The 142,547-nt window shown below is 41.7% G+C and overlaps 5 protein-coding genes and 2 pseudogenes across 12 annotated transcripts in view; 4 read left to right on the forward strand and 3 right to left on the reverse strand.

Moving 5' to 3' along the window:
• Positions 1-204: 204 nt before the first annotated feature.
• GFRA3 (GDNF family receptor alpha 3) lies at positions 205-15,805 on the reverse strand. Of its 4 annotated transcripts, none has more exons than XM_077768942.1 (8): positions 15,670-15,805; positions 8,989-9,273; positions 5,499-5,591; positions 3,975-4,287; positions 1,827-1,930; positions 1,464-1,661; positions 1,039-1,127; positions 205-846 (listed from the first exon to the last, which is right to left on the reverse strand). In XM_077768942.1, exons 1-8 carry the CDS (start codon positions 15,794-15,796, stop codon positions 757-759), a joined length of 1,299 nt encoding a protein of 432 aa, XP_077625068.1. In that variant the 5' UTR covers positions 15,797-15,805; the 3' UTR covers positions 205-756. The 4 variants fall into 4 exon arrangements, with proteins under 4 accessions (XP_077625068.1, XP_077625069.1, XP_077625067.1 ...); XM_077768943.1 differs by having other exon boundaries at positions 1,527-1,661; positions 8,989-9,276; XM_077768941.1 differs by having other exon boundaries at positions 8,989-9,276.
• LOC144235410 (copper transport protein ATOX1 pseudogene) lies at positions 13,015-13,222 on the reverse strand (annotated as a pseudogene).
• A 5,178-nt stretch (positions 15,806-20,983) lies between the features above and the next one.
• Positions 20,984-55,773, reverse strand: CDC25C (cell division cycle 25C). 3 transcript variants are annotated; one of them, XM_077768718.1, is made up of 14 exons: positions 55,617-55,773; positions 54,618-54,817; positions 53,132-53,229; positions 50,991-51,036; positions 49,333-49,366; positions 49,128-49,217; positions 43,842-43,997; positions 28,505-28,657; positions 27,316-27,417; positions 26,049-26,111; positions 24,655-24,753; positions 23,969-24,102; positions 23,259-23,370; positions 20,984-23,064 (listed from the first exon to the last, which is right to left on the reverse strand). In XM_077768718.1, the coding sequence occupies exons 2-14, from the start codon at positions 54,809-54,811 to the stop codon at positions 22,915-22,917; spliced, it is 1,431 nt and encodes a 476-aa protein (XP_077624844.1). In that variant the 5' UTR covers positions 54,812-54,817; positions 55,617-55,773; the 3' UTR covers positions 20,984-22,914. The 3 variants fall into 3 exon arrangements, with proteins under 3 accessions (XP_077624844.1, XP_077624843.1, XP_077624845.1); XM_077768717.1 differs by having other exon boundaries at positions 26,028-26,111; XM_077768719.1 differs by lacking the exon at positions 54,618-54,817 and having other exon boundaries at positions 26,028-26,111.
• LOC144235329 (uncharacterized) lies at positions 55,092-59,394 on the forward strand (annotated as a pseudogene).
• A 539-nt stretch (positions 59,395-59,933) lies between these two features.
• Positions 59,934-70,792, forward strand: FAM53C (family with sequence similarity 53 member C). Of its 2 annotated transcripts, none has more exons than XM_077768721.1 (5): positions 59,934-60,234; positions 63,598-63,827; positions 64,220-64,277; positions 65,795-66,579; positions 67,730-70,792. In XM_077768721.1, the coding sequence occupies exons 2-5, from the start codon at positions 63,750-63,752 to the stop codon at positions 67,985-67,987; spliced, it is 1,179 nt and encodes a 392-aa protein (XP_077624847.1). In that variant the 5' UTR covers positions 59,934-60,234; positions 63,598-63,749; the 3' UTR covers positions 67,988-70,792. The 2 variants fall into 2 exon arrangements, with proteins under 2 accessions (XP_077624847.1, XP_077624846.1); XM_077768720.1 differs by lacking the exon at positions 59,934-60,234 and adding an exon at positions 60,518-60,689.
• Positions 70,793-81,406: 10,614 nt separating this feature from the next.
• Positions 81,407-140,038, forward strand: KDM3B (lysine demethylase 3B). Its single transcript, XM_077768886.1, has 24 exons — positions 81,407-81,487; positions 87,989-88,156; positions 93,151-93,264; positions 94,760-94,865; positions 97,092-97,216; positions 99,153-99,227; positions 101,591-102,190; positions 105,953-107,189; positions 108,075-108,276; positions 111,778-111,992; positions 112,688-112,840; positions 122,436-122,543; positions 124,238-124,365; positions 125,747-126,023; positions 126,855-127,111; positions 130,229-130,495; positions 131,265-131,436; positions 131,822-131,912; positions 132,051-132,181; positions 133,454-133,573; positions 134,820-134,959; positions 135,234-135,410; positions 135,868-136,002; positions 138,611-140,038. Exons 1-24 carry the CDS (start codon positions 81,407-81,409, stop codon positions 138,689-138,691), a joined length of 5,160 nt encoding a protein of 1,719 aa, XP_077625012.1. The 3' UTR covers positions 138,692-140,038.
• A 1,852-nt stretch (positions 140,039-141,890) lies between these two features.
• Positions 141,891-142,547, forward strand: part of REEP2 (receptor accessory protein 2) — a 6,604-nt gene continuing 5,947 nt past the window's right edge. The window contains exon 1 of one of the 2 annotated variants that reach the window (XM_077768946.1): positions 141,891-142,035. In XM_077768946.1, the coding sequence (XP_077625072.1) occupies positions 142,004-142,035 (32 nt within the window). In that variant the 5' untranslated portion in view covers positions 141,891-142,003. The remainder of the gene's footprint in view (positions 142,036-142,547) is intronic. The other variant, XM_077768945.1, reaches the window with a different exon arrangement.

Below are 142,547 nucleotides of genomic sequence, written 5' to 3' on the forward strand. Positions count from 1 at the left end.
CCAACTCCATGTTAAGTACACAGAGAGGTTGAAAGAATTGCCCGAAGTCACCCAGGAATTGGTGGCAGGGTAAATGTGTCCTGATCCTGGCCTCTACTCTTGTGTCTGTAACACTCCTCATTCTATATAAATTCACAATGAGAGAAAATAGGAAAAGAGCCAAGTTTTAAGTCAAATATTTAATCATGATCCAAGGGGCTGGGGTACTTCAGGACAGTAGCAGGAAGAAAACAAAGCCCAAATGCTCCAGCTCTTGATGCTCAAATGCTTTGAAGGATCCCCAGGTAGGGTAGGCACCAGATTCCTATCCCCTGTTCAGAGGAGGAGGCAAGGGGGTAGGAGTCTTGCACCAGCCTTCCTCACAATGGGGAATGTCATTCTATGCTGCCTCAGAACATCCAGCCCTGCCTACCTGGAGAATGCAATAGAGAATGACTGATTTGTTAGAGTCTGGGTGATTCTGGTGGGCAAGAGGAAGGGATTAGGAGACAGCTTGGTAGAAATGGTCTCCACCAGAAGATATGGCTGAATCATGGTCACCAAATCCTAAGGAAGGACTGTGGAGGGAATGAGAACTCAGCTAGTCAGTTTCTACTATGGTCCCATCTGGAGTCAGCTGGGTATGCAGTATGGATCGAGTGAGGGTTGCCATGTTGTTTATTGCACCTCTTTCCTGATGCTGCTCTTTCCTTACCCCTTGCAGGCTGAAGGTCAGGCTGGTGTGGTAGAGGGGAGAGGGGCCCAGAGGAAGTCCAGCTACCAGAGGCTCAGGAGAAGAATCAAGGTAAGTGTACACAAGAAAAGAGAGGGCACCCAGGGCTGTGGCGTCAGAGCAGGATTTTTGTTCTGTAGAAGAAATGGAATGGAGTCAGCTCCACCCCCTTGGCATCAGTCAAAGCCTGTCCCCCACCCCTGACATGTCCATTAGAGGTGTGTACTGTTCATGACCACAATGAGGTCACCCCCTCTGTCCCCTTGTATGGGTTTCCCCCAGGTAGACCAGTAAAGGTAAGAGGTGCATAATAAAGGAGACCCTACCTTGCGTTCCGTCACGGAAAAGGTAGAGTCTTCCCAGTCCTGGGAGAAGAGTTGGCTATGAAAACGCATCTTAGCTGCAATGGCCTCCACTGAGGAGAGGAGAGAAGGTAAATGGAAGTGGGCATATGCTGGAGATCTCCCAGGCTCCCATGAAAGAAAAGGGAATGTCTCAGGGACCCTGGCATATGGCCAGGATGGATAAAAATGGGATATTTGGGATACTGTCTCATTCCATTTCCTTATTCCTTAAGCTAAAGAGTGTCCCTCGGGGCCAAGACAGGTTGAACAGAAAGCTTGGGGGGTCACCTGGGGGAGTAGGAGAAGGGAGAAAGGCCCAGATTCAAGGGGGAAGTAAACCAATGCTAAGGAGGGGGCTACTCTGTCTGCAGGAGATTGATGGAACCAGTGTGGACCACAGAGCTGACCCTTTTCCTCTCCTTGGGTCCAGCTGATCCAACCAGGGCTGGCAGCAGGTGCAACACACTCACTGAGGCAGGAGTTGTGGGAAAAGGACTCTTCCAGCTGCTCACACTCCTCCTGCAGGTTGCCACTGCCTCGGCAGGTACAGCTTAAGGCAACACTGATGTTGACATTGCTGACAAAGTTGGGAGTCATGGCAGTCCCTGTGGGGTGAAGAAAGGATTGTCAGAACCTAGGCCACCCAAATTTCAACCCCCACTCTCTGCCGCCTGTCTCAGGACCATTTCATTTGGGTTCAGTCTCCAGAGCATTCTCACCTCCAAGACTAGCCACCCTGTGGACTCCCTTCAGATGGCCCCCAGCCTCACCAATCAGCCCCATGTATGCTCGCAGACATCTGGACTGCTCTGTTGCACAGGTCCCTAGGATGTCCAGAGGATGGCAGTGGGTCTGAAAATCCACCAGGCGAGATCTGGAAGAAGGGAAATTTCAAGAGTCCCCATTGAGGGTCTGACCTGCAGCCTTCACCCTTGCTCCCCTTTAGTTGACAGACTCATCTTCATGCCAAATCCTCCTCTGCTTTCAGGGCCTGGTCCAGGGCTTCCCCCTCAGCGAAGCCTGTTCCTGTCACAATTAAGGGCATGATCACCCCAGCCCCAAAGCATGCCGCTCTGAATTTGGACTCCACAATCCCTAGGTATGAGATTTCAGGCAGCTTTTTAAACCTCGGTTTTCTCAACTAAGAATAGAAATGAAGACAGTGCTTCTTCATGGGTTCTTGTGAGAGTTAGATGAGAGACTGCATGTACAGCATTTAGCATAGTGGTTGGTACATATGAAATGTTCATTAAATGTGAGATGATATTATTCACACTGATCCTACAATAGGTAAGGCTGGTTATCTTCAGGTGATGCAATTACAAGTATGTTTTTCTGTATGCATTTCTGCAATTTTCCTTACGGTTTGCCTTTTGTTGAATAGGTGGTTCATTTCTCTGTCTCCCCCAGCCAAATGCAAATTCCACCTAAGTAACTTAGTCATCTAGCCCAGCACTTGTTACAAAATGGTAATAGCTATCAGCACCACAATAGGCAGTCTAGCAGAGCAGTTAGGCCAGATTCCAGGCCAGACTTCCTCACTCCAGACCTTATTCAGTAACCTGACTTATTACCTGGATGAGCCTCAACAAGCTGTTTAAACATTCTCTGCTGTGGTTTCTTCTCTGTAAAGTGCAGATGATTAAAAAATAAATAAATAAATAAGAAAAACAAAAAACCCCAGCACCATCTATCTCACATGGTTCTCATAAGGTTTACATGAGTTAATATATGCTAAGTACCTAAAACAGTACCTAGCCCATAGTAAGTACTCAGTAAGTGTTGGTATTATGGTGATTGAGAGCTTTTAAGTAGTATTTTACAGAAGAAGGAAGTAGAGCATAGAGAGGTTAAACAACCTTGCCCAAGGTTACAGAGAAACAAGGGTTAGAACCAGGCTGCAAAACAAGGTTGGTGTGACTCTCACTGTCAACGAATTCTACTTGAGTGGATGATAACTTCAATTTGGTGAATGTTTTGTCCTGAGAAGGCAAAGGAAAGTCAGGTCAGAATTTCAAATTTTCTGGACAATACCCATCAAATACCTTACCAAAGGTCATATACTTTGATTTGGTAATGGCAGTTGTGGCCACACGTCCTAAGTAATAATTAGATTTGTGCACAAAGATTAAAGAGTTAGAGTGATACTTACTGCATTATTTATAGCAATAAGAAAAGCAACCTAAACATCCAACAATAGAGGAAGGATTAAATAAAGTATGGGGCATCCATAAAATGGAATGCAACATAGGCATTTAAAAATCAAGCTGTCAAAGGATAGTATAAAAGACAAAATAAGCACCACCATTTATTGAACACTTACTCTGCACCAGTAAGCTAAGCACTCTGCATAAATTATGTAATTTAACGCTCACCAGAATCCCATGAGGTCTGTATTTTTATCCCACTTTTTACAGAGGACTAAGAGGAATGTTAGGTTAAATGATGGAATTTTAGGTTAAAGTGACAGGCTCAAAATCACACAGTCCTAGGATTTAAATTCACATCTGTCTGACTTCAGAGCCTGTCTTCACCACTGTTGCATACTGCCTCCACGGAAAAATGCTCAGGAGATATGCACATAAGTGAAAAAAAGCAAGACTATTTCTAGAATATATTTCTAGAATATCCAGTTTTGTTTATGTGTATACAAAAAAGACTGGAAGGAAATACTCCTCAAAGTATGTAGATTATCTTCAGGTGATGAATTCGGAGTACTATTTTATACATTTTTATACTTTCTGAAGTTTTTACACAAAAAAATTTATTTTGATCACAGGGTTTTCAGAAAATACTCTGGGGTTAAGTCAGTCCATGGCTCCTGGGGGGGCAAGCCCAGCCCCACACAGGAAGGCGCCCTGAAGGTGTGGTGTGCACTGCGCCCTCGCCCACACCCAGCCCTCCCGCAACGCCAGCACCTGCACAACGGGTCAGCAACACAGAGGCTCTGCAGCTCCAGGCAGTTGGGGGCCCCAGACGGCAGCGCGCAGCTGGGAGCAATGGTGTTGCGCCGGCGTTGCCCGCAGCCCTGGTCGGTCGGCGCGCAGGGGCACAGCAGCAGGCCCTGAGCGTGGGCCTCCGACGCCTTCTCGAAGAAGGCGCGGAGCTGACGGAGGCAGGTGTCGCGCTGGCAGCGGGACCCCGAGCACGCTTCCCCATAGGCCTTGCGCAGCCGGTCACACTTATCGTTAAGAGTGCACAGCATGGCGAACTTGAGGCACAGGTCTGAGTCTGCGGGGAGAAGGACACCAAGTCACCACTCCTCTCTGCAAACGTGCCGCCCAGTTTTGCTAGGAACCCCTGCAACCCTCCGATTTAACAAGGATGGTGGTGGTGGTAGGAGGAAAGGGAGGACTCCCCAGAATAAGGCCACTGCTAATCCTAGGTGTTTCCTCTACCCCTAAAATATATCTGGTATCTGTGAACTCCCCCATCCTACTCCTCATCTTTCCTAGGTGTTAAAAAAAAAAAAAGAAAAAGGCCACATACATATTTTATACTCATTTATCTAGACTTGAAGCCAGAAACCTCAAAGAACCAAAACCCTTTCCTCACAACTATGCAGTGAGTGAAGTCCAAAACAGATGGAATCAAATTCTATTGAGGATTTTTGTTCGGTTTTGCATCTGTTTGGCCCAGTTTTAATATTACCTGTCTGTCTTTAATGATTGATCTGTGCATAAAAGTTCCCTGTCTCTGAGTTTTGGGAAATTACGGTGATATTTCTATTAACAATATTCTAGCAGTCAGAACAATGGAGTAAATGGAGCAGGTTATTCCCAGATTCCTTATAACTAACAGTTTATGTATAAATCTCTATGCTCTTCTCTCAAAATACTAATTCCAACAGATAGTACTAACTGTACAACAAAGCTCCTATCTTACTCAAAAAGTGAATGTATGTGTGTGTATTCCTTTCCAATTAATACAACAGCCTCGCTTTCCTAAAAAACATGCATTTTAGTCCTTGCCAGACAGATGGCTCCCCACCCTGAGTCCCACGAGGAGTCACATTCTCTCTCACCATTTCCCCGGCCCAACACCTCGCCCATCCCATTAAAATGGTTTGAAAACAAGCAATTTCCTAGTCTTCAGGGACAAAAAGCTACTTTCCTGGCTGCCTCAAATGAGGGTAAATACTTCATTTCAGCATTTTTTTTTTTCTGGGACTGCTGCCACTCCATCAAACACTTTGTAGAGAACCACCTTTTGGAACCAGGAAGCCTTAAAGGCGTCCCTACTAACTATTGCTCTTTGTTGACACATAAGACCACACCACTCCCACAGCTCAGACTCCCACCCCAACACAATGCTTCAGTTAGTTACCTGGCAGGCTAGAACTCTCCCCCTATACAGCCTCTGGCTTGTGTTCCCCAGCAGCCACCCTTCCTTCATGGTCCATGCCCACCCCTCACACCCCAGCCTCAGACTGCCTTCCACACCTGGTTTGAGCATGTTCAGTTTGCTGAGATTCATTTTCCAAGGTTTTCTGGTCACTGTGTCTTCATAGGGAGAGACATCCATTTCATAGTCACCTAGAGACAAGGTGATAAGAATCCTGAGGACCAGACTAGGGGGTGGGGGCAGGAGGGGCTGTGAGCTCCTTAAGGGGATATAACAGGTCTTATAAAGTCATTGCATAGCTCATAGACACGGTAGGTACTCAATCAATGCTGGCTAATAAATCTTATTGGAAGAGAAGGATGAAAGAGTACAAAGTGTCACTCAATATGCCTTTGAGAATGCATCTCTAGGAAGGAAGAAATATGGATGAGGTCAAGCAAATAGGAAAGGATGATCTGGATATTTGGGAAGCCCTGAAAGTTCCCAAGGGAAAAGGTGGGAAGACAAAAGGATCTAGGGAGAAGTCTCTGGGGAAATTCTGAAAGAGAACTGATTAGGATAAGGAGTAGAAAACAGGGGGGAAAAGTGTGGTAAATCGAGTTACTGTTTCCAGTTATTTGATAGCTACCCACCCTGTGAGAGGATTACACACACACACACACACACACACACACCCGACTAAGTTGCCACGTGACTTTCAGGGCCCCTATGAGAGGAGTATACTTCCACACCCTACTGTAAGGATTGCCCATGTGATTTACTTTGTCCTGTGGATTGTGAGCAGAAGTGACATAAATCACATCTGAGCAGAAGCTTTAAGAGCCATCACATGGTGTTCTGCTACTCTTTTCCCTCTGCCAGCCTGGATCATCAAATGAAGAAGACAGGTAGAGCAAAGACAAAACCAGCTCAAGGAAGCCCACAGCAGATGTGTAACATGAACAAAAATTTAATTTTTGTTGTGGGAGGCCAGATATGTGGGGGTTGGTTGGTTATTACTGCAGCATAGCCTGGCAAATTCTTATTAAAAATGTAATCGGTGGGGTGCCTGGGTGGCTCAGTCGGTTAAGCATCCGACTCTTGATCTCAGCTCAGGTCTGGAACTCAGGGTCATGTTGGGGTCCACACTGGGCGTGGAGCCTACTTAAAAAAATAAATCAAGTAAAAATTAAAATTAAAAAATTGTAATTGGTATCTAGAAATGGAATGCTGTAGTAACAAAAAAAAATCTAACATGTACAGTATTGGCTTTGGGACTGGGCAGTGAGGGGATGGTGTATAAGATGTTCTGAGGTATGAAAAATGGCAGTCCTCAATATGCAGTGGGAAAGCATTTGGGAAAATTGTTGCCTGCAATAACTTGGAAGGAAGATGTTATACTGAATGAGCTTGTGCTTTAAGGGAAAGAAGCTGAGAAGCAGAAGATTACTAGTATGACTGAAACAAATTTTTTTTCTTGAATGTTTATTTTTGAGAGAGAGAGAGTATGTGAGTAGAGGAGGGGCAGAGAGAGAGGGAGACACAGAATCTGAAGCAGGCTCGAAGCTCTCAGCTGTTCTGAGCTGTCAGCACAGAGCCTGACATGGGGCCTTAACTCACGGACCTTGAGATCATGATCTGAGCCCAAGACAGACACTTACCCGACTGAGCCACCCAGGTGCCCCTTTACTAGTATGTCTTGATTGCTATTGGCTGCATTTTGGAAGGTACTAAAAGAAAGATAAAAGCTCAGAGAATTGATCGGTTTGCAAGTAGAAAGGAAAAAGAAAAGAAAGAACCCAGAAATTCCAGGATTTGCAGAATTAAGAGATGGAACTGCTTTTCATATTCAAACGTTAAAAGATAAAATTGAAAAAATGCTTTGAGTAATAAGGTCCATTAAGACTCAGCCTTGGGGCAAAGACCAATTCAAGTACATGGCTATCATACCCATATGGAGATCTCTCAATGATTAAGATGGTATAAATTTTGCCAGTTAGACAAATACACTCAGGGGGAAAAAAAAAAAAAACTAGGGTAGTGGCTCTCCCTCTGATAAGAGCAAGATATTTCTAATTAGGTCTAGAAAGAGATATGTCTTGAAAAGAATTATAGGGAAGGCTACTGGCACCAGAGGTGACAGAAATCAAAGATTAAAAAAAAAAAAAGCAATTATGTTTTGGGAGAGTTGTACTGCTAACAGCCACCACCAGCCAGGATTCAAATAGACACTATTGGAGACTTAAAATGCCCAAACATTTCTCAGGTAGGAAGCAAGCTAAGAATGTTGTTCACTCCTCAAAGAGGAGAGAGTCTCCAATATCCTTCTCAGATGTGCCCAAAGAAACCTGCCAGAGGTAGAAGGCTGGGCCAAGAGCCCTGGCCTGTTATCTTTTTAACAGTAGATAAATCAGCTCTCCCAGGGAGCAAAACAAAGCCTTATAAAAGAGCAATTCCTACTCCCAGGGAAGAAGGCCCTTAAACAACAATGTGTACAGAGAACTTCAGAACAGCTGTGAAGCCATGTCTGCTGTGTGCTTCCCATTTCTCCCCTTTGTGAGAGTGTTTGTTGTGGCTCTCCAGTTCCTGTTCCATTGATGTATACTGAGAATATGTTGGAGGCAGGCAGATGGCTTGTCCTTTTTGTCCACAGGTATCTAGATCAAGAGGAGTTCTATCCACACCTGACAAGAAATTATCACAAGATCCTAGACTGGGAGGCTGAAGTACTACCTGGATAGAACTCTTACGTTTCCACATTTGTTGCCATGTGATTTTCAGAGTCTCCTGTGGGAACAGTATACTTCCCCCCAACAGGGATTCAGGCTTGGCCATGTGATCTGCTTTGTTCGTGGAACATAAGCGTAAGTATTTTATGTAACATCTGAGTAGCTTTTAAAGGCAGCATCTGCTTCTGCCATTACTCATTCCCTCTGCCATGAGAAAAGAACATCCCAGGGGGAGGCTGTACCTTCAGCAGGGATCCCAGAATGAAGAAGATACATGAAACAGTTAACACAGAACATAACACAAAACAAAAAACCTGTTTTACAAATCACTGTTTTGTTACAGCAGCACAGTCCAGTAAAAGCTGATAATACAGAGAGGGGTCTCTGGAAAGAGTCAGGGGAAGCTCCTCTCTTTGGCTCTTCCAGTCCCTTCTCTCTTACTGTCTTCTGTCTGGTTAACGAGTATCCTTTCTGTTAAAGGCAGGACCAGGATGCTCCTTCCTACTCTCTCTGAATTTATGGATTACGTTGAATTTGGAATCTGTGTACAGGTTAAGACCATTTTCCTCCACCTTTTCTCCATATACTTCTGTCCCAGGAGCTCCCCAGGATGGGCCTCAGTCTGGTTCAAAGCTCTGCCAAGAGGCAGCTACATGTTGCCAAGTAGGAAAGGGGGAAGTAGGGAGACGAGAGGGTAGCATTGTAGGGGCCCAAAAGAATACTGCCAATTCCTCCCTCTACTTCTTATTTATGTCAAGGGCAAAACTTCATTACCATCTCAGCCAGAATCTACCATGCAGCCTATATCCTGCAGAATTAAACAATCACCCCACAAGAGTCATCTTCCTTAGTTTAGTCCACTCTTTGAGGGGGGCCTCACCAAGGCTGCGGGCAAGGTGAACGGTCCAGTAAATGTCCAGGCAGGCAACTTGGTTCTTCATGCGCCGATGGCATGTGCAGTTCATCAGAGAGCTATTCCTGAGGTGCTGTGCTGCCTCCCTGCAGTCCTCAGGGACCAAAAGCTCCTGTGTGGGTGACGGGGTGCTTATACTAGAGGTGCAGGAATTCAGGTGGTGGAAGGCAGCACTGCAAACAGGATCAACCTGACACTTCCTCTTGGCCTGAATACAGCTGTTCACGAGCCGGCCCTCTGTGGGGAGAGGGTCTGCTGTGGAGGAAGAGAGACCAGGTGAGGCTCACATAAAGTCAAAGTAGATGCATGGGAGTAACAAGCTGTGAGGTAGAGTAGAGGAGAATTCAAGATCAAAGTCTTTGGGTGGCAGAGGCCTTTAGGAGAAAAGCCCAGCAGGAGTAAAGAATCTGCAGCTGTCACAATCTGGACAGAATAGATGAGGCCCAAGGAGAGGTGGATTTGAAGAGAGGCTGCTCAGCCTCCTGAGAAAAGGAGGGGGAACTGTTGCCTGAAGCTGAGCCTGATGACCCTGCCAGGCACAGGGAAGAGCCCCCTTGGCACAGCAATGCACGTGCAGGGCCAGTATAATAACCAGAGAGTTGACAATGTGCATGGGAGTGCTAAATGAGAGTCAGCGACAACTCTGAGGCTTCCATTAAAAGTCACTTTACAATACCTTTACGGGAGAACTGTTTGGTGTTGGTGTTGGGGAACTTTTGCTGATTCCATCACCAAGAATACTGATGTTCATTGTAGGTTGGCCTAGAGGATCTTCCCTACATCCTAGGACTTAGCATCCCTGTCAAAGGGTAACAAAACACCGTCATGATGCCAGTTTTGCAAGGCAAAACATCTAGGAGTCATTTTTAATTCTCCTCTTTCCTCATATCCTAGGTTCAATCCAACAAGTCCTGCCAATATCAGGAAGCTGTCCACCTCTCTCCACACCTATCACCACTTCTTAGCTCAAACCACCATCAGCTCTTGTCTGAACCACTTATTGGTAGACTCCTTATTGGTCTCCCTGATTCCATCCTCTAAATTCATTCTCCCTTACCATTCAGCCATATTTTTTGTTTGTTTTCTAGCTTTAGTGAGCTTTAATGGACATACAACATCGTGTAAGTTTTAGGTGGGCAACGTGATGATATGATTTACATATATAGTGAAGTGATCAACACAATAAGATTAGTTAATACATCTTTTACCTCACATAACTACCATTTTGTTGATGCAGCCATCTTTTTATTTAATGTTTATTTTTGAGTGAGAGAGAGCAAGCAAGCACACAAGCAGGGGAGGGGTAGAGAGAGAGTGAGACACAGAATACAAAGCAGGCTCCAGGCTCAAAACTGTCAGCATAGAGCCCGACCTGGGGCTCGAAATTACGAACTGCGAGATCATGACCTGAGCTGAAGTTGGCCCTTAACTGAGCCACCTATGGGCCCCGCATCCATCTTTTTTAATGATTTTTTTTTTTTTAATGTTGGAAAGCATTTTCATTGAGGTAAAATTCATGCAACATACAGTTAACCACCTTAAAGGGCATAATTAAGTGGCATTCAGTGCATTCATAGTGTTGTACAACCATTACTTCTAATTCCAATATATTTTCATTACCCCAAAAGGAAACCTGTACTCACTAAATAGTCACTCTCCCTATTCTCACCCCTCTAGTCTCCGGCAACCAGTAATCTATTTTGTCTCTACAGATTTACCTATTCTAGATATTTCATGTAAATGGAATCATAAAATATGTAATCTTTTGTATCTGGTTTCTTTCACCTAACATATTGCTTTTTTAAAAAGTTTTATTTATTTTGAGAGAGCACACACATGCACAAGCAGGAGAGGGGCAGAGAGAGAGGAAGAGAGAGAATCTCAAGCAAGTTTAACCACAATGAAGACCCTGATCCGTTGCTTGAACCCATAAACTATGAAACCATGAGCTGAGCCAAAATCAAAAGTCGGATGCTTAACCGACTGAGCCACCAAAGTGCCCCTAACATACTACTTTTGGAGGCTCATCCACATTACAGCAGGTATCAGTACTTCATTCTTTTATGGATAATATTTCATTGTATGGATATTCCATATTTCATTTACCAATACATCAGTTGATGGACATTTGGGCTGTTTCCGTGCTTTGGTTATTGTGAATAATGCTTGTGTGAACATTCATGTACGAGTATTTGCAACAATCTAGTTTAGGAGTGCCAGGGTGACTCAGTTGGTTAAGCATCTGACTTCGGCTCAGGTCATGATCTCACAGCTCTTGAGTTGGAGCCTTGCATCAGGCTTTGTGTTGTCAGCTCAGAGCCTGGAACCTGCTTCAGATTCTGTCTCTCTCTCTGCTCTCCCCCAACCCCCACCTCCACCCCAACCCTGTCACTCTCTATCCTTCAAAAATAAACATTAAAAATTAGATTAGGATCTAGTTTATATGCTCTGGTTTACAAACTCTTGTAAAAGCTGGTCCCTGCTTGCTCACTTACCTAACCTTACCTCCCAGCCCTCTCCTCCTCTCCCACTTTCTTTTACCCACACTTGCCTTCCTTCTGTTGCTACTGAACAAAACAAGTCTGTGTCAACCTTAGCATTTTTGCCCTAACCTTTCTTTTTGCTTGGAATGTTCTTCCCCCTGATCTTCACATGGCTGGCCCCTTCTGGTAATTCAGTTCTTGGCCTAAATGTCATCGCAGAAAGGCCATCCTCAACCAACCAATGTAAAATAACTCCCTAGCTACTCTACCACATCGTTACACCAATTCTCTGCATAGCACTTATCATCACTTAATTTTTTTAACTTGACTTTTCATTATCTCCCCCTCTGGACTTCCACATCTATCTTATCACTGCTCTGTTGCCAGTGCCTTGAACAGTGCTGGTTCTTTATGAGCTCCTACTATTTAAAAAATAACCAGGTTCGCCTGCGTGGTTCAGTTGGTTAAGTGTCCAACTCTTGGTTTCGGCTCAGGTAATGATCTCAACAGTTTCGTCTGTTCTGGCTGTGTTGGGCTTTGCACTTGCAGCATAGAACCTGCTAGGGATTCAGTCTCTCTCCCTCATTCTCTGCTCCTCCCCCACTAGTGCTGTCTGTTTCTCTTAAAATAATGAATAAACTTAACCAAATAATAGAGAAGTCCTATGAGCCACCTCTCTAACTTCTCTGAGCCCCTTCCCTCTGTTTAAAATCAGAGTGCCAAAATTAGGAAAGGCTTAAAGTTTAGTTAGTCCAAACTTCTCTTTCAAACAATAATTAAATAGATTACTTATTAAAATGAAGATTTCTGACCCTATCCCAGAAATACTGAATCAGAATCTGTGGTGATAATGCCTGGGAATCTGAATTTTAGCAAGTTCACCGGAAAATATGATGCATCCCAAAGTTTGAGAAAAGCATAGACAAAAGCAGGACCAGTAGTATAGATTTCACCTTTTGCTTCAGGACCCAATATGCTTCACCATGGCATTGTTACTCTTTTTATTGACATTTTTGATATTTTGCTCCTCATGGATTTTAGTGGGTAACATTGACTTTGATTTTTAGTATATGTGCTGCCGAAGCAAGCACTGATTTTAATTTTTTTTCTTGACAGACAGAGAGGACACAAGTGAGCAAGAGATGTTGGGGAGGAGAGGGGATCCTACAGGGGCAGAGAGAGAGAAGTGGGGCTCAACCGAATGGGGCTCCTGTTTACCCAGAGTGGAACTTGAACTCACAAACCGTGAGATCATCACAAGAGCCAAAGTCAGATGCCTAAATGACTAAGCCACCCAGGTGCCTATGTCAGCACTGATCCCCCCCACCTCCCAATAAAGGGGCTCATTTTTATTGCAGGGAAGCTAGGGAGAGGCCGGGCAAGTGAGGGTCTCTGTAGGAACTCCCATTGCTGAGTAGGACTGCCAGGCCCCAGGCCTGTCTGAAAGGCAGGAGATGATCAGCGGCCAGTCCCCTTTGGTCCATCTTGGGCCCAAGGATCCAGGCCCTCGCTACTTAGGGCGGAGGTAGGAAACAGCTTTTCCTGCTTTTCCCACAGTCTCCAGCAGAAGGTCCATGCTGTGCTCGAGATGATGCAAATCTTCTTCTTGGGCAGGTCAATGTCGAACTCAACTCTTCCCAGCTTGCTGAGCACCCGACTGACTGCATTAGAGCAGCCTTCACAGGTCTCATGTCTACAGAGAACTCGTGCTTTGGCATGACTGTGGATGTGGTGGTGGCTGCAGTGGTGATGCCTCTGATTTTGATTTTTTTTTAATTTTTAATACTTATGGTTTGATAAATAAATCAAAAGAGAGAGATAGATAACAAGCAGGTGAGGGGCAGAGAGAGAGGGACAGGATTTGAAGCAGGCTCTGTGCTGAGAGCAGAGAGTCCGATATGGGGCTTGAACTTCGAACTCATGAACAGTTGAGATCATGGCCTGAGCCAAAGTCGGACCCTTAAACAACTGGACCACTCAGGTGCCCCCCTGATTTTTATTTTTTAAAAATACTGCATTAAGGAACATCTGGCTGGCTCAGTTGGTGGAAAATGTGACTCTTTTGTTCTCGGGATTTGAGTTTGAGACCCACATTTGGTGTAAAGATTACCTAAAATAATTTTTAAAATCTTAAATAATATATTGCATTAAAATAGTCTTTATCTTGAATACTGTTTGAATGGCACTCCCTACACTCACTCACCTTAGTCCCAGTTTTGCCTAGGACAATTTACTTCACTTTCTAGATCTTATTTTCCCAAATGCCAGGTGTGGAATTTGGATTAAACCAATGTTTCTCAATGGAGGGCTAGGAAAGATGAAGGTCAGGCCCCTTCCAGGGGTTTATCAGAATTCCCAAAGGTAATGGGGTGGTTCAAAAAAGCATATTTGATCATCATATACGTGGAAGATTAAAAAACACTTTGAAAACTTCAAAAACATATTTAGGGAAGGCATGAGAGATTTATCTTTACCAGAAGAGAAACACCGATTTAAACAGTTTAAGAAGGGGAAGGGAAGGAAAAACAAGATAACAGAGAGGGAGGCAAAACATAAGAGATTCTTAAAGATAGAGAACAAACTAAGGGTTGGGGGTGGGGATGGGCCAAATGGGTGATGGGCATGAAGGAGGCATTTGTTGAAATGAGCACTGGGTGTTGTATGTTAAGTGATGAATCATTAAATTCTACTCCTAAAACCATTATTACACTACATGTTAACTAACTTGGATTTAAATAAAATTAAAACAATAAATAAATAAATAAATAATATTCACCAATTTTAAATAAAACAGATTGAAAAACATTAAGTGTTTAAGATGTTACTGCTGGCCTGTACCCAAAAGTGCTTGCTGAAAGAAATGTAGCAAGTCCAAGCGTCACTGCTTAAATTGGACTAAATATTGAGTCAGGGGAATTTTCAAAAGTAAAACTCTCTAATTTCTTAGCTGACAGTTCACAGAGTCTGAACAATGGTGGATTTAGGGGCAACTGCAGCTCAACAAAAGAAGGTAGGGGCAATGTTAAAGTTCATCATAACAGGGTGGGACTTGTTCCACTTTAATTGGTTGTGAAGGTGTTTAAGGTTTCTGCCTAATCTTGACATGCAGCCATACTGTCAGGGTTACTGAAATTTTCTGGGCAGTCAAATCAGATTGGTAATAACTTGCTGCCCTGATTTACTGATGGAGTCAGTCTGGACAGACCAGTCCTTTCCCTCCTTCCTTCCACATCTGTTTTGAAGCCAAGACTTCACATATACAGTATTTCATTCCTTCAGTGACTACTTTGTGGACTGAGGTGACTGGTCCATGTGTGGTCTCTGCCTCAGGATTTCCTCCACTCAGGCTCTGGGCAGGAGTCCCACAATGAGATTTCCATGCACCCATCCCACTCCAAAGGTCATGGACATGTTCCCTGGGATCTTGGATCCAAGGCGACCCTTCTCTCTGGGGCAATAGCATTGTTCACAAACCAGGCCTTGAACTATAGATTCTACAAAATATTTATTGTGTATCTATAATAGAACAAGGCATGTGCTGAGCCATCTTCCCCAATAGGGAGTTTTTGACCATGATTAAAATGAAAAAGTATGTTCTGAAGGGGATTGGGGTGTAAGTTGGCGGTGAGAAATATTCTCAAATAATGTTAAGTTCTGGCAGCAGTTTACAACCCTACTCTGTGACAAGTCAGTTTTAACAAAAACTTCTTTCTTCATCCTACCTACTGTTCACTTCCCCAGACCTTACAGAGAGTGAAGAGTTGAAGCCCATGTGGAGCAAATGGCACTCCAGCCTCTGATTCTCCCCGCCTCCTCGAGATGCTGTCGTGGAAGTGGCCTGGCTGCGATAGTTCTGTGTCTGTGTAGGCGCATCTCAAAAGAGGAAAGTGGGGGAATGGGGAGGAAGGGGATGAGGAGATGCTTGGGAGTCCTGGCCATCACTGGCATTCAATATACAACAGTTCAAAGACTGTATTAGGAATGGAAGGTAGCCCCTTCCTGGCACCCAGGGCTTCCTTCCTCGAATGGACGCTTGGGACGGCGGCGATGCGGTGTCTGAGCTCCCTGTGGACAACTGTGACCACAGCACCCCACCCGTACGCTCCTCTCCTTTCCCCCTAATGCCCCGGTGTAGCAGCCTCGCGTACGCACAGACGACACTCACCGGCTCCCAGCGGAAGCGGTGCCAGCAGCAACAGCAGTAGCAGGAGTAAAGGCAGCAGTGGTCCCGGGTTAGGAGGGCGCGCCATGGCTCTGTCCGCACGCCGGCCGTCGGCTCCTGGAGGCTGCATGCCCGCAAGAGCGCCGCGCTCCCCTAGCTCCGNACCGCCGACCGCCGCCGCCTCCAGCCCTTCCGCGCGGCTCCGATACTCTCCCACCAGGGTCCTGGGCGCCGCCCTCAACTCCGAAGCGCGCGGACGCACCACGCCGCTTCTACTCTATCGGGAAGACGGCGAGCGTGGGGGTGAGCAAGGGCATGCGCCCGGCTTCCGCCTGCCAGAGGGTGCGCTAACCGAACCGGCCCACCACGTGTCCCCCCACTGTCCTCTTCGCTTTGAGGAGCACTTCTGCCCAATACAATCGTGGTAGCTGCAGCTGGAGACTCGCCCTATCAGGGGTTCAAGTATTAAAAAAAAAAAAAAAAAAGCGCACCATTTCTGTTTCTGGACCCCGCAACCCCACCCCTTCCAGGAAACACAAGTGAAATCTTGCAGCAAAACCTGAACAGCACCAGAACACTCAATAGTATTTTTTCTCCCTCACTTAGAATTTGCACAACTTTGCCTCCATTTCCCCTTGTAAGTATCTTCAAGAGTAAAGGTTGGGCTGTTATCATTAACCCCGTGACTCTGCAAAGATGGGTCCCAGACAGGTGAAATGGCTGTGCCGAGGACAGTCTTGAGGCCAGATGCCAGGACTTCTGCCAGACTAGCCTCCTCCAAAATTCAACCCCTTCACTGTCATGAGGGAGGGTGGAAGGATTAGCCCTCCTCAGATTAGAGATTTCCCTGGAGATAAGATAGGATCCCTAAGGAAGGTGCTAGAGAGATCATTTAGCAGCCTCCTCATTTTCAGGTGATGTTTCTGAAAGCAACCTACTCTATCAAGAGTAAACAGCGAGGTAGAAACACAGCTGTGCCCAGAGCCCAGGATTTCTACCCACAAGGCTAAGGGTATTTGTTGAACCTAGGGTTGATTCCCACCTGCTCCCAGGGTAAATAGAGGCACAATGACTTGGAAGAATAACCAAGCAATGCTTAGAAAGAGAAAGAACGGGATAATGAAAGGAAGTGGCGGGTTTTGTCCCCTAACCCTGCAGCCCAAGCCCTCTCCTCACTCCACAGAGGCCTGGCAGAGGGCCAGAAGAAGGGGATCAAGAAATGCAATATAAACCTCTGAGATTTATTGGCTGCTGCTTCTGAATATGGCCATCCTGCTGTGGCCTCTGGGGGGCATTTGCAGATGTAATCAGCCGAGAAAGAGAGTCATTCCAGCCAGGGGTGTAAATCACCCTTCACAAAGCTAGGAGAGAGACATGTGGCCCCAGATAAGGATGAAGAGATGTGGCCTCTCGTGCCCTTTCCTCCCTTCGCCTGCCCAAGGGGAGCTGGTTCCTGAGCTATAATGCACTTTAAATGGAGTTTGTGCTCCATTTTAATCTCTATCTGCCCTGTCAGTCTTCCAGGAGAGCTGTGAAAATGAACATCTGGCTACTCAGCTTTTGTAAAGGGCCTGTTTTCCCCCATTGCCATACTACCTCCCTGTACCTTCTCCTCCAGTGAGGTTAGAAAGCTGTAGTTGGGGACTGATATCCCCTGTCCACTCCACTCTGGCAATAGTTTCAAAATGGGATCTACAAAAAGTAACAATTTCAGATGGTTAGGATGCTAGAAAAGGGCTGAGACTGATGAATCAACAGAGTTGGGGGGGGTGTTGTGTGTCAAGGGGTGTCCCCTCTGCTCTCCCCCCTCCTTCAGCAACCAAGCCCGATCAAGTTTGGGTAGGAGGACAAGCTGGGGAAAGGCATTTCCTCAGGAGGCCTACTCTTAAGCGTCTACTCAGTGCCATCCCCATGGAATGGACCAGGAAGGCAGGAACAAGGTCAGACTGCTAGGTTGAGAGCAATCCCAACTCCATCTGTAACAGGCTGGCTTTTAGTGAGAATAAATGAGATGCCTGGAGCATCTTTCTGCCTGAGCAGTGGAGTAGAGAGCCTGACATCATTGGACCTTTAATGACGATGGGTAACCAAAGCTAGGGGAGAGATGATGAAACCTCTGCAAATAAATATGACTCCAACACTTATTTTGACAGCTTTTCCAACACATTCTCTCCCCACCAACCATGTCCTCTGTGACTGCCAACACCTGCTAGATAAGCAGCATTGCCTTTGGGAACCTTGTGGATAATGACAAATGAGCCAGTCCTTTCTAGAAAGGTGATGTTACTTGACTATCATTCAATTCAATAATGTCTTTTGTGACTGATTATGGGTTCAATTTTGTACCAGGTGCAAAAATGATTAAGAGACAAAACCTGGGGCGCCTGGGTGGCTTATTCGGTTAAGTGTCCGACTTTCGCTTAGGTCATGGTCTCGCAGTTCACCGGTTCGAGCCCTGCGTCGGGCTCTGTGCTGACTGCCAGCTCAGAGCCTGGAACCTATTTTGGATTCTGTGACTCCCTCTCTCTCTGACCCTCCTCTGTTCACGCTGTCGCTGTCTCTCTCTCTCTCTCTCCTAGAAATAAATAAAAAAAGATTAAAAAAAAAAAAGAGAGAGACAAAACCTGCCCTAGGAAGGGAAGCTTTGCAATCCACTGATTGGGCTCAAAGTTCTAAAAATCTTGCATCTTATTCCACTTCATTTTTAATCTTGGTTTTATGCCTTCTATCAAGCCCTCTCTCACTGGTAAGCTTTAATTCCTGCTGCTACCCTCACCTGAGATGTTAACAGTATGGTGAATAGAACACAAGCTTTATAGACCTTCTGGGTTCAACACATTCTGGATGACCATGGGCACAGCACTTAATTTTTCTGGGCTTCAGTTTCTTCATCTGTAAAATTAATAATAGTACCTACTTCATGTAACAGTTGTGAGGATTATACAAGTAAATATTGAGTAAAGACTTTAGCATAGTACCTGGCACAGAGCAAGCACTGAATAAATGGTATCATTCCAGGTGGCATGCAGAAGTTGGCCAACCCCCCACCACCAGACTTGCTGCTTTGGAGCTGGAGTCTATAGTACTTCTTCTCTTTGCCAGAGTGCTTATAGGGATGGGAAAAAAGGAAATTGTTTTCTATATTGTCAGTCTTTGTTTTTTTAAATGTTTTATTTATTTAGAGAGAGAGCACATTCCCATAAGCAGGGGTGATAGAGGGAAAGAGAGAGAGAGAGAGAGAGAGAGAGAGAGAGAGAGAGAGAATCCCAAGCAGGATCCATGCTCAGTGCAAAACCCAATATGGGGCTCAAACCCATGAGCCTTAAGATCATGACCTGAGCCAAATCAAGAGGTAGATGCTTAACCAACTGAGTCGCCCAGACGCCTCTACCTTGTCAGTCTCTTGAGGGCAAGGACAGTTTGTGAGATGAAGCCCTGTGGTTGGATTCTGTACTGACAGCACAGAGCCTGCTTGGGATTATCTCTCTTTGCCTCTCCGTGGCTTGCATGTGCACACACACACACACACACACACACTCCCTCTCAAGATAAATAAACTTCAAAAAAATAAAATGTTTACAAAAAATAATAGGGGTGCCTGGGTGGCTCAGTCGGTTAAGTGTTAGAATTTGGCACAGGTCATGATCTTGAAGTTTCTGAGTTTGAGCCCCACATTGGGCTCTCTACTGTCGGCATGGAGCCCACTTTGGATCCTCTGTCTCCCTCTCCCTCTGCCCCTCCCCTGCTCTTTCTCTAAAATAAATAAAATAAAAAGAAAAGGAATTAGTGTTTCTTTAACATTTGCATGAATTAAATGGGGAAAGAGAATCTTCCCTATCTCCTCCCATGTTATATTTATGATGAGGAAAGGAAAATGTTCCTGTCCTCTCTATGGCAAAGGTCAGAAAGATCCTGGGCTGAGACTGAAAACCATGTTTTTAGACTGAAAGATTTCCAATCTTCATTTCTTGACATTTTGATGAACAAATACCAACCAGTTAGTGTTAGTATAGAGGTGACCCACTATATACCTCATGCCAAGGTTTCTGGGCTGGAGTCTTAGTCCTTAACCTCATCTCCCAAGCCCAAGCAATCCTTATGGCCCTGACTTCTTAAGAAACTATAACTGAGGCACTCAATCACATATTTAACATGTAATACAGTGCCAACTCTAGAGAGGCACATTATTCTTTGTTGAGGATTTGGTAACAGCAAATCCATTCAGCATATGGTCTCTGGAGCCATACAGCCTGGGTTTAAATCCAAACGCCACCATTCATTACCTATGTGACCATTTTTTTTTTCCTAATTAAAAAAAAATTTTTTTTTATTTTGGAGAGAATGAGAGAGAGAGAGAGAGAGAGAGAATCTTAAGCAGGTTCCATGCTCAGAACAGAGGCCAACAGGGGATCATGACCTGAGCCAAAATCAAGAGTCATATGCTCAACCAAGTGAACCACCCAGGCGCCCCCATTAGCTGTGTGATCTTAAATATGTTACTGAATCCTTCTGTTTCTTTCTTTATCTGTAAAATATGCCTAATAATAAGACCTGCCTCACAGACTATTGTGAAAATTAAACTAGTTTATACATGAGTTCATAAAAAGTCGTGCATATAATAAGCACCTGAAAAATGTTAACTACTGTTATTATTCCTGAAAATAACATAAATCATATCGCATGGTACCTATGTGGTGGGAGGATATTACAAGAAATTATATAGGAAAATGGTGCCCTTTAGGCAAATGTAATTTTTCAAAAAGTAGATAACTACTTAAGCCCTAGTTTTTGTTTTGCAACTCAGAACTTCCACTTAATGAAGATTACTGTAAGCCCTGCTATAAATGTTCATAGCGCACTTTCAACAATAGCCAAATTACAGAAAGAGCCTAAAAGTCCATCAACTGATGAATGGATAAAGAAGATGTGGTTTATATATACAATGGAATACTACTTGGCAATGAGAAAGAATAAAATCCTGCCATTTGCAGCAAGGTGGATGAAACTGGAGAGTATTATGCTAAGTGAATTAAGTCAGTCAGAGAAAGATACACATTTTCACTCATATGTGGAACTTGAGAAACATAACAGAAGACCATGGGGGGAGGGGGAAAAATAGTTATATACAGAGAGGAAGGGAGGCAAAACATGAGACTGTTAAATACAGAGAACAAACTAAAGGTTGATGGGGGTGCAGGGGAGAGGGGAAAATGGGTGATGGGCATTGAGGAGGGCACTTGTTGGGATGAGCACTGGGTGTTGTATGTAAGCAATGAATTATGGGAATCTACCCCCAAAACCAAGAGTACACTGTATGTTAGCCAACTTGACAATAAATTGTATTTAAAAATAACAAAATAAAATGGGACTGAAAAAAAAAGATTACTGAAATGTGAACATGAGCACTAGTCTCTTCCCAGGTGGGGGTTTGGTTCTACTTTTCTGGGGAAAATGATCAGGAAATGACCCACTAGGTTAGGCAACAAGTAAGGGGCCTCCCTCCTCATACTTGGAAGTGGAGGTGCTTCAAACATTTTCTTCCTCAGGCTACTAGGAGTACCTATTTGCACGGGTAAGGATGTGGGGCTAGATAGAGGAGCAGTGTTGTCTCCTCACCCATCTGCACCTAATATGGCTGAAGCTTTTCTCTCCTTTCCTCTCAGCCCTTCTGAGCTCTGAGCTCAAGGGCTCAAGGAGAGGGCCAGAAAGATAGCTTTCTTAGGCAAAGAGAGGCAAGTGCAAGCAGTGGAGGCTGCAGGCTCCAGGAGCTGCCTTAGAGAATACAGCAGCGCCCTCTGCTGGAAGAGGAGGAGAAGCGCACTAGCAAACTTTGCAAACATCAGTCCAGCTCCTGCCCTTCTTCCCTTCCATTCACTTAAAAATTAAGTCTCTAGGCCCCAGAACCTGGGAAGATGTCACTTTTGTCTCTATTCTATCTCAGCCAGGCTTCAGAACCCTTTGTCCTTTTCCAGTCCTGGGCTAGCACTCCTATCATGTTAATGCAGGAGAATGACAATGTTCAGTGGCAATTCCACGGCCACCCCTGGCCATCATGCTGTATCTCACTATGAAGATAAAAGGCTGCTTGCCTTAAAGAGCTCTAAGAACGGAAAGCCTGGGATAATGCTGAAAAATACAGTTTAAAAGGTCTTCCTTAAGTCTAACTGCTCTTGGTTGCTACTTTTGTATCCTTTTATTCCTATATTCCGATAGCACAGATCTCTACTTCCAACTATCCCAAGTCCTAAACTTATCTCTGTGAAATGTGAAATCAAGTGGAGAAAAGAGTGTGGGAAATGAGAAAAGTCAAAACTCCATTTAGATTAGAGACAAGGAATCTTTTTGAGCCCAACTCAGAGCTATAACTTGCCTTAGAGATGCCAATCATCTTAGTTTTCTGAGCCTACTTATCACAGCGTACTGAATATGGGGGACACTTTAGGTAACTCATACCTTGGAATGGTCTAAGAAAGGATAGCCAGGATATTGCTGGACAATGCAGTTTAAAAGGTTTCCTTAATTCTAGAGCAGTGGTTCTCAAATCTTGGTGTGCATCAGAATCACATGAAAGGGAAATTTTAAAACCCCGAATTCTGAGCCCCAACTCAGAGGTTTTGTTTTAGTGTGTGATGAGGCCTGAAAATTTACATTTCAAAGAAGTTCAGAGGATGCCTATGGTCCAGGGCTCAAACTTTGAGAACCACTGGTCTAGAGAAAAGCACCTTGCCCTCAGCTATAAATCAAGATGGTTACACCTTTGTCTAAAGGGGTCTAATTTGGTGATCTCTTCCTTATAAAGATCTAGGAGGAGACTAGCCTCACAATCAAATCTCTCATTCTATAGTGTTTATTTTCCCATTTAAGAGAAAGAGAGAGAGGGAAACAAAGAAGAAAGTACAGAGAAAGAAGATGTGCAACTATCTTGCATGGGCAGAAGCTCAGGGAGAGAAAGAGCTGGCTGGCTTGTGAGAATAAACTAACTGGGAAGAAAATGTAACTACTTGCTGAAGCAACACAAATCTCTTCTGAACCCAAAGCCTTCTAAAGCCAGCTTGGAGACTTAATCACCAGTCAGCAGCTCTGCTAAAACCAACCCCAGGCCTGGAATTTCATTAGCTTGGCAGCCTGTTGGTTCACAGACATCTTTTAACAATCTTGGGTTTTGTCACATATAACACAGCCTCTTTCTGTTCAGGGTTTCTACAGTGTCTTTGGGTGACTTCTAAGCAGGAAACCACTGATCGAATGTCATGGGCTCACATCCTTCGCCAGTAAGGCAATCTGCTCGTGCAGCTGCCGCTCCCCTTCCCATGCTTTGCTCTGGCTTCGACATCTCAGCAGCTCAGCCTTATGGTCTTGGTGATGCATAGGGCAGTAGCTCTGTGGTTCACACAGTTCCTGAAAGGCAGGGGACAAAGTAAGGGACACTCCAGTCTCCACAACTCTGCCTACTAACGGAGACACTGCTAGTAGTAGCTAAGAAAAAGCAGCAGTTTCTTCTCAAAGGGCTTTGCAGGTCCTGGAAATTGCATGCTAAAGTTGGCTCCCCCAAGTCCTAGCTCTCCTGTTTCCCCACATGCCCCATTCTTTACCATATATTCTGGAAAGAAGTCTCTGTAGCCCCCTTTGAGGATATATAGCTCTGGGTAGTACAGTGCAGGATACGGGTTCAGAGCTCTGTCCTCTTCTCTCAGAGAGCGACACCTTTAGAGAAAACCCAGAGGTGGGTGGGGTGGAAAGAAACAAGGTCAGGATTCCATGGAATATTCACTGGGGAAGGGAACAAAGAATAGACTATGGGTAACCCAAAAGGACCTCCAAATCTCACTGTTTGCAAAATAAGATTCAAGTAGTCACTCTTTCTCTTCTCCTTTGCTATCTCATTCCCAATCTTTTTTCCTTCACTGCTCCCAACTTTAAAAAAAAAAAAAAATTTTTTTTAAAGTTTATTTTGATGGTGGGAGGAGAGACAGAGAGAGAGGGAGAGAGAATCCCAAGCAGGCCCCATGCTGTCAGTGGGGGAGCCTGATGCGGGGCTCCAGCCCACAAACCATGAGATCATGACCTGAGTGAAAACCAAGAGTCAGCCACTCAGGCACCCCCCTGCTCCAAACTTTTAAATTGTAGAAACCTTTTCTTCCACTTCCCTAACCTTTAAACTGCAATGGAAATTATGCATGCATGCATGCATGCATTTATTCATTCCAGTCTCAGTCTGAACTAGTCTGGGAAGGTTCCCTGGTTTTAACTCCCAATTCAAGGTCCATTTCCAACACCCGCCCTACCCCACGTAGACACTCACATTCGAGGACCCCTTTCTGAGGAGAATTCACAGTGGAACACGATGATTATTCTTTTCTGGGAGTCCAGAGGGATAGTAGGCTTCTTCAGAAAGAAGTTATATAGTTCTTCCTGACTGTACAAATTTAAGGCTCCCTGTAGAAGAATTTTAGTAAGTACTGTATTTCCTTAAGTGCCTATGGACAGTTCCAACACTTAGAAATAACTGGGATACCATATTCGGATATTTGGGCCAGAAAGTCTAGACCAGAAGCACTTTTGGGGCATAGATCTAATTATATCTCTGGGTCTATCTCCAAGGTCTGGCAGAGAGCTTGGTATGTAGTAGGTATTCAATAAATGTCTGTAGAACTGACTACCCCCCACCCCTAACATGTAGGAATCATTGTGAGGAATGTCTATGAGTATCTGCAAAGTACTTCTGAATCCTTGCATTAATATTTTAATTCCAAGTAGGAGCCCTTGGCTCCAACAAAATAGAGGGAGATTGGTCTAGGAGAAAAAGGGAAAGTAAATTGCTCAACGTACACAGAATTAGAATAGGAATGAGGACTTGCAGCCTTGATGTGTTCCAAATGTATAACCTCTGCCCTGGTTCTGGAGTTCATAGGGCTTTTGTCCATAGACTCTGCTTACTAAAAAGCTACCTCCAGCCCCACCCAACTAATGTCCCCTATGTAACCTCACCTGGATGTGTCCTCCCAAGTACTCATATGGATAACGGCAATCAATGATATAAAACTTCTCAATCAGACTCTGGAACTTCCCTGACAGTAAGGCAGCCACCTGCACAGAAACAATGACTGAACATTCTGTTCCCAGTTACTCCAAGGAAGAGAAGAGCCATTCACACAGTTCATGATCTGTACTCCCTTTAGTCACCCAGCATTCCACTGTATCCTCGCCCTCCAAAGGCCCCTTATATTTGAAATGGAGCAATGGTTGCAACTCTACCCCTCATTCAAGAGGATAAAATAGGAAATGGTCTTTTTGGAACACCAAAATAGCTAGTAGTGCCAAGACACCAGAGAAAACTGTATTCAAGTCACTCATCTGGACACAGGCATGGCTGCATTGAGCCTCTCAGAAGACACCTAAGGACTTCTGCAGTGGTATAGGGAGCAGTTAATGATTCCGACTTTGCAAGAAGAAATGGGAAATGCTTCCCCATGCTCCATTGTAAAGGAAGAAAGTAAATCTTTCAGGAAAAGATATGCAAGGAAAGGGTTGATATCCTTAAGCTACTTGTAGCAGTGTAAATTGGTTCAACCTTTCTGGAACAAAGTTTGTAAATGTAAGTGTAGTTACACTTGACTCAATAATTTCTATCCCAACATCTTTAGTGAACAGAAAAGTATGCAAAGATGTGGCACAACAATATCCATCTCTGCGTTCATTATTTTAGGTGATCAAAATGTTACAAATAACTTAAGTATTCATAATAGCGGTTTGGTTAAATTATACATGCCAATATAATAGAATACTATATAGTACATTGAAAGGATAATAGAGACTTTTTTATTGAAGTAGAAACATGTTGACAATGTCTTGCTAAGCTACCTTCAAAACGTATCAAAGCCAACATGTTCATTATGATCCCATTTTTATCAAAGATATTCCAGAATAAAATCTGGAAGGCCATAAGGAAAATATTACTAGTGGTTATCTCCAGTGACAAGACTATGGGTAGAGTTACCAAATGATTATTGTACAAACTAGGACACCTTTGAGAGTGAAAGAAAGTACTATAAATAATCACCCCACACTGCAAGGTGTCAATGGGATTGTAACATCTCAACCAAGATGTAAGTTTGCCCAAACTGAGTGATTTTGACTTGTTTCCTGCCCTCCCTTCCTTCATTGTTTTCTTTGTTTCATAACAATTTTATATCATTTGTTTAATTAAAAATAAAGGCAAAAGAATGAAATAAATGGGAATCCTTTAACACAGCTTCATTTGAATGAGGAGCCTGTGTGAGTGAACATAATGAAAGAAATATAATAGAAGTGGAGATTTTAGGGACAGAACAGACCAGATGGTAGCTTATGTAACCAGTTACCATCTCCAGAAGTCTGCTTACTGTCTCTGGGTTGATATACTTCAGATCTTGGTGTCTCCCTGACACGGTTGGCAGCACACACACCTAGAAATACCCAAGAGGTGAAATAACAGTAAGTTTTCTATACCCCAATTTGAGATCAAAGACCCCAAACTGTCCTTTTTTCCAACTCACCTTTAAAACCCCAGATGCCTTCAAAACAATCAAGAGTCTCTATACCTTGCATATGTAACAATCCATTTCTAAGAAGTGATTCTAAGGAACTAATTAAGGATGTGTACAAAGTTTTAGATTTAGCTACAAATATGTCCACCTTGGTATAGTTCAAAAGGAAAAATTGTAAAAGTAAGTATCTTACAAGAACAGCTTTATCAAGAAATTATGGGCAGGGCCACCTGGCTGGCTTAATTGGTAGAGCATATGACTCTTGACCTCAGAATTGTGAGTTCAAGTCGACAGTGGGTGTGGAGATTACTTAAAAATACAAAAATAAAAATATTTTTAAAAAATTATGGGAAGCCAAATTAAAAAAAAAAATACTATACTATTAAAAATTATGAAATGCTGTTGGGGTGCCTGAGTGGCTCAGTTGGTTAAGAATCTGACTCTTGATTTCAGCTCAGGTAATGATCTCATGGTTCATGGGTTCGAGTCCCATGTCGGGCTTTGTGCTGACAGCATGGAGCCTGCTTGGGATTCTCTCTCTTCCTCTCTCTCTGCCCCTTCCCTACTCTCACCCAATCTCTAAGTAAACATTTAAAAATTTTTTGAAATGATTAAACAGAACTGTTTATTGACATGAAAAGATATATTTGATATATTAAATGAGGAAGAAAAAACCCAGTACATCATAAAACAGCATAAATTATTTTTTGTGAAAAAATAAAAATATGTATTTGTGTATGTGCATGTGTGTTTATGAAAACACAGAGAAAAAAGTCTAGAGGAATAGATTCCAAGATGTTGATAAAATTTGAGGTATATTGCATTTTCTACTTTTTCTGTAATGACCAAGTATTATTTACATAATTTTAAAAGATATTTTAAAAAGAAAAAAGTAAAAAGCCTCACATTTCCCCACTGTTTTGGATTTTCCCAGAATTAATAAAAAATACTTTTTCACTGGAAAGACTTAGGGTCTAGATTTATCACAATAGCACCTTCCGGTTATCAAATAGTAGTTGGTAAGGATGCATGATTAAACCTAGTGTCCTCTGTAAGCAAAGAAAAAAAGAAGATTCAAGTCCAAAATGATTCAATGAAATATAGGATGAGGATAACCACTCACCTTGGAGAAATCACCAGTCAGAGACCCCTGGTTAGATTCTTCCTCCAGCATCTGAGTAATATTAACATCACAGAGAGAGACTGTCTTCTTTAGACCTAAGCCCTGAAGATGACAAGATTCCCCCCACACCGATTCCTCATGTTCAGTTTTAAAACCAGGGGAGGGAAAGAGTGGAGACTTATTACTATTGTGCAATAAAAAGTATGTTTTGGGACACCTGGGTGGCTTAGGCAGTTAAATGTCTGACTTTGGCTAGGGCCATGATCTCACTGTTTGTGGGTTCAAATCCCACATTAGGCTCTGTGCTAATGGCTGGAGTCTGGAACATGCTTCAGATTCTGTTTTATGTTAGAAAACATGTACTTTTGTAATACCACTTTAATAAAAGAAAAAAAAACTGCATCAGGAAAAGGGTCTGGAAGAACATACACCAGCTAACAACAATTATCTCTGGCCTATGAGATTATGGGCATTTCACAACAGCTTCTGTTTTCATTTTTTTTTTTAAATGTTGATTCATTTTTGAGAGACAGAGAAAGACACAGCATGAGTCGAGGAGGGACAGAGACACAGAGAGGGAGATAGATAATCTGAAACAGTCTCCAGGCTCTGAGTTGTCAGAGCCCTGATGCGGGGCTTGAAATCACAAACTGCGAGATAGTAACCTGACATGAAGTTGGACGTTCAACTGACTGAGCCACACAGGCACCCCTCACAACAGCTTCTTTTGTTTACATGAAATTTATGTACTATCATACAGTTATTTTATAAAATAGCCAAATGTATTTAGATTTTTTTTTTAAAGGAGAAGCAGGGAATAGGGGCTAAGTTTTTCAAAAGTTGCTTGCCACTAAACCAATGTGTTCCATGATGCTATTTCTGTCAGCATGCAGTTAAAACAGCAGTAAATATCCTTACCATTCAAGATTCCCTATATCCTCTCAGATCTTAATAAAGAAAGTTGGGAAGACAGTAGGCCAACGTCATTTCAAAAAGTATAATATAAAAGATATTTACTGTTAAATAGTTTATACATGGATGCAGATGTAAAAAGATAAGACAAAAGAGATAAAAAGCAAAAGAATGAGAGAAAGAAGACACAGAAGATATACTAAAGCAATCCTCATACCAAAACAGCAGAAAAGACAACAAGAGGATTAAACAGATTCTCATCTTAAAAAGTTCTTACCTTCCTGAATTCTTTGTGGCGAGAACAATACTCCCGTTTTACTTTATCCTGTACGGGATTGTTCTTGAATTTTACCACCTGCTTCAGTCTTGGCCTGTTCAGAGTCTCTGGCAATGAAGGGGAGCGATATAAGGAGCTTCTATTCAGAGATGCCTGTATGGGAATATCAACCCCACATGTTCTTACTCCTCTAAGTGTGTCTGTAGGCCAGCAGTGTGAATATCTACAGGGAGCTTGTTAGAAATGAAGAATCCTAGATATTGAGCCTGACCCCAGACTGAATTAAAATCTGCACTTTAGCAAGCTGCCCAAGTGATTTCTAGCAACCCTCAAGTTTGATAGGCAAAACCTTAGGTCAGCAACCACTCTTCCCCTCATTAACATCTTTCTCCTCAGACTGCATGATGTTTCATCTCCCCCAGATATATTAACTCAAAGCCAAACCAAATTCACCATGTGACTATCTTATATTCACCAATTCTTGTAAGAGGAAGCAAAAGCAAACTCAGTTCCTTTAGACAAGGGAAAAAACAAATGAACCTAATCCCACAATTTCTCTATAGGATCCTAAGACTCTGACAATCAAGATTTAAGGACCCTAATAAAACTGAGGATGACAAACCAGAAAGGTCAGCCTGGGTGAAAAAATACTAAGCAGCAAGAGTATGTGTCATTGTTTTTGGTAGTAGTTTCTTAGAGGGACAGAGAAAAAAATATCACTCAGCCTTCTTACAAAGGGAGTTGTTAGTGGGAAAGAAAAATAGCAAAATAAGCATCCTGCAAGGGAAAAGGGAACACTAGAATCTAATACCAGGATGACCATTATAGGATTGATATTATGAAGCCCATCAGGAAAAAAAAGGGACTAAACACCATGAAGAACTAACCTTGGAGTTACTGGCCCAGACTAAAGTGCTACAGGATGAACTACTGTCTCCTTGAAAGCCATGATGTGGGTGTTATAACCCCAGGCAGAGGGATATATTAAATGACCTCTGATAACAACTTTCAACTAATCTAAGACTCTCTAAAAAAAAATTTTTTTTTAAGTAAACTCTGTGCCCAACATGGGGGTCCAAATCACAACCTAGAGATCAAGAAAGAGTCCCATGTTTTACTTACTGAGCCAGCCAGGTACCCCTCAGCTAATCCAAGATTCTTATCCTCTGTTCCCAGATACCTTCTATCTCTGGCCTAGATAAAAGCCAAAAGTTCCTACTTTATACACTCACCTCACTAACTGCTATGGGTTGATTTAGAGCTATAACGAGAGCTGTAACTAGAAGACAAGTTGATAGTCAATGGTTTCTGGGAGAATAAAATAAGAACATCAAAATTTTATTTTATAACTATATCTATTACAGTGTTTGTCACATCCATGGTCCCATCTAAGGAAAATTCCATTGTTCATGGTACCTGCTGATGATGTAGTTCACATTTTACATACCAATATTTTACAGTCTTTTTCCCTTGGTTTCCTGTCAGTCAACTCCCTACGTCCCTATAACCTTGCCCAGACCACTGACGGGCCCATATTGCTGGTTCAACACACCAATTTAGTGCCTAGAATATGTAAAAATAATCTGGGCCAATTAGGTTCTCTCTCCTGGGAGTCTAACTTAGAAAATGGCAAAATAATTGGGCGGCAATAGAAGCCAAAGCTTAAAAGGAAGAAGCCAAGAGATAACAGTCAAGGCCATGAGGCCAATGATGAATGCATGGATGAACCCAAGTTATAGTGGCAGAAGGTATGTGGTAAAGGAATGAGGAAAAGGCTACCCAGACTTCTTGACCCAAATAACTTCAATTTTGCCCTCAGAAAAAGCCAGGAGAAAGCCAGATCAGAATTTTAAATGGGATGGCCTTAGTGCAATCTGTTTCTTTTAACAATAAGAACCTCCCTAGAATACACCAAATTATTAAGCTAGGGCTCATTTTTAAGTTTGGAATGGGGGTGCCTGGGTGGCTCAGTCGGTTGAATGTCTGGCTTCAACTCAGGTCATGACCTTGCGGTCTGTGGGTTCGAGCCCCACGTCGGGCTCTGTGCTGACAGCTCAGAGCCTGGAGCCTGCTTCGGATTCTGTGTCTCCCTCTCCATCTTCCCCTCCCTTTCTTGTGCTCTGTCTCTCACTGCTTCTCAAAAGTAAATAAACATTGGGGTGCCTGGGTGGCTCAGTCGGTTGAGCATCTGATTTCAGCTCAGGTCATGATCTCATCGTTCATGGGTTGGGTTCGAGCCCCGCGACAGGCTCTGTGCTGACAGCTAGCTCAGAGCCTGGAGGCTGTTTTGGATTCTGTGTCTCCCTCTCTCTCTGACCCTCCCATGCTCATGCAGTCTCTCTCTCAGAAATAAATTTTTTTTAAATTTTAAAAATAAACATTAAAAAAATAAATAAAAGTTTGGAATGAATGAGCTACTAAGGGAAATGTATCCATTTTTTAATAGTATATCTAAGAAATCTTTACCTAATCTAAGGTCACAGAAATTTTCTGTTTTTTTCTTCAGATTTTTAAAAAAATGTTTATTTATTTCTGAGAGAGAGAGAGAGCGCAGGGGAGAGGCAGAGAGAGAGGGAGACACAGAATCCGAAGCAGGCTCCAGGCTGTCAACACAAAGCCCGACATGGGGCTCGAACCCACAAACTGTGAGATCATGATCTGAGCTGAAGTTGGACGCTTAACTGACTGAGCTACCCAGGTGCCCCTCTTCAGATGTTTTATAGTTTGAGATTTTACGTTTAGGTCTATTATCTGTTTTATGCTAATCTCTATATATGGCATGAGGTATGGATTAAGGTTTTTGTTTTTCATATAGATTTTCAATTGCTCCAGCACAATTTATTGAAAAGACAGTGTTTTCTCCATTTAATTGCTTTTGTATCTTGGTCTAATTATCAACTGGCCATATATGCATGGGTTTATTTCTTGAATCTCTATTCTCTTGCATTGATGCTTTAGGTTTCTGGTAGGTATTATGGTGATAACGAAGGTGATAAACATCTATTTGGGTTTCATATAATCAAAAGCAAGAATCCAGAAAAAAATGACAGCAGAAAACTAACAAACAGAAATAGTCACTACTTTTCTGACAGTCTTTCCAACACATTTATATTAAAACAAATGGCAATTTACTGCAAAGAGCATACATGCTTGGTCACAAAAACATGATGATACTTTAGTTTTGTCACACTAGTCAAAATTTCCCAGTTCTCAGAAGCAGTGTGGGGAGAACCAAGGACCAGGTAGCCTTGATGGCACTCAATATCTACCTATTAGTGATTTTCCTTCTTTAAGGAATCAGTAAACACTTTCACTATCGGGGAGTTTTAAGCATGGAAAAGGCCAAGAAGAAGAAAAGGAAACTTGCTAAGCTTGATTTTACCTGCAGATTTTATAAAAAGGTCTAACTGAATAATTATTGTTTTGTAAACTGAGAAGGCATCACCATTTCTTCATGGCCTACACATTCTTCTATATGAATAGACTTGGCTTCTGGTCTTGTCAAAGTTATCAGCAATCTTCATGTCACTGTATCTTTTAGACATACATCTTTCTGAACTTCACAGTAGCTTCCATGGAGTTGGCTACTGCCTTCTTCCTTGGCTTCAAGGTACCTTCTAGTTTAGTTTAGGGCCAGTACAGGGAGCCCCTGAACTAAAAGAACCGTGATGCTTCTGCCTCTCTGTTGCTCCTTCTCAGTCTTCTTTGTTGGGCCTCTTCACTGCCAAACCTCTAATAGATGTTGGATGAGGGTTAGGTCCTGGCCCTTTTATATCCCCTCACTTTTGCCTTAGATGATTTTTTTTTCTACCTGTGAATTCAAATTTTTGCTCTATAGTGATGACTCCCAAATGTCTATTTCCAATCAAGACTTCTCTTACTTCCAGATTTCTATATCCACATACTTCCTTGGCAATTCTGAGTACCTACGAGGGGACATAGCAGTGAATAAGGGAGCTGAAGAAACAAAGAAATATATTATGTGCTCTTATGTAGTGGTAAATTCTGTAAGTAAAAAATAAAGAAGGATGCAAAGATAGTTAATTTATTTGGGTTGGAAAGCTTGTCAGGAAAGGCCTTTCTGATAGGTAACATATGTGGGAAAATGAGACTGAATTGATGGAAAAAATCCTGTGTTAACTACAGGAAGAATGTTCCAGGCAGAAACAACAACAAATGCAAAGGCCCTGGTAAGAATAGCAAGGCCAGTAACGGCCACATTTATTATGGCACCATCTTTAGAAAGCTCACAAACTAGCTGAAGCAGTATTATGAACCAACTAAACTGAACAGACATTACAGAACACTGTACCAAACAACTGAACATACATTCTTCTCAAATACACATGAAATATTCGCCAGGACAGACAATGTCCTAGGTCATAAGACAAGCGTCAATAAATACTAAGGGACTGAAATCATACAAAGTATGTTCTCTGACCACAATGGATTAATCAGAAATGAGAAACAGAAAAAAAAAAAACCAAAACAAAACCCTGGGAAATTCACAAATTAGGTGGAAATTAAACAACATACTCCTAAATAACCATTGGGTCAATGAAGATCTCAAGGGAAATTAGAAAATACTTTTGGATGAATAAAAATCAAGGCATAATATACCAAAATTTAGTTAAGGACACAGCGAAAGTAGTGCTTAGGTGAAAATTTATAGTTGTAAAGACCTATAACAGAAAAAAAGGAATAACCTCAAGACAAGGACCTAACCTTCCATCAAAAAGGAAACTAAATCCAAACAAGAAGAAGCAAGGAAATAAAGATTAGAGCAAAAACTTAGTGAAGTAAAGAACAGAAAAGAGAAAACAACAGAACCAAAAGTTGATTTTTTGAAAAGATCAACAAAATTGATAAACTTTTACGTAGACTGACCAAGAAAAAAAAGACAGAAGACTCAAATTACTAAAATTAGGAATGAAAGAATGGACATTACTAGCAATTTTTTCAGAAATAAAAAAAAGATTATAGGGGGATATTATGAACAACTACATACCAATGAATGAGAAAACTTAGATTAAATGGGCAAATTCCTAAAAAGACAAAAACTACTGAAACCAACTCAAGAAGGAATAGAAAATACGACTAGACCTACAAAAAATAAAGATTGAATTAGTAATTTTATAACTTCCCACAAAAAAAAGCCCAGGTCCTGATGGCTTCACTGGTGAATTTGGCCTAACATTAAAAAAGCAAAAAACAAACAAACAAAAAACCCAATTCTACCCAAACTCTTCCAGAAAACTGAAAAAGAGAAAATTCTTTCCAAATGATGACAGCATTACACTGATATCAATATTTCAGACATTACAGGGAAAACAAAACAATAAATATCAGAATCTGTCATGAGCATGGATGCAAAAATTCTCAGTAAAATTTCAGTAAATCAAATCCGACAGTATGTAGAAAGGATAATACATGATGACCAAGTAAGGATATCACCTGCATGCAAGGTTGTTTAACATTCTAAGATCAATGTAATTAACCACATTAATAAGTTAAAAAAAAGAAAACTCCTAAGATCATCTCAATAGATGCAGAAAAAGCATGTGACAAAATCTTTTCTGTTCCTGCTAAAATTTCTCAGCAAATTCAGAATAAAAAGGAACATCCTCAGCCTAATAAAGGGCATCTCAAGAAACCCATATACTCAACAGAGAAAAAACTGGATGCCCTTCCCATAAGATCAGGTACAAGGCAAAGTGTTCTAAATAATTTCTAAGATTGCAAAGGAATCCTAATACCAAAAAATTTGTCAAGTATTAATCTAGGAGAAAGGGAGAAGCTGGCAATTCAGGAAGGAAAAAGAGAGGGCAGATTACTGCAGGAGCAGACAAGAGGAGATGCTTCCAAGTGAGTCAGGATTTTTGCAAAATCTTTACAATGGCCTACAAGGCCCTCCATGACCTGTCCTTCTTACTACCTACACTCTGCCCCACTCTGTACTTCCTAAATTTTCTCCAGCCATAGTAGCTTCTTGCTGGTCCATGGACATGCCAAGCACATTCCCACTTCAAAAGCATTGCATTTGCTTTTCCTTCTGCCTAGAAAAATTCATCCCTCCTGATATGTTTGTTTGGCACCTTCAACTGCTTCAGATGTCTGCTAAAACATCACTCTCAGAGACGTCTTCTCTAATCTTCGCAACCTATCAAAAATATCAACTCCCACTCTGCTCTAGCCCAATCCAAGTACTCCCTATTTTCTTTACTCTGCATTTTTACCATAGTCTTTTATCATCTGTCATATTATAAATGTATTTGTTTATAGATCTGCTTCCTCCTGACTAGAATGTAAGCTCTATGAGAGCACAGACTTTGTTGAGTTGTTGTGTTCACTATAGTATCCCCAGTTTTACCAAATTAATGAATCAAGTGTGGAGGGAGAGGGGCTACAGATGGGGGAGTGACACTTCATGCAGTATGATAAGAGGGATGGCACATTATATGGATAGGATAGCAGAAAGAATATTGTATTCGGTGAGAGAAAAAGGTAGTTTTCTTCTATTGCTTCTGTTTTTCTGAACAAAAACACTTTAATGGTTTTTTTTCAACATTTATTTATTTTTGAGAGAGAGAGCATGTGCTAGAGCACACACATGCATGTAGGGGGGGATGCGGGGTGGGGGGAAAGATCTGAAGTGGGCTCTGGGCTGACAGCAAAGAACCCAATGCAGGGTTCGAAATCACCAACTGTGAGATCATGACCTGAGCTGAAGTTGGACACTTAACTGACTGGGCCACCCAGCGCCACCCAGGTGCCCCCAAAACACTTCAAACTTACTTGTCTAAGTCATTCTTGATCCTATTCTTCCTTCACAGCCTATACACAACACATCAAGTCCTGTCTATTATGTATCCAAAACAATTTTTTAATTTATCCATTTCTGTCCCTAGCCACCACTTTAGTCCAGGCTACCACCAACTTTCGTTGAGACTACTACAATAGCTTCTTATCCTACTCTTACCTGCTTCCAATTCCTTTCTCACCCCCTTCCCACTTTTTTTTTTTTTTTAACGTTTATTTATTTTTGAGAGAGAACACAAGCAGGAGAGGAGAAGAGAAAGAGGGAGACACAGAATCCGAATCAGGCTCCAGGCTCTGAGCTGTCAGCACAGAGCTCGATGCAGGGTTCGAGCCCACAAACCGCAAGATCATGACCTGAGCCAAAGTCAGACACTAAACCCCACCCAGGCGCCCTTCCTTCCAACTCCTAATCCTCTCTAATCCAATCTTCATTGAGCAATAAAGGGAGTGTTCATAAAATAAATTACATCATATTATTCCTCTGCTTAATATGCCCTAATAGCTTGCCAATGCACTGAGAATAAAATCCACACTTACCATAACCCTAAGGCCCTGTATGGTCTGTCTCCTGCTTGCCTTCCATCTCACTTCAGGCAACTCTCACTCTCATTCACACTGGCTTCTCAGTTCCTTGCACACACCAAGATCTACTCAACCTTGGGACCTTTGCACCTACAATATTCCCACCTCATGGAATACTCTTGTCTCTAGTCATGTCATGTATGGTTCCTGCACAACCAGAGTGACCAACTCATTCAAATCTGTCTGCGACTTTTCCACTTTTAGCAGTGAAAAGCTCAGGTCATAGGAGCTTCCTCAGTGCCAGGCAAACTGGGACAGTTAATCAATATGTTCTGGCTAAATATCTCCTTCTCAAGGAGGACTTTCCTATTTATTCCTGTTAAAAGGTCCCCTTCAATTAGTATTTATCTCAGTCCCCATTTTGTTTCCTTCATTACAATTGGACAACTGCAATAATTGAATTATTTTGTCTCTTATGGGAGTCATTTGCAATTTGGCTAAAATTGGAGATTTGGTAAAATATCAAATTAGATGGGAGGCAGTCCTGCAACCTGATAAGAAGGCCAAAGGGTAACAGGTATTCTCTCTTCCACTCTTTGATAGTCAACCAGTTATTCATGACTGGATTTTGAAACTCGAGGAATAACACAAAAAGCACAGGGCTGGTTGAGACATTTTTATGGTTACAGCATCACAGTGGAGAATAGAGTGGGTGGCAGTAAATGTCCCTGAGCAACAGAGTCCAGATCACATTGTGGGGCCAGGGGTTCAGTAATGGTGCCGCTAAGTGTCCAGGCAGCTGGTGGTGACATTCCAAAAACAATGACCTCATCACAGCACTTTGGCCAGGCCTTACCTTGTTTTCCAGCCTTCTTAGTAATTCTGAACTCCTCAATATCCTCCAGAAAATCCTTTTCTGCCTAAGGTAACTAGAAATCAGTTTCTTTTAATTGCAACCAAGAGTTCTCACTTGAAAATCTATTAATTTGACAAACGTGGGTTTGTTGTTGTTGATGTCCGCTTGACAAGAATATGAACTCCAAGAGAGCATAAACCTAGTCTGTATTGTTCATTATTGTATCACCAGTGCCTAACATGGTGACTGACACTTAACAGGTACTCAATAAATATTTTTTAAATGAATGAATCAAAAATCACTAAGGTTACACTAATCTCCTTAATTTATCAGGTATCTATTTCCATTTAGCATCAAAGAGGTAAACCCAAAACAAAAATCCCTACGCCATTTCTCTTCTAAAACCCACTGCTACGCATATTCTTATACAGTGTGCCCTCAACTGAAAATGAGGTTATAAGAGTCACAATACATTAAAATGAGCACATAAAGGGAACTAATATTTTTTGAAGACCAACAAAATAAATACCTCAAAGCCATATGCTATTCTTCCATGTAAATAAACACAATTTCCAGAGTGTTTTGTAGGGTCAGTCTATTTTAAATCACTTCTTCCATACTATCTATACTATACAATTCAGAATGATGTTTCAAAGGCAAGGAAAATTTCATTTATGTTCACCGTACCATACTTATCATTCCTAAAAGCAGATTAAACACATTAGATAAATTTTCAACAATAAAACTGAAAACAAAAAATTTTCTTTTTAATCAACATTAAATTTAATTACCTAAGTTAATACTAGTTGAGATTTGACTATTTCAGCTACATTTTGCAAACATGAAGACTAAAAGAGCACCACTAAATGTTCACTCTATATTACTCTTTGTTTTTCTCCAGAAGGTCTAGGAACCTTTTCTCATGCTAACTATCCCTAAACTTGCTGTTTTTCTCCTGTTCTACCCTCCATTACCAGTAAGCACTCAATAATGTTTGTTTTGGGAAGGTCAGCGTCAATTCTCTCAATATCCCTCCTGTCTCTTTCAGATTTTATCTTGGTTCTGCTGTTTTCCTACAAACCAAAGACATTAAAACAAAACAGGATTTAATACTGTATTATACAGCAGGAGCTCTCAAATTTCGGTGTGCATCACAATCACTTGGAAGGGTTGTTAAAACAGACTGCTGAGCCCTACCTTCACAGTTTTTGAGTCATAAGTTCTGGGATGGGGCCCAAAAAATTTGCACTGCTAAGAAACTCCTACCTGACACTGATGCTACTGCTCCAGGGACCATACGTTTAGAGGATTCTAGATCTGTATTACCCATTATAGTAACACTAGCCACACATGGCTGTCTGCATTAATTAAAACTTAACAAAATTAAAAATTCAGTGTCTCAGTTGCACTAGCCACATTTTAAGTGCTCAAAACCTACATAGTGGCTACTGTATTGGACAGACATAAAGCATTTCCATCATCTCAGAAAGTTTTACAGAAGAGCAGTATTCTAGATAGTTGATTCACCATCCTCCTGAACACTTCAGTCCATTCAAATTCTGTCTATTCAACCTTACCAATCCTACTCAAAAACCAAATGTCATTACTACATGTTCCTGGGACAACTTTCACCTCCCAGGTATCTTCATAAAAGACACCAAAATACTGCTAAAAACACCAGCTCAGGGGTCAGGCATATCTCAGCTTAAATCCTGGCAGTGCCAATGGCTATCTTTGTGACCTTGGGTAAGAGCCTTTATCCCATGGTCAGATGTTCTCCTCCTAAAGGGTATAACACTAAAGAAAAAACAAAAGGAAGAGAAGAAAGAAGATAAAGGGGTATCATACTCATATTTCAGGACTGACATGAAAATTAAATGCAATGACGGATATAAACTGCTCAGCACACAGTGCCCAGTATACTCTAGTCAATAAATGGGACCTATTATTATTACCTGGCTCTCATTTTTCTTTTCCATTCTGGTCTCTGTTACACCAAAAACACTAAAATCCATATTTCTTCTTTCCTCACACTCAAACAGTGTTCTGAAAACTGAAAACCCCTCAGACAGTGACTTCACAACTCTTCAAATACTTGCACCAACTTTTCTCCTGCACTCCACACTAGCCTCTTAACAACAGGGACCAAAAGAAAAAAGAAAACATAGACAAAGCAAAAAAAAAAAAAAAAAAGATCTGCAACTATCCTATTACTCTACCACCAAGAATTTAAACTTGGCATGCTCTCAATCTGACTAAAATTTCCCCTAGTTCTCAAAGCTTTATAAACCAGGCGCTTCTTCCTCCTCAGCAACTTTCAACCACATTACTGTTCTTACTTTTCTGAGTCTACCCAGTGAAACATCTGACTCCTTATCCAGGTTTTGATTCATCATCCTCTACTTCTCCGCTACCTGCACCATCACCTAGACTAACTCAACCCCTTTTGCATCAGCCATTAGCAACCTGCAACCCTCTCTGAATCAACCCTGGAGTTTCAAAGTCCCCAGTCTTGCTTCTAGACGATAGCATACTATGCCATGTAAGTCTATCATATTAAACAGTACAAATACCATTTTTTATTAGCCTTTTAATAATTTCCTTCTGTGGTTTCCAAAAGTTGATTATGAACTTCTCTAAACTCTTCAAAACTGTCACCTAATACTCTCTGCTGAGTCATGAGATTACTGCAACTTTCAATTTGCTAAGGACATCAAGGCCACTGAGCATCCCTTCCCTATCAGTCTATATTAATTCCACACATTTTGGCCCTAACACTATAGTAATTAAGCACTCATACTACACTACAATAATTAAGCATTAGTAATTGAGCAAATATTGTTCTAAATGCTTTATGTACAATTAACTCATTTAATCATCACAACAACCCAATGAAATAGTTCTCCAAACCTTTTCTCTTTTGTAGATTAAGAAACTGAAGCATAGAGAAGTTCTATAACTATACCCGTATTGTTAAAGAGGCAAGCTACAGAACCCAGAAAGTCTGGATCCAGAGTCTGTTACTTTCTAGACCAATATGCTCTGCTAACTCCCACACTCTTGACTTTTCCCTGTAATTCCAGATAATCACTAAGTTGCTCTTCAATAGGGGCTGGGAATAGTGATCAGATAGGGTTAGCCTTAGCTATTATGTTTTTGTTTTTTTTTTCAAAAAGAATATATTCAGGTATAATTTGTAAAATAAAAAAAGGTTTAAAATAACTTACTACAGTTCATAGCAGCACTCTCAACAATAGCTAAAACATGGAAAGAGCCTAAGTGTCCATCAACGGACGANTAAAATAACTTACTACAAAGCTATAGTAATCAAAACTATGGTACTGCTATAAAGATACACATAGAGACCAATGAAATAGAGTCCAGAAATAAATTGTCATGTGGATGGTCGAATGATTTTTGACAAGAGATCCAAGACCATTCAACAAGGAAAAGACAACTGTTTCAACAAATGGTGCTGGGATAACTGATTATTCACATGCAAAAGAATGAAATTGGATCTGTACCTACCACTATACATAATTAAATCAAAATGGACCAAGACTCAAATTTAAGAGCTATGGGGCACCTGGGTGTCTTAATTGGTTAAGCTTCCAACTCTTGATTTCAGCTCAGATCATGATCACATGGTTCATGGGTTTGAGCCCTATATCAGGCTCTGTACTGACAGCATGGAACCTGCTTGGGATTCTCTCTCTCTCCCTCTCTCTTTGCCCCTTCCCCACTTACTGTGTCCCTCAAAACAACTTACTAAACTTAAAAAAAAAAATTAAGAGCTAAAACTATAAAACCTTCAGAGTTTATTTGGGGTGATAAAAAAGTTCTAGGGATGGATAAGCATAATCATAACAACATGAAGGTACTCGATGCCACTGAACTATACACTTTAAAAAATAATTAAAATGGTAAATTCTGGGGCGCCTGGGTGGCTCAGTCGATTAAGCATCTGACTTCGGCTCAGGTCATGATCTCACAATTCGTGGGTTCGAGCCCCATGTCCAGTTCTGTGCTGATAGCTAGCTCAGAGCCTGGAGCCTGTTTCAGATTCTGTATCTCCCTCTCTCTCTGACCCTCCCCTGTTCATGCTGCTTTTCTCTCTCTCTCTCTCAGAAATAAATAAAACATAAAAATTTTTTTTTAAATAAATAAAATGGTAATTTTTATGTTTATCATATTTTACTACAATAAAGAAATGTATAAAATGAATAAATATAGGGGCGCTTGGGTGGCTCAGTCAGTTGAGCGTCCAACTTTTGATTTCGGCTCAAGTCACCATCCCAGAATTCATGGGATCGAGCCCTGTGTTGGGCCCCTCACTAAGGATGGAGCCTGCTTAAGATTCACTCTCCCGTGAGCGCATTAGGTCATTACCTCAAGGTTTGTGAGTTCAAGCCTTGCCTTGGGCTCTACACTGACAGCTCAGAGCCTGGATTCAGATTCTGTGTGTCTCTCTGTCAGAAGTAAATGAATAAACATGTCCCTCCCCTGCTTATGCTCTATCTCTCAAAAGTAAATGGATAAACATTTTAAAAAATTCTTTAAAAAAAAGATTCTCTCTCTCTGTGCGCCTCTCCCTCCTCAACCTCTCTCCCTAAAATTTAAAAAAAAAAAAATTGTGGGGCACCTGGGTGTCTCAGTCGGCTAAGCAGCTGACTTTGGCTCAGGTCTCAATCTCGCAGTTCATGAGTTCAAGCCCCACATCAGGCTCTGGGCTGATAGCTCAGAGCGTGGAGCCTACTTCAGATTCTATGCCTTCCTCTCTCTCTGCCCTCCCCTGCTCACACTGTCCCTCAAAAATAAATAAATATTAAGAAAAATTTTTTTAATTGAATAAATACATAAAATTGACCCCTCTGTTCGTGTCTTAGAGGTCTCCTTTCTAATTCCTGAATGTTATTCCTGTCTGTATCTGTTTAATTATCAGTCTCCTCAGTGGCTATGGTCCCTTTTTTATAAGCTCCTACTCTCTATTTTAAACTTAGAGTCATTAGCTTTCATTTTTCATTCTATGCAGATTGTCCTGAAAAGTACCTTTCCAGTCCTGATGGCTCCACTTCTCATTCAGGATTTCCATTTAAATTTCCTGTTAACATCTCTAACTCAAATGTCCAAAACAGAACACACCTTATTCCCTTTGAATTCATCCTTCTTTTTAAATTCATTACAATATCAGCACTACTCCAGTTACTCAAGTTAAAGTAAAAGCAGAACTCTACTAAACTTCTAGGTCCTTTTTTTCCTTTTTTAAGTTGGCTCCATGCTGGGCATGGAGCCCAACATTGGGCTTAAACTCATGACTCTGAAATCAAAGCCTGAGCTGATATCAAAAGTTAAATGCTTAAAGGACTGAGCCACCCAAGCACTCCTTTTTTTTTTTTTTTTTTTAAGTAATCTCTGTACCCAACATAGAGAGCTGGAACTCACAAGCCCTAGATCAAGATTTGTATGCTCTAGGGGTGCCTGGTTGGCTCAGTCAGTTCGGTGTACAACTTCAGCTCAGGCCATGATCTTGCAGTTTGTGGGTTCGAGCCTCATACTGGGCTCTGTGCTAACAGCTCAGAGCCAGTGTCTCCCTCTCTCTCTGCCCCTCCCCTGCTTGCACTCTGTCTGTCTGTCTCTCTCAAAAATAAATAAACATTAAAATTGAAAAAGAAAGAAAGAAAGAAAGAGTTATATGCTCTACTGACTGAGCCAGCCAGATGCCCCTTTAGGCCTTTTTCATACAACTCTGTCCTTCATAGTGCTGTTAACAATCTGTCATTTTCTTGGGTATTTGTTTGCTTACTTACATTGTCTACCTTCTCAACTAGAAAAAATATAAATAGGAGCTCCATGAAAGTTAGGAATCTTGACCAACTTAATCATGACTCTGTCCTCAGTTCTAGTAGAGCACCTGGTCCATATCAATCTCATAATAAATACTTACTGAATGCTGTTATACCTTACATTTGCTTTTATTAACAATAAAAACATATGTGGGCTATTATAAACTGCTTTTCTTTCTTTTTTTTTAATGTTTTATTCTTGAGAGAGGGAGAGAGAGCACAAGTGGGAAAGGGACAGAGAGAGCAGGACAGAGGATCTGAAGTAGGCTCCATGCTATCAGCACAGGGCCTGATGTGGGGCTCGAACCCACAAACCATGAGATCATGACCTGAAGTCAGACACTCAACTGACTGAGCTACGCAGGTGCCCCTATAAACAGCTTTTAATATTTAATCCTATTCACAGCAGTCCTACTGAGGAAGTATTTCTTTTTATTATGCTTTCTCTTTTATAAATAAGAAACTGAGCTTTAGATTGGTTAAGTGTTTTGCTCATGATTATCACACTAAATAAGAGAATGAGGACTAGATGGGGCGCCTGGGTGGCTTAGTCGGTTAAGCGTCCGACTTTCGCTTAGGTCACGATCTTGCGGTACGTGGGTTCAAGCCCTGCATCGGGCTCTGTGCTGACTGCCAGCTCAGAGCCTGGAGCCTATTTCAGAGTCTGTATCTCCCTCTCTTTCTGACCCTCCCCTGCTCACGCTGTCTCTCTCTCTCTCCTAGAAATAAAAATATTAAAAAAAAAAAAAAAAAGAGAATGAGGACTAGAATGCAAGTACTCGACTATATCCTAGTTGTCTTGTATAACCAATAAGTTTAAAAAGTACACTCCTACACATACTGCTTCAAAACAATGAAGTTGATTTGGAAATGCTAAGTACCTCAGAAACTATCTTTGATATATCAGTACATGGCCAGTAAGCCACAGGCTTCAGGTATGCCTCCCATTGACATGGGAAGGATAAAAGACAAAAGGATCTGTTGTAAAATACCTGAAAAATGATGCTAGGTATGTTCCATCCATTACTATTATTCTGGAGCCATCATTTACACCAGATTACATTGATGGTGACATACTCAAACTACTAACTGGAAACTTCTCACCCAGCAGTAATAAGAAGCCCATAGTTACCTAATACCCTATCAGTCAGGTAGCCCTTAGAATTTAGAGATCATGTCTTCTTGATCTCTGCAGACCTACCACTTAGTAAGTGGCTGAAACCCAGTATAGACAAAACATTGTTAATTCAAGAATGAAGGAATATGGAAAATGCAAAGATATCAGGGAGCACTTTACCTTGGTCTCTTCTTTATCTTCCAGAGAAAACTCAATCAATTCATGTGAAATCTCTGTCTGGTGTTCTCCTAGTTCTGAATTTTTATCCAATTTTGGAAGTGTAGTAATGGGACTTCCCAGATATTTCATTTCTCTTTCCACCAAGTTTCCATTGTCCTATCAATTATGTTGACAATATTAAAAACTATTCAGAACCCTTATGTGATATTATATATATGTTATATTATATACAAAAATTAACTCAAAATAAAGCAAAGACTTAAACATAAAAGCTAAAATTATAAAATTCTTACAGGAAAATAGTGGGAAATGTTCATGACATTGGATTTGGCAATAATTTTGTGAATATGACAGAAGCACAGGCAACAAAAGAAAAACTGGATAAACTGGACTTAAAAAATTAAAAAAAAATTTTAAATGTTTTTCATTTATTTCTCAGAGAGAGAGGGAGAATGAGCAGGGGAGGGTCAGAGAGAGAGGGAGACATAGAATCTGAAACAGGCTCCAGGCTCTGAGCTAGCCGTGAGCACAGAGCCCAACGCAGGGCTTGAACCCATGAACTGTGAGATTATGACCTGAGCTGAAGTCGGATGCATAACAGACTGAGCCACCCAGGTACCCCTGGACTTAACAAAATTAAAAACTTTTGTGCATCAAAAAACACCACCAAGAAAGCAAAAAGGCAACCCACCAAATTGGAGAAGATATTGACAAATCATATATCTGATAAGGTTTTAATATCCAGAATATATTAAAAAAAAAACTCATATAGCTGAACACCAAAAAACCACACAGAATGAAAAATGGTGCAGCTGCCATGGATAACAGTATGGCAGCTCCCTCCAAATTGAATACAGAATTATCATATAATCCAACAATTCCATTTCTGGGTATATAACCCAAAAAATGAAAGCAAGGATTTGAACAAGGATTTATTTATTTATTTATTTAATTTTTTTTTTTTAATGTTTTTTAATATTTCTAGGAGAGAGAGAGACAGCGTGAGCAGGGGAGGGTCAGAGAGAGGGAGTCACAGACTGAAACAGGCTCCAGGCTCTGAGCTGGCAGTCAGCACAGAGCCCGACGCGGGGCTCGAACCCACGAACCGCGAGATCATGACCTAAGCGAAAGTCGGACGCTTAACCGACTAAGCCACCCAGGCGCCCCATCAAGGATTTATTTCTATACCAGTGTTCATAGCAGCATTATTCACAGTAGTCAAAGGTGGAAACAACCTGGGCACCTGGGTGGCTCAGTTGGTTAAGCGTCCGACTCTTGATTTTGGCTCAGATCATGATCTCATAGTTTGTGAGTTTGAGCCCAACATCAGGCTCAGCATTAGCAGCGCTAGCCTGCTTGGGATTCTCTGTCTCCCTATTTCTCTGCCCTTCCCCTGTTGTCTCTCTCTCTCTCTCTCTCTGAAAATAAACAAAGAAACATTAAAAAATAAATAAAGCTTAAAAAAAGAAGAAGAAGAAGACTACCTAGTAATTTACCAGACTCCAAGTCTTCCTTTACTACAAGAAATCAAAAATCCGAAACATGGTCAACTTAATCTATTTAGGATGGGCTATGTTAAAATGATTTTTCCCTAGGACTGATTAGACCCCAAATCCCTGGTATATCTTGAACCACTGTCTATTAAAGGAAGTGAGTATCTAGATAACTTAAGATACCAGTATCTAGGGGCCCCTGGGTGGCTCAATCAGTTATGCATCTGACTTTGGCTCTGGTCATGATCTCACAGTTTGTGGATTCGAGCCCCATGTCAGGCTCTGTGCTGACAGCTCAGAGCCTAGAGCCTGCCTTTCTCTGCTCCTTCTCCATTCTCCTCTCTTTGTCTCTCAAAAATAAATAAAAGTTTAAAACAAATAAATTTTTAAAATAATTAAAAAAAATAAAGACTCCAGGATCTAAATGGACAGAAGCACAATCATTTAGTAGCAAACTGTGCATAGCTAATATTCACATGAAATCACTACTAAGAGTTTTTAACATAAAACATTTTATTTGGGGGCCTGAGTGGCTCAATCAGCTGAGCGTTGACTACTTCAGCTCAGGTCATGATCTCATGGTTTGTGGGTTCAAGCCCCACGTCGGGCTCTGTGCTGACAGCTACCTCAGAGCCTGGAGGCTGTTTCGGATTCTGTGTCTCCTTCTCTCTCTGCCCCTCCCCAGTTCACACTCTGTCTCTCAAAAATAAATTAAAAAATGTAAAAAAAAACAAAAAACATTTTATCAATCTAATTGGCAGTTAAAAAAATCATTTATCAAAAGAGCTATTGATTACTCATGAATATGTAAATTCTTATAATTTTTTTGGAAAAGAATCTGGAAATATGTATCACAAATCTTAAAAATATATCCTTTAATCTAGTAGTTATAATTCTTGGTACTAATCCTAAAGAAAAATTTTTGAAATGTAGGCAAATTAGTGTAAAAGCAGCCAATAAAAAATGTTTTGAAACTGGAGGATATAAAGTTATGTATATGGGGCACCTGTGTGGTTCAGTTAAGTATCTGACTCTTAATTTCAGCTCAGGTAATAATCTCACAGTTCGTGAGATAGAGCTCCACATCAGGTTCTGCACTGTCAGAGAATCTTGGGGTTCTCTCTCTTACACTTTCTCAGCCTCTCCCCCACCTCTATCAAAAATAAACTTATTAAAAAAGAAAGCTCTTGGGGCTCCTGGGTGGCTCAGTCGGTTAACCATCCGACTTCAGCTCAGGTCATGATCTCACAGTTCGTGGGTTCGAGCCCTGCGTCGGGTTCTGTGCTAGCAGCTCAGAGCCTGTAGCCTATTTGGCATTCTGTGTCTCCCTCTCTCTCTGACCCTCCCCTGCTCATGCTCTGTATCTCTCTGTCTCAAAAACAAAAAAACAATAAAAAAAAAAGGCTCTTTAAAAAAAGCTTATATATATGTAATTAATGACTTCAACTCTGTAAAGCTATACACATAGTTAGAAGAATTTAAAAAAAATATGAGGTAAAATGTTAATAGCAGTTTTTCTCTATGAGGTAGCTATTTTCTTTTTTATATTTCCTATATATATTTTTTATAGTTTATTTTGAGAGAGAGAGAGAATGCAAGCCAGAGAGGAACAGAGAGAGGGGGACAGAGGATCCCAAGCAGCTTTGTATTTTCAGCACAGAGCCCAGTGCAGAGCTTGAACTCACAAACTGTGAGATCATGACCTGAGCTAAAATCAAGAGTTGGACACTGAAATGACTGAGACACCCAGGCACCCCTATATTTCCTATGTTTTTAAAACATTTTCACAATGGGTACTTTTAAAATTAGGGTGGGAAGGAGACAGGTAAATAATAAAATAGAAAAAAATTTTTTTAAAATTTAATGTTTATTTATTTTTGAGAGAGAGAGCAGGGGAAGGACAGAGAGAGAGGGAGACATAGGATCTAAAGCAGCCTCTGCTCTGACAGCAGAGAGCCTGATAAGGGGTTCAAACTTACCAACCACAACGTGAACTGAAGTTGGATGCTTAACTGACTGAGCCACGCAGGGACCCCAAAATAGAAAAATTTTAAAGGCCTAAGAATTTTTTAACAAATAAAAAGATCAGAGGAAATGTCTCTTCCTTTTCCCAGAGTTACTTCTCCAACCACTTTTCTCATCTAAGCCAGCTTAGAACAACTGAAAGGGTTATAATGGAGATCTACCACACTATAATCCACAACAACTCAGAAGATCCTTGATGAGGATGTTCAGTGACTCACCAGTAGAGAAAGGGGAGAAATGTAAGGCTCCCCTGTCTCTTTTTAAACTTCAGGCTCCTGGGCACCCACCACTTGGACGACTTCAAAGTGTTGTTCTCTTACATAAGAAAAACTACATTGGCTGGAGGAAGACAAGTGTCAGCAAGCCCTGCCAAAAACGTTTCATCAGGTGAAGCCATGAATAACCCTAACAAAACATATTAAGTGTAATCAAGGTTGATCCTGTACCCTGATGATACAAAGTATGGTTTGGATTTGATGTACTATATGTAGATTTGCTTTGGAGGATACCGATTTTATTATCACAAGTCAAAGGAAGGGAAAAAAAGGGGAGCCTGAGTAAGGAGGTAATGGTGAGATTTCCAAAAAGTGATTATGAGCACAGTATCAAATCAAGAACAAGCTGATTAGAACAGTCAAAAGCATGAGTATAAGTTAGTCAATGTGAGAAAAGAAGAAGAGGAGCTATCTTTTATATATACTGACCTGGGGAAAGGATGAGTGACAGCAAAAAGAAAAAGATGGCTAGAAAAGAGAATTCAGGGCACCTGGGTGGCTCATTCAGTTAAGTGTCCAACTCTTGATTTTAGCTGGGGTCATAATCTCCTGGTCATGGGATGGAGCCCTGTATCGGGCTTGGTGCAGTGCCTGGAGCCTGCTTGGGATTCTCTCTCTCTCCCTTTCTCTTTGCTCCTCCCCCGCTTATGCTCTCTCTCTCTTTCAAACAAATAAACACACACACACACAAATAAAACAAAACAAAACAAAACAAGAAAAGAGAATTCGTTGAAGGGACTAGTTAGAGAACGATCTTAGTGATTAGGTGGCTCTGTGGAGCCCAGTTTCACCTTAGAACTGAATGAAGGCCAGAGGCCCAGACTACAAAGCCCATGGCTTTCTCAGAACATGGGCTAAGAAGCTTGACTAAAGGAGAAATAAGAAGAAATTAAGAAAACCCGTACATGAAGTCATGCACAGAGTATGTGAACAACTTCTGTACATTATCTGTATCTGTTTTAAAAAATAGTCCTAAATTCCCAAACTACAGTAACAGATTTTTGTCCTTAAAACAATCAACTGAACATGAGGAATAATGGTGATCTGCTGTGGAAGACACGGAGCTAGGTTTCTGTTCTAGGGTCAAATCTTAAAGAGGAAAAAACAAACCATAAAGAATTTTTTGCCGGGGCGCCTGGGTGGCTTAGTCGGTTAAGCGTCCGACTTTCGCTTGGGTCATGATCTCACGGTTCGTGTGTTCGAGCCCCGCGTCGGGCTCTGTGCTGACTGCCAGCTCAGAGCCTGGAGCCTGTTTCAGAGTCTGTGACTCCCTCTCTCTCTGACCCTCCCCTGCTCACGCTCTCTCTCTCTCCTAGAAATAAATTAAAAAATATTTAAAAAAAAAAAAAAAAGAATTTTTTGCCTTATGGTGATGCAGTTTGCTTGTCTGCATACTGAGGGATAATAGTTCTGGGTCTCATAATGATACTGATGAGTTGCTCCCTTCACAGGAGAAAAGTACTAATGTATCTAGGTTTCCATTTAACACTCACATTTTCTTTATTTGTGGACAAGCTACAAACTGCATCTTTCTTCCTGTTGCCACGGTCCAAAACATTTGGAGTGCTACAAAGCAGCTGCGCCTACAAGAGAACATTTTCTAAGAACATCCAGCATCCTTGAGCTACAGGTGAACTGGAAACCCTCTGCTTCCCACCTGAGAAACAAACCCAAACCAAAGAAAGAGATGCTACTCACTGGGCTGCATTTTGTAAGGTGCTGGTGATGACTCCTGAAGGTCAAAAAACAAACAAACAAACAAACAAAAAAAACAAAAAAACCTGCCAGTCAGTAAACCCCAAATACTGGTTGGTTATTCATCAATGGCTTGTGGCATTCCAACTTTTCCTTATTTCCACTCTAGGAGCCTTACATCTAGTTGATACGTCTCTATACAACATGTAAAGTGCTCTCTGTGGCAGATATGAAGATGTTAAGTGACATCCTAGGGATAAGGCCCTAATAACCATATATACAGATATGCATTAAAGATGATGAGTTTGTCCTACATCTTATGTAGACCAAATTTACTAATTTTCCAGCATTGACTATTGGGAGCTAATATTTATTTTTTATGAATTACTATCCTTCCTGCCAAAATTTTATTCAGTCTGCATGAGTGAGGATTTTTAAAGCAAGTTAAAGAAACTACAAGCAATCTAAAGTGAAATTTTCACATGTATTATTAAAAACAGTGGAAGGGCAGTTGGCTGGCTCAGTCAGTTAAACAACTGATTCTTGATTTTAGCTCAGGTTATGATCCCTTGGTCGGTGGGATAGAGCCCTGTGTCAGGCTCTGCCCTGGCAGTGTGGAGTCTGCTTGTGATTCTCTCTCTCGCTCTGTCTCTGCTCTTCCCCTACTCTCGCTCTCCCTCAAAAATAAACATTAAAAAAACTGTTAAAAAAATAAAGTCTTAATAAATAAGCTAACTAATTAAAAAAAAAAAAAACAAAAGCAGTCATGGAAGCCTCTCACTAGTGCCCTAAAGTGGCACCTAATTCACCTAAACACATAAGGATAAAGTTCTAAAAAGATTAAAAGAGTCAAATGGAAACCTTACAATAAGTTTAAGAAGTTAAGAATTTGAATTAAAATTATTTCATTCCTGGAGCATTCCCTGATTGAATATTTTAAGATCTCCAACCGAGAGTCTCCACGAATAACAATAACAAACATTATAAAATGGTTCATATGTGCTGAATTCCATCCTCACAAGAGCAGTTATAAAAAGTACTAGTATTATGTCCTTTGTTATTTATTACAAATGAAGAAACTGCGGTCCAGTAAAGAAACTCTTCAGAGTCACAGTTGGTGAAATAGTAGGCCCCTGGAACTCATGCTCTCACACAGCACTACTCACACGCAGGAAACAGCCTATGCCTAAGCGCAACATACCATTTCCTTCATTTTTAGAGATAATACGGGTTATATGTAATGATTAAAATGAACTATTTAGGGGCACCTGGGTGGCTCAGTCGGTTGAGCATCTGACTTCGGCTCAGGGCATGATCTCGTGGTTCATGGGTTCGAGCCCCGCGTCGGGCTCTGTGCTCACAGCTAGCTCAGAGGCTGGAGCCTGTCTCAGATTCTGTGTCTCCCTCTCTCTCTGGCCCTTTTCTGATCATGCTGTCTCTCCCTCAGAAATAAAAACATTAAAAATAATTTTTTTTAAATGAACTATTTAGATCTGGGCAACTTAAGAAAACTTTCCACTGAAGGACTGAGGCCTTCAAGCCCACTTACACCCAAAGTGAAAGGTTCCATATACTGCAGAGACTGCACAGGCACAGGATAAAATTCCTGTGCCAGAGCTGAAAAGGCTTCAGCATGGGGTTCATTTAGCAAAAGAACTTACATCCCAGCTAAATGTATGTCCTGAGGTCCCTCAGATTCCAAGTGACCTGCAATCAAATGTGAAGTGTTAATCTTGTCCACACATCCTGTTTTTCCTTCTCATTTTGTTCATTGTCAGTAAGCCATATTAATTTCAAAAGCTGATGTTTTGAACACATGGGCTCTTGATAGATAACCAATTTTATGGTACAAGGTACATGTTCATGAAAACTAGGGGCGCCTTACTGGCTCAGTCAGTTAAGCATCTGGCTTCGGCTGAGGTCATGATCTCATGGTTCATGAGTTCAAGCCCCACATTGGGCTCTGTGCTGACAGCTCAGAGCCTGGAGCCTGCTTCAGATTCTGTGTCTCCCTCTCTTTCTGTTCCTCCCCCTCTCGCGCTCTGTCACTCTCTCTCTCTCTCGAAAATAAGTAAAAGCATTTTAAAAATTAAAAAAAAAAGTTCATGAAAACTTAAGAATTTATGTATGTTACTTAAGAATTTATGCCAGGGGCGCGTGGGTGGCTTAGTCGGTTAAGCGTCCGACTTTCGCTTAGGTCATGATCTCGCGGTTCGTGGGTTTGAGCCCCGCGTCGGGCTCTGTGCTGACTACCAGCTCAGAGCCTGGAGCCAATTTCAGAGTCTGTATCTCCCCCTCTCTCTCTGACCCTCCCCTGCTCACGCTGTCTCTCTCTCTCTCCTAGAAATAAATAAAAAAATTTAAAAAAAAATAGTATTTATGCGGGAAACAGTGCACAACACTAACCAACAGATTTTTTTTCATGAGTAGAAAATAATGCTGATCACTCAGGAAATAGAACATCTACTCTGAAAATAGAACAAACACTAAAATGGTTGACTAGTGGGGCGCCTGGGTGGCTCAGTCAGTTAAGCATCCAACTCTTGACTTGGGCTCAGGTCAAGATCTCATGGTTTTGGAGTTTGAACCCTGAGTCAGGCTCTGTGCTGACAGCGTGGCCTGCTTGGGATTCTGTTTCCCTGTCTCTCTGCCTTTCTCCTGCTTGCTCTCTATCTCTCTCAAAATAAATAAAAATAAACTTTAAAAAATGATCAACTAGTGGGGCGCCTGTGTGGCTCAGTCAGTTAACTTTTGGACTTTGGCTCAAGTCATGATCTCACAGTTGTGGGCTTGAGACCCAAATCAGCTCTCTGCTGTCAGCACAGAGCCTGCTGTGGATCCTCTGTCTTGCTCTCTCTCTCTCTGCCTCTCTGCAGCTCATGAGTGCTCATTCTCTCTCTCTCAAAAATAACATTTAAAAAAAATTGTTGACTAGTAAAACGCACTCCTTTTGGGCTCAGGCCCTTCAAAAACACAAGAATTAGTTTAAAAAGTATTTCATTAAGTCTCTTTGCCTTTGCTGAGATTAGGCTAGAGCAGAAAATGTCTCATTTTAACTACTACTTTCATTCCAATCATCAATCAGTTAACAAAATATTCCTTCTTGTCTAAATTTTTCTTTTTTTTTTAATTTTTTTAAATGTTTTATTTATTTCTAGGAGAGAGAGAGCCAGCGTGAGCAGGGGAGGGTCAGAGAGAGAGGCAGTCACAGACTGAAAACAGGCTCCAGGCTCTGAGCTGGCAGTCAGCACAGAGCCTGACGCGGGGCTCAAACCCACGAACCACGAGATCATGACCTAAGCGAAAGTCAGACGCTTAACCGACTAAGCCACCCAGGCGCCCCTCTTCTTGTCTAAATTTTTCAAAGGCAAAATGACTCCTATTAATGTTATTACATTTCTCTTTTTGGCTTATCATACTCAAAAATCCCCTAGGTATCCAGACAATTTCAACTTCAAGACTCTCTACCTACTTTAAAAAAAAAAAAATTTTTTTTTTAATGTTTACTTATTTTTGAGAAAGAGAGAAAGTCAGAGTGTAAGCGTGGGAGGGGCAGACAGAGAAGGAGACAGAATCTGAAGCAGGCTCCAAGTTCTGAGCTGTCAGCACAGGACCTGATGTGGGTCTCAAATTTAAGAACCATGAGATCATGACCCAAGCCAAAGTTGGATGGGCTTAACTGACTGAGTCACCCAGGTACCCCTCTACTTACTTTTACCACCTTCCATCTCTATCTGACTACTCTGTTCTCTCCCTTAGAAGTTGTTCTTTCCTTTGAGGTCTTTACTTCCCTTCACCTTACCAGTTTCATCAAGGTCTGCAGAAGTGGTAAGCTGATTGGCAGACATCTCCCCACCACTACTAAGATTTGAAAGATCAAGGCAACATTTTGGGGTTCCTCTGTTGAGACATAATAGTACATCAAGATTCCCATTAGGTTGTAATATCCTTGAAAGGCAAAGATCACAGTATCCTCTTCATTTCAAACACCCCTCAGGAACCTTTTCTCTACTCCAATAATTTGCATCTCTTTTCCTCCTCACCAACATATCGAGATAAGTAATTTTTTTTCAAATTTTTTTTCAAATTGGGGACCAAAGATTTTTGGCTGAAGTGGGTCTTGACCCCACATCTTTTGCCCTACACACTGTGAGTACACAGATTTGATTTCTCTCTGGAGTTTCTAGTACTTCTCAGGTCTATAACTCTCCAACTTCATTTGCTAGCTAAGACATCAGACCATGGCATGACCAGAATTTAAAGTACAGTAATAATACCACTAATATTAAAACAAATAAAATGACCAACTCCTATAATGCAATAGAGTTTTCAAAGACTTTGCCCAGACATCATATCATTTAATTCTCACAAGATCCTAGTAAGATCGGAAGAGATTATTATTTCTATGTCACAAAAAAGAAGCCTGAGTTTCAAAAGTCACAATGTTACGGAAGGGTAGGGTTTAAAAGTTAAACCCTGATCTTTGAGCCATGATAATTAAAACAACAGTTTTTTAACGTTATTTATTTTTGAGAGAGAGAGAGGAGGAAGGGCAGGGAGAGAGGGAGACACAGAATGTGAAGCAGGCTCCAGGCTCGGAGCTGTCAGCACTCACAAACCTTGAGATAGTGACCTGACCTGAAGTCAGAAGAGCAACTGACTAAGCCACCCAAGCGCCTAACCACCCCCCTCCTTTTTTTTAATGTTAATTTATTTTTGAGAGAAAAAGAGACAGAGTGTGAGTGGGGCAGGGACAGGGAGAGAGGGAGACCAGAATCTGAAGCAGGAGCCACAAGAATTTTTTAAAAACCCAAGGCTGCACCTGGGTGGCTCAACTGGTTAAACTCCCAACTCTCGCTCACATCATGATATCACAGTTTGTGAGTTCCAGCCCTGCACTGGGCTCTGCACTGACATCACAGAGCCTGCTTGGGATTCTCTCTCTCTCTCTGCCCCTCTCCTGCTCATGCTCTATCGAAATAAGTAAACAAAATTTTTACAATAAATAAATAAACAAATAAATAAATAGGGGCACCTTGGTGGGTCAGTTGGTTGAGCAACATGCTTCACCTCAGGTCATAGTCTCAAAGTTGGTGAGTTCGGCCCTTCAATGGGCTTGCTGCTGTCAGCTCAGAGCTGGCTTCAGATCTTCTGTCCCCCCGTCTCTCTCTGCCTTTCTCCCACTCTCACTCTCTCTCAAAAATAAATACATATTAAAAAGTAAACAAATAAAAAACCCAAGGCTATTTAGAAAAGCAAAGGAGATAAGGTGTGAAAGGTGGATTTACCCAGACAAAACACTTAGGTTTGCAGAATCGCCAAAGAGTTTGTTCACTGGAGTCCTAGGGAGATCTGGACAGGTGGTAAAGGAAGTGTCTCTCTCCAGGAGCAGGTTTAATATCTTCCTCTGACTGGATCTAAAACTGGGTCCTGAGCCAGTGTGTCCCTCCTCTCCTGCGGATGAAATCAATTCTGCCGACATGGCTTCCTAAGAAAAAAAAAATAAAACCTACCTAAGAGGTGAACATCATCTACATAGGTACCTCACAGACTGTCCAGTTTTCACAACTTCCTCCACCTTTCCCAGCAGCAGCCCAGTGGCTCACTACTGGAAGAAAGGCATCCCCAGGATCACAACTTGGCATGCAAGTTGAATGTCACTTGCCCCAAGCAGCTTGACCTTTTCCTTGGAGCCGAACTTAGCCAGAGGCAAACGTGGGACTTTTTTTTTTTTTTAAGTAAGCTGTACACTCAAAGGGGGCATGAACTCCCGAACCCAGGAACAGTCCCACATTCCACTGACTAAGCCAGTCAGGCAACCCAAAACCGGGACTTTAAAGAAAGAATGAGGGGCGCCTGCATGGCTCAGTCTGTTAAGCACAGGGCTCTTGATTTCAGCTCAAGCCATGATATCTCATTATCTCATGATCTCACTGGGGTGGGATCAAGCCCCTCCAGGGCTCTGCCTTAGACCTGGATCCTGCTTAAGATTCTCCAACTCCCTCTGCCCTTCCCCCATCTCCCCCTCACTCGCCAGCTCTCGAAGGAAAAAAGAGAGGAAGGGAGGAGAGAGAGAAAAAAGAAAGAGAAAGAAAAGAGAAAAAAAAAAAAGGCTTTCACTTATTCAAGAGCTACACAGCTAGTGACTACTGACATGAAGAAATTGCGGTCTCCTAACTCGCGATAATGCCTATTAAGTCCACTGAAGTTCTGTTCGTGGGGCCCCCAATGGACCCTGGGGGACGCTGAGGTTTCCGTGATTCCGGTGGAGAGAGTCCCCGGATTACCTCAAGTTGGAGCCAGAGATTCACCTTCAGGAGAAACAAAGGTGAGGAGTAAGTCACAAGCGAAGACTTGAGCAGGATTAAAGGAAATCTAAGAAAGAAGTCAATTAACCAGACTACGGTTCCTCTTCTAGACTGGACAGACCGAGAGGACCGAATTAGCCACTGTGAGTCACAGAATATCAACAGTCACAGATCCTGGCTTTTCAAACCTTCCGCTTCGCCAATAAACCTATCCCGTTCACCTCAAGGTTGCGTCAGCCAATCTGCGCGCGCCCGCCCAGATCCCTTTGGCCAATCGTTTGGCTCTACATCTGCAGGCGTGAGCTTGCTTTGGAAGGAACACAATTTTCCCGGCCCCCCAGCCAGAGCAGGGTGCCGATTGGCCGGCCAGGATTCGGTAAGCCTTGGGTAAGCCCCGCCCCCCCGGTGCCTGGCACACCATTGGCTCTTCCTCTGGCCAATCGCCACACCCTTCCTGAGCGCTCCATTCCCTTAGCCTCTCCAACCCCGGGAGATTTAAACTGTACCTCGTTAGCGATTACCTCTCTTTAAGATAATACCTGGAGAGAGTTGTTTGGGTGACAGGGTGTTTTAAACTTTTTCTCTTCTTTTGCTTCTTTCTTGTGTCGTTACTTGGGCTTTTTCATCTTCGTTTTGCTTGCCTTCCGTTGGAGATGAAGCATTTGCCGCTGGTATGGCAGATGTTGAGAGACAGGTGTGTATATTTATGCTGAGCAGCATTGGCCCCTTCCAAAAGCTTTCACTGTTTAGTGTTCCTTTTGGAGCTCAGTGTCTGTGAGACTCTAAGTTATGTAGGTTAAAGGAAATTCCTTTTCAGGGAAAGCAGGGGAATTGAATCATCTCTTGGTATAATCCTTATCACAGTCCAAAGGATCCCAAGCTTTGGTCGTTTATGGAAATTTGAACACTGATGAGGTGATATTAAGAATTTATTCCTACTGTTGGGGATTTGAATAATTCTGTGGGAGTGGTGGGTATAGATGGTGGGTGGTGGGTTTAGATGAAATAAGATGTGCTATGAATATTAGGTAATGAGTAACTGGGGGTGCGTTATATCAGTACTGTCACAATTTAATCATCTGAGGATCTTGTTAAAATGCAAGTTCTGATTCAGTAGTTCTGGGTTGCGGCCCAAGATTCTGCATTTCTAACAAGCCCCCAGCTGATGCTGATGCAGCTGGTCCTAGGACCATACTTTGAGTAGCAAAACATTATGGTATGCTTTTCTATGTATTTTTGAAATTTTCCACAATAAAAAATGTTCAAAATAACTTGGAAGCTCTTTAAATGCAGGTTTTAATGTTGATTCAGTAAGTAGAGAGTGGGCCCAGGAATTATCAAGGGGCTACTCATGCTGATGGTTTGCAAATCACAGTCTGAGAAACAAATCAGCAATCCAACTGTTTGAGAAACAGTTCACCCAGAATACAACCTATTCTGGTGTCCACATCTTGGTGGTGGTAATTGCTAAGAAGTACAGCATAGTCCGCTCAGTTTTATCCTATCTGCTTCCCCAGAAAGGAGGTATGTGAAGAGTCTTTGTTCTCTGGGATTGAGATGGTGAGTGTGGGAGTCAGCACAGAGCCCTGCCATGCTAGGTGAGTTTGAAAACCAGACTAGGGGTTAAGGGAGCGTGTGTGGGAGGAGTTGTTTTCTACTTTGATAACCATAATCACACTTCATGGGGCCACTGTATACTTCCCCCGCAGGTGGGAAGTAGAGACAGATGAAATTGTTCTACAGCGGCGTCAAAAACAGATAGATTATGGCAAGTGCACACCTGGTTACCAGCGTTTCCTGCAGCAGGTCCCCAAGTGAGTGCGGTTGTGGGGGGATGCGTCACAACAAGAGGGTCAGCTAAGTGGGTTTGGTTCAATGTAGGGTGATGGAAAGATATTAGGATCTGAGTATTCTCACAAAGTTGCATCATTACTAAAACTAAGTCTCCTGCAGTGTTGACCCCTAAGTAAATTTTTTTTTCAAATGGAACAAATCCTACTTGGCCCATGAGACTTTCAAAAGCTCTGTCCATGTTTGCTAATGAAGTTTTTTCTCTGTAACCATTTTTACCTCATACCTCCAGCTGACTTCACTAATTACAACACACTTGCCTAATTACATGGAAGTTTCCATCCATAAATGCAAAGTAAATGTATAAAGAGGCAGTATGTATTTTAAAAGGATGTCAGATACTGTCTTTTATATCTATCTTGACGCCTGAATTGGAGTTGGAATATCTAAATTACCCTTGCCAGAAGAATATTAGGAATTTAGGAAGTTTAGTGCTTACTCCCAACTGAAGATTAATGTTTTTCTCTTGAATTGAGGGCATTGATCCTACCTCACTCTTAGGAAATCCCTAATGAGTCTCCTGATTCATGTGATAAACTGAGCTGTGCCCCTTCACCTTGACCTGAGTTTGATACATATCTGTCATTGCCAGGGCAAAGCGACAGCCAGGACTTCACCCTCAAACACCAAACAAGAACAGGAGGTACAGCCGTCGCTCCTGGGATGCCCAGATTAGGCAGTGGAGAAGAGCCCTACATTCTTGGGACCCCCCCCCTCCGCCAAGCCATCCCCTGCAGGGCAGGGGGGCTGAGGGGTATGTACATTATTCTTGGTTTCTTGTCTGAGTGGTGGACTGAGCCCCACCTCTCCTCACTTTCCAGGGGCTTAGCTTTTAATGGCTGAAAAGGGAGAGTCTGAATGAGGTGCATGTTCCTCTGACTCTCCTGCATTTCTAGGCAGGGAATGGAGCATTTCTTAGAGCCAATGGGTTCAACCCCTTTGGATGACCTTTTGGATGATTGGTTCCAAGCCCTGGAACCCTCAGCAAATCTGGATGGAGACCAGAAGGGAGCCCAGGTAGTATCCTCTTCTAAAGCCCACTGGTGCAAGGTTAGAGATGTGGTCTGGCCCATGAGGGAACAATTAGGATGGGGTTCAAGGTAGTAATCCAAGAACAAAAGAAGGAAAATGGGGCAGCAGGAAAAAATAGGACATAAATTAAAAATTCTGAGAAGTAAAGGTGGCATAAGGAGATTTAATTACGGTTAGTAATGGCAGGGAAGTTGGCTGCACCGGGGGCTATCTTAAAGAAAGGGGTAAACTCTTCCTTGGAATTGAGGCCTGAAACCTGATGCAGAAGATTTGGGTTTTGTTTTTTTTAAGTGTCTCATTTTATTAAAATGTTTTGCATATGACCCAATGCTAACTTCTTATTCTCAATCATTTAACTTTATTGAAGTATGGATAATAATAAAAAGGATCATCATCAAGTGGTGAAGACCAAAAGCTTTAGAGCATCAAGGACAGCTCTGTAATATTACCTTTGCCTACCATATGGGCATTCACTTAATCTTTCCAACCATTTCATCTGTCAAATAGGGCCATTTTCTCATTTGATGATTCTAAGCAAAAATGAGAATACATTTTTAAAGTATGTAGCATAGTTCCCAGCACATAATAAGTGCTCCATCATAGCAATTACTGGAGACCATGTCTCCTATACTTCATGGCCTTGTTCCCTCTTTTGCCAAGCGGAAATGTGAACGGCAAGAGTGCATCTTCCCTCCAGCCCTATTTTCTTGATAAATCTCACTCCCCTCCCCGCCCCCTTCTTTTTCAGTTTGCAGACTTGGTGGCTCTTGCCTACTCCCTTTCCTCTATGAGGAAGATCCCCACTACTGGTTCTACTTTGCAGCTGATCACTTACGTATCTGTCCTAGACTTGAGTGGGGCACAAAGTATTTAGAGAAAACAGCCATCTTTCAAGGGATTTGTTGCTAAGTGTAATAGTGAAGATTATTTGCATTAGTGCTATTTCCCAATCGATTAAAAAAGAAATCTACAACTGTACAAAAAAGATGGCAACACAAAGGCATTGTTTAAAACCTCTTTTTCTTTTTGCCTTTTTTTCTAAACCTTTTTTGATAGCTAAGACTCAAATTTGCATAAGAGTCAGGAACCATTTAGCTGTTCCCCAACCTTTCCCCTAACGTCTACATTCAGTCTTTTCAAAACAAGACTTAAACTTTGGCTGAGGTGGGAGGTGGTGGTAGTGGTGGAGATTTAATAAAGGGTGGTATCCTCTTCCTAAAGAGGAAATAAACGGACATGAACATCTTTTCTCCAGCTGCCTGTTTCCTCCCTCCCTCTCTGTCTTAAGAAAAGTGGTCCAGCTGTCACCACCATACTGCCCCTTCCCCCCCCCTCAACCCACCCCCGCAAGCAACTGAACCGCCTATGATGTCATAATCACAACCCCATTACCTCATCCTGCTGGGGGGTGGGGGTGCGTAGAGGAAGGAAGAGTAGTGGACAGCCCTGGGCCGTCCTCAGCTTTACAAAGTGTTTTGGGTGAGGGCTAATTACAAAACCAATTTGGAACGACCCCGCAACCGTTACAAGTCCCGGGTTTATACGGTTCGAGGCGATCCGGCAGCTTGAAGAGGGGCTCCTGGGACTCAGAGCAGGCCCTAATCGGCTCTTGGACTACATTTCCCAGAAGCCTTCACGCCGCGGACGGGTCCTCTGCTGGCGGAAGGGGGATTCCTTCTGCGAGGCAGCCCTAGACGGCGGGACAGGAGAGCAGGTAAGACGATCTTCGGCTAATTCTGCTACGCGGCCCAAACGGAGTAGGGCGCTGTACTTAAGCCAATGTTGGAATGGAGGGTAAGGGAGATGGCTTTGTTTACCTTCGTCCGACACGGCCTCCCCCGCGGGTTTCGAGATGTGCCGCCAACTGGGCCCGTCCACCTTCTGCAATATTTTGGAGGGGGTGACTCAATAGTGAGGAAACCACCTTCATCCCTAAATCAAAGAGCCTGGCTTACTCACGACAGTACTTTCCAAAATAGACTTTGGGAGGGAAACGACGCGAGGCTCGAGCCTCCGCGGGCGGTTTAGGAGGATTCCGCGAACCAGAGCGATACCCCTAGTCTCCTTAGGGGTCCGTTGGTTCGCGCCGGCGCCTTTTAAGGGCACCGTGGGGCGAACGGAGCGCTCAGAGCTGCTCCGGCCGCGGCCCTGGGAGCTGGAGGAGCCGCGGTAGGTGGCGAGGGCAGGTGGCGCTGGGGCCTCGGGGCGGGCATCTCGGCCGTCCCTCCCTCCTTCCCTCTTTCCCTTCCCCCAGCCCGGCCGCGCGCGCTGTACGGCCTCTCTGGACGCCTCCGCTGGGAGAGCACGGGACCCGGTGGGGGAGGGGTTGGCGGAGTGCTAAGTCCCAGACCCTCTCCATCCCCAGCGTCCTGAGTTCGCTTCCCGCGGCCAGATGATGGAAGCTGATATGGGAAGAGCCGAACGACAACCCCGTAGAGCGAGCCCTGGTGCCCCCCTAGGGGCCAGCGGACGCCCCATGCCCCACCCCGCAGGGACAGGCAGGGCAACCGAGAGAGTGGTTGAAGATTGGAGGGGGGCCTAGCCTTTTGCTTCTTCATCGGGATGGGGGGAGGGGTGCTCCCCACTTGTCACCCTTATCCCCGACAGAGCCATATGGAGGAAGGAGCAGTCAGGTTACCACTTACATGTTCATGTACCTCCCTGCCTCATGTTTTTCTTCAGTCTCCCCCAGAGGTGTGGGGCTGGGACCTGGGGGGAAGGTCCCTAGGGGATTTGTGACTCTCTTACCCCTTGGCCTGACTAGATCCTAGGTTCTTCAGTTTTCATCACAACCTCAGCATCCTTGAAACCCTAATGTCAGGGGTTATTGCCATCCAATAAGAGATGGGATGGGGGTCCAGTCTTTATGTTAGGGGGCTGATGGTGGAAGGAAAGCTTGGACTGAGAGTTGGGCCTGGTGGGGTTGTGGGGAGGGCCTAGCCGCCTGCTGCTCTGTGAAGGGCTGAACCTTGTGCCAGTTGTTAAGCTGAGAAGTTTTAACTTGTTTAGTGAACGTTCAGGGCTGTCTTTGCTCCTCAGATAAACAAAATGGAAGGGGAAGGAAGGCGGCAAGAGAGGGTTTCTTACACTTTTTTCTATGCCTGCTTGAGAAAGAGGAGGCCCCTCGCGGAGCTGGTTTGCCTTCTTTTGTGTCCTGGTTTGATTCCTTATGGCTTCCGTTCTGTTCCCCCTCTCAGCCTGGCCTGTTTTAGGAAACTCAGGCTGAGAGTATCAGTTGCGTGGTGGTAGTTGCATTGTTCCAATTACCGCCGTGTGTGGCCACATCCCAACAATTAAAATGCAGAAAAACACAAAATCACTCTCTTCACTTGATCCCAGAGAGGGCTGGGAGTTTGCTGTTTGGCCAAATGCCTCATGAAAAGCCTGAAAGAGTTTACTTCACTCCCTGCTCTTCATGGCTGGTCAGCCCGAGGCCTGTGATCCTGGGGTAAAAGCCTTCAGTTAGGTTCCCTCTCTAGTTGATCTTTTGGGGGCAGAGTTAAGAAACCAAGAGCAGAAGTGATATAAGCTTTAGCTTTTCCCACAAGAACATAGGGGAAGCTGCTGAAGGGAGCTCTCGGGAAGCTGGAACTTCGTTCAGGGTGGTAATAATTATGCGTGAAAATGATAGTTAACTGTAATGATAATTGACTTCTCCCAGACCTTTCTTCCAAAAAACTTCACATACATCCACATATAGTTCTTTGCTCTTCCTTACCTACCTCCCTCTGAGGTGGGGATGGGGTCGAGATGATTCTCTCTTTTTTTTGCGAAAGTAAAAAGTGATCTGCCTCCAAGGTCACAGAAGAGCTGTTTTGGGCTTCCTTAGGTGTGCAGATGAGGAAGGTTGGCGTCCAGCCAAATAGATAAACCCAATTGCCTTCTTCAGCTTAATGATATCATCACTTGTGGCATTTTTAGTTTGTGTAGAGCAACAAACAAGAGGATTGAGAAACAGCCGTCTTCGTGGAGTCCTGATTTGTATAGGCTAGATGGTTTGCTCTTTACATTTTGATAGTTCATGTTATATTATACCTGTAACAGGTTAAGACATATTTATTGTGCCCATTTTACATACAGGTTAACTAAGGTGAAGAAAAGTCAAGTAATTTCCCAGAACTGTCACAGCAAATTGGAGCAAGATTTAGATTTCTTGAATGTTTGTTCTATCTACTAGAGAATGCTATATACACCCTCTGATGAGCTGTCTGCCTGCTGGTCATTTCTGGGAATAGGCAGAACCATATGGAAATACTAGGTTAAGCTCCTCTCCTCCATTGAGCAAGGCCCCTCAGGCAACTGTGTGGGCTTGAAGCCTGTTCTCTGATAGATTTAGTTTGCTTCTACTGAAATTGTCCATGAGAAGGAGTCTTGATTAATTGTATCCACGGTCTTTGAGTCAGATCAGGCTAAAAACTTAGTTGAATGAAGTCATAGAGTTGTCGTTCTTAACATCTATAGAGTTGAAATGTAATTGGAATAATCCTGGTATCATTTCTCTCTCTTCTTACCATTTTATAAGAGAATATATACAGTATCTGTTAGAAAACAATATAACATATCAAATATTCAGCCTAAGGGAGAACATGAAACTTTGTTCACTCTCATTGATCTAAAGGGAAAAGTCTTTCCTACAACCAGTGCTCCTCCCTGTTTCCTGTTACTATTTGTGTAGTTTAGGAAAAGTGTATCTTTCTGTTTCTGATTAGAAGATAAAAGAAAATATTGGGGTAATCAGGATGGAAGTAACCGTTTGGGGGTTCCTCTCTGACTTGAGCTGTTTTTCAGTGATGCTGGTACTCTGTGTAGACACAGCAGAGCATGAACCAGGTTAGGAGTGGCAAATAGGTTCAACTTGCTTTTTAACTCCAGTTCATTTCACTGGTTAACTGGAGTGCCAAGTTCAGAATGTTTCTGAGGCTGTATTGAGGCTTAGCAGGAAAGAGCTGTGATCAATTAATGATGTCTGCCAGAGGCCTGGCATAGGGATGCTGTGGTATGTGTGCCATGCATTTTCCACTTTTGGGCCAGGTACATCTCTAATATCACTTGGGGCTGGTCCCTCTGTAATTGGCAGACTCAGCAGGCATGACTGGAGAGGGGAGTCCCAATGGTGCTAGAATGGTGCTGCAGTGGCAGAAGACGGCTCACGAGTGAGGTCTGGAAGAACGACAGGGAAGACATCCATCATTTGCTCCAAAGTGTGCAAGTCAAATCCTGGGGAGAATCATGATAACCCTGATCACTGAGCAGCTACAGAAGCAGACTCTGGATGAGCTGAAATGCACACGCTTCAGCATCAGTCTGGTAAAAGACCAGTCTTCCTGCTTCTCTACGATCCCCTCCCCCTTTTTTCTGAGGCTGTTTGTTGCTACTACTTTACCCATGTCCTTTGCCGTATGAGTCATGGTACTTGTACTGGAAGAGCCTACTAAAGGCTCAAAACCCAGCCCAAAAGGAAGGGGGCAGGTATTTTTCCACTGATAGAGAAGGGACACCAAAACTTGGGAGGAGAAGGGTATGAGATGTTGGAAGATGTGGATTATTTTACTCACTAACTTTGGGAAGACGAGAAGAAGAAAACATTTAGAAGTCCCTAATATTTCTATAGCCCATGAAATACAGGGGTGAGCTGAAGAGGGCTTCCTGGAAATCTGCGTCCTAAGCCAGAATCATGATGGATATTCTCTCTCTTTTAGCCTCTGCCTGATCATGCAGACATCTCCAACTGTGGGAACCCTTTCCAGCTTGTGTCTGGTAAGGCATTGTGTGTGTGTGCATCTGTACCTTTCTTTCATCGGTTTCCAGTGACCAGGGCTAGATAGCCTGTCTCCACAACTTTCTTGCCAGGGTGACCTGCCGAGATTGACACTTGTCTCCATTTTACTGCACCAGCGCGGAAGTTATTTGTTTAGTTTGCCCTTATTCTAGCCTTGACAGGACTTTTATAATCTGATTTTTTTTAAATAGGTAATATATTCATGTGGTTCAAAAATTTTAAAGGGGCACCTGGGTGGCTCAGTTGGTTAAGCATCCCACTCTTGATCAGGTCATGATCTCAGGGTCATGCCCCTCATTGGAGCTCGCTTAAGATCCTCTTTCTCTGTCTCCCTCTGCCCCTCCCCGACTCACACTCTCAAAAAAAATTTTTAATATTTTTAAAATCTTTATTTTTGAGAAAGAGACAGAGTGCGAGCAGGGGAGGAACAGAGATAGAGGGAGACACAGAATCCTGGGCAGGCTCCAGGCTCTGAGCTGTCAGCACAAAGCCTGATGTGGGGCTCAAACTCATGAACTCCGAGACCATGACCTGAGCCAAAGTCAGACACTCAACCGACTGAGCCATTCAGGCATCCCTCAAAAAAAAGTTTTTTAAATAACAAAAAGTTTATACTGAGAAAAGTCTTCGTTCTGCTTCTAGTTCCCACCACCTCCCCAAAAGCAGCTCGTGTTATTACTCTGTCTATCCAAATAGGGTGTCTTTATACAAACAGAAGCAAATATAAATGTGTATTTTTTATTCCTGCAAAAGGTTGCATACTATATGTATTATTTGGCACTTTTTATTTTTTTACTTAACTATAATCTAGCTAGATCTTTCTGTATCGGTGTGTTAATTGGAGCATTTCTTTGTGGGTGGCCAGACACAAAGGAACATGAATAGTCTTAGGGTTTCCCAAGCATGGGTTCCACCATCACAGGCCTTCCCCACCCTGTTTGCCCTCTCTAAGAATAAAAATGATCTCTTAGCTACTCTATTACCTCTTAATCCTTGGCAGCCCTAACTCTTGTCTAGGTTCTGGTGACACGTAGGAAGGAGAAAGATTAAAGAGCATGGGCCTGCTTTTTATAACTTGGGGCTGGTAGGTATGGAAGCAGAGTAGGGCTAGGTGGAGTGAAGGATGAACAGGGCAGACATGCTTTTTTCTCTCTTGACTGTTTCTACCTTTGAGAGGGAGTGACAAGCAGTATATGAGACTATTTTTAATTTCAGATGGTTCCTCGTAATGGAGACAGTATAGTATAGTGATAAGAGACCTAGCCTAAACATCAGACCAGACCTGGGTTTGAATCCTCCTTTGGTCATTTCATTCCTGCATGATCTAGGACAAGTTACTGGATTTCTCTCATCTGTGAAATGGGGATATTAGTACCTACCTCCTGAGGTTTTTTAGGAAACCTCACACAAAGTTCTCATATTGTGTGGCACATAGTAAGCTCTTAAAAATATATTAGCTATCATTAATACTGTTTTTATTATGAATGCTTTCCAGAAGGTGCTTCCTGGAGGGGCCTGCCCCACTGTTCCTGTGCCGAGTTCCAGGACAGCCTCAACCTCAGCTACCACCCCTCAGGCTTGAGCCTGCACCTCAGACCACCTAGCCCAGGAAGTTCCCCACAGGAGCAGCCCCTCTCCCAAGTCCTAAGCCCTGAGCCCCCAGACCCAGAAAAGCTTCCTGTGCCCCCTGCCCCTCCATCCAAGAGGCACTGCCGCTCACTCTCAGTGCCCGTGGACCTGTCTCGCTGGCAGCCGGTGTGGCGGCCCGCCCCCTCCAAGCTGTGGACTCCCATAAAGCACCGGGGCAGTGGTGGAGGGGGTGGGCCGCAGGTGCCTCACCAGAGCCCCCCAAAGCGGGTCTCCAGCCTCAGGTTCCTCCAAGCTCCCAGTGCCTCTTCTCAATGTGCCCCAGCCCACAGACCCTACAGCCCCCCTTTCTTCAGCCTGGCTCTGGCCCAAGATTCCTCTCGACCCTGTGCCACCTCCCCTCAGAGTGGCTCCTGGGAGAGTGATGCTGAGTCCCTGTCACCTTGCCCACCCCAGCGTCGCTTCTCCCTGTCACCCAGCCTGGGCCCACAGGCGAGTCGTTTCTTGCCCTCTGCCCGGAGCTCCCCTGCATCCTCCCCAGAGCTGCCCTGGAGACCTCGAGGCCTCCGCAATCTTCCCCGAAGTCGCTCACAACCCTGTGATCTGGATGCTCGCAAAGCTGGAGTCAAACGGCGCCATGAAGAGGACCCCCGGCGGCTGCGGCCTTCTTTGGACTTTGACAAGATGAATCAGGTGGGACCAGCAGGACTAGGGAAGCTTGGTTGGGGAGAGAGAGACTTTGTTCCATTTTTACTTCCAGGTGTCCCCTAGCTCCATGCACTCCTGGCAGGTTCTTTTCTGTCTGAGCTTCCACTAGTGTGATTCATATCCTGATTGTCTGGGACTGTACTTACTTTAGGACTCAGGGTCCCATGTCCTGTGTAACTCCTTGGGCCTAGAAGTTCTAGAGAAATTGAGGGGAGACCCATGGTAAATCTTCCAATAGGAATTCCTAATTGTTTTGCTAAGGGCATTTTCCTTCCTCTTCTGAGGATGCCTAAGGCTCAAAAGTCACATCATCAGTGCCCTGCCCTCTCTCTTTTTTTTTTTTAATATTTTTATTTATTTCTAGGAGAGACAGAGACAGCGTGAGCAGGGGAGGGTCAGAGAGAGAGAGAGGGAGATACAGACTCTGAAATAGGCTCCAGGCTCTGAGCTGGCAGTCAGCACAGAACCCGACACGGGGCTCGAACCCACGAACTGCGAGATCATGACCTGAGCAAAAGTCGGACGCTTAACGACTAAGCCACCCAGGCGCCACTGTGCCCTGCCCTCTCTTAAGCTCTGGACTCATTTTGCTACTTGCCCTCACTGCTTCCAGTGGGGCTGTGAAGGCTTCAACAAAACGGGTTACTGCCTCATTCATCTATTCAGCAAATGCGTCCTGACTTCCCAGTGTGAGTGGAGCTGTTACATGCAATTGCCCATTTTTTTCATACTCTTCTGCTAGTCCACTGGGTCACAAGCTTCTTTGAGAATTTACTTGCTTATATTCATAGACTCATTCTTCCAACCAGTCAGCAAATGTTACTGAATACCTGCTATTTACTGGGCTGTGACTAGGCACTTGCAGTGTTGTTATGAGACACACAGACAAGATTCTTGCCCACATGGAGCTTGTAAGTGAGCTCTTAATCTTGAACCCGACAGAAACTATGGGCTCTTTGCTCGAAGAATTGTGCATGCACACTAAATTTTCCCAGTGTTACCAGGGAGTTCACACACATCATGCCTAGGACTCCTACCTGCAGGGGTAACCAAGATGGACACTTTGAAATGTAGACCAGGGTTCTGTGGAAGTTGGTATCGTTCTACATTCTTAACTTTGTTGTTTGTTTGACAGAAACCATACTCAGGAGGTCTCTGTCTCCAAGAAACAGCCCGAGAAGGCAGCAGCATCTCTCCACCATGGTTCATGGCCTGTAGCCCCCCACCCCTCTCTGCTTCCTGCAGCCCCATTGGGGGTTCCTCCCAGGTGCTCAGTGAAAGCGAAGAGGAGGAGGAGGGGGCCGTACGGTGGGGGCGGCAGGCACTGAGCAAGCGGACACTGTGCCAGCAGGACTTTGGGGACCTGGACTTGAATCTAATTGAGGAGAACTAAAACTGAGAGGCTACTTCCTGGGGCCACACAGACTGATTCTCTATGGCTACTAACAAGTGTCGAGGCCCCAAGGCCAGGGGCCCAGCCTGGGAATGGGGGTGAGTGGAGGGCTCCGACTCAGGGCAGCCGGAAATCTTCTCGCTCCAGGAAGCTCGACCATGCCAAGAGACTGGCCGGGACAAGATAAACGGAGCTGGTGGCGGGAGGGACAGCCCCAGAGCAGACCCTTCCCATGGCGGCCCTGAGTGTGAGTATCCCTGCCACCGAGAAAGCAATGGGCAGGGAAGGAAGGGGTCTGCTGACCCCAGCTCGGGGAATTTCACTAGCCCCTTTGCTTCAAAGGGCACTTGTGTCTTAGAATTTGGCCAGGGTGGGGGGTTCACTCAGCCTCCTTGGAGAAATTGTGTGAGAGTGTGTGCGTGCGTGGGAGTGTACTTGGGGAAAGGTGTGTTTGCGTAGCCTTAGGGAAGGAAGGCAGTTGCTCCATGACAGCAGAGCATTAGGATACCCCCAGGATCTTGAGTTTGCACAGGATAGCAGGCTTATTATTCAAGGAGTCAAGAGGAGAGCACCAAGTTTTTCTTTTTTTTGAGTAGCTCTGGAACCAGGCTTATAATCCATAAGCACAGCTGGCTCTGCAGAGGATTCTCTTTCAGGGGATGGCAGGGTCTTTTAAGTGCTGTGACCTCAGCTAATGGTCTTTGTCTTAGACCCATCCCCTCCCCTAGATAGATCTAATCTTAGGGCTGGAGAGGGCTCTCTATGTTGCTTCTGAGCTGGCCTTTTTTCTTATCAGATAGCCTAGGCTGTATACAACCTGCCTCTGTCTCTTAAGTAGATGTAAGCACCTGTGGGCAGCTGAGGCAGGGTTGGATGGCTCCATCTTTCTCTTTCCCTCTCTACTGATGGGATTTTCCCCCGCACATTCTGAGCTTTGAGGATCAAGAACAAGGAGGGGAGGCCCTGTGTTGGCACTCATCATCTGAGGCCTACCTGCAGCAGAAGTGGCATTCAGTCCCCAGTAAGCATGGGTAAGCTCATCCTAGTACTACCGTTTGGAAGCAGACTATAGGGAAACCTATTGTCATAAGATCCAGGTCTAACCTCTTTTCTGACCTGCTTGACAAAGAGGAAGAGGGTGTCAGCATTTACTAGTTTGCCTGTCTTCCATTCCTGCCTGGAAATGTTTATTTGCCTCTAATTGGACCTGAGAGACCTCAGGGAGGTTGGGGCTCACTGAGGGGTTGGCTGAGGTTGTGTAAAGCAAAGGCTGTGAGAAGCAGCTGGGAGTTTGTTGTTGTTGTTGGGTTGAATTTCTTTTTTTTGTTTCTTGCTCATAACTTAAGCCAGGGCAGCAGGTCCCAGTGGCTGCAGGGATGGGTTTAACGACTGTAGGAGCCTTGGTAGGACTGGCACCAGTGAAGATACATACTGAAGCAGCCGCCAAATAGCTTGTTAGGCTTTGTCCAGCTTTGGTTAGACCCTGCACAACTGAATTGGACCTGCCCTTCCTGTTTATTGGAGGGAGGGCATTCTCTTGGATTTCCAGGGTGTCTTAGGACCCAGTTCCTCATGTTAGGGGAAGAAGACCGAAGTCCACATGTTTTCTTCCTCATGGGATTGAACCTGTCATTTTCTTGGTTTCCCACATGTTGAATAGAAACATCACTGACGCTGCAGCCTTCTCATCTCCAGTCCAAAGGAGGTGGCCATTTCGTCTTGAGCCTCTTGCCCTCAAAGGTTCTACCCTTTCAGGGCTCGCCCCCTTCTCCTGATAGTTACCATGTATTACCAGTGAGCTACCAGGTCTGTAGGGGCCTGAGAAAGGCTCTCTGGAGAATCCAGGGAAACTGTGAGCCCAGGAGTTGTCCATTCTTGGTTTTATCCCTCCCTTGGCTCTTCTTCTTTAGGCCATAATTTCCCTGGTGCCAGCTCCTTTTCCTCCTGGGGCATCCTTATCCCTGGGCTCTCTGCTGCATATTGGCTGTGCCAGCTTCCAATAGGCCACTAGCAAAACCAGTGGTGTCTCTGTAAGCCCTAAGCTCAAGAAGTGAGGGCAGTAATTCTGCCTCTACCCTGGCTTCCCCAAAGCCCCAGAGCTCCATCCTTAGGGGAGAAGGTCTACAGATATCATATTTGACTTCTATTACATTAAGATCTGGAAAGTTAAACTAGTTGAAACTGTCATCTTGCTTCCCAGTCTAAGCACCCATGACCCTGGGACAAGCCTATTCAAGAAGTGGTTCATTTTGCTTTACACAGTAGATCTGTTCCAACAGTTCTGTATAAGCCAAATGCTATTTTGCGATGCGTTTGGACTGCCGACCATTTAAAAGCAGCCTGTGTGATTGCTTCTTTTGTAAAGCAAGCAACCTCCCTCTACTTTAGCTGTTTTGACTATTTGGATTTTCACATATTGGGCTTACCCAGAGTGGAGCACACCTGTACAGGGCTGTGGTTGACGCTGGGTAGACATCTGCATCTGTGTTGTGTGTGTGGTGTGGCTGACCAGTAGGTGAGTATTCCTGCGTGTGTGAGTGAAGCCACTCCCAGGCTGGTGCTCTCCTCCTGTGCCCGGTGACTGCCCAGTGGCAGCTCCAGCTGCCCTTCACTCCCACCTGCTGCCAAAGTCCCTGTGCTAATGGGATTACAAATACAAAAAGTGGAAAAAAAAATTTTTTCGTAAACTTTGTTTTATATTAAAAAAAAATCCATAAGTCTGTGTGTGTTAAACATGAGGTCCTGCCTCTGTGGCTGTGTTTGAAAAAATAAAGTTTTATTAGAATAATTCATTTTCCCAAGCAATCTTGTGTATTACAGTGTCTTCTTCCCTTATCCACATAGAAAGGCAAGGAGGAAGCAGAGAGAAGGCCACCTAACTCTAATAGTCCCTTCCTCTAGGACATGGCTGCGCCTTTGCCCCTCAAGGGCAGTATCTGGTCCCTAGGCCCTTTGTAGCCACAGCATTAATATTCTGTGGCCCAAGTTTGTGTTAAGGCCTTGGTTTTTTTGGCAGTTTGATTTGGCCTTTGTTTCCCTGTGGTCACTCTTCAAGTAAGTAGAAGTCAAGTACTAATACATTCTAGCTCCCTGAGAAATGTTTGATAGTCCAGTCAGGAACTTGTCTAGATTGATGTGTAGTCTTGAGGAAGTGGGAAGAAAGCAGTCTGAGAGACTTGACCAAGAATCTTTTTCTTTTTTAAGAGTTTTCATATCTTATGCCCTAGAGAGATGGAGATTTTAGTCATGAGAATTCAGATTCCAAAGACCTAGGCAATTACTCCATTCTAAAAATAATGCTTTTGGAAAATGATCCGAACAGCAGAGCTTCTCTTTTGCCCCAGAAGTTGGTATTTTCCATAATGATTCAATTTGGGATGTTCATGTGCTCAGGCAAAGTATGTGGCTTACTCTTTTTAGACATTTCTATTCCACCCTTTTCCCTGTGTTAGCATTCTTCCAGTTTGTGTGGGTGAAATGTTGTTGCTTAGAGATCCAGGCAGGAGCCTCTGTCCCTAAGGCATAGCCTTTCTTTTTACCAGTTATGATGATGACTTGCCAGGCAGCAAGAAGAGTCAAGTTGCTTAGCCTCCGTCCCAGTTTCCTGCTTCAAATTTGTGGCACTCATCGTTGAATACCAATGAAGTGTGCAAGAGGACAGGATTGGCTTGATAACCTGGAGCAGGAACCTTTGAGGGGATGAAAATACACTCCAGAAAGAGTGGAGGTTGTCACTTGTTCCAGAAACAAAGAAGAGGGTTTGAGGAGGGTGGGGTTTTGGCATGTGGTTAAAGAAGGGCTCAGTATTCTAAGTTTTTTCCTTACTTAAAACTGCTGCTGTTTCATTTCACCTACTGTTTGAGCAGGGGTCAAGTTTGAGCATCTTAAGTGATTTTTCTTCTTTCTGTCCATGTGTTGTTTTGTTAGATTTTTCTACTGTTTTATTTTCTGTGAGGCAAAGTGTGATTTTGTTTTAAGGAAGAACTCCATGAATACACAAAGGTTTTGTTTAGTGTTGTGTCCCTAGCATGTTGAAAAATTAATGGCACATGAAAAGTGCCTGCTATGTTGGTTGAATGAATTTCTCATCTTTGCCTTCTCATCCCTGAGCTTAGGCACATTCTGTCTCTGGAGCTGTGAGAATCCAGCTTTGGACACTGGGACAGTAAATAGAGCTCCTTACAGGATAAAGTCCTGACAGTGAATTTTGGTAGAAAACCTGCAAGGCAGGTAGGTCTTAGGGATTCACTCATCCTGGTTCTATTAGCAACTACAATGTGTGGGCCATGTGGTTTAAGAGGTGTCTCTTGGTCCAGGAAAGCATTCTGATTCTGGCCTCAGGTTGGCTTATGGGAGATAGAAGTTCTAAGGAATAGAAAAAGTCCAAGGAAATGCTTCCTTGGTGTTCCACAGCGTTCTAGAATGATTTCCCTAATGGTTTTGTACTTTTACTAAAGTCAGTCATTGCTGCTCAATCCCCAGTGCAGACCCCAACCTTTGGAAGGCATGTATGTCTAGGGTAAAGAAAAGGCTTAGACTAGAGGTAACTGGGTAGGCACCTAAGTCTTGGAGAAAGAACCAGCTACTGCTCTTTCCTGTCTGTAGGGCAGATTATTGAAAGAAACGGCCACTTTGAGGGTAACAATCCATGATTTCTGGTTTGTATCTACTTCCATACATACTCAGTCTATCTATAAAACTATGGAACCTCTGCTAGTCTCTGATATTACCAATGTTAATGGGTTGTTTTTTAATGTTTATTTTTGAGAGAGAATACGTGAGTGGGGGAGGGGCAGAGAAAGAGAGGGAGACAGAATCCTAAGCAAGCTCCAGGCTTCAAGCCGTCAGCAGTCAGCTCCAACGCCGGGCTTGAACTGAGGAGCCCTGAGATGACCTGAGCCAAAGTCGAGCACTTAACAGACTGAGCCACCCAGGCACCTCACCAATGTTAATGTTTTAATGATTGAGGTTTCCCAGTGCCTGGTGTGAATGACCATCTAGGCAAAAAATTCGGTATCTCCCCTTCTCTACAATCACTTTTCTAACAGGAACTGTCAATCTCCCACACCTGTATTAAATGAATTGCAATAGGAGCAGTCGGGGGGGGGTTGCCCCCAGCCCCACTACCATGTTAAGATGAGGTGCCATTGAACCAAAGAGAATCACTTTATTGCTGGCCTCTTTCCAATTCCCCTAAAAGTTTAATTGAGAAATGCCTGTACTGAACATTGGCAGACTTGGAAGGGGAATAAGTTCCATGAGTTTAAGTAAAAATACCAAGATGGTGGAAGCACATTGGCCTTCACCCAGTGGAAAGAATGGTATTACAACATCCAATGGATGTAGCACATTGGTCCATAGAAAGGAACCTATGAAGTACAAGTAGTATAGAATAGGATGGGACCATGTTATGGGCCAGTGAGAAGACAATGTGTCCCAGGGACCAATGGGGATTTTCCTAAAAGATAATGACAGGACTGATAGGGCAGGTTTTCAGGATAGGAAATGAATACTTATTGGGACGCTAAGTGCTTAGCTCAAAATGCCACCTCTAGGTACCTTGTCCCTCAAGCCCCCCACCCCAGTAAAAGTCTTTGGTGTCCGAGGCGGGTAAGCTACAGCCTTCTCACATATGGGACCCCCAGTAGGCAGCTTAGAACCAGGATGGTGCCAAGGAAGACTGAAGGACCCGCCCACTTCCCCACCCCCGCCTAAAATGCAATTCCCCTCCCTGCCGCAGGGGGCACTGCAGGCCCCGGGGAGGTTGGGGCGGAGCGCTGCGAGGGGCCCGGAGCTGCCGTCCCGCTCCNGGCACCCCGAGCTCTGGCCGGCATGGCTTCCGCGTCGGGGTGCGCTCCCCGGTTTCCCTCGGGGGGCGGCCAGGGCGCCAGGAGCTGGTGCCTCCACCCGACAGGCCCCGCCTCCTGAGCGACCCCTTTCTCAGCGTCCCCCCCTACACACACCCCCAAATACGCCTTGGGAGCAGGCTTCCCAACCCTGGGCTCCTGGGCCCCTCAGAGTTCGGCTGGTGCTGTCGCTTCCCCCTGAAAGACGCGGACCTGTAGTTCGCAGCCTCCCTGGAAACCTGCACCCTGTTCCCTTCCTCCGGGGAGCCCCGAGTGGGGCGGGAATGTGGGCAATTGTGGGAGGCACAGAGGCAGCAGTTGGAGCTGCTCGGGGCTTTTTTATCTGGCAGTTACTTCCTCCTTGTCTGAGCCGGGCTTGGCCTGGCGGTCTCCAGAAAGGCCAGCTCTCAGGACTCTCTGATTCAGGCTCCTTTCTCTTTGAGCTTCTAGGTGACAGGAGCTGCAGTTGTGGCTGTTTTTGATAAGTTTCAGATCTGTCTTAGCAGCCGAATGGGGCTGCTAGGTGGTGCTTTTTTGCTCCCAGCGCGGCTACTCCCTCAATCCTGGGAGAGGTTTTGTTTTGAAACTTTGTGTTGGAGCTTGGGCGCTTTTGAATACTTGGCCTTGGTGTATTTCGTGATTGAAGTTAATTCAGTAAAATAGACCTTAACTAGCATTTGGGACCTTGTTGTGTTGTATTTGTTAATGTGGCGGCAAAATACTGTCTTGAGCTTTGGCAAGCCTCTTTGGTTCCTCATTCTGATAGCAGCCCTAGCTTCTCTGTTAAGACTATGAAAATAGGGAGATTCTTTTGAAATGTAAAAGATAGCAGACAGAAGGTAAATATTCGTGATGAACTTGCTTTTGCACGTATTTTATTTGCCATAAGTTGTATTGATTTCCTGAGATTTAATGTTAATATTGTAGGTTTCTCATATTCATTTTTCTACCTATTGATTAGTGATGTTAGGCTTCCCCCCCTTCCCCCTGATATGCAGACTTTATGGGTTTAGCTTGCAGCTGGCTTATGCTTTTGCTTCTGCTACTTGAGTTCACATTCTTTGATCTTTCTCCTTGGTAAATAAGAAAAGGCTGTTTGGGCATTTATGTGGCTTCAGTGGGGCGAATTTATAAAAAGCTACCAAGAATATAAAGGGATGAGGATAATGATTAAGGAGGGGACTTGAATTTAAATTTCTCGGTGCTTCCTTTAAAAGATTGCTTTCTAGGTTGGGATGGGGGAGAGGTGTCTATCTCAGATCTAATAATCTACCCCCATAAATGAAAAGATATTCCACTATTAAAGACATACTTGGACCTAAGGCCTAGTCTGCCCTAGCTTTTCAGTTACAATTTTATGTTCTAGTTGTTTCTCTCATCAGATGAATTGCTAATGAGCTCTGCACCTGAAATGGCTACCCATTCACTTTGTTGTTTGCTGAGCTCCCTAAGGGCGGAGGTTTTTGAAGCTCACTGAAATGCTGGACACCTACTAAGCTGAATACTGAATAATTTTACCACTGGGCTCCTTGAAGTGGTTTCCCAAACCAAGTAAAACGTTACAATGATTCTTGGAATTAAAGCAAAGTGTACATTAGAACTGTGTTGAGGTCTTGCATGGAGCTGTATGCATACAGAAGCAAAGGCAGATTTGGTTTTGAGAATAAACTTAAGCTTTTATGTGTATCAAGGGACATAGATGAGAAGACTACCACAACAAAACTCAGAGCCTTTAGAATTTTTCACCAGTTTGCAAAATAGCTCAAGAAATGTAGTTGCTATGTTGAGGTTCTATTAATGACAATGGCTAGTCTAGGATGAGAACTGGCCGTTTGTTATTCCTTTTCATTAAAGAGATTTCCTTTGGACCCCAGACATGTGGGCCTTTCCAATTTGCACCACACACCGTAGTAAACACAACCGTCTTCCAATCAAAAGTGTTCTTCCTGTACTCACGGGTGGAGTTTTCAAGCAGCTGGCCTGTGATTGGACAGATTTTCATTCAGTTAGTTTAAGATGTTTTCAGGCATGCTAGGTTTTGAGCAATGCATAGCAGGGCGCCCCCTGTTAAGGATGAGTAATTGAGGGTTGAATGAATGAGTTTTTGAAGTGATTGAAAACAGTTTTCAGTTTTAGGCTACATTAATACTCTCTTTCTAAATACTATTTGATCCTGAAATCCTTAAAAATATAGTCCTGCTCCGTTTAATGAACCCTTTTCTGGAAAACCATACCAAAGCCATGTACTACCTTAAGATGAAATATGAAAATAGAAAAGTTAGGATCCTATTGCTTGGGAGTTTTGTTGATGCTAGTGGGCAATTTCATCTTCAAAGCTATGCTGACAAATTACTGAGATTTTTAGATGTAATAGGAAAACAGCTTTTTACCCTACCCCCCGCCATGGAGTAGTGGCTTTATTTGTATTTCAAAATAGGCCTGTTATGTTTTTTTTAAATACGTTGTTGCAAGATTAGTTTAAGGGGTTGTTATGCGTTTATTTCTGAATCTTCTAACTGTCCTCTTTGTGTTCTCAATCATTATTGGTCCATATAAGTTGCAGAGACCTTGGGACCTTTATATATGTAGGTGTGGTAAACATACAGACTAAAACAAACAAACATGGGTTTTCCTTTTTTTAATAAAAAGCAAAACATCTATTTTTTTGAAATGTCTAATAATCCCAAGTATACACAGGAAAAGCCAACAGTATCTTTCACAGGCTTCCACTTGGCAAAAGAAGGCTTTGCTTATNGGGGCTCGAACCCACGAACCGCGAGATCATGACCTAAGCGAAAGTCGGATGCTTAACCACTAAGCCACCCAGGCGCCCCTTTAAAATTTTTTTAAGTAGGCTCCACCTAGGGCTGGAACTCACAATCGTGAGACCAAGCAAGGGTCACATGCTCTATTGACTGAGCCAGCCAGGCATCCATTATCTTTCTTAGTACTGGTACAAAAAATATAAATATATATATTTTAAAAATTCATCTATATACAAAGGATTGCTTTTATTAGTGAATGGTATCTTACTGCACAATATTTGCAGCTTCCCCTCCACCCTTTTTTTGTAAGTAAGGGTTTTTTTTTTTAAGTCATCTCTTTACCCATTGTGGGGCTCAAACTTAGAACCCCAGGATCCAGAGTTGCATGCTTTATGGACTGAGCCAGCCAGGCACCCCTCCCTTTTTTTGCTATTTAACATTATACCATGAGCATCAATACCTATAGATGTTACTGATCCTTTTAGATAACTAAATGATTTTTCATAGAATGTATGTACCATCATTTGTTCAATCATTCCTCCTTAAGCTGGATGTTCAAATTAGTTATATTTTTGGCCCTACAAATAATGCTGTGGTTAATAAACTTGTACACATATCTGGTGTGATCATGATTTTGTTTCTGTAGGTTAGACATCCAGGAGTGGGTTAAGAATTCTAGGAGTACCTGAATCTTCAGTTGTATTAGATAATGCCAGGTGTTTTCCACTAAGATGATACATTTCTTATGCCTACCAGAAGTGCATGCATGCAGTGGTGGTTTCCACCTTTCCCATCAGTCTTCGTCATTTTTGGCAATCTAATGGGTGAAAAATAATACCTAGTATTTTCATGACTACTGGTCTTTTTCTGTTTTATTGGCCTTTTATATTTTTTAATGAGTTATATACCTATCTTTTGTCCATTTGAAAAAGTAGGAGTTGTCTTACCACTCTGTACAAGGTCTATGCATTTTAAGGATATTAACCCCTTTATCTCTCAGGTGTGTTGCAATTATTTTCTCTTGTTTGTCTTTGGACTTTATGAGTTATTTTGCCATACAGAAAAACATGATGTTTACATCCTCAAATTTTTAGAACTTTCTTGATGGTTTCTTTACTTGCTTGGGGATAACTCCCTGATTTTGAATCTGTGTAAATGTTATTTAATGTTTCTGTATTTTTTTTTTTTTTTTAATGTTTCTGTATTTTAATGTTTCTGTATTTTTACCTTTAGATCTTTGGTCTACCTGGAATATTTTTGTAAATGGCATGTAAGGTGGGGGATCTAACTTGCTTCCTACTGAGTAACCCGTTGTGGCAACATCAGTTTTATTAAATAAACTGTCCTTTTCTTGTTGTTTGTTAGAATTAAATGATGCTTTTAGTAGCCATTGATTTGTTTTGAATGTGTGTCTTAGCTATCATAGCTATCCAGAATTTGCAAGAGGAGAAAAAGCATACCTGCCTTACTTTTTATCCCCTAATCTTTCATCTTTATCTGGCAGAAAGGTGGACTCTAAAGTACTCCTTTCCTTTGATTCCAGATAATGTAATAATTGTAGCAGTGTCCAGGCTAGTACCATGTTTCTTCTATCTGGGATTCTTCCAAGAGGAATGAAAGCTTACCTGTATCTGCCTTATTTTTTTACGTCCTCCTCCAACCTTTTTCCCTTGTCTCAGGTCAGGTGGACTTTAAAATACCTCTCTACTTTGTTCCTAGATAATGATTATAATCAGGTCCAGGACAGTACTGTGTTTCCAGGGCATAATCTCCACCCATGTTCACACAAACATAGAATTTCAGCCCTAATTGAAATGGGAGTTTATGGTTTTTAGTGATTATCCTTAAGTGTCCTTTACTTATAATTCCGGGAGTTCAATAAAAATCTGCCTGGTACATGATACACTGTTTATTAAAATAAATAGAATATGTTTTTGTGGATCAGTGTACTGTTCAGAGAACTTTAAATAAAAGTGAGATTATACAAAAGAATATGTAATGTTTAAGTGTGAGCCCCTCTAATAACATTTTTCATTTTAATATTCTTAGCGCAGGAGGTCTGTTTTTGAAACATTAAGCCATCCTTGAGTTTTTCAGGCACTCAAGTACTTCATAGAGTTAATTTTTTTAAAAAAAAGTTTGTGTGTGTGTATAATTAATAGTTCTATCTTAATTTGCATTCTGTTTTAGAGCTTTGCAGTATTTCCAGCAGTGATCACATACACTGGCCATTTTGTATATCCAGCATCCTCTCCCTTTAATGCATAATCAGATATTTCCTCTTAATTACCCATTTGTTCTAAGAGTTGCTTCACTAATTCCCCACCTGCCAGGGGCTCATTTCCTCCTTTACTACTCACTTGCCTAGTTTTCATCTCTGACTGGTTATGGTTCTCTTACTTCCCTTCTCCTAAATGGTGGGTAAGTAACGTGGCCTTTTCTGTTGTTAGTGATTTTCTCAACAGCTGGAGTTGATTGCTGTAGGGTTTGCTTCCTTAAGGCCTGGGGGACACGACACCTGTTGCTGCTTCTCAGTTTTCCACTGCCTTTGACAGGTTGGTGGTTTTTAAGCCCTCCCGACCCCACTATCCCCACTGCCAGAGTGTCCTTTACCCTGTTCTGTAGATGGATAAAACCTACCTGATTATTCAGTAGTGACTCATAGAGTATGACCTCTCTCAGTTTTGCAAGGGCAAAAACTCCATTTTTGTGCGTGTGTTTAGGGGTAATCAGGCTCTAGGGAACTGATTCTCACTAACCAAACTCTCTGGAGACTGATTTGTAAATTCGCATATAAGGTTATTAATGTACAGTGGGAGATACACTTATCCACAGATTTGCACAGAGCCCCCTCCTGGTCTACGCAAGAGACCAAATTATAGATAAGAAGGACCCTTGGTGTGCAAAGAATCGTGTGAGGGAAATTGGGTGTTGCCAAAAGGATACTTAGAGCAAGCAGCCCTAATTCAGGGATCCTCTACTTTCTTAGTACTTTTTGCTTTTATTGCTTTGTTTACCCTTTCCTCTTTGCTTTTAATATTAACCATCAAAATAAAGAGAAAGCTTGTCCATTCCAGGTTCTACCACCTCTGTAAAGCCTTTCTGAATCCCCAGCATGTTATTTTTTCATTTGTTGTTTTGGCACTTTGTGATATACCTCTTTTGGAATATTAATCACAGTTTTTCTTCTTATAAATATATAACAAAATATATAGCTTATTTCCTCTACTAAATGTAAGTTCCATCAAGAACAGAACATGAATTTTTCTATTAGTGTTTTTAAGAGGCCTTTTCTGACTATATCTTAAAAAGTAGACTGTTGGAGCCAGTATTAGATTGTTAACTTTCACTTCTGAGTTATTATGGAATTTCTACTCTGTGGCCTCCTGTTATGTTTATAATTGATCTTTAACTTATTTCTGTTTATATATTTTTATGGATATAGACTCAGTACTAATTTTTTTTTTGTCTTGAGATTATTGGAATCTTATTGTGGACCCCAGTCCAAGGCCCATTGTCCACTGGTTTTTGTGACTTACACTTGACTTGTTATATTAGAAGTATTAGTTTTGTGTGTGTGTGTGGTTTTCAGGTAATGCATGCCTGTGATACAAAATGAAATTACTTTGATAGTAATTTTAAAAGTCACCCTTGTATCTCACAACCGATTAGAAACAGCTGTTTATATTTTGATATATATTCATCTACACTCTTTTTAGAATTGTTAAAAGTCAGATTCCTACTGTATTTTCAATTCTGTGTTTTGCTTTTTAATGTAGCAATTTTCCTGTATTACTGAAAATTCTTTTGTATATGGGTGATTTTAATTTTCTTGGGGCTTTTTATTTTCCACAGGTAACATGTATTGCTGTCATAAGTAAAAGGAAAACAATAAAAGCTCTTTAAGAAAAATCTTATATTTATTGGCTGGATAAATTATTTAAGTGTTCCTTTTTCATTGAATGTTGAAATTAAGATTTTAGACTTTATCAATAATGCTGTGTGAGCTTTTTTGTGAATAAAGCCTATCCTCTGTTTAAGGTTATTTCCTAGGATTTATGCCAGGAGTGTTGTTATGAAGACACAGTATGAACATATTTAAGATTCTTGATAGATAGCGTGTTTTCTTTTTTTTTTTAATCATACCAATTTAAAATCTGACCAGTAGTGTGAGTTTCTTAAGGAATGCATGTTTTTCAGGAGCCCAAAGTCTGCTAGACATTTTATGCTTTCATTTCATTTAATCCTTAGACAATCCTTTGAGGTACTTACTGTCCCTATTTATAGGAAGGAAGTGAAGCTCAGAAAGGCTAAAGTGTCTTGCCCTGGGCTACACAGCTAAGAAATGAGGAAGTTGGGATGCAAATCCAAATCTTTGTGATGCTACAGCCCCTAAAAACACTATATATGTGTATGCTTGAGTTTTTATTTAGGTTATCCTTATGATACTCAAGTACTTAACATTTCATATATTGCAGATGTTAGAAAGTAGGGCAGGGGGTTATTTGTTAGAAAGCTATCTCTTGAGAAAAAAAATGCTATCTCTTGATCAGAGGAACCATATGGAGAAAATTGTTTTATGTTTGAAAACAGCCATTTTCTAGACGTGCATCATTCCCCATTTTGGCTGTCAAGATATTCTACAGCTTTGTAAAATCATTTATAACACGCTTTACAGTTTTTTAGAATCATTAAAATAAAATTCAGCTGGCAAATTTTACAGACCTTCTTGGCTTTATTCAACATTGCCTGTTATCAGGCAGCATCTCTTCTAGCTGATAGAAAGGACCGCCAGAGAGCTGTGCAAAATGAAAGACTTTAATAGCCAGAAGGAGGAGGAGGTGGGACAAGGTGGTTATTCTAGCAAGGAGCTGATTGTTTCAGACAAGGTCACCTTTTGGGGGAGAGCAGGGGTCTGTCCATCAGGCAGATTACCTTTCTAGTGCTGACCAGGTAATTCCCGATTTACTGGTTTAAGATTCTCTTCCTGGGAGAAGTTAAGTTGTGGTTTGATCACTTGGCTTAGCACAAGTGACTCCATTTTGAGTCTGTCATCCTTTTTTAATGGTATGTATCTAGGTAGGAAAATTGGAAAAGAAAACTTAGGGACTTCAGGAGTTGAGTTAGTCTTCTATTTCTCTTACTCTCAGTCATCATCATCTGTTACTTTTATCTCTGTAGTTTCTAAAATACACTTTGTTTTCCATTCATACAGACTTTTTTGGGTTAATCCTTTTTCATCTCTTTCGTGGGTTATCATGACTTTGTAATTCGTCTCCCTGCCTGCGGTTTCTTCTTTCTGTAATTAATCTTCCACCCAGCTCCCAAAGTTAATTCTTTACTTTTTAAAAAGTGTTAATTATTTAACCATTATATGAATATGTGTTTTGTTTTTTGTTTTGTTTTAAAAGGAGCATTTACTGATTAAGGCAAAAACACTATTACCTCTGTGTCCCAATCCACCTATTCCCTCACATGCACACTCTAAAATCTGCAACCACCTTTTTTGCATATAACACCTCTTGGAGACCTTTCCATCGTAGTCTTTTAGATATATCTCATTTTTTAACACTTCTTAATATTTTTCCATAGTATGAATAAAGTGTTTCGCCATTCATCTAATTATAAAATACTTTGTAATTTCTGTTTTGGTTTTCTATTTAAATTGAGCTTTGAGAAGTTTTCCCCCCAGATGGTATTATCTTTATAAAACATTGTACCATGTCTTCCCCCTCCTCGTTTAAAACTATCAGTGGCTCCCCCAAGGCCTATATCAGGGAACGTAAACCCACTTGTGTCCAAGGTACCAGGCTTATGAAAACAGCTAGATGACAGACTGGAGAATATAGTGGATTAGCAACTGGAGAGTGCAGACACTTCCTAAAGATGTTCAATGCACATTAAAAACAAATCAACAACAACAACAAAACACTCTGCTGGCCAAACAAGATACCTTTGCCACCAGGTTTCGATGCATCATGCATTAACATGCCAATCAGAGCCCTTACAGCTTACTAGCAGCTGCCACTGCTGCCTGGAACACTCAATCTGCTTTTATGTTTCTCTTCCTTTGCACCTGCTGGAAAGTCTTCTTTCTCTGCCAGAAGGCAACTTGTCCTTTTAGACCCAGCTTGTATACTACTACTACTACTCTGAAACCATTCTAGTTTCTCAAGGCAGATGCATTTTGTAACATAACATGCCCTTATTACACAGCTCTGTAATCATTTTTATACCTCTGTGTTGACTCATCTGAGGTGTAAATCCCTCCTGCCAATTGCTACCGTTATTCACCTTGATATTCTTGGTTCCAGTAAATGCTCTACATATATATAAGAGGTGTTCTATTTTTGGTGAGAGTGACTGAATGAATAACTTTATTAATTATAGTAAGAGTGGCCTTAAGGAGAACCAGAGCTCGAACTGATATTAACACAATAAACATGAAAGCTTATATTACACAGGTTACTAATTACTAACTGATGTTATCAAACTTAGGAGAACTTAATTGATTTTATTAGAGAATTTTCTTTTGTTTTAATGTCACTAAAATAAATGTAAGTCACATATATACCATAAAAGGAATTTTATTTTATTTTATTTTATTTTATTTTACAAATAGTTTATTGTCAAATTAGTTTCCACATAACACTCAGTGCTCATCCCCAAAAAGGAATTTTAAAATAAAAGCAAGAGTTTTACCTTTGCCTCTCCCTAACTAATGAAATATTTCACATCTACTACTTGGATTCTAGCTATAATATGTGTGGTTCTCTTTGCTACTTTTATTCTAATAGAATTCTATTATTTTAATAGAATTTTTTAAAAGACTTAAAATAATCAACTCAAACTGTTTTAGTCTTGTTCTGTTCAGATTATCAGCCTGTTTTAGTAATCTCTGGCTCAATCCAACCATAGCCATTAATTTTTGTTAGTTTATATCCCTTCCTCCTGTGGCCTCGACACTATCATTTTAAGAGTTCATATTCTAGGTACTTTGATCTGAAATTATTGTTTACCTTATATTTCTGATTTGATCCGTTACTCTAGGAAGTAAAGCACAGTGCTAGGGCCAGAAATAAGCCTTAGTTTGTGGAGAACGTTACATATATCCACATTCCATATTGCTCTTAAAAGAGATTCATATTGGGGCTCCTGGGTGGCTTAGCCAGTTAAGCATCTGACTCTTAGTTTCAGCTCAGGTCTTGATCTTGCAGTTTGTGAGTTTAAGCCCTGCATCCAGCTCTGTGCTGACAGTGCGGAGTCTGCTTGGGATTGTCTCTCTCTTCCTCTCTCTCTGTACTACCCCTGCTCATGCTCTCTCTCTCAAAATAAATAAGTAAACTTAAAAAAAAGAACAAACAGATTCATTCACTGCTCCCACTCTAGGTCATGTAAGAATACTCTCTGTTACCTTCCCCCAACTCCTGTCCATCTGTATCCACTGGTAGGTAGCTGAATTTCCTTAAAACCAACTGAACTGTTCATATCTTGACTTCATTTAGAAACCTTTTAATGGCACTTGTGTCATGTGTGTGTAGACATACCCCTCCCATTGGGAGCTAGATGAAGCCTCAGGTTTTTTTGTTTGTTTTTTTTTTAATTTTTTTTTTTTTCCTAGGGGAGAGAGAGAGAGAGAGACAGCGTGAGCAGGGGAGGGTCAGAGAGAGAGGGAGTCACAGACTGAAACAGGCTCCAGGCTCTGAGCTGGCAGTCAGCACAGAGCCCGACACGGGGCTCGAACCCACGAACCGCGAGATCATGACCTAAGCGAAAGTCGGACGCTTAACCGACTAAGCCACCCAGGCGCCCCAAAGCCTCAGTTTTTTATCCCAGCATTCAAGGTCTGCCACATTGACTCTTAGGTTTTTTTTAGCCTCATCTCCCTGTCCTTCCCCCACAGTCGGCTTATATAGCTTCTGGCCATCCTAGAACTTTATTGGACCTTTTTTTTTTGGCCTCAGCCCATATTAGTCCCCTCTGTACCCCTAAAGTGATCTCTTCTGCTTCTGAACATCCCCCATACTTGTTTTTTTACTCTATTTCTCTTTATTTTATGGCATATTGTGCTTTTGAATCCATTACTTTATTTAAATTTCACAACCAGTCTACAAGATAATTAAGACCAAGTGTGTCTTATCACAAGGGAGGAAACTAAAACTTTAGGAGGCGAGAGTGACTTTTCCAAGTTTTGGAGTTAACAGAGTAGAGCTCCTACTCAAATCCAAACCTCCTGGAACATAAGGCCCAACCTATGTTTATTAGCTGCTGCTACCTTTCCTGGTGCCTGAGTATACACATAAGTGTAAGTTTGATTATCTCTTTCCAATTGTCTGCAAGTTATTTGAAGTTGTGTTTTATTCCCTTGGAACATATGTGTATATATGAGTATGCCCATTCATGTATTAAATATATTGCAATTCAGTGTTCTATTTCTCTGTAAAAATCATGCTTCCTGTTTCTGAGCCTTATTTCCCACTGTGTGTTGGGGGGGGGAGGGCTATGTATGTGTGTGTTTAATCAGAAGTGAAGCTTACTTGGTATATTACAATAATATAACTGGAGCTTTATATAGTGAATTTAATTTCTGGGATAACTTTTCAGCATTGCAGTCCACATCCACAAGTATGCATTGACTGTGAAGAGATTAAGCCTAACACTAGACTACTGCACAGTGATTTCACACTTTGCGAATATAAGTATCCTGAATTTTCATTTAATTTTACCTGTATATTTTATGTTGACTGGATGAGAACATGTATACCACGAAAAGCTTATATGAACTCAGTAACTAATGTATTTGAATTTTATTAATTTTATCATCTACACATATTTAAAAAACTAGTACATTCATGTCCAGGACCTCTAGTATTCATTATGTAGAAAATGCTTGAGGCTCCTAATGCTTACAAATCTTGGTAACTTCATGGTTCCCAGTTGAGAGTCACTGCTATGGGGATTCTGGCTTTGTCCTGCATCATTCATCGCTGCCTTAGGAAGCTTTGGTTGAGAAATTTTTTTTTTTAATGTTTTATTTATTTCTGAGAGAGAGACAGCGTGAGCAGGGGAGGGTCAGAGAGAGAGGGAAATATAGAATCTGAAATAGGCTCCAGGCTCTGAGCTAGCTGTTAGCACAGAGCCCGACACAGGGCTTGAACCCACAAACCGCGAGATCATGACCTGAGCCGAAGTCGGATGCTTAACTGACTGAACCACCCAGGCGCCCCTGAGAAATTCTTACAGTGCCAAGAGGTTGGAAAAGCATTGCTTCCCTAAGTAATTACTTTGTTTCATTTTAGACAGAGGGAGGAGCTCCTGGCTAGCTCAGTTGGTAACTAACCATGAGAGTTGGAGCCCCATGTTGGGCAGTGGAGTTTAATTTTAAAAAAAAGATGAGCACCTGGGCAGTTCACTGGGTTAAGCATGCATCTTTGGCTCAGGTTATGATCTCGCAGTTCATGAGTTCACGCCCGGGGTCGGGCTCTGGTGACAGCTCAGAGTCTCTAGCCTGCTTTTAATTTTGTGTCTCCCCCTTTCTCTGCCCCTCCCCCAATCTCAATCTCTGTCTTTTTCTCTCTCAAAAATAAATATTACCCCCAAAAAAAATCACCAAAAAAAAAAAAAAGAAAGAAAGAAAAAAGATGCTAACAGTGGGAACTATGCAACTAACCTCCCCATTTTCAAATTGGCCTTTAGGAAGCTCAGAGGCACGTGTATCACTCGGTCATACAGCTGTATAGATCCTTATGGCCAGCTAAAGTTTCCCCTTTGACACTTTCATAGTGACTTCCTATTGTAGTTTGCTTGGCCTTGATTTTTTTTTAATTTGAACTTGATCATTTTATTTTATGTGTTTCCCAAAAGCCAACTAAAATTCTGTGAAAATAAAGTGGGATATGAATAAATACTCTACCCCTTCTATAATTTAGGTCCTGGATATTTCTGTTCTAAGTATTGATACCTGTTTCCCTATGTCTTGCTCTTTATGCTGCATGTGAAACATACTGAGAAGTCAGATTTATATGAAAAAGCTAAACCTAAGCTTAGTATTTATTAGGAAACTGTAGTTTTGGGGTATCTGGGTGGCTCAGGCTGTTAAGTCACTGACTTCAGCTCAGGTCATGACCTCACAGTTCATGAGTTTGAGCCCTACATTAGGCTGTCTGCTGTCGGCATGAACCTCACTTCAGATACTATCATTCTGCCCCTTCCCTGCTCTTGTGGGTGCACTCTCTCTCTCTTTCAAAAATAGATATTTTTTTAAAACTTAAAAAAGAAAAAGAAACATGTAGTTTAGGGGTGCCTGGTGGTTTGGTAGGTTGACATCTGACTCTTGATTTTGGCTCAGGTCATGATCCCTGGGATGTGGGATCAAGCCCTGCATCAGGCTCTGTGCTCAGTGTGGAGCTTTCTCCCTTTGCCCCTCTCCCCCACTTGCACCGTCTCTGTCTCTCTAAAGTAAAATAAAATGAAGTAAAAGAAAAAAGAAAAATATAGTTTTGTTTAATATGAATCACTTTCAAAAACTTCTTACACTGTCTACTTAACTATATCTATAACTCAAAAAGTAGAGTGTCTCTGCTGAGAGGAAGCAAAGTATTGTTAATGGTGACAGCATGCCTCTCCTAACAGATATGAGATCATTCCTGGCAGGGGTAATTAAAAAATCCACACACAGAACTGAGAAGGCAACTTTTGTTTTCAGTGTTCATCCTTTGAATTTTATATCATGTTCAAATATTACATATTCAAAAAAATTCATCAAAGGAGTCCACAGTCTGAGGTGCCTGGGTGGCTCAGTCAGTTGAGCGTCTGACTTCTATTCAGGTCATGATTTCAAGGTTTGTAAGTTTGAGCCTTGCTCCGGCTTGCTGCTGTCAGTAAAGAGCTTGCTTCATATCCTCTCTCTGTCCCTCCCCTGCTTGCGCTCTCTCAAAAAAATAAATAAACATTAAAAAAAAGTTCTGTCATATTCAGTATAGGTGTAAAAAAATTCTCTCCAAGCTGTTAGAATATGAGCTCCTTTAGACCAGGAAATATGCTAGATTTCTCTGTTTCTGAACCTAGCACAGTGCCTCATACATAGTAGGCCCCTAGCTGGTGTAGATGGATGTAAATTGGAAACCAAGAGTTGCAAATTTCAATAGGATAACAGCTAAAAATTGCTGACTGGATGTGCACCCTTAACTCTGCTGCCCTTTTTAGAGTGAAACTGAGATCAGCTTCCTTGCTCTGAAATAAGATGGATTTTTATTGAAATTCATTAAAAGAACTTAAGAACAAATTAGTAGAATTTTTCCTAGTTACATTTTATATGTTTGTTTATATATTATAATGTGGGATGTTTTCCAGTTGTGACCTCCAAAATCCTTTTTTATCTTTCTTTGCAGATCTTTGTAGAATTTGATGGCTGTAACTGGAAGCAGCACTCCTGGGTCAAAGTTCACGCTGAAGAAGTTATTGTGCTTCTGCTGGAAGGGTCGCTGGTGTGGGCACCCCGGAAGGACCCAGTCCTTGTCCAGGGCACTCGAGTCTCCATTGCACAGTGGCCAGCCCTGGTGAGTGACTTACTGCCTAGGAACATATTCGGGCTTTACTCCTGTACTCTAACTGTAACTACGCTATTTACCCAATAGCTGAATTCCTTGGGCGCCTGGGTGGCTCAGTCTGTTAGGTGTCCAGCTTTGGCTCAGGTCATGATCTCACAGTCTGTGGGTTCGAGCCCCATGTTGGGCTCTGTACTCACAGCTCATAGCCTGGAGCCTGCTTCAGATTCTGTGTCTCCCTCTCTCTCTCTCTGACCCTCCCCTGCTTGTGCTCTATATCTCTCAAGAATAAATAAACATTAAAGAAAAAAAAAAATAGGTGAACCCTTTAGAGTTTCCAGAACTCCTTGCTTTCTCCTTTTTTTTTTTTTTTTTTAAATTTTTTTTTATTTATTTCTAGGAGAGAGAGAGAGACAGTGTGAGCAGGGGAGGGTCAGAGAGAGAGGGAGTCACAGACTGAAACAGGCTCCAGGCTCTGAGCTGGCAGTCAGCACAGAGCCCGACACGGGGCTCGAACCCACGAACCGCGAGATCATGACCTAAGCGAAAGTCGGACGCTTAACCGACTAAGCCACCCAGGCGCCCCAACTCCTTGCTTACTCCTAACATACTTTTATTCTGTTACTAAAGCAAAAATTGGGGGATCTTTTCAGCTGTGTCATCTGAACTTGTTTTGGTTTTTTTGAAGTATAATTAACATACAGTGTTTATATTAGTTTTAGGTATACAGTATAATAATTCAGCAATTCTATATATTACTGACTGCTCATCATGATAAGTATACTCTTAATCCTCTTTTTTTTTAATTTTTTTTTTTAATGCTTTATTTATTACTGAGAGAGAGAGAGAGACAGCATGAGCGGGGAGGGTCAGAGAGAGAGGGAGATACAGAATCTGAAACCGGCTCCAGGTTCTGAGCTGGCAGTCAGCACAAAGCCCGACGCGGGGCTCGAACCCACGAACTGTGAGATCATGACCTGAGCTGAAGTCGGATGCTCAACCGACTGAGCCACCCAGGCGCCCCACTCTTAATCCTCTTTATTTCACTGATGCCCCTACTCACCTCCCCTCTGGCAACCACCAGTTTGTTCTCTGTATTAAAAAGTGTGGGGGTTTTGCCTCGTTTTTTTTTCTTCATTTATTTTGTTTCTTAAATTCCACATGTGTGGGGTGCCTGGGTAGCTCAATCAATTAAGCATTCAGCTCTTAATTTCAGCTCAGGTCATGATCTCACAGTTCAGGAGATCAAGCCCTGTGCTGGACTCTGCCCTGACAGCGTAGAGCATGCTTGGGATTCTTTCTCTCCCTTTCTCTCTGCCCTTCCCTGTCTCGGCATGCTCGCACACTCTCTCGCTCTCTCTTCAAAATAAATAAACAGTTAAAAAAAAAATCCATATATGTGTGAAATCATGGCATTTGTTTTTCTCTGACTTATTTCACTTAGCTTATACCCTCTGAGTCCATTCATGCTATTGCAGATGGCAAGATCTCATTCTTTTTTATGAATGAATAATATTTCTGTCTGCGTGTGTATTCTTTATTCATTTATGGATAGATCCTTGGATTGCTTCCGTATCTTGCCTGTTGTAAATAATGCTGCAGGAAACATAGGGGTGCATGTATGTTTTTAAATTCATGTTTTTGTTTTCTTTGGGTAAAAACCTAGTGGTGGAATTCTTGGATCACATGGTAATTCTACTTTTAATTTTTTGAGGACCGTCTATACTGTTTGCCACAGTGATTATACCAATTTACTTTCCCACCAACAGTGCAGGAGAGTTTTTTGTTTTCCACCTCCAACCCAACACTTGTTATTTCTTGTATTTTTCATACACAACAACATTCAGTGTGGTTTTGAACTGCATTTACCTGATGATTCGTGATGTTGAGCATCTTTTTATGTGCCTGCTGGCCATTTATATGTCTTCTCTGGAAAAGTGTCTATTCAGGTCCTCTGGCCATTTTTTATTGGATTATTTGGGCAGTTGTTGGTGTTCTATATTTTGGGTATTAACCCCTTATCAGGTATATCATTCTCTCTGTATCTTCTCCCATATAGTAGGTTGCCATGTAATTTTGTGGGTGGTTTACTTTGCTATGCAAAACCTTTTTATTTTTGTGTAGTCCCAATAGTTTATTTTTGCTTTTGTTTCCCTTGCCTGAGGAGATGTATTGAGAAAAATGTTTCTATGGCCAATGTCCACAAAATACTGCCTTTGTTTTTCTTCTAGCAGTTTTATGGTTTCAGGTCTTACATTTAGATGTTTAATCCATTTCGAGTTTATTTTTGTTTGTTGTAAGAGAGTGGTCCAATTTCATTCTTTTGCATGTAGCTGTCCAGTTTTCCCGGCACCATTTCTTGAAGAGACTGTGTTTTCGTCATTGTATAGTCTTGTGTCCTGTGTCATGGATTAAATGACCATATAAGCTGTAAGCATGGGTTTGTTTCTGGGCTCTTTATTCCGTTCTGTTGATCTCTATGTCTGTTTTCGTGCCAGTACTGAAACTTTCTGTATTCTATATTTGCTATTTTTATTTCTAAAGAATTTTTTCACCTTAGTATCTTCTCATGTAAGGTTATGAGATATTGTTTGTAATCCTTAAAGGCTTTTCTTTCCATAAGAACTCTTATTTTTCCTAGCCTTATTGAGGTAAAATTGACTTACAACATTGTGCAAGTTTGTGATCAATATGATTTGATATATATTGTGAAATGATTACCACAGTAACATTAGTTAACACATACCCTGTTCACAGAGTTAACATTTTGTATGTATGTGGTAGAACTTTTAAGATTTAGAATGTGGGGTCCCTGGGTGGCTCAGTCATTTGAGCATCTGACTGTTGATTTCAGCTCAGGTCATGTTCTCACAGTTTGTGAGTTTGTGCCCCACAGTGGGCTCTATGCCTACATTGCGGAGCCTGCTTGGGATTCTCCCTCTCTCTCTGCCCCTCCCCTGCTTGCATTTTCTCTCTCAAAATAAATAAACATGAAAAAAAAGATTTACTTTCTTAGCAACTTTCAAGTATATATTATTGTATTTTTAATGTTTAATGTTTAATTATGTTTAATTAATTAATGTTTAATTGATAATGTTTATTTCTTTTGAGAGGGGGAGAACTGAGCTGACCCAACCAGTCAGGTGCCCCATGTTATTGTTAACTATAGTCAGCATGCTGTATGTTAGATCCCCAGAACTTATAACTAAAGTTTGTGCCTTTTGACCACATTCACCATGTTTCACATTCCCCACCTCCTACACGCATAGAAACCACAGATCTACTCTATGAGTTCTTTTTATTTTTTCACATGTAAGTGAAATTATACAGTATTTCATTCACATTTGTGACTTATTTCACTTAGCATAATGCCCTCACGTTTCATCCAGGTTGTTGTAAATGGCAAGAATTCCTCCTTTTTTATGGCTGAATAATATTCCATCGTGTGTGTATGCATACACACGCACACACACCCCATGTCATTCTCCTTATCCATTCATCCATCCCTGGAGGTTTAGGTTGTTTCCATGTCTTAGCTGTTGTGAAAAATGCTGCAGTGAATGTGAGGATGCAAATAATCTTTTAAGGTGGTGATTTCATTTTCTTCGGGTACATACTCAGAAGTAGGATTGCTGCATCATATGATAATTCTGTTCTTAATTTTTTGAGGAACCTCCACACTGTTTTCCATGGTGGCTACACCGATTTAAATTCCCACCAACTGTGCACAAGGGTTTGCTTTTTTCTGTATCCTTGCCAGCTCTTGTTATTTTTTGTCTTTGATGATAGGTCTTCTAACAGGAGTGAAGTGATGGCTCCTTGTGGTATTGATTTTCACTTCCTTAGTAATTAGTATTGTTCAGCCCATTTTTTGGTACCTGTTGGCCATGTGTATATTTTCTTAGGAAAAATGTCTATTTAGGATGATTTGCCTGTTGTTAAAATCAGATTTTTTGGTTTTGAGTTATATGAGTTCCTTATATATTTTGGATACTAATCTCTTACATATATATGATGGCAAATATTTTCTTCCATTCCTTACATTGCCTTTTCATTTTGTTGATCAATTTTTTTGCTGTGCATAAACTTTTTAGTTTGTTATAGCCCCACTTACTTATTTTTGCTTTTGTTGTTTGTACTTTGTTTTTTTTCTTATTAAGTTTTGTTTTCTTAAGTTTGACAAAATAATGCTATAAACTTAATTCTGAGAGTATCCATTTGTTTCTGTCCTATTAGCAAAGTAAAGGTATAAACAGCTTCATTTTAAAAAAACCTACTTCTCCTATGGCTAACCAGATTAAATAAATATTATTCAAGACAAATTTTCTACCTATTGATTATATGTAACATCATTTACTATACTGTCCTTTTTCATTTGTTTAATTTTTTTTCACTTTATTCATTTTTGAAAGCGTGAGTGGCAGAGGGTCATAAAGAGGGAGACACAGAATCTGAAGCAGGCACTAGGCTCTGAGATGTCAGCCCAAGGCCCGACTCTGGGCTCAAACTCATGAACCGTGACATCATGACCTGAGTCGAAGTTGGACTCTTAACTAAGCCACCCTGGCACCCCCTTTTTTGTTTGTTTTTAAGTCCATTTCCAATTGAACTTTTGGAAGAAGCTCGAATGGACTCCAATGTCACAAAGATTTTAGGAGTTATAATGGTATAAGTCTGTATTTTGGGAATTTACAGTAATTTAGCCCTCTTGAAGCCTAACAAGATTAGTCACATCCTTAGAAGGAATGAGGAATTTCTCATTCCTTATATCCTTTTCAGCTGTAAATAGGTGTATTGAGCTGACTTTCTACTCCAGTTTGCTTACTGTGATTATTTGAGGGGTAGATGCTGGGTTGGAAATGTTTTATGCTTTAGCTTATCTGTATTTACTGGAGTGAAAGATATATTAATGATGGATACTTTCTCTGAAGTTAGAGATGTGGCTGAATTGTTACCTATTTTATTTTCCAAGTTCTAATCAATTTCTTGTCATTTCTGTTTCACAGACTTTCACCCCCCTAGTAGATAAACTTGGTTTGGGTTCTGTGGTTCCAGTTGAATACCTTTTGGATCGAGAGCTTCGTTTCCTGTCAGATGCTAATGGATTGCATCTGTTTCAGGTACTTAACACTTGCTGTAGTCCTAAACTTAATTTCCTCTTTGCTAATTTCTTTGTTGATTATAAATATGTTTCCCCTTTTCTTTTAGTATTGAAACAAGTATTTCCATTAATTCCCTGTGCCTTTTAAAGCTTCTCTGCTACCTTGAAAGTCCTTTCAGAGGCTGAGGCTTGTTTCCTCTTCAGCACACCCCACCCTACCGGGAAACCATTTAAGACTTAAGACCACAATTCTAAGGGTCTCCTCAGAAGGTGGCTTCCCAGAGGCGGCTGCTTGTATACTTGACCTCTACTTAGGTCAGTGGCAGAGAAGCTGGGAGGTGGGCTGATTCCTTTTTTTTTTTTTTTAATTTTTTTTATAGTTTATATATTTTTTGAGACAGAGCATGAGCGGGAGAGAGGCAGAGAGAGGGAGACACAGAATCTGAAACAGGCTGCAGGCTCTGAGCTGCCAGCACAGAACCCGACATGGGACTCGAACCCACAAACCGTGAGATCATGACCTGAGCTAAAGTTGGACGCTTAACCGACTAAGCCACCCAGGTGCCCCAAGTTTGGGCTGATTCCAAGCAGCATTAAATATTGAAGAGCTTAGGTGTATCTTTACTTAGAAAGAAAAGGGAGAAGTTAATAGTTGAAACAAACTAGCATCTGAGTTAGAGTTTCAGAATTTATGGATGGTAATATTTATTTATTTCTCACTTGTGAGGTTTACTGTCTGAAGGCTAAAAATTAGGAAACTTCCGAGAGTTTTGCTATCTTATTGAGGCAGCCAAGAACAGTATTTCCTTAACTGTGTTGTGTGAAATATTAATGATGACTTCTTTGTTGATATGTTTTCCTTCCTCTTGAGGCCTCACTCCCTCTCACCACCCTTGCTTTATTCATCTTTGCAATCTCAGTGTTTATATGAGTAGTCACTCAGTAAATGTTGAGTAAATATCAAAATATACCAAAAGATTTACATGGATGAAGATATTTTGTGGTCAAAAAATGTATGAGAAACCTGAACAAATTTTTTCTTAAAATGTCTTGTCAAAGCCTCTATCTGCTACTGTGTATATAGAAAGATAAAATATATAATATTTCCTAAACTTAATTGATCTGAGCATCATTATTTTTTGCAGAACATCAATGAGACTAGGATTCTATAGAACATTCTTTGGCAGGGTGCCTGGGTGGCTCAGTCAGTTGAGCATCTGACTCTTCTTTTTGGCTCAGGTCATGATTTCAGTTTTGTGAGTTCGAGCCCTGCATCTGGCTCTGTGCTGGCAGTGCAGGACCTGCTTAGGATTCTTTCTCTCCCTCTATCCCGCCCCTGCTCATGCTCTCTCTCTCTTTCCCTCAAAATAAATAAAATTTAAAAAAATTTTTTAAAAAAAGAACATTCTTTGGCATTCTTAGTATAGAGTTTATCAAGGGTATGATTTTCTCACCTGGTTAGATATTACTATTCATTTTAATATTTGGTTGTTTTCTTCTTTTATCTTTACCAGATGGGAACAGATAGCCAAAACCAGATTCTTTTGGAACATGCTGCACTGAGAGAAACAGTTAATGCTTTGATCAGTGACCAGAAGCTACAAGAGATATTCAGCCGAGGTAAGAACAAGCAGTCTTCTGTCCTTGAATTCTGAATCAGGTAAGTGGTCATTGTTGAAGTGATAGAATGGGTAAGACACCATGCAACTCTAACATTTGCACTTCTTTTTGTAGGTAGAGTTAAGAGTATTTCTAGTTAGCTAGATCTCTAGAGTAGATTGGAAAAATAGGATCTCACTCAGACCACTGTTGCCTCTTTAAATCATGTTTCATAATAATCTAGTTTTGTTGTGAGTTTTGTTCTGTTGTTTGTTTGTTTTTTTTATCCTTTTCCTGAATAGTTATTAAGGACAAATCTTGTACTAAACACAAGGAACTAGAACTAGAAAATCTCTGCCCATACTGAGCTTAGTGTCTATGAGGTTCTTAAGGACTAAAAAGACCAGTAACATTGGGGCACCTCGGTGGCTCCGTTGGTTAAGCGTCCAAATTCAGCTCAGGTCATGATTTCACAGTTCGTGGGTTCAAGCCCTGTGTCAGGCTCTGTGCTGACAGCTAGCTCAGAGCCTAGAGGCTGTCTTCGGATTCTGTGTCTCCTTCTCTGTTTGACCCTCCCCTGCTCATGCTGTCTCTATCTCTCTCTCTAAAATAAATAAAACATTAAAAATTAAAAAAAAAAAAAGACCACCAACGTAAATGACAACTTAGAGTAACTTAGAGTACAAGGTACATGTTCATAAAAGAAGGTATCCACAGACACACTCACATTAACATGTTATTTCTTTAAGAATGAAAATAATTCTTAGCTTTTTCCATTTTAGATACAGATTTTGCCCAAGAGTATACGTAAAGAATATTTATCCTTCCCTTCATGTTGCACATCTACTTCTCTTTCTTTCTGAGCCTCTTGAAAATCATGATTTTCAGTGAAATAGTGTCCTTGGTTCTCTTTTGTCAAACTGTATCTAAATGGGTAAAGTAGGAAAACTGGCTTATTTGGGAGAGTAGCAGGATAAAGTGTGTTTAATGATCAAGGAAAGATATGAAGGAGGAAAGAATGTAGGAAAAACTTGATTGAAGAAAACTAGGCAGAATGAGAGGAAGCTATGTATGTGAGTATGTATAGATTCATTAAGTTGTGAGAGAGTAATAATTTAAAATAAGTAGTGATTTAACTATATAGTCTCAAATGTATGAGATAATGCAGAGGAGAGAAACTGTTTTTAGAGGGCCAACTGCAATTGCAGGGTAATATTACCTGCTGATAAAGTAATATCCTTAAAACTCTGTGTTCCCAGAAAGACAGGTGCTATATTTGTTCAGACTATTATTAGTGCAGAGGCTGGAAACCTCATAAATTGAACTCTCCACTTATTGCTGTTATAAGTCAGCAGAGGGTAGGGGCGCCTGGGTGGCTCAGTCAGTTAAGTGTCCGACTTCGACTCAGGTCATGATCTCACAGTTCGTAGGTTTGAGCCCCGCATCGAGCTCTGTGCTAACAGCTGGCTCAGAGCCTGAAGCCTGCTTCGGATTCTGTGTCTCCCTCTCTCTCTGACCCTCCCCTGTTCACATTGTGTGTGTCTCTCTCTCAGAAATAAATATTTTTAAAAAATGTTTAAAAAAAATATATAAGTCAGCAGAGGGTAGATGGTTATCTAACATTCCCATGGTCACTTAACAAAATAGTATAGTCAACTTACTGACCTTTTTTTTTTTTAAATTTTTATTTATTTGGAGAAAGAGAAAGAGTGCGCCAGCCATATGGAGAGGCAGAGAGAGAGAATCTCAGGCAAATTCCGCACTATTAGCACAGAGCTATTCATGGGGCTTGATCCCATGAACTGTGAGATCATGACCTAGCTGAAATGAAAAGGTGGACACTCAACCAACTGGGCTACCCAGGTACCCCACTGACCTCCCATTTTTTATTATGTGTATGTCAGATGAGATGTCTAATAAATTTTCTTACTACCTGTAGTTTTTATTTGTAAGTTTTGTCTTCCTTCTATTCCTTCTAGAATTGGAAGATTGAGATAAGATGAAATCATATCTGGGAGATGCTACAGAATCTCCAAATAGAATTTACAAAGACCATGAGAAAATTTATTTATGTTTTGTTTTTAAGTTGCTTAATATGGTAAATCTAAAATTGTTCATTTATTCAACTCCATACAGGAGAACTGAAGGTGCTAAATACTTACACCATAGTTTTCCTTCTGCTTTTAGAAACAACCATGAATTATAGCTTAGCCAAATATTTTCAGTACTGACTTATCTCTCCTGTAGGTCCCTACAGTGTTCAAGGTCACAGGGTCAAAGTATACCAGCCAGAGGGGGAAGAAAGTTGGCTTTGTGGTGTTGTAAGCCATCAAGACTCCATCACCCGTCTTATGGAGGTTTCTGTAACTGAGGTGAGGTTTCGGGTTATTTCCTCTAAGATTCATCCATCCCCTTACAGAGGGTGGTGTAGAGAAAGGGAGCATTTAGCACTATGTAAGAAAACTTGGGTTCTGTCTCCAGCTCTTTCACTTAATGACTGTATGACCTTGAGAAAGGCTATTCAACTTTCTTAACCTCATTGTTCTCATTTGAAAATTAAGAGATAATTAGGTAATCCCCCAGCCCCACTTCAACACTGTTTTGGGAACTGAGATAATAGATTTGAACCTGCTTTGCACTCTGTAAAACAGTGTAAAAATGTGAAGTGGTATTATCATCATTTTATCATATCCATAAAGGTTGGTAGTTTAAAATCTGGTCAGTTAGCATTTGCTTCTGTAATACTTATGCCACTCCCCCTTGAGTGGTGAAAAAATGCGTTGTTTCTAATGAAGTAAATTAAAAAACAAAACATAAACAGTATCTAGAGATACCTGGAGAATTGTCTAAGAAAAACAATAGATGAATGGATTTTTTTTTTTTTTTTTGAGAGAGAGAGAGAGTATATGTGTGAGCCAGGGAGGGGGAGTGAGGAAGAAGGAGACACAGAATTTGAAGCAGGCTCCAGGCTCTGAGTTGTCAGCACAGAGCTCGATGTGGGTCTTGAACTGCAAGATCATGACCTGAGTTGAGGTTGGACGGGCTTGACCGACAGCCACCCAGGTGCCCCAGATGAGTGTTTTGAGGCAAACATAAATGTATTTATCTTTGAATTGGTTTCAGAGTTGCTCTTAGCAGCCACATGTAATGTAAGCATAAATGATTTTTACTTAATTACTTACTGAGTTTTAAAAAAAATTACTAATTTTCATTTTAGGGGTGCCTGGGTGGCTTGGTCAGTTAAGCGTCCAACTTGGCTCAGGTCATGATCTCCCGATTTGTGAGTTCGAGCCACACGTTGGGCTCTCTGTTGACAGCTCAGAGCCTGAAGCCTGCTTTGGATTCTTTGTCTCCCCCGCCNTCCAAAAATACACATATATAAAGTAGATATTGGAAGCTGCCCTCTCCAGGCAAATATCACTCCCCTCACTGGTAACTGCCATTAACAGTTTGGTATGTATTTTCTATATTCTTCCAAATATCTTCTCTGTGTGTGTATGTGTAATGTTTACATGCTATATATTTATGTGATATGTATATGAACCATACTTTATTAACAAATGGGATTATACAATACATATAGTTCTATAATTAACCTTTTTTACTTAACTGTAGATTATCAACATCTTTCTGTGTAAACATACATAGAAATTTGTCTCATCCTTATTAAAATAGATGTTCCACTGAATGGATATGTCATAACAAATTCAATCTAAAATTGGTGGACATTTAAATCATTGCCATTATTTTCAGTAATACAAATAATGCTTCAGTGAATATCCTTGAACAGATATGATTACATACTGCATCACATTATTTATTAGAGTAAGTTTTTAGGTATATAATATTTTAGATCATAGAATATGTGAATTAGGTCTGACACTGTCTTTTAAATTGTCTGCTCCCTAATGCTTTTATTCTTTATTAGTAGAGTGGTTCCTTTAATAACTTTTGGTACTGTAGGTTTTTACTTTTTGATATGTACAGAATAGGAAGATTTTAGAGATGTAGAATTTGAAATTCATGTCTCTAAAAGAGACACTTGGTCATTGAACTCAATTCTTTCATTCATTCATTAACCAAATATTTGAGTGCTTACTGTATTCTAGACCTTGTTTTGGATGTTGTTATTCTGGCAGTGACTGAGATCGTAGAGATCCCTGTTTTCATGGAGCTTTCATTCTCTTGGGGGAAAGAAACAGAGATAATTACATGGATTAGAAAAATACATAATTATGTCTTTGGACAAGGCTTAAACCTTTTTTCCACCCCTTTTTCATATTTTCTGCTATCCTTCTTCTACTCTAGAGTGGTGAGATCAAGTCCGTAGATCCCAGACTGATCCATGTGATGCTGATGGATAATTCAACTACTCAGAGCGAGGTACAGTAATCGAATGAATCTCTGAGCAGACTCATGAACTTTCTTTATCTTGTTATGCAGATTCCTCATGTGTGTGTTATCCATGGGTGCCCTTTGGGTTTCCACTCTGGCCATTATACATTTTTTACTCTCACCACAGTCTTTTCAACTTAAGGGAAATATAGTCTCAAGCAGGAGATGTAGTCTAAGAAAACTCTTTTAAGCATGGCTATTTTGCTTAGCATTTTTAAAATGCATAGCAAAACTATTTCTTTTTACATTCATTCAGGACAGATATCTTTAAAAGATACACTAGACAGTTAAAACTGTAATAACCTGTAGTAATATTTATAATCTATCCAGTAATAAGAAATGGAAAAGCTGCATCCACTTTTTCTTTCCATTAGGTGGTAGTGAGCTCCCAAGAAGTCTGAAATTTTGTATCCCAAGAAAACTCAAATCAAACAGGTGCCTAGGTCAGTGCTCAGCACACAGTGGATTACTCCATAATTACTGTGAACCAGGCTCTTGGTTCATTCAGAATTATCATAACCCAAATAAAGGTACATAAAAAATCAGTGCCTTAATCAATCAAGGAATCCTGTGTGAATTTTCTTCAGTAAGACATTGACTATGACAGCCATCTATCCATATATTTCTCAGTCTCTTAGCATCTCTGTAATATTGCTGTCTTGGCCAGTCCTGCTAAGTAAGTATAGAGTTCTTCTCATCTTTATCCAGTCATTCTTGACTTGATATAACAAGATCAAATTAGGAAAAGAAGAATCAGGGTTGAATTCAATAGCTCTTTACTATCTATTATATTGCCTCAAGTAGGATATGTCTTCTGACTATTTACATGACTGAAAACACCTTTTACTTTGATGGTGTGTTGGGCCCATTTTTATTCCCTCCCTTATTTCATTCATTCATTAAGTACTACTTAATATGCTAGTCACTATTCAGTTGGTCAGATATAGCTGGAGACTATTGGTCTCAGTATCTACTCACTTGTGAGCAGCTCACTGTCAAGTAGGACATACACATAAGTTCAGGGAAGTTGCTATGAGCCAAGATCAGCAACTTGGCTCGATGTGTTAGTGGTGAGATCTGTGGTTTCACCAGCAGATTACCAATAGTATGGGGGGAACAGGAGTAAATCTCGAGTTTGGTTAAGAGCTATAAAAGGAAATTAAGGGAGAAAAAATGGAAATGAAGGCAGCAGAAATGAGAGAGAATACAGAAGCTAGAACTGGCAAGAAGAAATATAAAACTTGCAGAAGTTACAGTTATAACTATAATAATGGTTACAACAAAAATACAGATCTGCCCACAGAATCTATATTCAAAGGCAGTAAGAGTAGTTTGATGAAGTTGGTAAATGTTAATGGCTAAATAACTACGTATCACTAGCTTATTGCCAGCCCAACACATGTTATTTGAGTAAAACTATCTGAAAGTTAACTGAATAAACCTAAACAACAACAACAAAACAATACCATTGCTTCATGGTGGGATACCATTCTAAGAATATTTTAGACGTAAATTCTTGCTGCACAAAGATTGCTTGAAAGAATGGTAACTGTGTTCTTAGCCCCTTTCCCCATGCCTTTGTCAGGGGAGGAGTTTATTCAGAGATAGGAATTGTGTCTCCTAATCTTCTATCTTTTAAGCTTGTTGGGCCTCTCAAATATGGCATAAGATTTCATGAAATAGGCTGAAATTATTGGAAGAGCTGTGGGATTTGGCTGTATCGTCTTTGGTAGCCTGCTTTTTTTGTTTTCCTTTGTTTAAAATTTTGAAATAAGTTCTGGAGATTGTTTGACTATTTATAGTGTCCACAAGAGCAATCCACATTTGTTTGTTGGGCTCACTTTTCCTCTGGTCACAGAGTCACCACTGTTAGTCTTTGATTGTTAAGTTGTCACCAGTTTTTTAGTGACTTCTGGATAAAGGAGATTTTATATTTCAACACTTGAAATGCCATTGTCAGGCAAACAAGGAAAAAATATGAAAGAAAGATTTTTTTTCATCAAGGGGCAAATGAGCTCCCAGCCTGGCAATAGCAGTCTTATTTTATAAAAGAAATACCACAAATTTTTAAAGCCCTCAAAACAGTCCGTTTGAGGAAGCATTGAATTTAAGGGGAGGGTTTGCTAAGTGAGTTATCTTTTAGTAACTCTTATCTTGAATATGTGTGTAAATTGAGTCACAGGAAGATTGGAGCTTTCTGACTAAAGGGATGTCTTAGAGCTGGCATTGGAATGTAGCAATCTGCCTGCTTTGATTGTCTGCTTCTAGAGATGGGAAAGAGCTAATGGTTTATGGTTTTCACAGGATGGAAGGTTCCTTGTAATAAATCTTTCTTGAATTTTGTTTTGTAGGGGGGTACGTTAAAAGCAGTAAAATCTTCCAAAGGAAAGAAGAAGAGAGAGAGCATAGAGGGGAAAGATGGCCGGAGGAGGAAAAGTGCTTCGGACTCTGGGTGTGACCCTGCATCAAAGAAATTAAAAGGAGACAGGGGTGAAGTAGACAGTAATGGGAGCGATGGAGGTGAGGCGAGCCGAGGGCCCTGGAAAGGAGGGAATGCCAGTGGAGAGCCAGGGCTGGATCAGAGAGCCAAGCAGCCACCGACTACATTTGTCCCCCAGATTAACCGCAACATTCGCTTTGCCACTTACACCAAAGAAAACGGCAGGACTCTGGTGGTACAGGATGAACCTGTAGGTGGGGACACACCTGTACCTTTCACTCCATATTCTGCAGCCACAGGTCAGACACCTTTGGCCCCAGAGGTGGGTGGAGCCGAAAACAAAGAGGCAGGAAAAACACTGGAACAAGTTGGCCAGGGCATGGTGGCTTCAGCAGCTGTGGTCACTACCGCCAGCTCCACCCCAACCACGGTGAGGATCTCAGACACTGGCCTTGCAACAGGGACTGGGCCGGAAAAACAGAAAGGCAGCCGGTTACAGGTCCCGGGAGAGGTGAGTTGTTTCAGGGGCAGATTTGTAAGATTTGGGTTCATTCTTTTACCCTACTTTATTGTTAACACACTAAAAAGCATCTAAAATGCCACAGGGAAGGAAGTATTTTTGCGATGTTCTAAATTGTGCTCTGAACAGTCCTTTACTGCTCATTGGGCAAATGTGTATATTTTAATAAGTTTATCAGGTCCTAAAAGTCACCCGAACAATTGCACTAATCAAAAACTGATTATAAAACCCAATTTAATGAGATGTTAAAATAGATCTGATGGGGAATCTTTTTAATTCAATTATCTATTTAGTTCGCATAGTGGTTGAGCCTCTGCCAGGCCTATGAGAGGCAAGGTTAATGAATTACAGTGTTGGTAACAGTGAAACTATAATTAAGGCTATGTGAGAGCAACTATTACCATCCCATTTTTAGTTCATCATTTTCTATGATATTCTCCTTTGAGGCTGGGCTTCTTTCCATGATTTGATATGTCTATAAAAGGGGTTTGTTTTGTTTTGTTTTCTGACTTAATCTTTTTAAGACTTACCTATAAAATTTGATGGAATTAATCACAGTAGTAGCTAATCTACTATGTTCTTTATCTGATTTGCATGTACTGTTGCTGAAATGGAACAGTATTTATTCTGTTAAATAAAAGTTAACATCAGGGCACCTGGATAGCTCACTCGGTTAAGTGTCCCACTATTAATCTGAACTCAGGTCTTGATCTCAGGGTTCTGAGTTCAGGCCCCACATTGGGCTCTGTACTGGGCATGAAGCCTACTTAAAGATAGATAGATAGATAGATAGACAGATAAGCTTTTAAAAAAATACAAGTTAAATTTGAAACCATATCAAGATCTTTTCTCAGTCTTTTAACTTTTATTTTATACAGCAAAGATGATTTATGATACTAATTTTTTTTTAACTGGCTGTTTCTTCAAGCTAGAATATGAAATACAAAAACAAAATACTATATGATTATTTAAATTATGTCAAGAAACTACTGTGTGCTAAGTACTGTATATTAAAGGCAAGGAATTAAAATCCGTATGTGAAGGAGCTCACATCTTAAGATGGAATTATTTTAGGCATAACAATGCCAGATAAAACATGGCATATACATTTCATCTGAGTTCTCCCCCTCCTAGCAAATGTGATTTGTGACTCCCTAGTGTGCAGGGATGGGGAGGGAGGTGAAATGTCCAGGCAGAAGAGAAGGGCTGTAAATGCAGATTTCATTCTGATAAATGGTTTGTCTTCTGTTAGTTGACCAGGATTCCCAAGAGAATTAGGTGAGGCTCTTAAGTGGATTTCCACTGTGTGTAAGTCATTATTTTGCTCAAACTAATTAAAATCCACTTCGTGTCAAAGACAGTGTAGATGTAAAGGGGAGTTACAAAGTAGAGGAGATCCTCTCCTGCTAGAAGAGATCCACTGAATGCTGTTATTCTCGGGGTCGCAAAGCTGACTAGAAGAAATGTGGATTCAAAGGGCATTTTCCAAATAGGTTGGAGGAGTTTCTGTGACTGTATCAGTGATTTTGGTAATGTGTCAGCCTAGGTATTCTCTTGGGATACGATTTAAAAGTACAAAAAAGGAAGTTTCATTATGGTATCAAATCTAAAATAGGGACATAGCCCCCAGGAAATTTCTTGCCCTAAAAATTAAGTTGAAATCAATTTGTCATCACTTTCTTGTAAGAAAAGGATTTAGAATTTAATCATGTGAAGAAAAATGAAAGACCATCCAAGTTATTTTTCATTCATGTGTATATTTATTTTTAAAGGGTAACTTTAGTAGTGAAACCTTAGCTACCCATGTTGGATCCTTGGAGTCATGCAGGTGTCAAGGCTCCTGGCCAAATTCTACTAATGAAACAACAGATAGTCCCTAGGGCTGTGTCTTTCTATTCTCTTCTTTTTAGTTGGAAGGGGGTTTAAGTCAGTAGTAGTTGATTAGTGGGAAGGAAAAAAAAAAAAAGGAATAAGAGGGTGCCTGGCTGGCTCAGTTGGTGGTAGAGCATGTGACTCTTGATCTCCGGTTCGTGAGTTTGACTAAGGTAGTTTACCTTAAAAATATATATATATGGATAATAAACTTTAAGTTTTTAACTCTAAAATGCCCTGAAACCGCCTCTGTGGCAAATGTCAACTAGAGGCAAGCTATAGGTGGCATACCTGGTTCTCATGCCTCTATGCCGCCCTCAAGGAAAGTCCTAATGTAGGCTCTTTGTTGCATATTTAATGACTAACTTAAGTAAATTAACACACAGACCCCTCGTTTTGAACAATAACCCTTTTATTTATATGGAATAAATTTTTTTCATGTGGAAAGTAATAACCATTAAGTTTACTATTTTAATCATTAAAATGTTAAAATACTGCGGTATTTAGTACATCCACAGTGTTACACAAACATCACCACTTTCTAGTTCCAGAAATTTTCATCACCCCAGAAGGAAACCCCATATACGTTAAGCACTCTTAGAATAATTTTTATTTGCCGTATTTTAGTATATGTGTTGCTTGAAGCCACTGTTTGCTGTGTAATAAAATGAATGTTTAGTGATATCCTACTACTACTACCTGAAGTTTGATTTTAAATGTTCAGACCCACATGGATGTAGATGGATGTTTCCCTGTTTGTATAATATATATGAAAGTGATCCTCCCCTTCGTATGCACACACCTTTTATTTACATGCATAAGTTAACATTTTCAAGGTGAAAAAAAGGAAAATATTTTTTCATTCTCTAATTTGTTAAGCTGAATGCTTTTGTTTGGTAGGTGTATCTGTATCTACACTTTTCCTGTTTAGAGGTTTGTTAGATCCTAATGATAACAAAAGGTTCAGTAATGAGTGTGTTTTCTATAATTTAACATCTTTTTTCTTAATGTTTTTTTTTTTTGAGAGAGAGAGAGAGAGAGAGAGCACGCGCGCATGTGCGCACATGGATGGGGGAGGGGCAGAGAGACAGGAGACACAGAATCTGAAGCAGGCTGCAGCCTCCGAGCTGTCAGCACAGAGTTTAACACGGGGCTTAAACTCACGGACCATGAGATCTTAACCTGAGGTGAAGTCAGATGCTTAACTGACTGAGTCACCCAGATACCCTGATAATTTAACAGCTTTAGGTCTCACTTTAATTGAAATAGATACTCAACCTTTACGTTGATTCGGACCCATAAATAAATGGCCAAATTCTAAAAGGGTCCATTTTGGGGAGTTTCAGAGTAAGAAAGAGAATATTTTTCCTTAATGTACAATGGGATTGTTATGGTGCAGAAGTCACTTTTGTAAGATGAGCGGTTAGTTTAAGTAAATCAAAACTCTGACAGTAGCTAAGGTCATTGAGAGAGATTAATATTACAGGGTCGCTAGGTACATTTCAAAGTAAAAGCTGATATCTGTCTGTTCAGGAATCCTTTTCTCCAATTCCTGGTAGAGTCTTCATTTCCAAATAGAAACTGAGAATCCTACGCAGCTTCCTAGTGCTGTGACAGCCAGTTGGCTAACAACCAGGGGAGTAGCAGGATGAGTGACATCCTTCTATCTCTAGTTCACCTTTTTAAAGAAGCCCTCTCTCTGGTCTGTGGCAGGTTTCATCCCTAATGCTGGTGAAATCTAGTTACAAGAGCAATTTTCATGGAATTGTAGGAGAGAAAAGTTGATTCGACCCACAAGAAATGTTGGCCTAGGTCCAGGAAAGAGGTGGTAAGGTTGTCAAGAGAAACTAGAATTACTAATTCAGGCTACCTTCTTTTCAGAATTCAAGAAATACTGTTCTGGCCTCTTCTGGATTTGGAGCATCTCTCCCAAGTTCATCACAGCCTTTGACTTTTGGAAGTGGAAGGAGCCAGTCCAATGGGGTTCTAGCCACAGAGAACAAACCTTTGGGTTTTTCTTTTGGCTGTAGCTCTGCACCAGAGTCTCAGAAAGACTCCGATCTCTCCAAAAATTTGTTTTTTCAATGCATGTCCCAAACTTTACCCACCAGTAACTACTTCACTACCGTTTCAGAAAGTTTGGCTGATGATTCCTCCAGTCGAGACTCATTCAAACAAAGCCTTGAGAGCCTGTGTAAAGGTAGATCCGCTCTTGGAGCAGACACTAAATCAGGCTCTAAGGCTGGCAGCTCTGTGGACCGGAAGATGCCTGCAGAGTCCATGCCCACCCTCACGCCAGCCTTCCCACGGAGCCTCCTAAATGCCCGCACCCCAGAGAGTCATGAAAATCTATTTTTACAGCCCCCTAAACTATCCCGAGAAGAGCCCTCTAATCCTTTCCTGGCATTTGTGGAGAAGGTTGAACATAGCCCTTTCAGCAGCTTTGTATCTCAGGCATCAGGTAGCTCTTCCTCTGCTACCACTGTCACCTCTAAGGCAGCACCCAGCTGGCCCGAGGCTCACTCTTCTACAGATTCAGCATCTTTAGCAAAGAAGAAAACCCTCTTCATCACAACTGACTCCTCCAAACTGGTGTCTGGTGTTCTGGGCTCAGCTCTTACCACCGGGGGTCCAAGCCTATCAGCCATGGGGAATGGCCGCTCCAGTTCACCCACCAGCAGCCTCACCCAACCCATTGAGATGCCTACTCTCTCCTCCAGCCCCACGGAGGAGAGGCCAACTGTGGGGCCTGGGCAACAGGACAATCCCCTCCTCAAAACCTTTAGTAACGTCTTTGGCAGGCACTCAGGCAGCTTTCTGTCCTCCCCAGCAGATTTTTCACAGGAGAACAAAGCTCCTTTTGAAGCTGTGAAAAGGTTCTCACTGGATGAGCGAAGCTTGGCTTGTAGACAGGACTCGGACTCCAGTACCAACAGTGACCTATCAGATTTGAGCGACTCTGAGGAGCAGCTGCAGGCCAAGACTGGCCTGAAGGGGATTCCAGAGCACCTGATGGGGAAACTGGGCCCCAATGGGGAGCGCAGTGCTGAGCTATTGCTGGGCAAAGGCAAAGGGAAGCAGGCCCCAAAGGGCCGGCCACGGACCGCGCCCCTGAAAGGTGATCTTACTGGGCTTATTCATGGGCTTGGCTCTAGCACTAGCCTCGGATGCCTGTTGTGCTCTTGAGTAGCAGAAGCCCTTTCTTTGATGGAAAGTTCCATAATCATATAGAATAACATGGCCAAAAGGGCCCATTAGAGGCCCCTCATCAGACCTGTTGGTTCAGGGCAGGATTGCATCTAACCCCAGTACTGTATGTATGTGAGAGGGATATCTACCTGTATAATGAGAACAGGGAAAGGGAAGATCCCTGTATGCCTTTCAGTCAAGAGTTCTTTCCTGGTGTTTTTCTTATCACTTTCTACTTCGCTTTGGCCCATCCTCTTTAATTTACATTAGAGGAGTTACTGAGTACTGGACTCTGTTCTCATATAGCAGCCTTTCATAGACTTAGGCAAAAAGAATCACCGCTCAGATTTGCTTTTCTCTGTTAGATATATAAGGTTTTAACACTTCTTCCAAAAGCCATTAACTCCTATGCTGTGAGCTTATAGCTCAGAACTGTGTAAGGGCAAGTGTCTATAACTGTTTTCATTAAGAATTGATACCATGGGGGCCCAACAGTCTATGATTAATAGAACAGTCATATCCTGAGAGGCTAGAGGCAATTGGCTACCTTCTACCTTCTTGGGTTTTCCTCACCCATACCAGAGTTGTTTCCTGTAATGGGGCAATGCCTACAAATTTCCCATGGTCCTTAGCTTCCTGTTGAAGCCTCTTGGCTCCCTCCCTTTCTGTCAAGGCTAGACATGATGAGCACAAGCCCAGCCATGGCAAGGAGCAGTGACCCGGGTCAGGACAAGAATTCATCCCCAAGAGGATCATGTTGTTGGATCTCATTAATACCATTCATGACCAACCGTTTCACCTTCCCTTGCTACAGTTGGCCAGTCAGTGCTGAAAGATGTGAGCAAAGTGAAGAAGCTGAAGCAGTCCGGAGAGCCCTTCTTGCAGGATGGGTCATGCATCAATGTAGCCCCTCACCTGCACAAGTGTCGGGAGTGCCGCCTGGAACGGTATCGGAAGTTTAAGGAACAGGAACAAGATGATTCCACTGTGGCCTGCCGCTTCTTTCACTTCCGGAGGTACTGTCTCCTTCCCAGTTTCCATTAGTGATACGCACCTCCCACTGTCTGAATCTGTAAGCATATGTCAGATCTTTTCCTTGTTTTCCTTAACCTGTTTGCTCTTAGAGCCTACTGAGGCTTTGTCCATAGTAGCCATTCACTTGTTTGGATTGTGAAGTGACTTGTGGCTTTGTCCTTAAGGAATTGAACAGCCTCAGCCTCTGGTCCCTGAACTACATTGAGTTATTCCTAATTTGGATTCCATGTGAAACCAGTGGTACAAGCAGAAGGATGCCATTTTGTATTATGGATGTGTCTGACCCTTTATAACTCTTTGGTGCCAGAGTTACTTGAGTCTCAGAGAGAAGGGGAAGTAAGATAAGGAGATACTATGAAGTGTCTTTGAAACAGACATAACTAATGAAAATCCTGGGAGTATCCCCTGCTTTTACCAAACAGTAGATAGTCACTTTTTTCTGCATGATAAACTTAGAAGAAGAATTTCTTCTAAATAATCTCCAAGAATTCTTAATTTTTAAAATACAGAAATCCAAATGGTTTATCCACATAGTGTAGCTTCACTTATTCTGCAAGTGTTTACTGAACATGTACTGTGTGCCAGTCGCTGTTGTGGACATTGAGGATTAAACAGTGTATAAAACCATAAAAATCCAGCCCTTAAAAAGTTTGCTGAGAAGGCAGACAATAAATAAGGAAAAGAGATTAAAGTTATGGCATGTTAGCTGATAATAAGAGACAAATAAAGATAGGAAAGAGGATTGAACTGTGGGGAGGTTAGAAAGGCTACAGTTTAGTGGGGCTTGTTTATTTGTGTTTTTTTGAGAGAGAGAGCGCATGCGAGGGAGAGGCAGAGAAAGGGGCAGACAGAGGATCCAAAGCAGGCTGTGGGCTGATAGCAGTGAGCCCAGTGCAGGGCTTGAACTCACGAACCATGAGATGACAACCTGAGCCAAAGTCAGATACTCAACCGACTGAAACACCCAGGCATTCCTTGAGAGGCTGTAGTTAAATAGGATGACTTGAGAAAGTGAGATTTGAGTAAGGACCTGAAGGAGGTGAGGGAGTGGACCACACATTTTTCCCGGAGACAAGTTTTCCAGGTAGAAGGCACAAGGACTGCTGTCCTGAGGCTGGAATATTCCTGGTGTGTTTATGTACCTAGGGTGGCTAAGTACAGAGTGAGGGTGGGTGAATTGAGGTCACAGAGTTAATGATGGGTCCATATTTTAAAGGACTACTCTGAGGGCCTTGGCTTTTGTGCTGAATAAGAAGACATTGGAGGTTTTTAGTTGATGAGTGACACTGAGGAATGATTTAAAGGGTCACTTTGACTACCTTCTTGAGGATAGATTATACTGAGGCAAAGGCAGAAACAACAGAGAAATTAGGAGGCTGTTGGAATTATCCAGGTGAGAATGACAGTGGCTTAGTGATGGAAGTGATGAGTCCAGTTGGATTAAGGATCTATTTTGAAGGTAGAACTCACATGATTTTCTGATGAATTAGACATGGAGTATGAAAGGAGAAATGGATTCTAAGCTTTTGACCTGAAAACTGGAAAAATGGAATTGCCATTTACTGATAAGGAGATTTCTTAGGGAAAAGCAGGTTTGGGGAAGAAAATGGGAACTTTTAACTTGGGCATGTGAAATTTGAGATGCCTATTAGGTTTCTAGATTGAGGGGCACCTGAGTGGTTCTGTCAGTTGAGTGTCTGATTCTTGATTTCAGTTCATGGGTTCGGGTCCCACATCGGGCTCCGTGCTGACAGTGCACAGCCTGCTTAGGATCCTCTCTCTCTCCGTCCTCTCCCCATCCTCTGCTCTCTGTCTCCAAAAAAATAAATGAATAAACTTAAAACAAAAAAAGATTTCTAGATGGAGAGGTTGAAAGGGAAGCTAAATATTCAACTCTAGATTTGAGGGGGAAAGTGCAGGCAGATTAAAAATTTGGATGTCACCAGGTATTTAAAGGTTTGAGTCTAATTGAGATCACTGAAGGACTTCCAAGTGTAGACAGAGAAGAAAAGCATTCCTAGGACCGAATCCTGGAGTTCTCCCACATTGACAGGTGGGAAAGATGAGGAGGAGCTAGTAAAGGCAGCTGAGAAAGAACAGTGAAGTATCCTGGAAGGCAAATGAAGAAAGTATTTCCAAGAAGAAATAATGAACTCTGGCAAACACTGGGGATTGGGCCAGGTCAAATGAGAACTAAAAGCTACTGTTGGATTTAACAAGAGGTAATGACCTTGTCAAAAACAGCTCTGGTATGTTGGTGAGGAAAAGCCTGATTGGGGTGGAATAGGAAAAAATACAAGGGAAGAGGAACTGATAACAATCAGTATAGACAACCTGGTCAAGAAACATGGCTCTTACAAGCAGATAAATGGAAGAGGGTGTGGATTGAGAGGATTTTTGAGATAGAAAATTTTTAAAGGATTTTCAAGATAGCAAGTTCAAATATAAGAAAGATTCAGTAGAGAGGAAGATAGATGATGTAGAAGAGAGATTATGTGGAGGGCTGCCTATGTGACAGGAGAGGATGTAGATAGAGCATAGGTGGAGAAATTGGTCTTGCGCTGGGATCCTGGTTCATTTCTAGCAGCTGCAGGTCAGATGAAACATGGGCCCAGTTGCTGGAAGGCATCGTAGTATAGTGATGGGAACTTGCAGGACATCTCTTCTGGCTCCTTGTATTTTCTCCATGGAATATGTAGCAAGATCTTATGAGAGAATTATATTGGAGTTTAGAAAAGAAAGAAGGTACAAAACAGGTATCTAGGAGAGGGGGTGCACCAGGAAACTATTGTAACTGGAAGGCAACATGAAGGGCTCACCTGACATAGGTAGACATGAATTTCAAATGTGACAGTGAGCTTGGCTCTTTTTCTCTGGTCATGTTCCATGGTGTAGGTGCACATGTGGATCAAGTGAATAGAGAAACTGAAAGGCATTTCTGGACACAGCTTTTTAAAGAACCCAGACATATTAAGTATTAATAATAAGCCTTTCTACTATTTCAGAGAATGGATACTGTGTTGGTCAAATAGGATGAAAATTAGTTTTTAAACAAAATTTGGAGGGGCACCTGGATGGCTCAGCCAGTTAAGCATCCGACTGTTGATCTTGGCTCAGGTCAGGATCTCACAGCTCATGAGATCAAGCCTTGCATCAGCACAGAGCCTCCTTGGGATTCTGTGTCTCCCTGTCTCTGCCCCTATCCCTTTCATGTTCTCTCTCTCTCAAATGAATAGACTTAATTTTTTTTCTTTTTTAAATCTGTCTACACCCAATGTGGGGATGGAACTCATAAACCCAAGATCAAGAGTCACATGCTTTTCTGACTGAGCCAGCCAGGTGCCACCTAGGGTGTAAATTCTTAATGCACTCTGATGCCTTTTAAGGCTTTTTAATTTTTTTGGATCCTAAGGTTTCAGGTGTGTTTTATTTTGTATGGCTGCTATTTACCATATATTTGATTGTCTGCCTTCCTGTCTCAGGTTGATCTTCACTCGAAAGGGAGTACTCCGTGTAGAGGGGTTTCTGAGTCCCCAGCAAAGTGACCCTGATGCCATGAATCTATGGATTCCCTCTTCCTCCCTTGCAGAAGGAATAGACCTAGAAACCTCAAAATACATCCTGGCCAACGTTGGGGACCAGTTCTGCCAGCTCGTGATGTCAGAGAAAGAGGCCATGATGATGGTAGAGCCACACCGTAAGACACCCTCTTCCATGTTTTCCAGGCACTCCTACTTGGGAGCTTTTCTTTTACGTCATGGGAGTAGAAGGAGTGACAAATGGCATTCTCTGTGGACAAATTAAGACTGATAAGACTTCTCTTTGTAGCAAACTAAGGAGCTGAGACTCTCACTGTATCCAGCAGACATTATTCCTTCCCTGATCTCTGTCTGGGTTTGGGTCACTCTGAATATTTTCAGTTTGCTTTGAACCTATTTGTATTAGTAAGTGATATTATATGGCTTGTGAGTAGATGGAGTGCTAGTGGGTACAATGTTTCACACCTAGAACCCGCAGTTATTCAGACATTTATGATGTTTCCAGGTCTGTGAGATACTGTACCCTATTTCTACACCAAGGAAAATTCTCTCAAGACATTAAACTCTACATTTCAAGTAAAGAATCCTTTTATTTCAGGCTCCCCTACATTGAAATTTTTACAATATCTTAGGTAACAACACGTGGCATAAATATCTATCGTTGACACTTGTTTAGAAATATTAACAATTCCATCTATTTTGTTTCTCTTATATTTATAGAAACGCTAACTTCTTGCATCTTTGAGTTTTATTGCTGGACAAAACAGTTTGAGGAGCACTCAGTGGATCTGTGGTCTTTTGCTGTTACTCAGGATGATCAATGCCAACAATATCCTCTTCCTCTTTCCACCAGAGAAAGTGGCATGGAAGCGAGCAGTGCGTGGTGTGCGGGAGATGTGTGATGTATGTGAAACAACTCTCTTCAACATCCACTGGGTTTGTCGCAAATGTGGATTTGGGGTCTGCCTTGACTGTTACAGGCTCAGAAAAAGCCGTCCGCGCAGTGGTGAGCAAATATTGTCCTGTTCAGTTCTAAAGGTAACCTGTCATTGGAGGTATGGGACTTGAAGCAAGAATGGGTTTGTGCCCTCACTTAGCTGCTTAGCTTCACTCATTTTTGTTGCATTGTGAGGCCTTATGGTTTCCAATATTCCAGCCTAACTGGGAACACTAAAACAATCTAAGAATGGTTCATCTTCATTTCACTTATTTTTTTTTTAGTAACGTCTTTATTGAGATATAATTCACATGCCATAAAGTTCACCCTTTTAAAGTATACAATTCAGGGTGCCGGGGTGGCTCAGTCGGTTAAGCGTCTGACTTTGGCTCAGGTCATGATCTCACAGTTCATGGGTTTGAGCCCCGCGTAGGGCTCTGTGCTGATAGCCTGTTCAGATTCTGTATCTCTCTCTCTCTCTGACCCTCCCCTGCTTACGCGCTCTCGCTCTCTCTCGCTGTCTCTCGCTCTCTCTCCCAGAAATAAATAAAACATAAAAAAAATATATTTTTTAAAGTATACAATTCAGAAGTTTCCAGTATATTCTCAAGGTTGTATAACCATTTCCACTATCAAATTTCACTTTTATCACTCCAAAAAGAAATGTTGTACCCTTTAGCAGTAACTCCTTACTTTTCACCCTCTCCTCAGCCCTTGTTAACCATTAATCTTCTTACTGTCTCATCTCTGTAGGTTTACCTGTTCTGTACATGTCATATAAATGAATCATATGATATTTGCTCTTCTGCGACTGACTTTTTTCACTTTAGCATACTGTTTTAAAGCTTCATCCGTGTGGTACCATGTATCATTAACTCATTCTTTTGTATTGCCAAATAATATTCCATTGTATGGATATATTACATTTTGCTTAACCATTCATTAGTCGATGAACATGTAGGTTGTGTCTGTTTTGAGCTGTTATGAAAAGTACCATTATGAATATTTGTTTACAAGTTTTGTGTGAACATAGGTTTTCATTTCTTTTGAGTGGAATTTATGTGTTAATTGGCAGTCCTATGTTTTTAATCCTTTCAGAAACTGCCAAATTGTATTCCATAGTAGCTACATCATTTTATAATCCCACCAGCAATGCACAAGGCTTGTAGTTTTTCCATATCTTTGCCAATGCTTATTATTATCTGCCTTTTAGGTTATAGCCATCAGAATGGCTATTAAGTAGCCCCTATTTCATTGTGTGATTTTGATTTGCATTTTCCTGATGACTAATGGTGTTGACCATCTTTTCATATGCTTATTGACTGTGTTTGTCTTTGGAGAAAGGCTATTCAAATCTTTTGCTTCCTTGTGTCCTTGCTTTATCTTACTTCTTGCCTCTTAACCTCATTCTTCCCTCTTCAGAGAGATTGTGCAACCACTGGAACATAGTGGTTTAGAGCGTATGCCCCTGGGACTTGAAACCTACTTCCACATCTTATTACACCACCTGTAGTATCTTGGGCTAGTTTCTTAAAATCCCTCAGAGCTTCAGTTTCCTTATCTATAAAACAAAGATAGTATGAGTACTTCTTTCACAGCATTGTTGTGAGGATTAAATGAGATAATGTACTTGAAGTGGTTAGCATAGGGCCTGACATCCACTAGGTACTAGGTGTTACGTAGCTAATTAGATCTTGCATTTCTCCCCATGAGAGATTAACTTCTAAAGAAATTGCCCTCCTGCCTTAAACAATAAGAAAACCAGTCTAAATATATGAAACCACGGATTTAGACATTGGACAGTAGGCAGCGTGAGTCTGTGATCTCTAAGAGAAGGGAAGAAACAAGGCAAATCCTACAGTTGTTCCCGTTTACTGACTGGATGCAGTTTCCAGGCTGTAGTAGAGGGAAGAGCAACTACAACAGTTTGGCAGTCTCACTGAACTGAGACAGAGATAAGAGTCTGAGAAGAGTGAGGCACAGTGCTGAAGACATTAGAGCTGCACAGAGAGAACACCAGAGGCCTGCAGAGAGATCACCTCAAGTTGTGGCTATGTAGTGATCTGCACACATATGAGGTGAAACTCCATAAGGCCCAAAAAGGAACTTCCAGAAAGCAGTTGACTGAATAATTTCCAGAACTTACCATTTGTATTGCCAGAAGCCAGACTGGAAAGACAGTGGATAAGAGTCCACAAGGGTCACGTTTTAGCAGTGGGATTAATGTAGTCCCCGAATAATGGCTGCTGTGGAGATGCCGTAACAGAGTGTAAAGCAAGGCTTGGAAGGATCAAACTGATCTGCAGGTTACTTAACTATGCACCAGCCTCAAATCAAACATTCTTTAAAGGATTACAACAAAATCCAGTACTCTGAAACATAAAGTCACAAAGCTCTGCATTCAATCAGGAATAATCAGGGTATGAGTAATAATAAGCCGAATGTCTGGCTCATTCAGTAGAACCAGAGTCTTGAGTTTGAGCCCCACATTGGGGATAGAGTTTACTTAAAAAACAAAACAAAAAACCAAGATGTTTGAGTCTCTTAGGTAAATGGTGCTGAGAAAACTAGACTGCTACATGCAAAGGAATGAAACCGGGCCACTCTTAGACCGTACACAAAAATAAACTCAAAATGGATTAAAGAATTCAATGTGAGGCCCAAAACCATAAAACACGTGTAAGAAAACACAGGCAGTAATCTCTTGGGCCTTGACCATAGCAACATTTTTCTGGGTATGTCTCCTCAGGCAAGGAAAACAAAAGAAAAATAAATGAAAGCTTTTGCACAGCGAAGGAAACCACCAACAAAACAAAAAGGCAACCTTCTGAATGGGAAAAGATATTTGATATTTGCAAATGATATATCCAGTAAAGCATTAATATCCAAACTAGAATACTATACAACTCAACACCAAAAAAAGACAAAAACAAAAACAAAACAAAATACTGCCCAATTAAAAAATGAGCAGAGGACCTGCATAGACATTTTTTTCAAAGAAGACCTACACATGGCTAACAGACACATGAAGACATGTTCCACATCACTCTCATCAGGTAAATGCACATCAAAACCACAATGAGATACCACCTCACACCTGTCAGAATAGCTAGTATCAAAAAGACAAGAAATAACAAGTATTGGGGAGGATGTGGAGAAAAAGGGACTCTTGTGCATTGTTGGTGGCAGTGTAAACCTGTGTAGCCACTGTGGAAACCAGTGTGGAGATCCCTCAAAAAATAAAATACAGAAATGCAATTCAGTAATTCCACTACTGGGTAATTACCCAAAGAAGATGGAAACACTAATTTGAAAAGATACATACACCCTTATGTTTACTGCAAGATATGGAAGCAGCCTAAGTGTGTATATACACGTATATACCTACATATACATGATGGAATATTACTCGGCCATAAAAAAAAAAAAAATGACATCTTGCCACTTGCAACAACATAGATAGACATACAGGCTATTACACTAAGTGAAATAAGTCACAGAAAGAGAGAGACCATATTTTTCACTTATATGTGGAATCTAAAAAAAAAACAAAACGGGGTGCCTGGCTGGCTCAGTCAGTAAAGCATGCAAGTCTTGATCTTGGGGATGTGAGTTCAGGCTCCACATTGGGCAGACACCACTTTAAAAAAAAAAAGATAGGGGCACCTGGGGTGACTCAGTCAGTTAAGCATCTAGCCTCAGCTCAGGTCATGATCTCATGGTTCGTGAGTTCGAGCCCCACATCGAGCTCTTTGTTGTCAATGCAGAGCTTGCTTTGGATCCTCTTTCTCCCTCTCTCTCTCTGCTCCTCCATTCCTCATGCTTTCTCTCTCAAAAATAAAGAAACTTTTTAAAAAAGAAAAAATTATTAAAAAAAAAACCAAGTAAAACAAACTCATAAATGCACAGAACAAACTAGTGATTGCCAGAAGGGAGGCAGTAGGGGTGGGGCGGGTGAAATATGTGTGAGGGATTAAGCGGTACAAACTTCTAATGATAAATAAGTCAAAAGTATGAAAAGTACAGCACAGAGAATATAGTCAATAATATTGTAATAACATTGTGTGGTGACAGATGGGAACTACTTGTATCATAGTGAGCATTGCATAATGTATAGAATTGTCAAATCACTATGTTGTACACCTGAAACTACTTTGGTATGTTAACTGTATATATCAAGTGTATTTGAGTAATACAATTTTTAAAATTTTTTTAATGTTTATTTTTGAAAGCAAGAGAGAGCATGAATGGGGGAGGGACAGAAAGAGAAGGAGACACAGAATCCGAAGCAGGCTCAAGGCTCTGAGCTGTCAACACAGAGCCCAGTGAGGGACTCGAACTCAAGGACAGAGAGATCATGACCTGAGCCAAAGTGAAATGCCCAACCAACTGAGCGACACTAATAAAATGTTTTAAAATGAAATTGAATATGCAGAAAAGCAGAATGAAATGACCAATAATCTGGGGGGAAAAAACATTCAATAGAAACAAATACAGAAATGACAGTGATGATAGAATTACTGTAAGAGGACCTTAAGGCAGCTATTATAAATCATATATGTGTAATTAAAGACATAAAGGGAGGAACACGTGGATAGCTCAGTCATTTGAGCATCTGACTCTTGATTTCAGCTGGTTGAACATCCAACACTTAATTTTGGCTCCGGTCATCATCTCATGGTTGTGAGATTGAGCCCCATGTTGGGCTTCACACTAGGCATGGAACCTGCTTGGGATTCTCTCTTTCTCCCCCTCCATCTGCCACTTCCCCACTCAAGCACATGTTCTCTATTTCTCTCTCTCTCTCTCTCTCAAAAAATAAAAATAAGTACATAAAGGGAAATATGAAACAGAAAATACATAAAAGACCCAAATAAATCATCTAGAGATAGAAGTCTCAAAAAAATTATACTAGGTGGGATTAATAGCAAATTAGATACTGCACAAGAAACTGAACTTAAAGATGTAACAATAGAAACTATCCAAAACCAAGCACAAAGAGAAGAAAAACTTAAATTTATAAATTAAAGAGTGCCTTCTCTAAGTATAGGAAATATCAGGCAGTCTGCCAGACCTTTAACTGGAGTTCCAGAAAGAGAAATGGTCAGAAGGAGATACAAAACATATCTGAACAAATCCAAAAATTTTCCAAATTTGATGAAAAAGCTATAAAACCACAAATCAATAATAAATCTTAAATAGAAGAAGCATGAAGAAAACCACATCATGGGCGCCTGGGTGGCTTAGTTGGTTAAACATCCAGCTTTAGCTCAGGTCATGATCCCATGGTTTGTGGGTTCAAGCCCCATGTCTGGGCTCTGTGTTGACAGCCTGGAGCCTGCTTCGGATTGTGTGTCTCCCTCTCTTTCTGTCCTCTGCTTGCACTCTGTCTGTCTCTCTCAAAAATAAATACTTTTTAAGATTAAAAAAAAGAAAAAAAACCAAAACCACACCAAAGCACATCATAACCCACTTTACTGAAAAGCAATGATAAAGAGAAAACCTGAAAATCACAGGAAGGAAGAAAGGCACCTTTATTATACAAACTAACAAAGATTAAAATGACAGACAACTTGTCAGAAACCCTCTTCATCTGAAGACAATGGAACGGCATCTTAAAGTGCTGAGAAACTTATTAACCTAAAATTCATACCTAGTGAAAGTATCTTCAAAAACAAGGATGAAATAGTCTTTCAGACAAAGAAAAGCTGATAGAATTTGTCACCAGCAGATTCACACTGCAAACAAAGGTAGTTTTTCGGGGGTAACAAAAGATACAGTAAGGGAATTTGGATTTACACAAAGGAATGAAGAACATCTATGTGGTAAATATGTGAATACATATAAAAGACTTTGTTGCTTTTAATCTTTTTAAAAGTTGTTTAAAGCAAAAGTAACAATGTAATTTGGGCTTATAATTAAAATTAAAAATTGTAATAGCTCAAGAGAAAGGAAGGGGAAATGGAAGAATAGTTTATAACAATCTCACACTGTGTGTGAAGAGTGGTATAGTATTTGAAGCTAGAAATACTACAAACCCAAAAGCAAACTAAAAAATAAAGAGGTGTATACAGCCAGTGAGCCAAGAGTGGAGATAAAATCAAAGCATAAAAAAGCAGTTAATTCAAAAGAAGGAGAAATATGAAACAGTATATACAGTATAGATATACAGTATATCTTATATCCAATTTTCTTGGAGTGGGTAATATAATTACCAAAAAAAAAAAGTCTGTAAAGGTCTGCAGGGTGGAGGGGTGATTAAAAAAAAGGTTGAAAAACACAGAACCTAGGTATAGATAGGAACATCTTACATAATGCAAAAGACTGAATGTTTCTCCCTAAGATTAGGAGCAAAGAAAGGTACCAGTTTTCACAACTTCTGTTCAGCACTGATCTGGAGTTAGTAGTCAGCATGAAGAAATAAAAAACAAATGCATAGAAACATGCCCTCCCAAAAAAAAGATATATACTGGAATGAAGTAAAACGTTGTTGTTTTTTAAGATTTATTGGTTTTTGAGAGAGTAAGTGAGGAAGGGGTTGGGGGCAGGGCGACAGAAGATCTGAAGCAGGTCTGCACTGATAGCAGCAAGCCTCGTTCAGGATTCAAACTCATGAGCCGTGTGATCATGATCTGAGCCAAAGTCAGCCATTTAACCAACTGAGCCACGCAGGTGCCCCAAGTAAAATGTTTTTTATTCTCAGGTGATATTATCATCTATATAGAAAACTGTATATACAAGTAGGGTTCCTGGTTGGCTTGGCTGGAAGAGTATGTGACTCTTGAGCTGGGGTCATGGTTTTGTGCCCTGCATTGGGTGTAGAGATTATTTAAAAACATAATAAACTTAGGGGTGCCTGGGTGGCTCAGTCAGTTAACTCTCCAAATCTTGGTTTCACCTCAGTTCATGGGATTGAGCCCTGTGTTAGGCTTTTTGCTGAGATCACGGAGCCTGCTTGGGATTCTCTCTCTCTCTGCCCCTCTCTGCTTGCCTTCTCTTCCCCCACCCCTGAAATAAACTTTAAAAAAAGAAAAAAGAAAACCCCAAGCCATCTACAAAAAAGCTACAAGAACTAATAAGTGAGTTTATACAAGATTGCTGGACAAACTCAACAAAAATCAATTCTATTTCTGTATACTATCAATGAGCAACTAGAAATTGAATTTTTAAATTAATATTTATTGTAGCTTCAAAAAACCATGAAGTGCTTAAGGATAAATTTAGTTAATATGGAAGAAACACATGCAGCGCCTAGGTGGCTCAGTTGATTGAGCTTCCATCTCTTGATTTTGGCCCAGGTCATGATCCCAGGGTTGTGGGATGGAGCCCCAGTGACAGACTCTGTGCTCAGTGTGGAGCCTACCTAAAATTCTTTCTATTCCCCACTCACATGCTGTCTCTCTCTGTCTCTCTCTCTCAAATAAAAAATAAATTTAAGGGTGCCTGGGTGGCTTAGTTGGTTGAGGGTCTGACTTCATTTTGGGTCATGATCTCACAGTTCATGAGTTCAAGCACCACATCAGTCTCTCTGCTGTCAGCACAGAGCCCACTTCAGATTCTCTCTCTCTCTCCCTCTCTCTCTCTCTCTCTCTCTCTCTCTCTCTCTCTCTGCCCCTCCTCTGCTTGTGTGCTCCCTGTTTCTCTCAAAAATAAACGTAAAAAAAATAGAATAACAAAAATAATTTTGAAAAAGAAGGCATTTGGAAGATTTATACTATTTTATTTTAAGACTTAACTATAAAGCTATAGGAATTTACAGCACTGTGGTAATACAACAGCAGAAATAGACACACATATATAGTCAACAGATAAGGTGATGAGGGTGCTAAGATAATTCACTCAGGAAAAGATAGTTCAACAAATGGTACTGGATTAATTGTGTATCCATACTAAATAAAATCAACTTTATTTTTACTCACACCATATACCAAAAGTAAATTGTAGGCCTAAATATAAAAAGCTAAAACTAAAAAGTCTCTAGGAAAAAAAAAAATCTTTGTGTCCTTGGGTTAGATAAATACTTCTTAGGATACAAAAACAAAAACAAAAACAAAAAAAAAAACAAAAATTATCAAATTTGAAATTTTTTGATCCTCACAAGACACCCTTGAGTAAATGAAAAGACAAGACACAGATTAGGAGAAAAGGTTTGCTGATCCCCTATTTGTTAAAGGAGTTGAATCCACCATAAAGAGCTCTTACAATGCAATAAGAAGACAACAACCTGATATTTTAGGTGAGCAAAAGATTTGAACAGATACTTTATCAAAGAAGATAGATCGGGGCGCCTGGATGGCTTAGTCTGTTAAGTGTCTGACTTCGGCTCAGGTCATGATCTCACAGTTCGTGGGTTCGAACCCCGCGTCGGGCTCTGTGCTGACAGCTAGCTCAGAGCCTGGAGCCTGCTTCGGATTCTGTGTCTCCCTCTCTCTCTGACCCTCCCCTGCTCATGCTGCCTCTCTCTCTCTCTCAGAAATAAATAAAACATTTTTAAAATTTTTTAATTAAAAAAGATAGATCAATGAAAAATAAACACATTTCAAAAATTACCACTAATTACGAAAAGGAAAAAAATAAAGCTATAATGAGAAACCCCTCTACCTACTTAGAAGGCTAGAATTTTAGAAACTGACAGTACCAGGTGTTTCTAAGAATGTGGAGGAACTAAACTTTTTACACTTGCTCATAGGAATGGAAATTGGTTCCGTCACTTAGGAAAATCTATAAATTTAAACATAAACTTTCCATATGACCCAGGATCCCACTTCTATGTATTTATGAGAGAAATGAAAACCTGTCCACACATGGGATGCCTGGGTGGCTCAGTAAGTTGAGAATCCAACTTCAGCTCAGGTCATGATCTCACAGCTTGTGAGTTTGAGCCCCGCATTAGGCTCTGTGCAGACAGCTCAGAGACTGGAACCTGCTTTGGATTCTGTGTCTCCCTCTCTTTTTGCCCCTCCCCCACTCTGGTGCTTTCACTCTCCTCTCTCAAAAATAAACAAATATTAAAAATTTTGAAAAAATGTGTCCACACAAAAGATTGTACTTGGATGTTAATAGTAGCTTTATTCATTATACCCCAAAATAGGAAACAGTCCAACTGTTCACCAGCTGGTAAATGGATAATAAAAATGTACATCCATACCACAGAACAGTACTCAGCTATGAAAGGAGATTAATTACTCATACATGAACAATATGGATGAATCTCCAAGCATGCTAAATGAAAGAAATCTAACACAAATTGCTATATACTGTATGCTTCCAGTTATATGAAATTCTAGAAAAAGCAAAAATGTTAGTATTAGAAAGTTGACCGCTGGTGGCCAGAGGTTGAGAAAAGGCTATTGACAGCAAGCAAAGGGCTCGAAGGAACTTTAGGAAAGAAGATAGAAATGTTCTATATCATGATTGTGGTAATGTTTATGCAGCTGTATACATTCATGAAAATTCATGGAAGTGCACACTAAATTGTTAAATTTTTTATATGTAGATACAATAAATAACAATAAATTAGTGAAGTAGATTTTTTTTTAAAGTTAGATGTTATCTTCTTTGGCCAAGGAAAATTGGCCTTTAGGATCTGAAACTCTGACTCCCTAAGAGGGATACATCTTGTGACCCTAGTAATATAAATGAAGTCATTTTATTTCTGTTTCAGAGACAGAGGAGATGGGTGATGAAGAGGTTTTCTCCTGGTTGAAGTGTGCAAAGGGGCAGTCCCATGAACCAGAGAATCTCATGCCCACACAGATCATCCCTGGCACAGGTAAGGGAGTTTTTGTTGTTGTTGTTGTTGTTGTTGTTGTTTTTTATGTTATTTCTTTTGAGAGGTGTTCAAGCAGGAAAGGGGCAGAGAGAGAGAGAGAATCCCAAGCAGATTCTGCACTGCCAATGCAGAGCTCGATTTGGGGCTTGATCCCATGAACTGTGAGATCCTGACCTGTGTGGAAATCAAGAGTTAGATGATTAAACGACTGAGCTACCCAGGCACCTAAAGGAGTTCTTTTTTAAATTGGGTGAAAGAGGGGCTCCTGGCTGGCTTAGTCAGAGGAGCATGTGGCTGTCAATCTTGGGGTCATGCGTTCAAGCCTCACATTGGGTATAGAGATTACTTGAATAAATAAACTTTAACAAAAATAAATAGGGGCACTTGGTTGGCTCAGTCAGTTAAGTGTTTGACTCTTGGTTTAAACTCAGGTCCTGATTTCCCGGGTTTGTGGGATCAGGCTACACGTCAGGATTTGCTCTGACAGCAGGAAGCTCGCTTGAGATTTTCTCTCCTTCTCTCTCTGCCCCTCCCCCACCTACACACTCTATCTCAGAATAAATAAATCTTTAAAAGATATTTTTAAGCAAAGAAATAAAAATAAATTTGGTGGAAAAAAAGTTTTTGATTTAGTTGAGGTTAACTTTATACATCATAAGATGTGGTAAAATGGTTTATCTCAGCCTGATTTTTGTTAAGCTTCCCCAGGTTTTTCTGAGAATTTGAAACTTTAGATATGTGTTTTATGCAGCCAGTACACACACTGTGCTTCACCTTTCAGGTTGGAGAAGTTGATTACTTTTCCAAACATTTTACATTCCTGTGGTTGGCAAGACCGGAATAAAAAAAAGTCCCACATGCTTCCAGAAAGACCTTTGCTTTGAGGCTTGTAAAAATCCAGCTGAAGCTAAGCAAACCTTTTGAATCCATGAAGGCAGCCTAACAGTAGCAATGGATGGTTATGTTTATGTCACATTCCCAGCTTGTTTCAGTGATTCCTCCAAAAAGTCTGTTTCCACCTTCCATACTTGTAATAATACTTACACATTGAAGATGGTCACTCTCCTGCCTTATTCTCCTTCAGTGTGACAGAGGGCACTCATTGGATCCTTTATACCCCAGTGCTTCCAACCAGAAGGGCTCCCTCAGGGATTTGGTAGGATGCTTGCTCCCTACTGATGTAAGCATTGGTTAAATGTCCACATTAAGTTTACATTGGTCTGTTTTTTTCCCCACTTTTTCTCTGGTTTTTTTTTTTTAGGCATAACTAAAAGTATTTAAATCTCAGCTGTACAATTTAAAGTGTTTACATGCTCTGACACTTAACCGACTGAGCCACCCAGGTGCCCCAATATTTTTTTAAGTTTGTTTATTTTGAGTCAAAGTGGGAGAGAGGCAAAGAGAGAGGGAGAGAAAGAATCCTAAGGAGGCTCCACACCAACAGCACCAGCGCCAGACTCAGGGTTCTGTCCCACAAACCATGAGATCACAACCTGAGCCAAAATTAAGAGTCAGACACTTAACCAATTGAGCCACTTAGGTGCCCCAATATATCTTTTAAAAATATTTGAAAGTAAAAGCTGCCACCTCATTGAAATATGGTAAGGATTGAGGAATATAATGTAACTGAGATCCTTAGCACAGTATCTAGCACAGAAAGTATTCTGAGGCTTCTGTTACTCTCTTTCTTCCAGCTCTTTACAATATTGGAGATATGGTACATGCTGCCCGGGGCAAGTGGGGAATAAAAGCAAACTGCCCTTGTATTAGTCGGCAGAACAAATCTGTGCTGAGACCTGCTGTCACCAATGGGATGTCACAGGTAAAGTGGTATGTGTGGGTATATATGAGAGAAACTTCTCTTCTTAGTCCCAGGAAATGCCCCATTTTCACCTGTGTTGTCCTAGGCTACTGTAGGATTCCTGAGGAATTAGGGGATGGAGAAACCTATCTAGAGAGAGAGCCCCCAAAAAATTACTCAAGGGATTTTAATTCCCTCCAGCTGGTATGAGTTTTTCTTCATTTATCTTTAAAACCAACTCAGGCTGGGTTGATAAGTAGCACAAAGAGATTCTTTGCATCTTGTCAAGATTTATACCTCAGGGTCCTTGTATTAAGTGAAGAGTATAGAAAAGGTTACTAGGAAGGCAGTCCAGTGTGTGTGTATGGTCCCTGTCCTTGTCATGTTAGGTACTGAGGACAGAAATATGAAGATTGGCCTGCTGAGCTGGGATCCTTCTACCCTGAAAACAATCCCAGGCCTCCAGAGAGGCAGTGGTTTGCTCATTGCTCTGTCAGAGGTGGAGGTCATTCCGGTGTGATGGTAACTTTTTTGAACAAGAGGCTGTTTTACACACACACACACACACACACACACACACACACACACACACACACACACACACACACCTAACTTGCTTACATTTGGAGCACTTTCCAGGAACACAACTAATACATGGTCAGTAGAAGATGCAGGAATTAAGGCTAAGGGATCTCAAGATACATTTTCAGCAGAGTTGACATATTAGAGCACATCATCTGGAAAATTCAGTAATAGGGGCTCCTGGGTGACTCAGTCGGTTAAGCATCCGACTTTGGCTCAGGTCATGATCTCACAATTCTTGAGTTCGAGCCCCGTGTCGGGCTCTGTGCTAACAGCTCAGAGGCTGGAGCCTGTTTCAGATTCTGTGTCTCCCTCTCTCTCTAACTTCCCTGCTCATGCTGTCTCTGTCTCAGAAATAAATAAAACATTAAAAAAATTTTTTTAAGAAAATTCAGTAATAGAATAATAAACATTTATGGAACATTTATGTATGCCAAACACTCTACTAAGCTCTTTGCATATACTATCTCATTTAATCCTCAGAACAGCTTTATGAGGTCACAGTCTAATCATCAGTTTACCATTGCAGAAACTGAGCCTCAGGCATGCTAAATAAATACATTTTAATAACATTTAAAATAAATTGTATTACTTTTTTTATGTTCATTGATCTTTTCACAGAACCAAGCAGTTTCTGTCATGTTGTAGGACTCCTTAAATATGTGTTAAATTAATCAGTGAATGAAATATCAGTTTATGGGACAGTTTATGGTTGTTTTCCCAGACTTTTTAGTGTCAGCAGCCCTTATTATGTGTTTTGTTTTTTTTTTTTCCCTATGCAAGAACAGCACTCTAACCATGTTGGCCTTCTGTGCTTTAGCTCCCTAGCATAAACCCTAGTGCCTCTTCTGGAAATGAAACCACCTTCTCAGGCGGAGGAGGAACTGCAGCAGTAACATCAGAGACTGACCATGTTCCCAAAGCTGACAGCACTGACATCAGATCTGATGAGTCTCTGAAAGCAGATAGTTCGGCTTCAAATAGCAATAGTGAGCTAAAAGCCATCAGGCCCCCTTGCCCTGACACAGCGCCCCCCTCATCTGCCCTGCACTGGTTGGCGGATTTAGCAACTCAAAAGGCTAAAGAAGAAACAAAAGGTGAGATGAACACAAGCCTCTGCCCTGCCTGTGGGTGGAACACTGAAGTTATTCCCAGCTTTTTTAAACTCACACATTACCATCCTCATTTATGAAACATGATGCTTGCTTTCTCTGGCTAGTCACTAAAATGAGGGAATCACTTTCAGTTTCTTTCTAGAAGTGGAGCTTTTTTTAAAAAGACATGCCTGGGGTGCCTGAGTAGCTCAGTAGGTAGAGCATCCAGCTCTTAATCTCAAGGTGATGAGTTCAAGCCCCACATTGAGCGTGGAGTCTGTTTTTTAAAAAATAAAACATAAAACCTCAAAAGAAAAGGGATATGCCTGGGTTCTACCCCTGACCTCGTTAGTCAGAATTGATAGATTTTTATTAAGCTTCCAGATGGTTCTGTTATACAACCAGTATTGATTTTCCATGGGCCCAGGAGTTGCCTGGAGAATTGTTAAAAATAGAGATTCCTGTGCCCCACCAGAACTATTAAATGACGTTTTCTTAGTGTACAAACAGGAATCTCCATATTTTGTAAACACTCTAGGTGATTCAGTACAAGTGTTCTGAAGACACATTTGCAGAAACACTATCTTAGAAAGTGAGAGACGAAATGTGGATGGGAACAAAAGGAAATTTGAAAAGGAAGAAAGAAATAGAAGAGCTTCTCTTTGGCCATGATCCTACTATAGTCCTAACCTCATCAGGGTTGGCCCAAACTGTATGTAGTTTGTGTGCCAGGGAAGGGGAAAGTCCTTCCTCACTTGGCTCATTTTTAGGAGTCAGTTGCTTGTTGGATATTACTTGTCATGCCTAATGCTATTCCCTGTTATGTCTTTACAGAAGCCGGGTCCCTGAGGTCAGTGCTCAGTAAAGAGTCTCATTCACCCTTTGGGCTGGACTCATTCAACTCCACTGCAAAGGTCTCTCCGTTGACTCCAAAGCTTTTTAACAGTCTGTTACTGGGTCCCACTGCCTCCAACAACAAAACAGAAGGCTCTAGCCTTCGAGACCTCCTTCACTCCGGTCCCGGAAAGCTTCCACAAACCCCCTTGGACACAGGCATACCCTTCCCCCCGGTCTTCTCTACGTCCTCAGCAGTAAGTGTCCTTTCTACAGCTTTGGCTTTTGCTGCTTTTCCAAGGAAGAGCCATCAGAGATCTGACAACTAGGTTACAGTATATATGGGTGCCTTATGTTCTCTTTGTTGTCTGTCTAGCTGACAAGATCTTTACAGTGCGTTTGGGAAATGTTTGAGATCCTTGTAAACAGTGAACCTTTTGTGCCATGTTAAGAAGTCAATAGAAATTGAGACATTGAAATTTTCAGTCAATAGGAATCACTATTTTCTTAACAAAAGCAGGCATTATTTTTTTTTAACCTAGACAGTACATTCATACTACTTTTTCTTGTATATGTAATAGATACCTCAAACATAACACATCTAAGACTGTATGCCAGATCTTCCACCCGTAAGCCTCCTTCTCCTTTAGTTTCCTCTCTTGGACATGAGCATCTGCATTCTTCCCGTTGCTTGGCCAAAAATCTTGGAGTCATTTGGGACTCCCCTCTGTCACATTTCCTATCCAATCTTCCAGAACATACTTTCAGTTTAATCTTTAAAATGTATTCAGGGGCACCTCAGTAGCTCACCAGTTGAGCGTCCGACCCTTGATTTTGGCTCAGGTCATGATCCCAGGGTTGTGGAATTAAGCACCGCATCAGGCTCTGCGCTAAGCATGGAACCTTCTTAAGACTTTGTCTCTCTCCTTTTGCCCCTCTCCCCTACTCACACACTCTGTCTCTCTAAAATAAATAAAAAATAAAAATATATTCAGAGTCCACCCATTTCTCATTAGCTCCACCACTTCCTCTCTGGTCTGAGCCAACATCTTCTCATTCCTGCATGTTTGCAGTAAATTCTTTACAGGTCTCCTTTATTTCTTCCCTTTTCCACTCTATAGTTTGTGTCAACACAGCAGCTAGAGTGGTTCTTTTTAAATATGAGTGATTTCATTGACATGAGTTTTGTCAGCTATGCTGAAAATCCTTCAAGGGTTTCCTATTTCTCTCATAATATAAACAGAATCCTTTCAGCGGACAATAACGCTCCAGCTTTATCTGTGCAGGAGTCTTCCCTGCACTTCTCTGACTTCACCCACCACTTTCCTTGTACACTCTGCTCTGGCCACACCCACCTTCTTACTATTCCTTGAATGTGACCAGGCAAGAATCCTTCTTCAGAGCCTTTGCACTTTCTCTTTTCTTCCATCTGGAACTCTCTTTGTCATGTAACTACAGGCTTGTCATCATTACTTTCATCTCCTCCCTTCTGAAATGTCACCTCCTCTAAGCCTTCTTCTTAAACCACGCTTTGTAAAGTCTGTCACAACTCCATCTTCCATTATCTGTTTTCTGTGTGCTTACTATTCTTTCCATAACATTCATTACCATGTTTGATTTATAGTAGGTCTTCCCTCTCCTTAAAGGATTTTTGACTGTTTTATTCACTGCTATATCATTAGTGCCACAGTGTTTGATACATAGTAGGTTCTTGGTAAGCATTTAATGAGTAAATTAATTCACAAGACAAAAATTTTAATGATGTAGTGAGGGGCACCTGGGTGGCTCATTCGGTTAAGCATCCGACTTTGGCTCAGGTCATGATCTCATGGTTTGTGGGTTCGAGCCCCGCATCGGGCTCTGCGCTGACAGCTCAGAGCCTAGAGCCTGCTTCGGATTCTGTGTCTCCCTCTCTCTCTGCCCCTCCCCTGTTCACGCTGCTTGTCTCTCTCTCTCTCTCTTTCTCTCTCTCTCTCTTTCTCTCTCTCTCTCTCTCTCAGAAATAAATAAAACATTAAAATAAATAAAAATGAATGCATGAATGATGTAGTGAAAAGTCTCCTTCCCATGATCATCTCCCAGCCACCTATTTTCTTTTCTGGAGACCAATCATCATATGCTTTCTTCCTCCTCTTTTTACTCAGATCTTCTACACCTTGCTTTTCTGTTTTTACTGTGTATTGTCTTAGAGATCATCTCAAGCAAGTACATAAACATGTTTCTCATTCTATTTTATGATTAATAGCTAAAATTCAATGAGCTGTGGATGGTTGAACCCTGTACGGTGTGGGTTATTTGTTTCTCTTTTGCATTAGTGACTTTAAAATTACTTTTGGCCCTCTTTTATTTGTACTTGCTCTAACCCTTAGTTCTTCTTTTTCTTTTTTGGTTTTCCCAGGAAGTTCTGTGATTATATGCACTTTGTAGAGATAATGATCAGTGGTACTTCAGGCTTAGGAATACTTCAGGCTTTTTACACAAACCCTCTCAGTTCTGTGACATAAGGTGTGTCACTTTGATTTCTAAGCCTGAGCTTTCCCATCACCTGGAACATGTGAGAGATTCACAATGAGGTGATAAGCAAGGGAAGAATTGAGCATTAGGAGACTACTTTCAGAATATTTAGTTCCTTTTGAATACTTGGTTTACCACTTCATTGGGATATACTCCCTGGTTAAAACAAAAACAAGAACAATAACCAAAAAAAAAAACAAAAACAAAAAACCCTGCCTTGGCACCTGGGTGGCTCCATTGGCTAAGCGTCGAACTTCCACCCAGGTCATGATCTCACATTTGTGAGTTCAAGCCCTGTGCTCACAGCTCAGATCCCGAAGCCTCCTTTGGATTCTCTTTCTCCCTCTCTATCTCTGCCCCTGCCTGACTTGCGTACTCTCTCTCTCTTTCTCTCTCAAAAATAAAAATAAACATTAAAAAAAACTGCCTTGATAAGTCACTTTATTACTTAATTGAATCATTGTATCCTTGGGCATGCTAACCAGAAAAAAAAAATTATAAACCTCAAAGTAAATGATCTTTTTCACTCAATTACAGCATTTCGTGATCCTTGTGGTCCACATGCAAACCCTTAATACAAGGCTGGATGCTAAAGAAATTTCTTAGGTCTCCAGTCTCTTTAGGCAGATGGGAATTTTGTATACTTTTCTTTCATAAATGTGAAGCACAATATGAAAGATGGAAATTTAAGATACTGACTTAACAAACCCTCATTCAGTTAAAGGTATCTCAGAAACTTTTGTGAAACTTATTCGGGTAAATCAGAACTCCTTCTTTTGAATACAATTGTGAGACAGTTTTTTGAATCCTCTTCTCATGGTGCCTCAATCAGACTTACTTGATGGAATTGTATCTGGCAGGGAGTGAAGAACAAGGCCAGCCTACCCAACTTCCTTGACCACATCATTGCCTCAGTGGTAGAAAATAAGAAAACCTCAGATGCTGCAAAGCGGGCTTGTAACGTGACTGATACCCAAAAGGAAGTAAAAGAGATGGTGATGGGGTTGAATGTGCTGGACCCCCATACATCTCACTCATGGCTCTGTGATGGCCGACTTCTGTGTCTTCATGACCCCAGCAACAAAAACAATTGGAAGATCTTCCGGGAATGTTGGAAGCAAGGCCAGGTGAGTAAGAATAAGTAGTTACCCGGGCCAGCTGGCTGCTTGCCCACTACAGCTGCCAGAATAGTTTCAATTCTGTCTGGGAGATTTTCTGTCAGGGAGAAAAGACGTAGTAGTTCATTGTAGACCTCCTTGCTACTTCAGTTTTATGTGGATTTTTTTAAAAATCACAAGATTCCTAAGAATATATTGTGGTTCCTTCTACTTCTAAGCTGTACAGCTCTGTGTTCTTAAAAGGGTAGTTGAAATTTCTGGGAAGTGGTGATCTGGCATTAGTGACACTTTCAGAGGAAAATTCTTAAGTGTGATAGGGGTAGGGTGAAGGTGGGTAGAAAGGTGGGTAGTACTTTTCTAGGTAAATGTTTCAAGGCTGCACAAGTTTGGATGATAGTGTGATAACACTTCCTAAATTTTATACTTCAGCAGATGATTGAAAAAGAGGTAGGTTATGGAATGGTCTGTATAGTTTTTCATTCTCAATGTGAGGAGGTATTCTCAAAGGTTCATTTGTCAGCTTTTTGTCCTCTCACCTCAAAATAGTGGAAGATACTAGACCAACAGAAGTGATTTCTGTAGCATGCCCCCCAGCATGAGAATCAAGAATAATAATGGAGCAGTGACATGTTGAAACCTATAGATTCTGAAACTGGGAAAGAACAGTAAATCATCATGAGAAGAGGTTGTCCTCAGGAAACTTCCCATCCTGTCCTTTAGCCCTGAGCTAAAAATATTTCCTAAATGGTTCTGATCGGGATATTTTTTGTTTCCACAGCCAGTGCTGGTTTCAGGGGTACATAAAAAGCTCAAGTCTGAACTCTGGAAGCCAGAAGCCTTTAGCCAGGAATTTGGAGACCAGGATGTGGACTTAGTAAACTGCAGGAACTGTGCTATAATTTCTGATGTGAAAGTTCGGGATTTCTGGGATGGCTTTGAGATCATATGCAGTAAGTAGCTTTGATGATGGCAGACTGGAAAGGAAGCCCAGCTCTGCCCATGGACGCAAATTATACCCTCTTGGCAGGGGGACATTGTGTCCTGGTACTAACCAGCTAGCTCTTGCGGTGATCACATGGCTCCCAGAGCAAATGTGGGCTTAAGCACCCGCTCCCCAGGTCGCGTGGAGCACTTTTACTTTTGAAGCTGGAATCCTTGTGAGATGGAACAATATAGCATGTATTAAATAAAGCAGTGGGTGAGGAAAATAAAGCTCACCTAGTCCATTAGGATGGGTTACAAGTCTGTAAATAAGTTAGTCTTCTAAAACTTCCAGTCTGAAAAACCAGGCAGCAGTTAAATGAGCAGACTGTGGGAGTGCTCTCTGTCTTTCAGAGCGATTAAGATCAGAAGATGGGCAGCCTATGGTGCTTAAACTTAAGGACTGGCCTCCTGGGGAAGACTTTCGGGACATGATGCCTACAAGGTTAGTGAACTACAGTGGGTCATCTTGAGACCCTCTGCCTTGCTGAAGCATCACAAAATAATCATAGAAAACTGGACTTTGCCTCTTTGCTTTTTCTTCCTCTTAACAAGCTAAGTCATCCTTCTTCATCTTCTGTAGGTTTGAAGATCTGATGGAGAACCTTCCTCTGCCAGAGTACACCAAACGAGATGGCAGGCTCAATCTGGCTTCTAGGCTACCCAGCTACTTTGTAAGGCCCGATCTGGGCCCCAAGATGTATAATGCTTACGGTACGAAGGAGAAGCCGTATTGCCCTTTTTGGACACTACTTTCCCCCATTTCACCTATAGAGGGAGATATTTAGTCAGGGTCCTGTATAGAGATAATAGAGGGCAAAGTGGCAGGGTACTAGAGAATTTAACAGTAGCCAGGATGGTTTTGGGTTTGTTTGTTTGTTTTTTAAGATTTTTTTTATTTTTAACTAATCTTTACACCCAACATGGGGCTTGAATTTACAACCCTGAGATTAAGAGTCACATGCTCTACTAACTGAGCCAGCCGCACACCTCAGGGTGGGTTTGAATGTGTTTGCTTTTCACATATTGATTTGCATCACGTCTATAATTTGTATATCTACAGTAATTAGAAAGTTTCCTCTCAAACATTCTGTGCAAGAAGACATGATTCTTAGTTTTTAAGAGCCTTGATAATATATAAAATAGCAGTGACGAAAACGGAGTTGCATGCCACCCTGCCAGCTCTTTGTGAAGTCACAGTAAGGCCATAAATCACTGTGAAAGCCAATCTTCAGTTGAATGTCAGTAATGCCGATATCTGTTTTGCTTTTAAAGGAGAGATTGTTGGGGCGCCTGGGTGGCTTAGTCGGTTAAGCGTCCGACTTTCACTTGGGTCATGATCTCGCGGTTCGTGGGTTCGAGCCCCGCGTCGGGCTCTGTGCTGACTGCCAGCTCAGAGCCTGGAGCCTGTTTCAGTCTGTGACTCCCTTTCTCTCTGACCCTCTGCTGCTCATGCTCTCTCTCTCTCCTAGAAATAAAAAAAAAAAAAAAAAAAAACATTAAAAAAAATCTTTAAAAAAATAAAGGAGAGATTGTTGGGGCACCTGGGTGGCTCAGTCATTTGAGCACCCAGTTTCCGCTCAGGTCCTCATCTCACGGTTCTTGAGTTCAAGCCCTGCCTAGAGTTCACTGCTTTCCGTGCAGAGCCCACTTCAACAATCCTGTCCCCCTCTCTCTTTTTTCTCTGCCCCCCTCTGCTCATTCTTTCTCAAAAATAAACATTAAAAAAAAAAAAAAAGGAGATTGTGTTGTAAGGAGTAGAATTGGTTCTGTGAATGGCCAAATCTATAGTGTCAGCCAAGCTAGAAATCAATCTTAAAACATGAGAAAAGAGATGAGGAGAGTGATTTCTTAATAAACAGATATACTTTACTCTCCCAGTGTTACCCATTTAAGAACATCTTCGAGTATGTTCTCACTTGTAGGATCCGTATGGATTTTTCACAATATTGCCCTTTCACCCTGCATATCCTCCTTTTCCCTCAGGCTTAATAACCGCAGAAGATAGAAGAGTTGGCACAACAAACCTTCATTTAGATGTGTCTGATGCAGTCAATGTGATGGTGTATGTTGGGATCCCCATCGGGGAGGGTGCTCATGATGAAGGTATGATTTCTATAACTCACAACTTAAGGAGGTGAGGCTCAGCCTCAGGAGTAGAATCAGGTGTCGTCTTCCTCAGGGCCAGTGGCTTTTCCGAAAGCTGTCCTAGGCCTGATGCATAGTAGGTGCCCAGTGGATGTTGCTAAGTGAAAGGAGGTTCCAGGAGAGAAGAATGGTACTTGTGTATCTCTGACCAGAGTCTTTCTCTTTCTGGGAATGCTCCCTTTCCACGGAGTGTAGAGCATCCAAAAGAGGAGTGAAGAAGGAAGGGCAGCTTGACTCACTTGGTCCATTAGCCAGATAGTTGTGGGGTAACAGATGATAAAGCCAGTTTATCTGCACAGAATTGAAGCATCGAAGTGACATTTTGCTGCATTTTTACTCCTTGCCATCTCAGTATAAAATTAATATGTGGGGCGCCTGGGTGGCTTAGTCGGTTAAGCGTCCGACTTTCGCTTAGGTCATGATCTCGTGGTTCGTGGGTTCGAGCCCCGTGTCAGGCTCTGTGCTGACAGCCAGCTCAGAGCCTGGAGCCTGTTTCAGAGTCTGACTCCCTCTCTCTCTGACCCTCCCCTGCTCACGCTGTCTCTCTCTCTCTCTCCTAGAAATAAATAAAATAAAATAAAATTAAATTAATATGTGTTAATTATGGACATTTTAGAAAACGTAGAAAATGTTAAAGAAAGAAATAAGTAACTCAAGATCGCACAGCTCAGGAATTATCGGTGTCATTATTTTGGTATATTTGCTGCCACACATTTGCTTTTAATGCTATACACCTGCACATCCTTCAGTTATGCTGTCCTTTAAGGGATTATAATAGACCAGCATTACAAGCCTACCCTCTTAACTTGCCAGAGAAACTTTATGTTTCATGGCCTTATATCCATAGAACCCTAGAGTTTAAAGAGGTCTTGAGAAAGTATATGGAGTCTGTCCACTTACAGCAGGAAATAACCTGCATTTTGAACATAAGATGTGGCTAAACAGTTTGAGCAAGAAACAGGTTTTAAAAGAAAACTCTCCCTCCAAAAAAAACGTGCCATCTCTATTAAGTGAGGAAGATTTAGGGTTGCTCTTACTGTGTCTAGAAAGCTTAAATAGGAGTTTTGATTCTCTGATTCTACCTTACACTGTTCCAGAGAGACAGAGAATAGTAGAGACTAAGCTTGTTTGAATTGAACATTTTGCTTTACTCAGAGGAAGTGAAATGCCTGGTTACATGGAAAAGTAATTTTGCTCTTTTCAGAGGTACTCAAGACAATTGATGAGGGAGATGCTGATGACGTGACAAAGCAGAGGATTCATGATGGAAAGGAGAAGCCTGGTGCTTTATGGCACATCTATGCAGCCAAGGATGCAGAAAAGATCCGGGAGTTGCTCCGAAAGGTATGCCCCCGAGTAGGCTCTCCACTCATGGATTAAGGGTCTAGGGGTGATGAGACAGCCTGTTTAGGGTTTCTTGTGTGGAGTTTCTTGGCTTTAAAGACCTATACTTTTTGTCCAAATGCCCTGAAGGTCTGAATCCACACCTGTATGATGTTGAATAGAATAAAGCAGAAGATTGGTCCCAATACAGACATTGGTGTAGGGAATTGGATTTATGCTGTTAATAATTTTTATGTATTGATTTTGCCATCTTTGGGTTTGGTTATGGCTTCAGGTTGGAGAAGAGCAAGGCCAAGAGAATCCCCCTGATCATGACCCAATCCATGACCAAAGTTGGTACCTGGACCAGACCCTCCGTAAGCGACTCTATGAGGAGTATGGTGTGCAAGGCTGGGCCATCGTTCAGTTCCTGGGGGATGCTGTCTTCATACCTGCTGGAGCCCCACACCAGGTGAGTTCCACTTGGTTCCATAGCCTTCCTTATTTCTGATTTTCCTAGTAATAGATATATAAATGGCTACACTGCGCTGACAGTTCTTAAACTGCAACTTATTTTTTGCTCTTTAATTTTCTTCAGTGTAATTCTAAATGCGCATTTGAAAATTTTTAAATAAGGGAAAAAGTGAAAGTCCCAACTCAGCTACCTGTGCCATGCCCCTTTTCCATTACCTTGCCCTGCGTTCTCCAGAAGTGGCTTGTGTATATTTTTCCAGATCCTTTTCTGTGCGAATACTAACATTTTCATTTATAAATTTATACTTTTTTCTGCTTTTGTTTTTATGAAAATGGAATATTATAAGCATTTCTCAAGTTTGGGGGGGTTTGTTTTATAAACTATATCATGGATGTTTCCCATATGTTGCTGAATCTCCAAGGGCTCTTTTCCCTCTGTACTTTTCCCCTCCCAGGTGCACAATCTATACAGTTGCATAAAAGTAGCCGAAGACTTTGTATCTCCAGAACATGTAAAGCACTGTTTCCGCCTGACACAGGAATTCAGGCATCTCTCTAATACTCATACAAACCATGAGGATAAACTGCAGGTAAATAACTCCTCCTTCACCCCCACTCTGTCTCCTCATCTCCTGCTTGGCTACATACACAGGATGATCATCTGCTTTCTGAGAGTACTTTATGAGAAGTATTACTAGAGAGATGATCCTCCTCCACAGAGTATTTAATGAGTCCTCTTCCGATTTACTTTTAGAGGACATATATCTTTTAACCTAATCATTTCTGCCGTCATCTTCTGTTTCTCTGCCCCTGAGAGATAAAGTATTTCAGTGTTAATAACTGACTGATGTCTCGCAGGTAGGTGGCGAAAGCACTGTGGCAGAGCGTTCCATGCATGTTTCCAAGAAGGGCATTTCCCCAGAGCTGCTTCTCACAGCATGTTTCTGTGCATACTCCATTCCTTAATGTCCTGCTACACACTTCAATCCATGTCCCTAAGAATTGTTGGGTGCTTTAGTAGCATTAAAAAAAAAGGAAGAAGAAGAAGGAAGCAAGATTCCCTAGGCAGAACTTCAGCAATCTGAATATACAGTCTCCCAGCCTCCTGCAGGTGGATTCAGGCACCTTCAACCCTGAGTCTCCTTTTTGCTGTTCCTTTTTAAAAATTAAGAACATGGGTGCCTGGGTGGCTCAGTCGGTTAAGCTTCCGACTTCAGCTCAGGTCATGATCTTTCAGTTCATGGGTTCATTGGGCTTTGTGCTGACAGCTCAGAGCCTGGAGCCTGCTTCAGATTCTATGTCTGCCTCTCTCTCTGCCCTTCCCCTTTTTGTGCTGTCTCTCTCTGTCTCTCAAAATAAATAAACATTAAAAAAAGTTTTTTGGGGGCGCCTGGGTGGCTTAGTCGGTTAAGTGTCCAACTTTCGCTTAGGTCATGATCTCGCAGTTNATTTTGCCTCAGGTCTTGATCTCTGGGTTCATGTTCTGAGCCCTGCCTCCAGCTCTGTGCTGACAGCCTAGAGCCTGCTTGGGATTCAGTCTCCCTCTCTCTCTGCCCCTCTTGGTCATGCTTCCTCTCTCCCTCTCTCAAAAATAAATAAACCTAAAAAAAATTTTTTTTAACATTTCAATCTTAAAGTTCTTATTACAAAGTACAATCACATTGATAGATAACATTGATACTATAGATGTAATGCAAATATGCAGATTTTCACGCATATTTTCAAACCTTACCTACATTAGGTCTCTATAATACGTCACCTCCAACCCTCCCAATCCTCTGTCACTGCTCTATTTTTTTCTGTAGTATTTTTCACTGTCTAACATATTATGTATTTTTTCTGTTTGTTTGTATCCCTACTAGAATGTAAACTACTTAAGCTCCATGAAGGCAGGGATTTTACTGCTCTCTTCACTGGTTTTCCCTAGCATGATATCTGATACATACTAGGTACTCAGTAAATATTTGTTGAATTAATACAAAAAATTTTTTTAAGTTTATTCATTTTTGAGAGACAGAGTGCAAGTAAGGGAGAGACAGAAAGAGAGGGAGACACATAATCTGAAGCAGGCTCCAGCCTCTGAACCCGAGGTGGGGCCCAAACCCGCAAACTGCGAGATCATGACCTGAGCCAAAGTCGGAGGCTTAACTGACTGAGCCATCTAGACATCCCAATACAAAAAAATTTAAATAAAGAATAGCAAAAGGGAGCTTATGTGCCCAGTACCCACCTTAAGAAATAAAGCATCCTTGGGGCGCCTGGGTGGCTTAGTCGGTTAAGCGTACGACTTTCGCTTGGGTCATGATCTCGCGGTTCGTGGGTTCGAGCCCCGCGTCGGGCTCTGTGCTGACTGCCAGCTCAGAGCCTGGAGCCTGTTTCAGTCTGTGACTCCCTCTCTCTCTGACCCTCCCCTGCTCACGCTGTCTCTCTCTCTCTCTCTCTCCTAGAAATAAATAAAAAACATTAAATAAAAATAAAATAAAATAAAAAAGAAATAAAGCATCCTATACATACATATTATACAATATACACATACAGAACAACTACATTATTGAAACTTCCATATACCCTTCCCCATTCTGTCTCTTTATTTCCCTCCCCGGAAATAATTGCTATCTTGGTTTAAAACTGTCTTTTGCCTATTCACTTTATTTTAGTAACTCTTAACTATTCCTTCCTGTTTCACGTATAATATGTGTTCCTCTTAGGCAAAATAGAAAATGCAAGAACAAAGGGAGAAAATATCCAATAATCCTACCTATCCACTGTTGTTTTAGGGCATTCCTATTAGCTATAGGACCTTGGGCAAGGTTCTTAACCACAGAACCTTGGTTTCCTTGGTTTCTCATCTGTAAAAATGAGGGTGATGATAATAGAATCGACCCCATAAGACTGTGGTAAGGATTAAATGAAAGTCAACATAAAAAGCTTAGCAATAATGCCCAGCACTTACTAAATACATAGATGATGGTCATTAGGTAGCCTTTCAAATGATTTCATCATTTTTTTTTGAATATAGAGCCTATATCCTCTGTGATTTGTAAATCATTTATAGGATTGATTTGGGAAATACGCAGTCCTCATTGAAAGACTTCCTTGCTCACTAGTAGGCTTTATAGGCTGTGTAAAATATATATCTTTATTTGAGAATATAATATGGGGCTGCCATGAACTGACTGTGCTGATTGCTCTCTCCAGGTGAAGAATATCATTTATCACGCAGTAAAAGATGCTGTCGGCACCCTCAAGGCTCATGAATCCAAACTGGCAAGATCTTAGGCATGGAGAAATTGCTAACTCCCCTGTGAAGCAGGTCTTTCACTCACAACACATACAGGGAACAGCAGGGTTCTCTGCTGGAGCAGAGGCCCTTCGCTGGGAGCCAGTGTGGTCAGTATTACAAACTCTCCAGCCACTCTTTTCTACGCTGCCTCAACACTGAAGGTTGACCCAGGAAAGTCGCACTGTTCACACACAGTTTCAGACTCCAAGCCAAGGGTGCCACATCCCCATCCTGTGGTCTTTTGGGACTCTGAATTGCCTGAACCTTGCTGGGCTTTCCTGCGCATTCTCGTGACTTGAGAGTCATGGAAACCGGGAATGTGGGCACACCTTTCTTTTCTTTGTTCTCTTGTGCCTAGTTAAGTGGGAATGTGTTTGGAGGTAGGGGGAATCACATAACTGGTACAAGTAGGGGCTAATTGCTTAAACACACCTGGTGGAAGCCTGACAGTGTCTCTGCACGTGACCTCTGACACAGCCCATCCCAGGAGACGGGGTGAAGCCATTCTCCACAATCTCTCCCATGAACACTGGAGTCTTGCAGGACCCAGGGAGAACCCACTGCTTTTCCCAGGAGGCTCCAGGATTAGGAAACGTGTGTATTTAGTGAAAAATAGGTTTGTAGTGAAATAGTTACTATTTCATGAAAGTAGATATTTTTAGAATTTTTGAAATACCACAGTTGTTTTCCTGGATTATGAGGAAAGGCACATTACATTTAGTCTTCCTTTCGATAAAAATCTTTGAAGAACTATGATTTTTAGAAATCAACTGCCCATTATAGCACAAAATCAGCCAAAGCAGAATTGAAAAGAATTGGCTTTTTAGGATTCTTTTAGTTTCTTCCCTTCCCATCTCAGTCCTGTCTTGAGGGAACAGCCATCTGAGAAAGAACTTTGTCACGTCTGAGCTGTGGTGTTTTAGAGATACACACACTGGTGACGCAGGAACCATTTTCACATATTACCAGCGTTCCCTTGGGACTCCTTACATTTCTGAATGCAAAGGAAAGTTTGATTTCCTACATGAGACTTTTTGGTTTTTTGGGTTTTTTGTCCAAAAATATTTTCAGCAAAACTTTCCAACTCTGTGGAGTTTTATTAAGAATTTATTTGAAAACGATGGAATTCATTGGCCCATAGATACGTTGGAAAATGTATCTATCTTCTTTCCAGCTGTACTGTAGTACCGTGCAGGCTTGTTTATACATTCACAATTACCTTTTTTTTTTTTTTTAAATAAAAGTCATTTACTGTAGAATACGTTTAATTTCACTTTCTGTATTTTAATTTTGTTGAAGGGCTGATTGGGATTTCCATGTTCTTATTAAAAATCTAACAAATCCGTTTGGAGTCGACTAAATTCTTCTGTGCCAATCATTCTAAAAAGCAAAGACAGGTTGAAGGTGGGGTTGGAGGTAGGGGATGGTTCATTTTCCTGACCTTCATTACATTGCTGCATCCAATTACCCTTTACTTCCTGAATTTGTGCCCATTTGAGAGAGGAAATGTGCCAGGTCATTGTGGTTTATGGGTTTGTGGGGTGAAGGGAAAAGGGTAGCAGAAGAGATGGGTTTTCCATAGTTGATACTGTGTGAATGGAATGGGAAAGGTGAGGGGGTCTTTAACCTTCCTGGAGCTGCGGGGGGCGAGCACAGTGGAAGATGGCCTGAACAAGGTTTTAGGCAATCAGTCATGGGATTCCTCAAAGCAGGAGGCCCAGCTGCCCACATATGAAACATGTGGCCCTAGGTCTACCTTGGAGTTGGTAGGAAAAGACCCAAATGGGATATTTTTTTTAAGCAGCAATTAAAGTGGCTTGAGGAATAAGGACAGATTACATTCCAATTAGAAAAGGCCTTTTGAAGAGGAAGTTGTAAAGAATAGCAAGAGGGGTCATCGGAGGCTGCTTCTCCAGACTCTGTTGGAAAACATCTTCCAAAGTGTTTGAGCCTGGAAATACAATTATCAGGGTGGAAATAGACCATTGTGTGGCTCAAGGATACTGAGCTTGAATAGGACCATAACTGAAATTCAGAGGTCTGAGTGGGTCCTTTCAGCCTGGTTGGGCACGGGTAGAGGCTGTGATCACCAGAAGACTTACACCTCCACTTAAAGAATACAGAAGCTTTGAAATGGGACAGGAAAGGAAAGCAATAGGGAGAAAGGGGGTTGCAGAGGTTGGAGCTTTGTTGCTTTGGTGAAAATCAGGAGGCGGGCTAGCCTACATTCTGGATATAAATGTCTTCAGAATTAGGGCATACACTGCTGCCAGCGTTTGCTGATGGGGGTGGAACTGGAGGCCCTGGATCCATCTCAACCCAGACGTCAGGTCTCCCTACCCTTTTGTTTAAAGAGGGTCTATCCCTGGGTATTCACCTTAAGCATGGGCTCTGTTTCCCTGCAAAGCTTAGCAAATGACAACATAAAAAAACAGGTCAGAGTGGGGAATGGGTCTTCCAACAAACGGATTGATTGGTGATGGCCAAGAAGGGGTGAGGTGGACAAGTGCAACTATAACTTTGACTTAAGTTCTTTGGTGGCTGTGTTTACAGGCCCTGTAATGAGGATGGACAGTTTGTTAGTCATCAATGGGAGAAGTAGCCTGATTAAAGCAGACTTCACGGGTTCATATCTTAGCAGCATGACTTCGAGGTTCTGTGAACTTCGCGAATTATTGAACTTCCTTAAGCTTCCCATTTCCTTATCTTCAAAATAAGTATAATTATAACCTCTGCCTTATGAAATGGTCATGAGGATTCAATGAAATACTGCATGTGAAGCTCTTAGGCTCAGAGACGCTGACACAGTAAGCACTCAATGAGTCCTAGCTAATACGCCTGGGAGAATGTTTAAGCCTTTCAGCCTGATGCGGGCAAGGCAGGAGGAGGACTAAGATATGGGAGCTACGTTGTCAGAATGGAACATGAAAGCCTATAAGGACCTCAAGCCACGGCTTGGAATCCAAGAAAGATGAACAAGCGATTAGACGAAGGCACGGTGCTGAGGGTCAAAGGCGCATGCCCGGTGATAGCAGGTGCAGGGGGGCGCGCCACTGCTGCTACTGCTGCCGCCGCCACCGCCACCGCCGTTGGGCCTCCCCTTTAAGAGCCGCCGCCGCCCACGGCCCGCCGCTGCGGCAGGGACCTCCCCTTTAACCGCGGCTGCTCGGCGCTCCGCGGCCCCCGCGGCGGCTGCTGCTGTGGCTGCTTCTGCTATTGCGGCTCCTGCTGCTGCCGCCGCTCGACCTCCGGCACCTGCATCCTCGGTTCGGGCCGGGTCCCCGCCCCGCGCCCCGCCCGGCCCCGCCATGGTGTCCTGGATCATCTCTCGCCTGGTGGTGTGAGTGCGGCGGTGGCGGGGCGCGGCCGGCAGGGAGGGGGATGGGGAATGGGAATGAGGGTGAGGGGTGTTGAAGCCCAGCATGGACCGCTCCGTGGCTTCATATAACAGAGTCACCTAAAGGCACATCGTTCCTATTTGGGGTCCCCAGAGACAAGACATGCAAGTATAGGACCCAGGACCGGAGGGGGGAGCATTAGAGGAGCATAGAAAGCCTGGCTTCCCACCCCTTTTATTTTTAATTTTCGGTGTTCCTTCCCCTTCCTTCATCCTAGGGCTGGGCAAGCATGGCTTGATTTATGAAGGGGAGGCAGCATGTCCCCTCCCCCACCTAGCACATCTGGGCTGAAGGAGCAACTCAGACCTGGTCCGTCATCTTCCTGCGTGGAGAAGGCTAATGGAAGAGTGGGGAACCAGGCAGGGCCTCGTCATTCCATTGCTTAGGGCCATAGTTAGCAGCCTTGGCCTCCTCCCTCTTCTATCAGGACAGTAGAGATGAGGGCACAAGCTCT

The sequence above is a fragment of the Crocuta crocuta genome, unplaced genomic scaffold (genome assembly GCF_008692635.1).
Source record: "Crocuta crocuta isolate KB4526 unplaced genomic scaffold, BGI_CrCroc_1.0 scaffold64, whole genome shotgun sequence".
In the NCBI taxonomy this organism is placed as follows: domain Eukaryota; kingdom Metazoa; phylum Chordata; class Mammalia; order Carnivora; family Hyaenidae; genus Crocuta; species Crocuta crocuta.

Coding starts and splice junctions, on each gene's coding strand:
- GFRA3 (XM_077768941.1), bottom strand. CDS start 15,796: ATGCAGCCTCCAGGAGCCGACGGCCGGCGTGCGGACAGAGCCATGGCG. Junction 4,288..5,498: donor ACTGAACATGCTCAAACCAG/GTGTGGAAGGCA, acceptor TTCTCCCCGCAG/ACTCAGACCTGTGCCTCAAG. Junction 847..1,038: donor TTTCCGTGACGGAACGCAAG/GTAGGGTCTCCT, acceptor TTTCTTCTACAG/AACAAAAATCCTGCTCTGAC.
- CDC25C (XM_077768717.1), bottom strand. CDS start 54,811: ATGTCGGCAGAATTGATTTCATCCGCAGGAGAGGAGGGACACACTGGC. Junction 26,112..27,315: donor TGACTGGTGATTTCTCCAAG/GTGAGTGGTTAT, acceptor GGGTATTTCTAG/GTGTGTGTGCTGCCAACCGT. Junction 23,065..23,258: donor ACTTCTTTCCAGAATATATG/GTAAAGAATGGG, acceptor CCTGCCTTTCAG/GAACTGTGTGAACCACAGAG.
- FAM53C (XM_077768721.1), top strand. CDS start 63,750: ATGATAACCCTGATCACTGAGCAGCTACAGAAGCAGACTCTGGATGAG. Junction 64,278..65,794: donor CCCTTTCCAGCTTGTGTCTG/GTAAGGCATTGT, acceptor AATGCTTTCCAG/AAGGTGCTTCCTGGAGGGGC. Junction 66,580..67,729: donor ACTTTGACAAGATGAATCAG/GTGGGACCAGCA, acceptor TTTGTTTGACAG/AAACCATACTCAGGAGGTCT.
- KDM3B (XM_077768886.1), top strand. CDS start 81,407: ATGAAAGACTTTAATAGCCAGAAGGAGGAGGAGGTGGGACAAGGTGGT. Junction 108,277..111,777: donor CGCTTCTTTCACTTCCGGAG/GTACTGTCTCCT, acceptor TTCCTGTCTCAG/GTTGATCTTCACTCGAAAGG. Junction 131,437..131,821: donor TGGCTTTGAGATCATATGCA/GTAAGTAGCTTT, acceptor TCTGTCTTTCAG/AGCGATTAAGATCAGAAGAT.